The 140,155-nt window shown below is 51.9% G+C and overlaps 2 protein-coding genes and 3 long non-coding RNA genes across 14 annotated transcripts; 3 read left to right on the forward strand and 2 right to left on the reverse strand.

Moving 5' to 3' along the window:
* Nucleotides 1–1,030: 1,030 nt before the first annotated feature.
* Nucleotides 1,031–19,397, reverse strand: CPLX4 (complexin 4). The gene is made up of 3 exons (XM_068665473.1): nt 19,231–19,397; nt 16,107–16,194; nt 1,031–2,567 (listed from the first exon to the last, which is right to left on the reverse strand). The coding sequence occupies exons 1-3, from the start codon at nt 19,395–19,397 to the stop codon at nt 2,340–2,342; spliced, it is 483 nt and encodes a 160-aa protein (XP_068521574.1). The 3' UTR covers nt 1,031–2,339.
* A 4,671-nt stretch (nt 19,398–24,068) lies between these two features.
* Nucleotides 24,069–43,738, reverse strand: LMAN1 (lectin, mannose binding 1). Its single transcript, XM_068665470.1, has 13 exons — nt 43,506–43,738; nt 42,213–42,367; nt 42,017–42,124; nt 39,364–39,425; nt 38,532–38,631; nt 36,898–37,021; nt 36,452–36,510; nt 35,731–35,863; nt 34,843–35,036; nt 34,656–34,726; nt 29,347–29,500; nt 28,521–28,642; nt 24,069–27,068 (listed from the first exon to the last, which is right to left on the reverse strand). The coding sequence occupies exons 1-13, from the start codon at nt 43,699–43,701 to the stop codon at nt 27,032–27,034; spliced, it is 1,515 nt and encodes a 504-aa protein (XP_068521571.1). The 5' UTR covers nt 43,702–43,738; the 3' UTR covers nt 24,069–27,031.
* On the forward strand, nt 28,838–36,493 carry LOC137847184 (uncharacterized). The gene is made up of 2 exons (XR_011090840.1): nt 28,838–28,934; nt 35,234–36,493. It is a non-coding gene; the product is annotated as an uncharacterized lncRNA (long non-coding RNA).
* Nucleotides 43,739–43,882: 144 nt separating the features above from the next.
* On the forward strand, nt 43,883–93,136 carry LOC137847179 (uncharacterized). Of its 9 annotated transcripts, XR_011090829.1 has the most exons (16): nt 43,883–52,383; nt 62,485–62,618; nt 63,401–67,349; nt 68,300–71,288; nt 71,563–72,052; nt 72,679–75,337; nt 75,972–76,112; nt 76,558–76,618; nt 76,779–76,837; nt 76,960–79,104; nt 81,242–83,497; nt 84,132–84,272; nt 84,718–84,778; nt 84,939–84,997; nt 85,120–92,104; nt 92,322–93,136. It is a non-coding gene; the product is annotated as an uncharacterized lncRNA (long non-coding RNA). The 9 variants fall into 9 exon arrangements; XR_011090828.1 differs by lacking the exons at nt 43,883–52,383; nt 81,242–83,497; nt 84,132–84,272; ... (2 more) ...; nt 85,120–92,104; nt 92,322–93,136 and adding exons at nt 58,716–60,228; nt 60,934–61,087 and having other exon boundaries at nt 62,489–62,618; nt 76,960–80,413; XR_011090830.1 differs by lacking the exons at nt 43,883–52,383; nt 81,242–83,497; nt 84,132–84,272; ... (2 more) ...; nt 85,120–92,104; nt 92,322–93,136 and adding an exon at nt 58,716–60,228 and having other exon boundaries at nt 76,960–80,413.
* Nucleotides 93,137–94,106: 970 nt separating this feature from the next.
* LOC137847180 (uncharacterized) lies at nt 94,107–100,144 on the forward strand. Of its 2 annotated transcripts, XR_011090836.1 has the most exons (3): nt 94,240–96,349; nt 96,510–96,568; nt 96,691–100,144. It is a non-coding gene; the product is annotated as an uncharacterized lncRNA (long non-coding RNA). The 2 variants fall into 2 exon arrangements; XR_011090837.1 differs by having other exon boundaries at nt 94,107–96,599.
* The last annotated feature ends 40,011 nt before the right edge of the window (nt 100,145–140,155 follow it).

Below are 140,155 nucleotides of genomic sequence, written 5' to 3' on the forward strand. Positions count from 1 at the left end.
AGGGCAGGGACTCTCCAGCCAGGGCTGAGCCCTGCTCTGCCTCATGGAGGCACAAGGGCAGCCTGCAGGTGCTGCCTGGATTCACCAGAGAATCCAGATGGCCAAGTAGGCAAGGCACGTGGCAGGTTCTGTGTCTGTCTGCCCCTTGGCACTGCCGCCGTGCAGCTGTGGGTGACTGTTGTCCCACTCTGTAAGGAGAGGTGCCGTCCCAGTGCATGTGGCAAGCTGCTCTGTGCTGCCACAATGGGGGGACTTAAGCTGCCAGATAAAAGAGGCAGGTGTTCTTCCTGTACTTAAGTCTGAGGAGACCCAGCTGTCTTCTGCATCCCCCGGAAGATCCTCCCTGTGGGTGGTGGGGCCTTCCACAAAGTCAATCCATACGACCACCCAATTTTTCTCCACAAAACTCTAATTTCCCAGGGCTTGGCAGAGCCACCACAGGTGGTAAAGGACATGACCCAGCACTGGCAAAGAGAACTCAGAACAGGGTGAATTGCACATCTGGAGCACACTGTGCTTTGTAGACCAATGTTCTGTGCTTTGGAGAAGAGAAGGGAGAGGAGAGGAGAGGAGAGGAGAGGAGAGGAGAGGAGAGGAGAGGAGAGGAGAGGAGAGGAGAGGAGAGGAGAGGAGAGGAGAGGAGAGGAGAGGAGAGGAGAGGAGAGGAGAGGAGAGGAGAGGAGAGGAGAGGAGAGGAGAGGAGAGGAGAGGAGAGGAGAGGAGAGGAGAGGAGAGGAGAGGAGAGGAGAGGAGAGGAGAGGAGAGGAGAGGAGAGGAGAGGAGAGGAGAGGAGAGAGGAAAAAAGGGAAGCAAGGAGGGAATGAAAGAGAAAGAAAGGAGACAAATCATATTTAGTGCATTTATTCATTTTGAATGAATATTTTTACTTGTTTTGGTGGAGACAGAGAAAGAGAGAGACTTATAAACCTGTAGGAAGGTGCTACACACAATCACCTGCATATTTCATTCACAGACTATCTCTTGTAAAACTTACAAAGTACTTCATTTCACAGAATATTTGGGCTCCTCATGAGCAGCATGGTATGCATCAGCCATGTGTTAGAGCAGTATGGCCCCTGTATGGATTAGCATGCATGGTAACTCATTGCCGTGCAAGTGCAGAGACAGATCGATGTTCACATCTGCCTTAAGCACAGGGCCAGAGAGGTGCCCTGTGCTGGCCCAGGTTGCTCGGGTCTCTGGGCCAGTGGCACAGGCAGCCAGCTGGGTGCTCATGTGGGGCTGGGCTGCTCTAGCTGTTACCCAGTATCAGTCCCCCTTGCTGGGGAGTGGGAGCTGTCGGGTCAGCACCCGCTTAGCTTCTCCACAGGAAAAAAAAAAAATAATAAAAAAAAATTTTGCTTGGTCCTGAACCTAAGGCTGTTGAAATGGGTCTGGCTTGTCCTGCGGACTCAGTCATTCAACACCAGTGAAAGACACGCTTTTTCTCATGGTTTGGGTGCACTGCCTGGGCATAGTCTGCCAGGGAGGCCAGGTTTATGTTTACCTCTGCCTGGAGCTAACTTCTAGAGTAAATGCAGTGAACTATACAAGTTACATGCTGGTATTCAAGCCCCAGAATTTGGCTCACACAGAAGCCAAGCAGAGGGGCAGTGCTGACAGCTTAGATTTGAGCTGCATTTGAAGACCAGCAGGATGCGACACTGGAGCAGCCTGGAAGAGTCTGCATTGCTTGTTGTTCGTGGTTCACTGATAGCTTACCAAGCCTTGGTTTCCTGCAAAGTCCCACTCATTCCTATGTACAATGACATTATTGTCCCAAGCTATAGCATTTTATGCTTTTTTATATGTAGTACAGAGGTGTTCAAAACCTTTTTTTTTTAAAAAAAAAAAAAAAAAGTTTTGCAAAAAACATCAACATTTGAATATTGGTTTTCTTTCAAAATGTTTGAAACAGACATTTTATTACATATATATATATATGTTTCCTTCTGAAAGCAGTATTAAATGAGTGATTACCTATATGTTATGCAACAGAAGCACAATTTTAATTACAAAATACACATTTAGTAGCATTTTGATCAGTTTGAAAAAATGGAAAAAGGCACATCTTTCCCCCCCCCCCTTTTTTTTTTTTTTTTAATCCATCTTTTTCCCATGGAAAAATGTCATGTTAAAAAATTAGGATCATTTCTAACTTTGCACTAAGCAAGTCACAGCACTTAATTTTTGACCCCCTGGAGGTTTTAAAGTCTCTCTCCCTCTCTTTTATATTTACATTTACTGCTATAGAGCTAAGTGCATTCTTCTGCCTGCCCTCACCCCCCACTCCCGTGAGACAAGGTTGAATTCACAGCCCTGGGGTAGCAGTGCCTCTTCTACATCACAGAACACTTCTGCTCAGCAGCCTGTTTCATTTCAGTGAAGGTGGCTTGTGCCTTTTCTTTGATCGCATCCATGTCCATATTCTGAATATTCTGCAACTGTCCCAGGATAGAGTCCTTGTCCTCTTCTTCTACCTGATCTTCTGCCACCATCTTCTGAAGGTCTTCTGGCAAACCCACATCATCTCCAGCCATCTGTATTTGATTCTCATCCAATTCACTCTGATACAAAACAAAATAAAAGCAGTACATGAGAGTATTTCTGCTTCCCCAGGACCTAAAGAGCCTCTTTTTTGTTCGTTTGTTTGGTTGTTTAGTTTGGTTGGTGTGGGTCCTGCCCACAGGGCAGCAGTACCTGGCACACCTTGTTAGGGTGCTCACGACTAGGCTTAGTCTTTCCATGAGGCATGCGGCTGTCCCACTGCAGTTACCTCCTTGAGAAGGAAGGTGAACAGCCCAGGCTCTTCTGCCAGCATGCACAAGTTTTGGACTGCATCTTGATTACCCTTCCCTTCAGCACTGGATGCTTTGGGTTTTGCAATTTTTCTTATATGTATGTATGTATGTATGTATGTATATAGGCAAATTAAGATACTACACTTTTAAATAAAAGGCTACTTTGTGCTCCATGTGCATGCCAGGATAGCTGTAGCTGTGAATCTGTAATGCTTTCAGGTAAAAGTAGGCGGTGTGTCAGTCTGTAGAACCCAAGCCAAGATCAGGAAGAAAACCGCTGGTATTCCAGTGGCCTGCTGGAAGCTGCCCTGGAGGCAGATATATGCAGGTGCTGAGTGACGGAGGTCAACTTCCTAGAAACTGGCCACTGGAATATCATGGTAGGTGTAAGCTCCTCTTACCTAATATAGAAAGTAAACTCACTTTTTCTGCCATTTCTTTTCAGGCTATTGACAGATTGCTGTTAATCCTCCATCCATTTCATTATATGAAAATAAGTATGGCATTTGATGGCCTGATAGACTACTTTTTTGTTTTCATTACAGCTGGGAAGGTAAAATAAATGACAGTTAAAAACAGCGTGAATCTGAGCTGCTAAATGAAATATATTTTGCTTAAAGTAAAAATAGGTCCTATTTATAATGCAAGCCTAATAGCCACAGGGCTTTATTTGATCAGCTTTACTGCTTTCTACCTTTTGTATTAGGGAATGGATCAGCAAGTAAATTCACCATTTAGATATTTGCATTGAAACATGTTGTAGCAACAGGGCTGTCATGAATAGATTCTTCTGCCCCAGAACTGAATTATCTACCACTATCATGCAATGCCTGACTATCGCCTACAGTTACGTAACGAATAGCAGCCCCCCTCCCCGCCCCTCCCAAATCAGGTGCTCTATACACATGTATGCAATGAGGTCTGCAAAAAACTCACTCTGCTAAGGTCTACCACAAACCCACAAGTATATCAGTAGCACTTTGTTCAATACTTCAGTTTCATTGAAGTCACACTAGTTGTGAAACTTCTTTTCTACTCCTGTTCTGGAGTTTCAATCTGGAAGGTTGCTATTACTTTTGTGTTTCATATACTTTCTGTTAGGCAGCAATTAAATAACAATAATAATAATAAAAAAAAAAGATAATGCTCAAACTGTACAAAATTTTATATTAAAACAGAGAGCATTTCATCTGGATACCTGCAATTTTAATAGCTAGACATGCTCAGGAGAATAGACTGGAAAATGGCCTGCAGCAGTTTCAATCGAGAGAGAGTAAGGGAGAGATGAGATTTGGTGATTATCAAAAACTGGTTTCAGCAAGGTTTGACACAGGCCCTGCAGTTTCTGTCTTGGCCATGCCAATGCCAAGTCCCTGTAGCAGCTCACTGTTCTAGCAATGAGACAGTAAATGACCTTCCCCTTTTAAGACCCTTTGCATTGGCAGAGGGGCATGAAGAAAGCTGCCTTAATGCAAATAGGATTTCTGACACAACTGAGGTCTTTCTGGGTTTTCAGTGAACTATAAAAGGAGCCTGCCCAGTTTGAGTGTTTAATATGAAGTATCTTCTACTTAGAACTTCGCACAATACGAAGGTCACACAGTGTAAGAAAACTTAGAATTACTGGATAAAAGGTCTCCATCTTCACCAGACCATGTCTAAACCTTATCTAGGCCTTTGGTTGGCACTCCAAGTCATGACGAAGAGCAAGGGATACCTGGCACATAATCAGAGCAATGCTGTAGTGCTGGTAAGTGGGATAATAGGAGGACTTAACAAAAGAAAGGATGGAGTTTTGCTGCACGTCTGAGAAAGCAAAAAGAGACAAGAGAAGGAACTGGTTAAGCAATTAAAAGGGCTGAGATGCAGTAGGCACTAGGCACACTTGCTTCCTGCCCGCCTGTTGAAACACTCTATCAGTGGGGCTATGTCAATTTTTCAAACAATGGCGATTTTGTTCACATTTTGTTGTGGATTCTGATGGATCTTGAGCACAGAAGAACAGGATATTTTGACACAGTTCACACATCAAAGATAAGCATTAATGCTTCATTACATCTCCAAAATGAAGCATGACAGCAGCAAAGGCCTGATATGAATAAGTAGCAATGCTGTCAGCAGGAGGTGTTTTTGAGAGTGAGAGGGGTCTTGGGTTTGCATGAATGAATGAATGCAAGGGTGAATGGAAGGATGTATATGAGCAATGGCTGTGTAGTTTCAGGCTTTTGCAAGAACAAGCAGGCGGGTATGCTTGACTGCATAGCCACTATTTACTGTTACATTTACTTGCACAGCATTATGCTTGTAATAACTATACTTCCCTTTAATCTGATTTCCCCCATTTCTTCTGAAAAATACAGAGAGGTTTATCATGATTGATGCTACTCAATCATGTAGCTAAAATGAGTAAGGAGATCTCTTGACCCTGTTGAATATGGTTTGCTGCCATCAAATCTGTGGGAGCTAGTAACAATATCCCAATCAGCAGAAGTGTTCTTTATTGATTGTGTAGCAGGAGCAACAGTTTAAGCTTTTAATCCACAAGCAATAGCTATCAGAGGAGTTTTCCTTCTGAAATTCTCCCACATCACAGTACAGGATGATAAAAAGATACTGGGCTACTTATTGAAGAAGTCTTCCTAAGCAGCCGATGACACGTTTTCTTTCCTTTAGAACTGCTTATAATTTATCATCACTGCATGCTAGCATATATTTTGTGGAGAAATGGACATACAATGCACATGAAGGCAATGTTGGCGAGTTGAATTACTGTTTGGCATGTTTTTGCAGCAATGTCCCCTGTCCTGCTGAAGTCTGAGATGTGATGCATGGCACAGTTTGGGGTTTCAAAGTGATCTCTGACCAAAGATGAATGTATCCAGATGTGGTTGAAAGCAGCAAAATTCTGCCAGAGTCACTGAAATTCCACCTGCTTCTATCCTCTTGATATATAGCCTGGCCTTGAGTAGACTCAATATGAGCTCCAACACAGGAGGGTTGCTCAACAGCAAGCAAAGAAGCCAGCAAGATGCATTGCCTCTTCTTTTTTCTTCTAAAAGTTGTCAGATCTGGTTCTGTTCCTTTGTTGTTTAAATGGAAATGTTACCTTAAATATCTGATTTTACCCAGTGTTGGGGGGCGGGAGGGAGGTTGTTTTGTTGTTGTTGTTTGTTTTTAAGCCTGGTGGAAACAAGCTTTGCTTTCTCACAAGAAGAGATGAGACAGTTTTCCCACAGAATGTTCTTAAAGTCAGGTAAATGCTGCTGCAAGCATCTGCGTACACGGTGAGCATGCAGCTCCAAGCACACACTTTCAGAAGCCCAGAGCAGGAATGCGGTGCCGGAAATGCACAATTATGTCTGTTAGTTGCAGGCAGCAGCTTGGGATCAGAGTGCAAGCAGGGTCTGCAGCTCCCTGCTGTCCCAACATGCACACAGGTGGGGACTGTACCTCGCTCAAAGCCAGGTACGGCTGCAGTAGTGATGGAGGCACTACCCTGCATCAGAATACACCCATCTTGGACCACAGACAGCATCCAGATAGGCAGTGCTAGTGGATAGGACAGGTTGGGGGGGTCTCTGACAAAGCCACACAGAAAGCCCCCCTTCCCTTAGTAAACCTACAGCAGGCTGGATCGTCTGTCTCCTCGTGAATTAGCTCTCCTATCTCCATAGTCTCCAGGTCTCTGCAAGTGCTCAGCCACCCTTTTAGGGTCTCTGAGAACACAGAAACAACATCTATTCCTAGCAAATTAAATATACCTCGTGCTGGTCTCTTGCCCCAAGGCCAGCTGGCCTGCAACAACCCATGGCTATGCTATTGAGCTTTTTTGCCCTACAAAACAGGGTGGTCCCATCTAACTCCCTGTTGGGAATGCCTGTCCCAGCTCCCAAACCAGCCCTGGGAACTGCCTGGGAGAGTGCCCAGGCCAAAACTGGGACAGACACTATTCTGACAATTCAGCAGCACAGATGCTGGAGCCTGAGTGCCTGGGAGTGTTCTTTGACCCTGATTATGCACCTGGTGCAGTAATGCGGGTCAATGGATCAGACTCGGCCAGATCCATTTTGTTACAGGAGCGATCCAGCTCTGAGTTCTCTGTACAAATGTGGCAGGCAGCTGTAAGCAGAAAACAGGCTGTCTATTTTTATCAAGTCTGTAAGCAAAAGTGATGAAAGCTTACTGACTAATCCCCAGTGGAGCCAAACTGTTTTCCAGCATCACTAAGTGACACGTAATTTTCCTTTTGGTTATCTTCCTGCCATAAAATTTACCTGTGCCTATACACAGAGACCAGTAGATAGGAGAACCCAGACCTGATCCTGTCTCTTGTCCCCTGCAGCGTACCAGCTGTGTACAGAACCAGAGCTCACCGACAACTTGACCTGCAAGCAGGAGCCACCACGAGTGATGCAGCATCATGGTGCTGACCTGGCCTCTCCCCGCGAGCCTCTCCTGTGCCATGTCCATGGCCATGCTGGGACCACAGATAGGGCACCGGGCAGGATGAAGTAGAAGGCAAGAAGTGAATAAAAGGGTTTTTTGTTGGGTAGTGTTTTTGGTTAGTTGGTTCGTTGGTTGGTTTGTTTGTTTTGTTGTTGTTGTTTTTAAACACACATTATTACTTGCATCACTATGCATTAACGAGGTTTTAGCATATACATTTTTGGATGACACTCCTCTGACCATAAACACAGGTCTTCAGGAAAACCACAGAGGGGATAGTGCGATTTCCAAATTTCAAATAAAAGGATGCTGAAAGCAATTTGTGTTCCCACAGACACAAACTCACCAGGACCATCTTCTTTTCTTGCCTGATCTTCTCTATTGCACTTACTTGTAATTACTGAATCTTTCCTGATTCTGGAAATGAAGTTTCTCAAGTTCCATAGTTAGTGGAGTTGCTCAGTCTAGTCCCACACTACTAGTATTTTAGATGAAAGCCTTCCTCTAAACAAAACTAAACTAGATGAGATCAAATCACTAGCTTGCAAAACATAGCATATGGTGTAACATCTCTTTTCACCCTATCTTAGATACCAGATTTATGCTAAGGTGACCCTGCCCTGCTGTGTGTGTAGAAAGCAGTTTACAAGAAAGCAAGTGGAATGAAATCAGCTGGCATGAATGTTCAAAATGGATGTTCAAACAAGTGGTAAAAATGCACTTTGTTTTGTATGGAGGTGATGCACTGAGTACTCTGCAGAGGCAAAAGTTGTCCACAGACTAAATGTCTCACGGCTAAAAACATCTTTCTGATGACAAACCTAAGTTGACAATTCTGTTAATAGGATTAGGTTCATTAAGGGACTGCTTTCTCTTATAAATCTGTCCCAGATAGCATGGAGTTTTAGATTTTGAACTGAAAAGGGGGCCCTGCTTAGTTCTGAGTTTCATGTTTTCCTTTGCAATGTGTGCTAGTGAATGATACTAGCAATATTCAGAGTTTCTATCCCATAATGCGCTACCTGATATGACTTGCAATTTTCAGAATAACTAATGTAGCTGGTCTACGTTATCACAAGTCTGAGAGCATTTTGCTGGCATAATTTTGTGTCATAGAATTGATTTTTTTTTTCAGGGACATACGCTACGTATGTAATAATATCTTTTATTTTTTTCCTGTTTTCATAAATGTTGGTGAAAAGAAAGGAGACCTTCATGCAATAAATGTAGAAGTATTTTCTATAAGTAGAAAAAAAAAATTGAAAAGAAAAGCATGTCCTGCTAAATTACTTGAAACCACTGAAAATCAGAGAAGCAAAGTATATGCTTAATAAATTCTTTGCTGGCTTAGAGCTCCTGTCCTCCCTGAGAGGCAGGTCCTCTGTACTTGTTACTGAAGCTATGCTTAGTGTGTACCACAGCCAAATCCTGCTGGAGACGGGGCATGATGAGGCAGCAGCGCACTGGTAGGAGGTCAGCCAGGGGCAGCTGCAGAGACCTTAACACCAACCCAGAACTGGAGAGAGCACTGCAGATGGGAGACTTCCAAAACCACAGACACCTTGCTCCTCTGGCTTTTATGCGAGAGCTGGGTATGTGGTTATGCCTTTGAAAGAAGCATTTTTTAGGGCCTTACGGAGTGTGAAGAGGATGTGGGGAAAAGCTGTTCAGTAGCTGTCTCAGCACATGCTTCCAAAAAGGAAAACGAAGCATAACAAATGATCTAGTGTGATTTTACTACATGTCCACTATCTAGACTAATGTCTAGAGATTTAGGCCAACAATCCAATCAACCACTTAAAATCTTGTACTTCCCTGTTTTGCATAATTAATCTTTCTGTAATTAAACTCACCCCCAGGATATTTTTTTCCTCTTTCTGTTCTTGTCATTCTGCTGAGTACCTGCAGCCCAGAACAAATGGTATATTGCAGCTGATTAATACAGAATAGCATGGTGGATGCTCCTTATATCCCATGTATGACACTGGTCATGCACAGAGCTAACATATATGCACATTTCTCTCATATATGCACTCTTTCTCTTCTGGCTGGACATTCTGTTCAGAGGGAATCTGAAGATGAGTTATGTTTGGCTAGACTTTCCGACGCCAGGCTATAGCTGTGAGCAGCTGCCTACTGCTCCCTAACACACTCCCTGCAGAAACAAAAAATCAGCTTTATTCACACAGCATGTATCCTGCACGTTCCTCGGGCCCTGTGCTGTGTGCAGGCAGCATGCACAGTCTGTCTGTCTGTCTGACTGCCTCATCAGGACTGCACGGCTGAGCTGAGGCGCTCAGTGGCTTCGGCTCAGCCCAGGCAGGCCCGATGCCCTGCAGACGGCCTGTGCAGCCTGTAGGAGGTACGCAGGTCTGGTACCTGCTGGAAACATCAGACTACACAGTGCAGACATGTATGTCTATTTAAAGGGACACTCAGCCATAATACCAAGACCTCTGGGCAGTGAAAAAGAGTAAAGTGTAAGTACAAGTACAAGTACAAGTAAGCGTGTGGCCTTGGGAGCAACCCGCAGAAGGCCAATCATACTTTGATTTAAATGGGGCACTTATATGAGAAGCAATAGGCGTGGCAGAAGTCCTCCATTTTTGAAAATGACAAACTGAATGTCTTCAGATAATTTTAAAAGCCCAATGCCCTTACAGAGAGTTTGTTGATCTGAAATGAGTTTTTATGTAGAACTGTATTCATTTCAAATTTACGTATGAAAGCTTTGTTCAACATTTATACATTTGGAGGGAAGGGTGAGTGGAAGTAGCTTAGGCAAGGCTTTCTCCACAGAATATTTTCCCCTGATTTTTTTTTTTATTGTTTGTTTATTTTTTGTTTGTTTGTTTGTTTGGTTGGTTGGTTTTGCTTGCAAAAAGACAAGTTTTTAAAAGCTAGAGAAAAAAAATATTTTTCACCTCAGATTATGAATGAGGCCTACCAGACTGGTTAAATACAAATGGTGTGATTTTATCTAAGTCACAAGATTCATTCATTTTTCAACCAAATTGCAAAGTTTGCCTTTAGGTTCAAGCAAATAATTGTGATTTCACATAAGAGTGATGTAGTTTTATGAAAATGGCACTAGAGGGCCTTCGACAGCTCAGGGTTAGACACAGCATCTACCGCCTCATAGAAGAAATACATTATTTATAACTGGTGTTTACATTATATAATCACTTTCTGAGCCTAGGTTTCCTGATTTGTTTCCTAATTTGTAATTGTTTCACTGCTAAATCCTTTACTTCTGGCATTTCTGATGTTTTAGTAGGTAATTCTTTAAACAGTACATCAGAGATGATTGCAAACGTTCTAGTATTTAGTTGTGCTTTCCACAGAAAAAGCATACCTATTTAATTTTATTCCTTACACACTCTAGGATAGTTTTTAAAATTACTCAGTTACATTTGACTTTGATCCCAGTACAGGGATCAGGCCAGGTAATGTGTCTGAGGGGCTAGCAAGCTGAGGCCAAAACTGCAGTAAGGACTGCTTATATCTAATCTAAATCTCCCCTCTTTCAGTTTAAAGCCATTCCCCCTTGTCCTATCCCTACACCCCTGACAAGGAGTCCCTCCCCAACTTCCCTGTGGCCCCCTTTAAGTACTGGAAGGCCACTGTAAGGTCTCCCCGGAGGCTTCTCTTCTCCAGGCTGAACGACCCCAGCTCTCTTGGCCTGTCTGCATAGGAGAGGGGCTCCAGTCCTTGATCATCTTTGTGGCCTCCTCTGGACTCCCTCGAATACATCCATGTTCTGGGGACCCCAGTGCTGAACACAGTGCTCTAGGTCTGTAGCCGTGCAACCTTGCATTTTTCTTCCTCACTTCAGTAAACCACTTTCCTCTGGTAGACATCAGAAGACATTGAAGCTTCAGCCTTGCACAAGCACTTTGCAATGCTTGTGCTTTGACAAAGGTAAAATTGCAGGACTCGGCAGCTCCTGGGAAGGTTTTTCCTTCAGCTTTTCTTTAAGTTGGGTCACCACTAGCCTTGGGGTGACTCAGTGTTCCCTGCTGTTACATGACCTCTGTGATGGCAATCCTGAGCAATCACAAATGAAATACCCTGGGGTATTAATAGTTTATTAGTGGAGAATATTTTGAGTGTGTTGGACTTCCTGTTCATAATTAATCCCATTGCTGCTGCCTAATTAATATAGAAACGGAGAAGTTTCATGGGTAGTTCTCAACCTTGACCAGGGCCATCATCCCAATTAAATGTCTCATCCCAGAACAGAAAGGGCTGGAAAATGTGGGCTACTTACTGCTAGAATATTGTAATTACACTGGTATAATAAGAAAAATTCTATCTACCTGGGCTCTAAATCAATGAAGAATATGGGTTCTTAATTTTCTTGAAATTCCTTGGAGTTTATCACCTGAATACCTTTGCAGTTATGCATCACAGAGCAAGAACATAGGACTTTAGTTAAACACAACTGAGTTCATCCCATTTGGAAGCTGAGTGACACGACAAGGGCCACCAAAACACAGAGAAATCCATATCTTCATGTGACTGATGGACCAGCAAGCCCCAAAATCTGCTGACTACAGGAGAGGCAAAAAAAAAAAAAAAAAAAAAAAAAAAAAAAACACAGAGACCACACAGATCACAAGGTCATAACAATATTTGTGAAGGTAAAAGCAAACAGGGAAATCCAGGCAACAGCCAGGAGGCATTTTCAGGAAGCATTTGCTCAAATGACAAAATTTCAGTAAGTCACTGAAGTTGTATTTCACATAACTGTACCTGAAGCACATCTTAAGGAAGCTGGAAGAATAAATCTCTTAAGAAATCCTTTGCAAGCATTGAAAGAGTAACCAGGCTAAGAGCAGTTTAATAGCATATAAACCACTAGTGCTCAGGCTCAGTAATTCCTGGGAGAACTCACATGACTTTTTAACAATAGGGGAATAAGCAGGCTACACAAACTTGAGTCTGCAAAGCCCTTCCAGAAGTGACCTTTACTCAGTGCCACTGCACAGGCCCGAGCCCAGGGAGAGACGCAGCCTGGGGTCAGCAGAGGGAAGGCTGCCTGCAGGGCAGCAGGCTGCAGGAGTGCAGCCACTGCTGTTTGTGTCAGGACAAACCCAGGGAAGGGAGTGCTTCCTGAGCTTCCCCCCTTCACCCAGTGAATCTGCCAGGCCAACTGGAGAAGCTGTGTCATGGGCACCTCATGCAGAGCTGCAGTGCTTGCTAGGCTGAACCATAGATGAGAAACCAGAGCATAGAATGAATAAATGTTATGCATGTGCATTGTAGAGAAATTCAGTAAACTCAAGACACAAATATTCTTCTCCCTCCTTGTAAGAGTCCAAACTACACAGTCTCTGGGAACTATTTGTAACACTGCTTAAGACAGCATTGATTCAAGCAAAGACAAACTTCCTTGTTCTCCAGGAGACATCGAAGCCTTTTGGTGCATTGATTTCCTCACTGCAGTGCTCTACAGTGCCTGATAAACAAGGCCAAAAGTTGCAAGGCCATTCAAATCTTCTGCTGTTCACTGTCCTGTCAGTAAGACTTGAGATCACAACCTGCACTCTCCTCTTAAAACCAAGCTGGCAATGAGCCCAGAAATTTAGGACACCCCAGCGTCTCACTAAGTTCAGGTTCAAGCTCAAGTTTGTGAGCATAGAGTGAAAGATGGGATTGTTCTGCTAATTTCAGCTAAAGCAGAGTATAAATTATTTATTTTTATAGTAATAGAAAGTGTTCTTAAGCTTTCATTTGTGCTTACTGCTATTTTAGTAATAGGTAGTAATGGTAATAGAAGGATGGTTGGACTAGATGATCCTGTGGGTCCTTTCCAACCTTGTGTTTCTATGATTCTTTCTATAAGAACCAGTGTTTTATGGATTAGGGGTGGAATGCTTCTTGCCTAACTTCAGCTAGTCTAACGTAGCAATGTGACCCCTTCTGTGGGAGGCATGCATGGAGGTGAGCCAACTCCACCTTAAACACCTCTCTGGAGGTTTGGCTAGATGAGGTTTCATGCTCGTTTCTTTCCATTGATGACAGAGTCCCTGAGTGGCTGTATTGCATCAAGTGCTAATTTTTTTAGCAGCTAAGTGTACATATGATGGATTCTTCACCTTCCTCAATTTTAATTAACCAGCAAAACAATGAGAAATACTGACCAGAAAATAAACAGTAACGACTCAGAGCTGGCAGGCAAGTAGCAGTAATATTAGCAAGCTCCAAAACTGCTAAGAAGAAAATGCTTCCTTGGGGGATATAAATTAAATTTTTAAAAACACTAACATTTCCTGGCAGTAGCAGTTCTGAGCAAACACTGTTCCATACTACTGCTTTCCTGCCTGTTGAAGAAGCCTATGAAATAAACATAAAAACAATCTTTCAAAGCACAGAATCACGAGTTATTTTCTCTGTGTTGGAGCAAACAGTGCAGCGTACTCTGGATAAAATGGAAAAGCATAACTAATGGACAACACCCGCATGCCAAAAAACACTTGGTTGAACTAACTCATAGGCTTTCAATTCTGTGGCCCAGAGAACAATCTCAAATTTTAGGGAGTCCCTAAGTGCATGGTAGTAATTTGCACACATGAGTCTTCAGTTACTTCTTCAAAATGAATGGGAACTAAATGTAACTTCAACTTTACAGATGTTTGAGCAGAGTACCATTAAATGCTTCAGGATGACAGGGAGATATTGCATGAATTGGAAAACAATGTTCCTTGTCCTTTGGGGAAAACAAACAAACAAAAAAAAAAAAACAATGGGGGGGGGTATTTCATATTTTCACTGTATATTCAAAGGAATTTAGACAACAAAAGTCAGAGCTTAGGGCACAGGGATGGGATTCATCTAATCTAACAACTACGAACAACTGTAAGAAAACAGGTATCTAACCTAACATCAGCACTCAGGCTTCCACTAGTGATTGAAACTTTCTGTGGAATACTTTTGATTTCATCTGATGTTTAGAAATAGTGTATTATTGTTCTCTATTTACTTCCTTTACAGTGGTCATGAATTGACACATCTCCATTGCATCCCCTCACAGGCACGTTTAACCGATGCTTGTGCCAAGGCCATCCGAAACTGCAGATTGCTTTTGTTGTTCTCCTATCATTTTAAGACAGAGTGATTAAAACTGCATTCCAGTTTCAAGTTGTTAAAGACTGCTGATGTAACCTAATAATGTTTTCTGATTTTGGTGTCTATCCCTTTCCTAATGATTCTTGAAATTTCTATTTCCCCTTGGACACCAGTGAGGACTCCTCTGACGTTTTCTGTGACTCATTTGCAATGACTTTGAGATCTCTTTCTTGACTGGTAGCAGTTCATTTGAAACCACCCATCCATAACATGCAGAGATAGGGCGGGTTTTTCTTCTTTCACTACTCTTGCAGTGCACCTCATGCAGCGTTTCACTGCCCATTCACTCACTATCATTATCGTTTCCTGTAACTGCTTAAGCAAGTTTTAATTTCAACACCCTTAACACTTCTGTACATTGAACTCCCCCAGCTAATTACTGAATATGTTAAACAGCTCAGATTTTTCGCAAAAATCTTATTGCTTACCCTCTCCATTGTGAGGACTCATCATTACTGTCCTTTTTCTCCTAGCTTTTAAATATTTAGTACTTCATGGACCTTCCTTCCCGTTCCACTACAGTTTGTTTTTTTCAAAGAGCCTCTGGGGAAGGAATTTGACCAAAGGTGTTTTTTTTTTTTAATCTAAAACTAATCATTTTCACCTTTATAATTAGTCATCTCATCAGAGCATGGTGATCAATTTGAAAGGTTGGGCTGTCTGATACAAAGGTCTTTTTACTCTTCTTCCCATCACATGATTTTTGTCCATATATCTGTTAGCTATCTTTGGTAGTTTTCCCCGTTTTCCCCACATTTCCTTTAAATAAGTCAGTTACTGATCTATTTTCCCATCTATATCTTATGGAGACTTTTTTTTTGTTTTTTTTTGAAAACATGTTCACATTTGCCATCTTCTGAGATTCAATGGCAGACAGAGTACCTCGGTAAGTATGGCCATTCATAATCTGAAAGTCCTTTACAACTCTTGGCTAAATACCCCATGGCCCTGGAGTACTGTGCATGGTGTAACAACCTCCTCTGACAACCCTGAGTGGAGAAAATTCCTCTGATTCACTCCCACAGAAGAGACTGACTGACTGTTCGCAACCTAAGTTGCCACCTGGGCTTTCTGCCACGACCCAGAAGTTATCACGGCTGCTTCCTGCTTTTAACAAACCTCCACATTTCAGTTGTTTGCAGCTTCTGATGTCTATCTCTATATATTTGTTATGTTTTGTTTTGTTTTCTGGGAATACATTGCAAAATAAGGCAGCAATAAGGAAAAGCAGCACTAAAGAAATAAAGAATGGACTGTTTGCCCTACTTGAAAGACGATAATACAAATGAGCACTCAGAAGTTTGGAGAGTTCAAGTGTACAGCTTGTAGAAGAGTTTTCAGTAGTTTTGCTTATTTACTTTCTGGTTTATTATTATATATTTTTTTTTATTTAACTGGTGTATGTTGCTGATTTAAGAACATAAGTACTAGCTGCAAGGCTCAGTCAGACCAGATGTCCAGCTTGCCAGGTCTCCTATTTCAGATCTGACATTACAGAGATTACTACAAGAATCTTTCTATTTAATTCATCTACTGAGAAGGAAAAAAGGGGTCTAAAACCAGCAGTCACTAGGAAAATCCATAGCTGTGTCCACCTTGGCTTCTGTACTGAGCTGCAGCAAGGATCTTGCTAACGAAGGCAGTTGGTTGCTTTCGGAGTTCTGCACGGGCGCTGTCTGCTCTAAAAACAGCCACTGAGGTAGGTGAAGTCACAAACTACAGGCTTACCTTAGGGAGTCTGTACTTTTCTCTCAGATGAACCCTCAGACAGGCTCTCTCTGCCTTTTTCTGTGCAAAGGCTGCATCTCTTTCCATCCTGGAAATCAGAAAGAAAAAGAAAAAAAAATAAAAAAGGGGGAAAAAAAAAGGTTCTTCAAGATACTGATGAAATACTGTCTGTTACAATGGCAGAAGTTATTCCTGAAGTCATGTAACTTGCTCACAGGCACAAAAAGAGTGATAACAACAAAGTGATGCTCAGGGGCTCAAATTCCTGAATCCCAAGCTTGCTCTCAGTGCACCTCCCTTAAGTACGATGAAGAATGAAATACTGCTTGTCTGGAGTTTGTGTCAGTACAGGCTGTTATCGCTCGCTGTAGCAATTCTAATACACAAAGCAGAAAATTTATGCTTGTTCCTTGTTTATCCCACCAGGTGCACTCACAGTGATGGCAATGTTCCTGTTCTGCAAGCAGGACATTCTTCTAGCTTGGAAACCCATGGTAGAATGTTTTTTCTAGGTCAGACCAAAAAGTTCACCTATCCTAGAGTCCTGTCTACAACAGTGGACAGTGGCAGACAAACACAGAATTGAAGAGCAGGATAGGCATCCTGTATCATAACCGTCCAGCTTCCTAAATGCATTACTTTAGGGACTGCTGGAGCTGGAAATTGGCCCTACATCATCTTCAATAGCTTTGGATGGCTTTTGTCATCTGTAAATTTTCCCAGTCCTTTCTTAATCATTTATTGCTTCAGAGCATCCTATAACAACTGACTCCACAGCTTCTCTCTGTGGAAAAGTGCTTCTTTTGCCTGTGATTTTATAAAATGCTTTAATTCAATTTAAAGATTCTTCATAAAAATTCTTTGTTAGATTACTTAGATATTTATTTCAAAATGTGTGTTGTCAAAGATGATTTCTGGTAATATTTGATTTTTATTTGATTTTATTTTTTTTTTCAGAAGAAGCTTCATAGAAATTCTCAGGCAAAATTGTTTTGTTCCATTTTATCATGTTGAAAATTTGTCACATTGGAATGAAATATAACCTTTCCTCTGCTTCCACAAAAGAGTTTTTGCATCACTCTTCCTCTCTCTCATTTTTTAAAAGAACTAGTTCACATCAACTGCAAGCCATCTTAAACTTCTTTCATCCAGTAATAGATGGGATGATTGGGAAAAGGGTTTTTTTTTGCACTTCCTGCACATTTTTGCCTTCTTTCTCAACCTTCCTCTTCTCCTGCCCATTCCTTCTCCACAGGAGCCCGTACTGGCCCAGGCTGGTGTCGGGATATGTTCCCACAGGGTAGTGCTCCCTGCGATGTTACAGATCCCTTTGGGTGCTCTGTGAGGCTCAGGGGAAGGAGGGGGTTTTCTATTTAGGTAGATCTGAGCTTTTCACTTGTTCTGGCATCACAGGAAGACTTGGCAATCTTCCACCATTGCCTGGGCCCTGATCTTACACCCTGTTGTTCTGGAGGATTTAGTTATTCCCAGGAATGTGAAGATTTGTGGCTACAGGAAGCAGATATAAGGGTTGTTGCATGACAGCCAGGAGCTGATGTACAGCACAAACTGGTGCCCCCCCCCCCCCGCTTTTAAACTCTTTTGATGCTGGAGACAAACTCTAGAACCATGCTGGAAACTGCTGGCACAAGCCAGCTGTTTGTCTCTGCACTTTGCTGAGAAACAGCAGTCCTTGAATTTTTGTGGGTTAGTCACAAAACAAAACAAAACAACAACAACAAAACAAAACAAACAGCAACAACAAAAAAAGACAGGACAGTCATGTATCAAGGTGCCTGAGTATGACTCCAGCAAGGCACTTTACATCCCTGACCTCCACTCTGTACAGCTGAAAGCTGGGTAAAATCCAGACAGCCCCTGAGCAGATGTTCTGCCTGTGCCGAAGATTTCTGACACACATTTACATAACCACACAGCATGTGCTATCCTCAGCCACATCTTCTCTCTGAAAGTACTGCAGATGTTCCTACTGTAGTTCCAAATTGTACTTTCAGAAGTGCTCCTGCAGTGACTCCTCAATACATTTCTGTATGTAACAGACATGCCACACTTGAAAACTTCATACAAGTAATAGTTTTTCCTGCATTCTTCCCATTCCAGGAATCCTGGTTTGACTTTCTCTCTTTCAAATATCCTGTGACAAAAAGACATAGCAAAAAATTCTGCATTTTATTCAAAAATGAGTATTACCCACTCAAGGTTTTATGATAGAAACAGCTGCTGCTAAATACAGACCTGGATACCTCAAATTCCGTCAGTCATTAGCCTTTCACCTATAATCATCTTACGTGAAGGATTTACACAACCATTATGTAATTGATCATTAGAAGAACAGATGCACCTGAGATTTAAAAGTCAATTGTTTTCTTATAAAGAAAGCAATTATAAATTATGCATGATTTGACTTACACTAAAAGTCCTTTATTTTACTTCTGTTTTGATATTGGAACATAACAAGTGGTGAAGATTATAACTACAGAAAAAAAAAAAATTACATTCATGACATTTAATCATCTGAAAAGTTCTGCTTTATTCAAGTAGATTTTAGGAAAAGTAACTAAAAATGCAACTAGAAGAAATAACCATCTTAAAACTTATGTCTAGATAGATATTAGCTGTTTTACATAGCACTCATTACTTTTTCTGTGTCTGCCATGATAAACATGGACCAAGAAAGAATTATACATGTAAAGTGTACTACACATAGAGTGCTAGGAGAGCAAATCATATGGATTTTAAAATCAACTACTACAATATAACCACCTTTGTACATGTGAAAGAAGTGTTATATATAAGGCAACTCCAATTAAGAATTAATCCAACACATCAAGCTGTGGTGAGAGCAGGAGAGTGTAGGAAAGAGTTGTAGGATGAGGGGGGAGAAGGGGGAATACAATAGTTTATCATTTACAGTTGGTGAAGTTTTATTTTGGAAAGCTTCTCCAAAAAAGGCTTTTCTGCTAAAAAAAAAATATATATATATATATATATATATGTTTGGAGCCCTAACCCTAGGAATGTCTGTCTTCTTCTTGGGTTATTTTTACCTGCACAAAGTCACAAAGAATCAGCCCCATAATGGTAATAAGCATCAGGTACTCACTTCTCCTCAACCACTTGCTTTTGATATTCTTCATACTCCTCTCTGGTCATTCCTGCAGCGGCTGCTGGGTCGGAAGGAGTGCTTTCTTCCTTGTTTTCTTCCCCTCCACCTCCAAGTCCCAAATTCTTTACCTGGTTGCTCAACATACTTTTCATTAGGAAGGCCATCCTCTCCTCAAGAAAAAAAAAAAAAAAAAAAAAAAAAAAAAAAAGAGCTACAAGAAAACAACTACAAGAAAGACAAGCCAAACAAAAAAATGTTTTCAAAACTGACAGTCATAAGAGAGTTTCTACAGCCACAGCAGCTCTTCAAGGGCACAGCACTAGTGAAACGTGAATGCCAACACCAGTTTGTCAGCCATAATCTGGATTAAAGAGTGAACTCCTTAATATCTAGAGGCAGATGGTTCAGATTACTCAAAAAAAAATCATTAGATGCAGCTACCTACTTTTTATATTAATACCGTAAGCTAATTATATATATATATGTGTGTATATATATATATAAAAATTATTGTGTGCAACATCCCTTTGACATCTTCCATCTCAAAACTCTCACAAAGACCAAAAAATTTTCCAAGGAAACAATCAATGTGAAATAAAAGCCTGGTTGACTAAATGGCTATAATAAAACTGCAAATTCTGGGCTACTGAGCAGAAAATCCTTTGAGGTTTACACAGTCCAATGAGATTTGAAAACTGGAATTCTTCATTAAGAAAAAAAAAAAAAATCATTTTTATCCAGTAATATGTTATCACATTGGACAGAAAGTACATGGAATTTTAATTCCCTTTTCATATGATTTGTTTGTCTCACAGATGAATGGGGCATTACTGTCATCATTACTTTTTTTCTTTTGAAGGGAATCACATTGTGTTTTCTTAGTGTTCATTCCTTGTGGTTTATTTCACTCTTCCCTAGGCTCTATCCAATTAGATCACCACCTTGACTGGTGCTGCATAGAATAAAGGAGAAATAAATCTTACTGAGCTATTATTTGTGGGCTGCTGGTGCTAGGTTTCTAATCTGTCAAACTTTTGTTCACATCGTTAGCTTCATCAGGTTTATTCAGCTGAAGATTTGCAAGATCTGCTACCTAAATCATAGGCTATTTGACTACCTACTAAGTCTCAAATGTTCATGATTTGGAGTTTTGAATATTTATTGTACTTCGACTAGCTGCATGTGGCATAATGAAATATCCTGTCGTCTTGATTATCTAAGTGGTTCTCCTAGCACTCTCATAATTTCACTGAGAGATGGGAGGATTTCTAGTTTGCCTAATGCCTTAATCTGCATTAGAGCCTTTCTAATTAAAGCAGACCCGTTACTATTTTAAAATGGAAAAAGAAAAAAATAAAATACCAGGACCTTCTGTAATCCTGGATTATTAGTGATTAAACAAGAACCTTTGAATTTATTTTTGAAACAGAGTATCACTCAGCAGCAAGAACTCAAAATCACAACAAAATTTCTTTGATAGAATATCTATACCTATGAAACAGTTGCGTTTTTTTTTTTTTTTTTAATCAAAATTGATTTTGATAATCACTCTGCACTTTCAGAGCTATGCATAAATTGCAAGCATTTTTTGGAAGAATCACTTTTTTGCATCTGATCAACTTCGACCTTGATTTCCAAACCTTATTGTACTTGTCCAAGTGCTTAACAGAACTGAAATCATACAGGTCAGATAGCTCATCCCAGTTTAAGTAGAGAATGCTAAACCTGAGTATACCTTACTCTGAAGTTGAAAGTGTAAAACTAAACACAATTTATGACCTGTCAAAATTTGAAAACTAAAAATCCAGCATTTAGTTTATACATAAGGTATCATTGCTTCTACTTCAAAATGGACCTGGCAATAGTCGGTCTGATTTTCTTTAGCACCCAAAGACTTCCCTGTTTCAGCTTGCTGACCCTCTGAGGCATCCAAGGGCAGAATGGCTGATGGTATCCTGCATTTCCCATCCTTCTGCATTTTAGAGAAGACTGTTCAAGTGAGCTGACAACTAGCCAGCACTGTGGGCCTACTGCTGGTCCCCTGTAGCTGTGCAGGCATGCTAGCTCCACCAGAACGTGACATGTTATTGCCTCATCATTCTGTACCTGAGCTTTAAGTGGTGCTTTTCTACTTTTTTTCTCCATTTACTGGATTTGACGTGATGCATACAAGCAGGAATGGCTCTAACCTGCAACTCTTCTGCCTTCTGCTGAAGCCAAGACATCACTCATTTTAGTGGTACTTGGAAAGCCCAGCAAAAAGGTCTAATCTAGAGTCTGCCAGGAAGAAGCCAGCCTTTGGGTGACCACTATGACTGTGAGCAGTACAGCCACCCAATACAGAGAACAAGACCACAGGACTTCCTTTCCCTTATGCAGACAGCTTTGAGGGGAAGAAGCAACAAGAAAGGGCTATTTATAGATCATTTGACTTGAAGTTGACAGCTCTAAGCAGAAGCCTCTGGGGGAAAAAAAATATATATATATATAATTTCTTCCTGAAGTGTAACCTGATTCACAAAGGTGTCTTGCCCCATGTTCCTCATAACACAGTGAGAGCAGAAGGTGCTTCATCAGTTCAGGTATATCTAGCAATAGAGGTGGCTAGAGAAAGAGGACATCACAACTCTGGATAAAAGTTTTTGTCCTGCTGACCCTCACACACACTGCTTGAGCAAAGCCAACAGAAATGTGAACATCAGAAGCCAGAGGATCGTCTTCTTGATCTGCTTCATCTCCAAGCTATATCTCACCCAAGTTCACAGGACAAAAGGGTACCGTACAAACCATGTACATATCACAAAGAGGCTTTTAGTGGCTTGCAGAAGCATTTGAATGGGCAGCCTGAAGTCATACATAGGCATGTTTATGCACAGATCCTAAAATTCACCTAAGTTCAGTAACAGTATGTTAGGCATCACAGACAATCATGCTACAAGAGAAGTTTAAGATCAGATAAAAGTACCTTTTGATTGTTAGCGTGTTCTCTGAGCTTTGACAGCCATTTGATTGTTAGAATGCTGGCCCACAACATCACCACTTAGTGCCAACTGCTTCTCAAGTCCTCTTGAAGTGTTTGGCTCATCTGTATCAAAAACTCCAACAGGAGCAATGCGTTTGCACAGTGCGCTCAAAAATGTGACATGCAGCACTGATTTCAATTAATAGGTTTCAGAGACTTCTGTTATTCTTTGAGCTACTGGTCTTTACTGATGAGAACTTTCCCTGACTTCAGTCACTACAGAAATATTGCTGGTACCCCTTTCTGCCTAAAAGAGAAAGGAGAGGAAGGTTGCATAAGATGCATTCACACAATGAGAGACTGAGAAGGCAAGAAAGCTGAAAACTGTCTTGGAAAGTGGTTGCTATGAACCTGAGATCTTGCCCTCCAGGTCTTGACATAGGTCTCATAAACCAAAGAGCAAAAGGGTTTCTAATGTCTGATTTGAAACGGAAGACAACAGAAAAGTACTTTGAAAGTTATTGACCCTACTGGCACTGGAAACCCTACGAAACACAGACTAGCTGTGAAACTTTGTAAGACTAAATAAAACTAACTTGCGAACTGCTGACTTCATTATGGATTCAGCAAATAATAAACACTCGGTCCAATAAGGAACACATTGCTCGCAGTGCTACCTAGTTACCTACCCTGGGTGTCAAGGACTGGAATCTCCAAAGTAATTCCTGCTCTTGAGAGGTGCTGTAACCACTGCCTGTACCGGTTACAAACCACTTACAACTTTTTGTTGATTACAGGAATCACAGATTTAATAGAAGCATACAGTCAGCTGCTTATTAAGTACTGGTGTTGCTACTTCCTTGGCTTTAAATCAATGACCTTCCCCTATAACTTAAACGAAAACTTAATTAAAGGCTCATTTCCAGTGTTATCTGAACTGGACAATGTGAAAAGAAAAAAAGCCCAAGTTCTGCATCTAAAGAACAGAGGCACCTGCAACCTCAGAATAGAATTTGGAGTCCCGAAACAGGCAATTCACAAAGGGCAAAGTCCAAAAGCCTCACAGACAAGACAGCACAAAAATGCTATTGACAGGCAAGCATCCAGACCTGAGAACGTGTTCCCAAAACAGGGTCACAGCAGACACCACCAACCACGTCATCCACAAGTAGCTAAGCGTTCTTTGAAAGGGCCCAGACTCTCCCACCTCTTCGTCCCTCTAGAACAGGATGTTGCTTTTATGTAAGTCTGAACTTCAGACCATTTGCAGAGAAAGACAGAAATAGGAATTTTAGGTCTTTCTCAGCTTGAACAGGTTCAAGTCAAGACCCACCCACCTATCGGGCAATTTGTTCCTGGTTGGGGAAAAATCATAGTCAATGAGGGGATGCTTAATCTTCCTGTGAGAGATTACTACAGATGATTTACTGGACAGAACAGTATAAATTAAAAACAACAACAACAAAAAAACGCACACACGCACAAAACCCATTGAGACTATCTTGTTTTGGGTAGACATGCTGTTTTTTAATAAACCTAAACCAGGGCAGAGCACACAGATGAGGGCAATTTGGGGAACTTGGAAAATGAACTACAGACATACCAGCAATCTTGAGCTCAAAAAAATTAGGTACTTTGTATGATCAAAGCGGCCAGCAAACAACTTGATTTACTGTTAAGAGACTTCGAAGTTGACACAGTACTTTTCACCTGACCCTACATATCTGATACTCTTCATACAAGCTTTTGAGCAAATCCAGTTCTGATTAGAGTTGTGTTTTAGTCTTTTGTTCTTTTGTTCTGAAGAACAGCATCAAGAATGCTTCCAATACACTTAGACTTCAGTAACACATACCAGATTAAAAGAAAGAAGTTTACTAAAAATATGCATCTTTATTCAAATAAGGTTATTTCCAAACTCCAACCACCAATTTACATTATTCAGAAACAAACATATGGAAATGTCAGCTGTTCACTTTTTTTAAAAACAAAAACAAACAAAAAAAAAAACAAACGGTAGACAGTCTTCGGTGTTACAGTAATTGATGCAATCAATGATAAATGTCAGATTTTCTTCAAATAGGAAGTTACGTAATTTAGAACTACTGAATTTTGCTTGAAAGATTCAGGTGTGACTATTTATTTAGTATACTCTAATACAATGAGGTTCCCTTGTCACAGAAAAGTATTTGCCACTTATCATTCACACTTCAAATACTGGTATTAGATTCGCTCTCCCGTCATATTGTCAAATTGGATTGAAAGTTGTCTTCTCTTAGTCCTGAAATCTTACTTGACAAAATAAAATACGTTATCAGTGTTGAGAGAAACTTCATATCAAAAGGCTACATTAACTGACAAAAATTCTTAAAATCCAGATTTGTCGCTAGCACTTCAAGAGTAGCCAGAACAAAATTTGGTCTGTGTAATTGGGAGTTTTCCTTTGATCCAGTGAGCTGTGAAGCAATTACTGATGTTCCAGGGAGCAATGACTGTGAAATGAAGCATGAAGCAAAGTTATCACTTGTAGGATGTTACACATCAGACCTTCTGCTCCCTAATGCAAATGGTTCCCACATGGGAGACAGGTCAGATATACTAGCAGGGTAAACACAGAAGCTGAACCCCATATGAGATGTAGCTGTTGATGCAAGTTTGCCCCTAACCCTCAGTCCCAGCCTTCCCTTTTTCCCAAGAAACCACACAACAGTATGGGGCGTCCAGCTTTGAAACAGTTATAATTGGAGAAATTCACAGTAACAAGAAATACAGGCTTCCTCCAACACATACACTGGAGCTGTTCCTCATTACACCAGACCTATGCACCTAATCATTAGAATACAGTCATTAGCCTTTCTGTACAAAGGGTCTTGCAAAGCCTGCTTTGAGAGAGGGAGTTCATTTAGGTGTTGCACTGATGCAAGAAAGCTAGCAATTGACAAGAATAACAACGTATATCTTCAGAACAATTTAAGAAAATATATTAAGCTTAGTGAAAAAAGTCAGGGTTGTAATAGTTTGGACTCAAGGCACCTGTAAATATTTGCTGGTGTTAGAACTGAATGGATAAATTCCTGTGTGTTACTCTGCATTCTCTGAAAAGGTTTTCATTTACTTATCCTACTTATCCAGCAACATGAGCTTGAGGCAGTAGTTTCTCCAATTAGTACACCAAAATCTCAACTTCAGAAATGAATCTATAAAGCTATACCAGTATGCTACACAGCATAGCTATGTAAATAGGCGTGTAGGTAGTATAATTTTATTGGTATAGCACAGACACCCACTTTTGGGGCACTGCCTTTTCAGTAACAAAGTGTATTGCATAGATTTATCATTTCTCCAAATTGTCAGGCACAATGCTAGAAGTGTTCTTCATAACAGTGAATTTGGCAGCACGCATTGCACTCCCAGAAGAACAGACTGGAGAACTGCAGGAGTAGTATACTAGGTTCCAGACAAATTTTGCAGGTTTTCAGTCAAATTTGTGATTCAAAGAGAAACATCCAGAGACATTTGTGTATTTTATAGAACTAGAAGAAAAACAAAACTATTCTAACTCTACACGTAAACAACTTAAAGACAAAGTTACCACAGATATGTAAACAAGTCAAAACAAATTAATTTCACATTTCTAATTTGGGCTTTCTGCTTTGTTTCGTTTCAGAAACAAATGTTCATCTGATTAGCAACATCAAAAGAAAAACACGTTCAATCTTACACGTTAGGTATTAAACCAGGAATTGATACACAATACTGGTTCTACAATAGCTGCTGGACTAACAAACATTTCTGAAGCAACAGTCTGCAAGGAAAGTTGTTAACATTCAATATTTGTAGTTTAGAATACTTGCCATGTCAATATTTAAATCAAAGCATCTGTATTTGATACATGATAGATACAAGACGGCTTTATAACAGTAAAGGCATATTTCCAAATTCAACATATCTTGAAATCAGATAGGAAATGGTATAAAGCAATGGCATCTCTGTTGAAAAAGTTCCAAAAAGTCTCCAAACAAGATTACAGACAGACTTAAAACTACAAAAAAGAAATCAATCCAAATATATCTGAAGAAACTACTTGATCATGTTTTTTTTTTTTGCTCACTGCCTAAAAACAGTACCCAAAATAAGGAGATAAGACTTTGTTTGCTTATCTTGTATAGTTTGTTCCATACCAGATACCAGCAGTCTAACTTAACAGTTAGCAGGACTGTCTTTGCATCCATGTACTAAAGAAAAGTTAGAATCTGTATATCACAAGGAGTTAGAATTTCCAAAATCATTCTTAAGCCATTAGATCCAAATAGGAAAGAAATGAGATGTTTATAACAAGTTTTCCTCCCCTCACAATAGAGAGGTATAGTTTTGTTTTGATTTAAATTTTTGGTTTTAGAGGGTTTTGGGGAATTGTGTGTGTTGTTGTTTTCTAAATCTGATATGGATACTTAGTGGCAAGTTTTCTGCACAAATCATCAATTCACAAATTCCCATTATCAACAGCCACCAAACATGCTTATTTTAAATCCCTCCTCTGAAATTTTAACAAAAGAGGAATACAGTAAACACCTTCCAGTATTTATCAGAAACCTCACTGAGAACAGAGACCTAGACAGGGTCCGCAGCCTTCCCCCCTTCCTAGCATTTGCTCTGCTGCTCCCCAGTCCATTTTTAACTTTAATATTAACAGTTGAAATGAGAAGATGGTTTAACAAAATTAAATAATTTACAATATTGAAGTATATCAAACACTAAGTTTTCCCTCATTCACAGAGCTGTATGATTTTCTGTGCATACATACTGATGTTATGTACACACAAAAGGAAGAGGTCATCAAAAGAACTTTTTGGCTGCTGCTTCTTGTTGACTCCTGAAAGAAAAACCAGGAGAGAATTCATTATGTATGTACAGTAAAAGATTACCTAACTGGTTTAGATAGTTCGTTCTTTTATTTTGGGATTAAAAGATTCCATTCCCCTTCAACAGAAGCTTAAAGAAATCAAACCTAAGTTGTATCACAAAAACAGTATATAAGTTACTCTATTCACAAATATAAAGGAAGCATGACTATAGTTCCAATTTTGCATCAGATGGAAACATTCTGGGTAGAAAAAACTGTGGAAGAGCTTATTAATTTATTATTAAAATTCTCTAATTGATTTTCTCTAATGCTTCTCAATATCTGATTTTCCTAAATATCATGACAGAAGAGGAAACGTGCAATTAAGCAGCATAAGAACTTGCTTGAAATAGAAATAGGACTTTTTCACTCTGGCACAGAAAATTATTTTCTTTAGTGGATATAGATACTGTACTAGATAGAGACACACACACACAAATAGAAGTGCAAGGGTATCAGAAAGAATTGAAGGCGACCAGCTCCTCATTTATCTTGGAAGTCATTTCCCAGTTGATGACATAACATGACATTAAAAAAAAACTCCCTACTTTGTGAAGAAGCAGACATACAATAAAAGTTGATGATATCAGAGCAGCATTTATATTATATTAATACTATTTATTCTTCCATAAAGGTAGCAAACAGCATTTTCTCTTTGAAAAGCACTGCAGCTGTTTTGGTCCTTTTATTCCAAAGAAGTGTCCATGTATGAGAGAAACAGGACCACCAAACAAGGAAGTCCATATTCTCAATAGGTTTCCCTTTCCACTGACATTTAATTTGAATGTTATGATGCTACAAAGAAGAAGAGAATACAGCAAACATCCCAATGTAAAAACCGAACAACAACCACCAAAAAAAAAAACACAACCCACCCCTCCAATGCTAAGAACTCCATAAAACATCGGTATCTCCTTATCTGTCTCTTACATAGGATATGTATCATAAAAAAAAGTTCACTGACAAATCTGTCAAATCAGACAAAAGCTGTTAGGCACATGTAGCAAAAAACTCAGATCATGTCAGATTTTGTTAAGATATTAATAAACGTCAGTAAGTCCAGTAGGGGACCACGATGATGGTCAGGGGCTGAAGTGCATGCCTCAGGAGGAGAGGCATGAGGAACTAGACTTGTTCTTCCTAGACAAAAGAAGGTTTTGAGAGGTCTCATGGCAATTTCCAATACCCAGAAGATGTCATTGAAGAGACAGGAGCTGTTTATTTAGAGATGCATGTTAAGACAATGATAGATAACAATCAAGTAGAACTTGAACAGGCTGAACTGAAGACCTCAAAAGGTCTCTTCCAATCTGAATGATTGCTTGTTTTAAAGATTAATATAATCATATCATCACAATTGCATTTCTACTCAGAAGTTCTAAAATCATTTGCCCTGTTGTCTTTAAAGAAAGATATACTTACCTATACATGATATAAGCAATGAATAACACTGTTTGCACTGCTACAAATATGAAGAAGTGCATTGTAGATAAGCATGATGGAAACGGTGGCAAGTCTGGACACTTTGATTTCTCACTGGATGGCTAAGAAATAAGAAAAGCGTTATCTGAGAAGAGAAACAACATGCCATCAAAAGATTGCTACGCAAGAAACAAAACAAGGTCTATGCACCATGATCTAAAAATTGAAACAATCAGAAATCAGCCAAAAATGACAACTACTTTGAGGAAGTTAATTTAACTCCCTGTTTTTCACTTTCCCCTTTCCTCTTTGTTTCTCAGATAACCTGTCTAACGATAACCTAAGGACCACAGGAGAAAGAAAATAACAACCTTGTATGGGTTCATAAGCTAATTCAGCCTAATTGCTATCTAGGTAAGACTAATGTGTTCCTGAATGTTAACACAGTCATCTTTAACATTTACGTATCTGAAGCAGAGCTTTCCTAAGTTTCCCCTGTTTAAACCTCTCCCTTCTCTGCAGAAGCTTACAAAGTCTCCTATATATGGAACTGTTAAGCAGGGGTACAAACACAAAAGCACCTACAAAACTTAATTGCTTGACCTTGTTTCCACAGGAAGCTAGACTAAAAATCATGCTCTTTGTGCAAAATTTCTCATCAAGACACAGATCATGCAGCTGGGTCAGGGCAGTGCAGTTTCAGCGAAACAGCTTAATGAAGGATTAATTGCTCTGTAAATTGCATGCTGGCTCATCCCAGCTTTTTACCAACAGCCAAATAAAGAAGCATTACAGTCATGCTTTACACTAACAGCACACAAATTACCATATTTCGTTGTACTAAATGCTCAATGTCCCTTTTTACTACGTGGAGGTGTTCTTTGATGTCATTGAAGTGTTGACTTGCTTCATAGACTCCTGCAGCAGAACCAGGATGTTGAGCTCCACTGATCAGCCTCAGAGTATCAGCCATGGAATTCCTAAAGCAAGACGGACAACAAAACATCATTCAATACAAAACATTTTTTTATATAAACAGCATTTGTGTTGGACACATTTCAGTCCATTAAAATTAGTCTGAAATACACAGGTACCCAAAAAGGCAGAAAACATTCTTCTGGCTTCCAAGGATACTTCTCAGGAGGCAATTCCTTAACCAAACTATTGTCTTTAATATTTGATTCTGCAGACAGTTTCGATTTGTACAGTGTGCTACCTCCCAAAGTCACACAGAAAACAAGATCTGGCAAATATTCTATTGCTAGACATCTGCTTTGCTTGATTGATCAAGTCTAAAACAAGTCCTTTATCTAAGGCTCTTGCCAAGGCTTTAGGATAAACAGAGTATAATACAATCTTTGAAGAAAGCCAAAGCTGTTTTATAAAAATAAATAAATAAAAGCAGTCATGTAAGAAATAAAAATAAAGAAGCGGCTTTAGGGATAAGAAAAGATTTAGATACATCCTTGTTTCATGATTATCACTTATATGAGAAACTCATTTCCTATATGCGCTGTCATAATACTTAATATTGTTACCATGTGAATTCATTTTGCTGCTCTAACAAATCATATTAAATCCCTGAAAAGTTGAGGTTCCATACCTAGTTTTGTTTGAGGTGAACTAATCAGTGAGAGAAAAACACTTAGTCTCTAGTCAATATGTTTATATAGTTTTCCCTTACTATGATGTCTCTTTTCAGTTGCAAAGAGGATTATTTTCAGCTAAAATATTTATCATGTGAATGTTAATCTCTTCGTTATTAACAGAATAAGCAATCAAAATGTACGTCTTTGGATTCCTGTTTAATTTACTTAAAACTTCACATTTTCCTTCAGATTAGGGTTTACTTTAATGCCTTCAAGGTAAAGTCCTAACTCTTTGTACAGTGGTCAGCAATTTAACTTGCACCTTAAGAAAAAAAACACACTAGAACGTCATTCCTTGAGAAAACTGGTAGCAACAATACATAAGCACTTCACAAAATTTTATTACTGATTTTAAATGGTTTATATTCATTGTGCAAATTGCAAGGTAAGCATCAAAACTTAGATGTTTACAAAGAATCTTCATAAAGGTGGTGCTCATCTTTTAGCTTTGCATCAGTTGCTCTTTATGCCATTAAAGTTCAAAACACAGAATTTAAAAAAAAAAAAAAAAAAGTACCATACAGATTCAAAGGCACTACCACAAATCTAGGTAAAAACTGCAAACGCAGATACGTTATTATTTAGTTTCACAGCTGCTGTCTCATCATGGCAAAAATTTTGCAGCATGCTCAACTACTTGAAGTAGCTACATGTTAAGTCAGAGCTACACATTGAATTAATCTACTCAATTATATTAAGCTGCAGATACACCACTTTAGAGAAAAAAGGCACTTAGCAATTGTAGCCCCTCTTGAATGTAGGATTAACGATATAACTCTTCTCCAAATGAAAGACTACTAGTTTTTCCTTTTAAGTATCACGCAGACAATCAACTTCACATGAGACAAACAATATTCTGCATACTTCCATAAAAAAAATTCTCCTCACTTCCAGTAATGATCCAAGAATTCCCCTTTTCCTTCCATGTTTGTGAAAAGTCAATCCCACTTCAGCACATTGGAAGACAACCCACTTTCCAGTTTTATTTGTTAAATACAGATAATGTGCTGCACTCTAGGTATGCATGGATTTCTGCAAAACTCTCAGTACTTGCAATATTAAAAACAAAGCTATTGAAGTTATCAAAAGGGTTTAACAAAAGACAGCTGCTTGCTTCTACAAGCTGCTGCAAACAAAGATAGGTAAGACATCTCTCACTCATTCTACATTTTTGTCTTTGAACCAACAGTATTTATACAGGCAAAATTAATGCAAAAAAAAAAAATACTTCCATCTGTCGTGAATTAAATGAACATATCCTGAATAGCATTAGCATATAATCCATACGTTTTATATTTTTATGTTATTAATGTATAAAGTCAGTTGGTTACTATTTACCTGCTCTTACAATTAGTGTTGTAATAACTTATTTTAGAAGAAAATTTTTCCACTGGAAATTGTTCCTAACTACCCCATGGAAACCCATGCAATGAACAGCGGGACCACTGCCTAATAATTGCTGATTGTTTATCTTGGCCCACTATTTTCAGTGCTAGAATGCAAGTGAGACTCATTTGGTACATCTCTCTCCTTGTACCAGAATCCCTGTGTAATGAACAGAAATCGGCATACCCGCCTTTCCCCAGATTAATCCACTTTGTTAAAAGCAAAATAACTTCCCTAAATAGACATGGTCTGTATCAAATTTAATTTACTTTACTTTTGCATAAACAATATCATGCTGTTCGTTTCTACTGTATGAACATGCAAGACTCTTCTGTAATCAGATGATTAAGAAATCCCCAAATCTTGACAAGAAAATTACTTAAGACAGTAAGTCCTTTTCCTCTGGGATGACCAGCAATACCAACAGCGGGCTGTTCATTTCTATCTATAAATAAAACATTTCTTTAATCTAAGAAAAATATTAAGACGACGTTACACAAACTCATACCTAGTAAGTAGTCACTGAAAGGGCAGACTGCCAGTGTTAACAAGAAAATCTAATTTGCTTGTAAGGTATAAAGATTTGTCAAGAATATTAATGCTAAAGCTTCTGTGGAAGAACAAGTGCAAAAAAAAAAAAAAACAAAAACACAGAAGCACTCTAATCTTCATTGTACAAAAACCTGACCTACTTAGATGAATGACAAGATCTGCCCCTGAACTAATACCAGAGAGGAAAAACACACACACAAAAAAAAACACGAACAAAAAAAACAACCAAACAATTGCTTATACACAATACACAATATCAAGTTGTAGAATTGATTATTTTTTTTAAGCCAAAAAATAATATGTTTTAACTACTGAAAATGAAGTAGTAAACCAACTTAAAGACATTCCAGCTAACAACAGCTATTGTTAAACATCTTGGAAGCAGTATATAAGCACCCCCTTGAAAGACAGGCATTCTCAAACCCACTTTAGCAGTATCGAACCTTAAACATGGAGATCTTTGCTTCATTTGGTAACTTAATTAGAAAAGTACAGCATACCTCTCAATCAATTAAAAAATATACACCTTAAAAGCTAAACTATTAATCATTTGGGAACTTGCAAGTGCCCTTGCAGATATAGAAGATTCCTGAGAAAGTTAAAAGTCCTGGCAAAAGTCCTGTGACAAAAGACAAAACAAGACAACAATAAAATCAGGAGCCTTAACATTTGATTCCGACAAGTCTGACACACAACTGAACTCAATCAGGCAAGTTCTGTGTCTGTCAGTCTCCTTTACTGTGATTATCTTTTGCTACAAAAAGATGCATCAGTATCAACTGATAGGCAGTTTTCACACAGCAAATAAACGTTAGATCATTAAATATTCACAAGTTAGAAAAACAATTTTTTGACAACTTCCCTTATCACTAAACAAAAAAAGGTATTTTAAGTCACAGTCAGGTTTCCAGCATCTCCAAGGATGGAGACTACAAAACCTCTCTGGGCAACCAACCTACTAAATGTCTCACTACCATCACAAGCAAAAAATTTATTTATTTATTTATTTATTACATCTGAAGAGCAAACAGAACTCCATGTATTCTAGTTTGTGCCCACTGCCTCCCATTCTGTCACTGGGTACCCAGTGAGAAGACTGGCTCTGTCTTCCTTCCCCTACCACCCACACCCCAAATCTTCCCCAGTCCCCATCATCTCCAAAATCAGATGTTTACACACATTGTTAAGACCTTGCTGAGCCTTTTCTCCAGTCTGTACAGTCCCAGCTCCCTTATCTTTCATTGTGTGCCCTTAATCATTGTCATGGTTGTTTACTGGACTCCCTCTACTACCATCCACGCCTCTGTCATACTGGGGGACCCCAGACCCCACAAGGGGATGCCACCAATGCTGAGTAAAAGGCAAGTCATCACCTTTGACACACTGGCAACATTGCCTAACGCAGCCCAAGATGCTGTTCGTGGTCTTTAACATAAGGGCACACTGCTGTCCCACATTCAACTTGTCTACCAGTAGTCAAGTTCTTTTCTACAGAACTGCCTTCCAGACGATCAGTCCCCTGCCTGTACTGATAGATGGAGTTACACAGCTGCAGGACTTTGCACTTGCCGTTAACTTCATGAGATTCTTGTTGGAACACTTCTCCAGCCTGTCCAGGTCCCACTGAATGGTTGCACAACCATGCGAGTATCAAACGCTACTCCCTGATTTGCATCACCTGTAAAACTGCTGAAGATGCACCCAGTCTTACTGTCCACATCATTAATAAAGATGCTTGAAGAATAATGGCCCCACTACCAACCCGAGGTGCACCATTAGTGACTGCCTTCCAGCTGAAGTTTGCGTCACTGATGACAACCCTTTCTTTGACCCTGGTAGTTCAGCAAGACTTGAAATTTTTGTTTATTTATTTTAAGTGGTATCTGTGGATTTTGTTGTTGTTTGTTCTTGAACTCTTAGAAACAGAACCACCTTTTCATATACTCCATGAATAAGAATTCCCAGTGGAAATGAAATCTGAACATTTTCATTTGCACAAAACTTCCCTTCAGAAGACTTACATGCCTTAACAGATTTTGCTTACACTAAAATATGTATATATATATATATATATATATATATATATACACACACACAATGTAACTCCTATTGTCCGCATACTCCTGATAAAATGACAAGATACTCCAGTACAACATAATTTATTTATTAAGATTCACCAGCTATAATGTGAAGGCATTCATGCTCATGTTGTTATCAGTGCTCTAAAAATCAGAGCAAGAAATTTTCATGAGGTAGCAGGTTACCAAACTAGTCATTCTACAGAAACCAACTGGTTCCAAAGGTGCTCTACTTACCTTGCTTTTGCAGCAGAACCTCATGATAAAGTGCTGCACATGAGGGGGGCTTAACCACTGTCTGGACACAAACTTATGTTTATTACAGAAATTGAACAATCATCACTAAGGAACACATACAGAAATTTCAAGTTTACCCATATTCTTCTACTGAAATAACAAATTTGGCTTAAAAGGTGGAAACTAATAAAATTCAAAACACAGCCTTAATATTTAGAAAAGAAAGCATTTACCTCATTTCATTCACTTGTCTAATGACCTCTTCTTGAGTTTTCACAACGGTATCAATCTCTTGCTGGGAAACCTGGTGTTGGGGCAGGAAAGGGTGAGAAAAACAAATCAACATATCTTGGAAAAAATAATTGATTGCACTTTCAAAATTAGGCAGAGATATCAACTGCAGTTTACTTTTTGAGTTACCTGTACTTGTTGACCTGGAACACCAGCTCCTCTTTTAGCAATCTCATCTGTGACTGCAGAGACATATCTTCTCTGCTCATCCAGAATCATGTCCAATTGTCTATTTAGCTGCTTGATTTCAAGATGAATTCGATTCTGCCCTTCAAAGATTTGCCTCAGTTCACGATCATTTACAGTTTCAAAAGGATCATCCGCTGGTAAGAAAAAAAAAAAAGCACAGGAAATAATTAACACATATGCATTCATCATAAGTTGCACTGCATTTTTCTTGCACCCTTTAAGTTTCCACACTAACATACTTTTCCAGTAATGAAATATATTTCTTTCAATAATTGGATATATCTCTAAAGTCTGTATATGTTTCTGTTCATTTGTTTTGTTCTCAATACAGGCATGAATCAGAACAGTTCAGTTGGATGGGACCTTTTAAGATCACAAAGAACAACTTCCTGACCACTTCAGGGCTAACCAAAATTTGAAGTATACTACTGAGGATTGTCGAACACTGACAGGCTTGGGGCATCAGCCACCTCACTGGGAAGCCTGTTCCAATGTTTGACCACCCTTACAGTGAAGAAATTTTTCCGAATATCCAATCTGAACAGCTTTCTGCCATTCCCATGCATCCTGCCATCAGCTCCAAAGGAACACAGTCCAGCACATCCCTTTCCACTTCCTCTCCTCAGGAAGCCTGAGAGGAAAGAGATCTCGTATTACGGAAACCATTTCACAAACACAAAACCAAAGATTCTTAAATATGGTACAGGGATACAAAAATCAGTAGGAGCTTTGTTAAGATCAGCATGCCACAGTATTAGGCCCTAGTTTTGAACATCCTGGAAAGCAAACATTTTCCTTGAAAACTCAAAAACTGCTCAAATAACTTGCCTGGCTGTCCTTGAACATCAGGATGCTCCTTTTGAAATTCTTCTTTCTTTTTATCCAATTCTTGTTGAAAGTGTTCAAACTCTTCTTGATATTTTTCTTTATCTTTTTGAGGAATTTCTGCATCTGGTGTGGGCTTTAAAACATTATCAAAGGTAAGGGGGAGAGAGAAGATTTTCTACCACTCCTACATGACACACTGTCCAGCAAATGCTGTCTAGACTTCAGGTCTGACGGCATGACAATTTGTGAAGCACATGTATTAACATATGTTAACAATGTATTAACGTAGAAGCAAGAAACCAGGCATTCGCATGGAAACTCATGGCTTTTTCCTGAAAAGCCTACTTTCTGCAATTATAAAGAAGTCAAGTTTTACAAGAACAGATGAGGATTAACAGTACAAAAGTGTTCTACAGGAATGCAAAGTTGAAAGTGAAAACAAATTTGTCCAAAGTGTACCTTTGTTTGTTTTCTTTGCATTTTTTGTTTTAATATCAGGATTATCATCGATTCAGTGTTACTTCAAGAATTCTGGTCCTAAATGTAACTAAACTACTGAAATACTATAGTATTGATCTTATTTTTCCAAAACAGATGACTGCACAGCTCCATGCCAAAATTTAGAAACAGGGATGCTAATTATGACTGCAGAAAAAAATGCCAAGATCTGGTGCTATACATATATTAGCACATTTTACTAGTTATGCATAGAGACACTTACTACTTCCTTCCCAGGCTCAGTCAACTGGAAAGTCAGAAAAGACAGGACATCGTGGTCATCTGGATTAAACAAACAAACAAAAAAACAACAATACTAAAGAGTACTGCTACATATTATAAAATATCCTGCAACTTTTCAGGTCAACCTTCCAACTTGTAAAAGATCTCCAGCTAAGAGTATCCTCTCAAAGCCCTCCCAAGTTTATGCAGTAGCAAATGAGACTGATCAACATCTTTGTCAGGACAAACTAAAGGTATTTCTATTCTAGGCATGAAAAAGATCTACGCATTTCAGTTATTTGGGAACAGGAGGAGATTAGTTCAAACAGGAAGAGATTAGGTCAAAAATTAGTATAATGGATCAAGACCAGCCATAAAAGTGTAAAAAAAAAAAAAAAAGTCTCTTGCAAGTCTCCACACTGTCTGCCACAATTTAACATTTTCTACCTGCAAGTCCCCCTGTTGCTGCAGATATTCCAAAATATCCTTGTGATGGCAACACCATATCTTCCACTTTAGCACAAAATTCAAAATCTTCCTTATCCGGAGTAAATCCATTGTTAATTAATACCTAGAAAGACAAACACCTATAGTTTTAACCACAAAAATCTATTTGAGAAATTACTCAGGCAAAGCTATTTGCACAATCTGGTTAATTGTTTTGTTAATTCATACTAATGGACACAAATACAACTTATCAGGCAACTTCATAGTTTTTTGGCTTCTGAAAGCAGGTGTTTAATTTCTGAAGAAGGTTCTACTAGAAAAAAGCATAAGCTTTTATTTTTTTAAAGAAGAAAGGCCTGATTCAAAGTTCAACATTAACAGAATTCCATATTTTCTATTCATTGCTTAAGAGGACATATTATACAGACGTAAGAGAGATAAAAACTTACTTATCTGTTAAAAGAAACAGCAAAACAAATTAATACATGGAAAAATTCATCAAGATCTAATAATACTAACTCTTGTTGAAGAAATCTGTGACTCAGTGATCACTAAAGGCCAATCTATCAAGTATATATCCCAATAGGATTCTGAGCAACACATATTTTTGGTCCAGCCTAGTACAGTCATCCTTACTGCTCTTCAGTCGATCCTAAGCTTAGAGATTTTCTCTTCCTCCACCAAAGCATTCCAAGAACCGCTAAGGTTAGCTGTACCACTTGGGTGAGGAGCTTCTAGATAAGGCATCAGCGACTGGGCATATTCAAAAAGAGAGCAGCCTCAGTCTGCAATTTAATTTTCATTAAAGACTAACACATAGCTTTTAGCATTACAACTGAGTACAAGGTTCACTTTTTTAGGTGCCCTCATGTTTACTTTTAGAGAAACTTTTACTAAAAAGTGATAGCCGCATGTTGTAACTGACTAATGCCTATGAACAGTATCTTTTCAGTAGAAATCAGAAGCCAAGAAAGAAATACTTCATAGCTATCCCAACCCAGCACCACATTAGCATTTTTGTCCCCGTATCTAGGAGGCAATCATCCAAATAGTATTTAAGAAGTCTTAAACACCCCCTTACACCAGTGGTTTTCTATCTTCTTTAACATTCAAAGTCCTCCTGCTTCTTGGAGGTGGGAATTCTCAAGCAACAAATTTAAGTGTGCTGTCAAAGAGCTGTCTTTTCTTAATCATATTTTAAGAATCCCCTACAGTCAACTGGAAGCTCTCTGATCAGCTTGAGAAATATGCTCAAGTTCAGGGGCTGCTCAACTGTGTGAAAGCTGAAGAACATATGCTGGCTTTGGGACACATTTACAGGCCGGTCAACAGCAACACAGCAGGGTCGGAGCACATACATGTATGAATACAGCAGCATGACTGAACCCCACGTAACATCAGAGAAATCAGCAATACCTGCTAAGTCAGCTCAGAAAGCTACAGATGTGCTGAAAGAACTTGTCTAGTATTCGAACATACTGCACCTCGTTCCAGCTTCCAAGCTACTGAGCTCAACTTTTTCAAGAATATTGAAATTAGCATAAGAGGCCTTTGTAGCAACTATTTCAAACCCCCAACCCCACACTTGAAAAACTGAGAAACATGAGTTAATTAGATCACTTCAGAGTACTTACAGTCAGTGTTTTTTGGTAGTATGTAATTTTTGCTCGAACAGGGTAGGGTTTATTACGGAAGTCCCTCTGACAGGAGGCCAATGCTTGAGTGGAACCATCACTATGCAAGAAGACAACTTGCATAAAACTATATCTTATGATATATCAGCTAAGACAAAAAAGCATCATTGTATCACTAAGAAGCATCACACTATTTTTTCAAAATCTAAAAGCTGTTGCAAAAGATGTCTCTCAGTCGTATTGAGCTTTTCTGAAGTCTGGGCTCAACAGTACCAGGTGGTTTACACAGGACACTATAGGTAGAAACAGCAATGGGGAAGTCTGCTTTTAAGACATATTCCTGCACCTGTAAACTAACTATAGGCTGGACCACACCAGCTAAACTAAATGCCTCTCTTCCCAAAACTACCTCCTCCCCCCCCCCCCCCAAAAAAAAAAAAAGCAATTGTGCTGTTGACAACAGACCATCAGAAATCAAAATTAAACCAATTAATTATTAATTTACTAAGAGGCAATTAGTTTTCAGCTAATCACTCGTCATCTATAAGCTGCATATGGAACACCCCCATAAGCAGTGAAGAGGTAAAAAGTCTGTACATCCACTTGTCTGAGTTCACCCACACCTAAGGCCACGTAACACTTAAATCAGTTGCCCATTTCTGTGCTGTTAAAACAGTGTTTTAACAAACAGAAAACCGTAGATATAAAGGAATACATAAACAGAGTTCCATATAAAATAACCCTTTAAAATGTGTCTTGGAGAGTTTCATGCAACACTTCATCATTCAAAAACAAACATTTGTCATTCAGTCAACATTGAAAATAAACTTACTTCTGATGGTCATACAGAAGATTTCCATTGTTGCCTACAACAATCACTCCAGGATTGTTTTTCTAGAAAAACAAATAGCAAACAAATGGGATAGTTTAATTCAAAGAGAACTATGTGACATCACTGATAGCCTTCCTGTGAAGGAAAACCTAGAAGTTATGTCATCTTTAAGTACAGAAAGCAAGATGACTGAAGTAGTGTGTCATCCTGCATACTTTGCAAGAGACAGGTATGTTCTTTGTATAGCTAGGGGTGGGGAAAAAAAATAAGTCCTTGGCTATGCCACTGAATAGCATCATTTGATAAATACAGAAATATAAATTCATCTATAGATTTTATATGTAGCAAATATACTGATCTTAGAACTCTTAGATGACTTACTACATCTGACTTTGTCTACATAACTCAGAAAAACATTCAAACAGGCTGTATGTTGACATCTTGCTGACTTTAGCAGTCATTACAAAAAGAACTCAGGAGCTATCTGTCTCTGGCTAAACAAACATATCCCGTTATTTAAACTGCTAGAAAATGAGAACAAGATGAAATGGGAAGAGCAGAACAAATTTACAGTGCTCTTCCAGATGCCTAGAGGAGTTTAGAAAGTTAACTCTTGTTTTTACAGGAGCACGAGTTTTCAGAGATAATCTCTACTTTCCCTTCAACATTACCATTCATTATTTCCCACAGGAATTTACTGTCCAATTGGACAGATTCCCAACTCTTAAGAAAACAAAACATGGATTTCAAGAATCCAATAAACGACATATTTCTCTATTCACAGTGACAGGGAGCAAGTGGTCCTTTTTCTTTAATACTTTGAGACCACTACAACTGAAGTATGCGATTGCTTTCCCTCATCACTTACATTGGGACAACAGAACTGTGCATGGTGTAGAGAAATACACCATAGTTTCTACTTCTCAGCAATTGATTTTGATGAGATGAATTGCTTCAGTATCAGCATTACGCCTGCTCAGTACCACCAAAATACTTAAACAGCATCTTCTTAACAGTCTATTCTAGTGTAACAACAGTATTACTGTATTATTTCAAACATATTTGCATATATTCTGCAGAAAGTGTGTAAAACCAGTTCAATTTCATAGCATTAATGAATGCAACCCACGCCTAGTACCCTTTAGAGCATAGCAGACAGATACTAACATTGTACCTTTTCCAACCTAAATGATTCTATGATTCTATTTAGTGTGGTTCTTACTATTTCAGCTGTTCAGAGCTATAAAACTTTTTTTCCTTTTTGAAAAGCTCTTTTCACCATGTCTACAGAGAAATAAAAATCCAACTCTAGGATAGCCTGCAGCCTTAGAAAGAAGTGAAAAAAAAAAAGGCTTTGCAATTTTTAGAATCAACATCATAACTAGGTCGCTTTGAGTTGGAAGTACTAGGTGAGGTCTACTTCTGAACGCTAACATATTAGGCTGATGTTCAGCTACATCCTAGGCACCTTCCAGCAAACATATGAAAAACAGTACCAGGAAGGTTTTCTCCATACTGGGACTGAAGAAAGTAACAGGCTATCATCAAAGAAGTCTTACAGACTCCAGTATTTAAGACACGTCAGACCAATGCAGGCATGGCACAGACTTTCGTTTTGACTAGAAGTGACACATCATCACCTTCTAAAAAAAAAAACTAAACTAAAAGAGTCCTGGAAAACAGAACCATCCACATGCAAATTTTGACAGATGGTCTTTTCAGCCAGCTAAACTATGCAGAAGTCCACAGCCCTGTCAGAAGACAGAAAAGCTTTTAAAATTCTTTGCAAGTTGAACAACACTCCAATTCTTGTCTTTCAAGATCTAAATCATAAACGTCACCTTCAGTCTGTCAGCTTTTAAGTTTACTGTATACTGAAACCCATCTGCAGGAAAAAGAAAAAACAACACACTAAACCTTTACACCTACAAATAAGTAGCTAGAACAGTAGAAAAAAGCCAAAGCAGTACCAGAAAAGCAAAGCAGACCAACTGCAGATTGTTAGAGTTTCTGAGGACCTTTGATGCATTCTGGACTGGAAAACTGAAAACTCAAAAGCAGGTACCTGTAGCAATGTTACTGATTTTTAGATGAAAGTAGGAAAAAAAAAACAAACAGCAACTATCATCATTGCCACAGATGCTACCAAGCTGCTCAAGGCAGATTTGTTCCACAGAAAAAGAGCATCTCTGCTAAGAGACACATAAATCTGCTTCCACAGTAGCATGTTTTGTACAACATGCCTCTTCCAAAGCATAACTCTTCAGGTTTATCAACACTGCGAACTGTGCATGGACATTCCAAATTTCAGCTTATACATATGTGCAATACATTTTTCCTCCAAACCTAACAGATGAGCTAATATTCAGTAGATTCATTATGTGTTACACTCCAACTTTCAAGCTTGAACTTCCTACCCACTCTCCCCCCCCCCCAAAAAAAAAGAAAAAGTGACACACTTGAAAAAGTATATAGAAAAGGTCAAGCTGAAATTGTATTAAGGAAAACATGACTATTTTAAACCAGCCCTTTAAGTGAAAGATGGAGGGAAATAGGAAAACGGCATTCCATTTTTTCCCCACAAAGCTATATGTACCAAACAGGCAGGAAATTAATTTAATCTCTCTGTTAGAAGAGTTTACTTCCAACTAACCTTTCCGTCATTGTCAAAGGAATCAAAGAAAATTCCAACACCATTCCACTTATCAGCTGCCCCAAAAACAGGACCTTCCATGCCTTGCTCTTCTGTAAACCAGATTGCCTATTGCAGAAAGAAATTAAGAGCTGTAAGTCAAGAGCCACTTTTTGAAGTACGTCTATTTTTTAAACTTAGATCAAATTTTTAATACCAGTCCATCAGCTCCAATGCGGCCTCTTCCTGTAACTCGAAAGGTCACTTCGACTTCCCAATATTCAAATATTGACTTGTTTTTTGTCCACACTGATCCTCGTTGGCTTTTCAAAGAAGTTGTTATTCGAATCTGATCTGCACTTGGTATTGCATCTAGAAAAGAAAGGAACCAACGTTAAATATAATAAAAAGTATTGTGAATGTACAACCAGCCATTTAACAAGTCCTCTAAATTCACAAAATTGTCCAGTCACTTCAGCTCGAGTTTTCAGAACAGCTTTTTAATGGAATACTCTATCACTTGAGAATTAAAACAAAACAAACGAAAAAAAACATCCAACGCCATCCTTACTCCTAAGAAGTTAATTACTGTTCTTTTACAGAGTACTTGTTCACCTTCCATTTGGTAGTGCGATGAACAACTTGAATAGAACGTGGGTCTTGTCGTTAAGATACTAATTAAGTTTAAAAAAAAAAAGTCAGATTTTGTTTCCTGCCTTAAGCATCGTGTGATGTTTTCCACAAGTCACTGTTTTCCCTCCTGCTTTTTACGAACAGATGTTCCAGTCTTCTGTTTAGCAGTTTAAAGAAAAAAGAGGCACGAGTTGAGGGAGAAAGAAGGGAGGAGTGAGGAGTCATTCACACTTATGAAATAACTTCTATTTGGCTTAAAAAAGCAAGCAAGAACGTAACGTGCCGACAGTTTCCTCCCTGTCACCTGTAACTTCACATTAACATCGAACAGCCTTCAGAGCTAAAACGTAACACTCTCGAGGCAACCAAAGCGAGCTAAATTAAAATCCGGCAGAAAGCGAACAGAAGTTAGCGCTACGGCCGAAGCTACCGGCCAGGAAGGCCCAAAGCGCCGCCGCGATTCACAGCGGGAGGGGGGCGTCGGGACGGAGACCTCGCCGGGGACCGGGGGCCGCTGCCCCGTGGGCGCAGCCGGAGCCCGGCGGAGCCGAGCCGCGCGGCCCTCGCACCGCGGCCAGCGGGGGGCTGGCGGCCCGCAGGGACACGTCGACACCTCCGGACCGGTCTCGGGCAGCTCCGGAGCGGCCGCCGGCGCTTCCCCGCCACCGCCGAGGCTCCTCGGAACCGCCCCCGGTTACGAGCCCGCAACCTGCCCGGCCGCGGCCGGCCGGCTCCGGCCACCTGCGCCGTGGCTCCCGGCCCCAGCCCCAGCCCCAGCCCCGGCCCCAGCCCCAGCCCGCCCGTTCCGTTCCCCGGGCACCGTCGCCGGCCGGCCGGCCGCAGCCCCCTGCGCGGTTGCCCCCCGCCCAGCACTTACTGCCCGTATGCGCCCAGAACGGCACCGTGCCGTCCGCCTGCACCAGGTGCGGCCCCTTGAAGCTGTACTTGTACTCGAACCGGCGGTGCGGAGGCGCCGCCGCCGAGCCCCCCTCTGCCGCCGCCCGCCCCAGGGCGAGCAGGGCACCGGCCACCAGAGCCACCGCCAGGCCGCCCCTCCGCGCGCGCGCCGCCATCTTGGGCCGTGCTGCGGGCCGCCGGGCACAGCCAACAGGGCGCCGCGCGATTGGCCGACCGCGGGGCCGGGCCCGGCGGGGCGGGGCGGGGCGGGGCGGGGCGGGGCGGGGCGGGGCGGGGCCGGGCCGGGCCGGGCCTCGCCCTGCGGCCACCGGAGCCGCCGCCGCTGCTCGGCCCGGCGGGTGCGCGGCCCTCCCGCGGGAGCGGGGTCCGGGCCTCTGCCTCAGGGCGCCTGAGGGGCCGTGCCACGGGGGTTCCCGCCGGGTTCCCGCCGGGTTCCCGCCGGCCGGCGGCGCGCTCCTGGCCACGGGCGGGGCCGAGGGGAGCCGAGCGTGGCTGAGCCATCCCCGCGGTCGCCCGCCCGCCCGCCCGGCGTCCCGCTACGCGGCCGAGGGGAGAAGGGCGCTCCGGCCCTCGCCGCCGCAGCCGCCGCCTCAGCAGGGGCCCCGCGTACGCAGGCTCTGTCTGCGCCTTTGAGGCCGGTCGCGAGCCCCGTAGAAAGCAAGCCAGCAGACAGGCACTGACACGGCTCCCTCACGGCACGAGCCCCGCCGCGAGGCAGCCGCAGGCCGCCGGCCGGGCGGAGCCGCCGAGGCGAGGACGCGGCCACTGCCGGGCCCCGCGCGGCCCCGCGCCCCCGCCTCAGGCGGCCGGCAGGGCCCGGGAGCCGCCTTCGGTCCCGCCGCTCGCCCCCCCCCGCTCCCGTAGGCAGCGAGCAGGGGGGGGGCACCGTGTGCTCGCTCGGTTGCGCGGGGCCTTTCCGCCCTCGCGTTTCGTCCCGGCCTTTTCGTAGCTCCTCGTTTCCGAGCTCCTTTCTAGTCCGCTTGCCTAACCTGGGAGTACGAGCGACTTAACGGTGAGTGGCTTCAGAGCCTCGTAAGGGAGATGGCCTTGGAGTCGTCCGGGAGAGGTGAAGTTCGGTTTGTGCTGTTGTTTTCTGTTTGCTTGTTTTTGGTTTTTTTTGGTAGTGTATGTGCTTCAGCATAGACAAAGTAAAACCTGGCACATTAACTGGGAAAGGTATGTGAGCTTCCTCAGTTACACAAAGCAAATACACTGATCAGGTGTTGTATGCCAGCAAAATATTTCTGAGATGAATTTTAGAAGAACTTAAATAAGCATATTTTGTATTCTTGTTAAGTTAAATGATGATACAGAGGAAGAAGCACTCGATTTTTGTTTCTGTGTAGTATCCAGCTATATTCTAAAGTATCTCTAAATAAGAATATATTTTGGTGGGGGGTTTTGGAGTACAGCAGTGGGGGATATTTAGAGAATCGAGAGTTTCTTCCTGGCAGCTAACTGGGCTGAAAACTTATCTGTTTCTCTCTTCGGTAAAGATCTAGAAAGTGATTTTCCTAGTAGAACCCTAGAGCACACTGGCAATACAATATGCTGCAATTACTTTGGGAGGATAAAACGGCATATTCATCAGAGATCTGAATAGAACGACATGAAGCCCTGTTGTGTCCACATCATACGTTTGGCAGTAATCTTGGAATTTATCGTGCCAAAAAAATAATTGAACCCCACTGAAAGAATAAAAACCAAAAGCACTAGCCTTGAAACAAATCTCTTACCTACCCACATACATAAGCATGTCTGAAATTCTACCACTTAGAGGCACAAGCACAGAACAATACATGATTTGCAGAACAGACGCTGTATACTGCAAAACTTCATGACATATGAAATTGTTTCAGCGTATTAGTAGGTAAAATAGAATGTTATGCAGTTACTCTTCCATGCATCATTCTTGCTGTCAATTCATCTGTCATTTGATCGATTGTGTCCCTTTATTTTATACAGTAATTCAGAGTTGTTTCATAATTGTCACTCAGACAATTTCACAGCAGTCCATAGCCAGGGAACAGGATTTCCCAGGTCACCATTTGTTTAATTCTTGCCATTCTGTCAAAACTCTGCTTAGCTTGTACAGTCACTCTGCACTGAAAACTTCACTACATTGCAATAACTCTCGCTTCAGCCAGTCATTTCCCTCGGCTGAAGAAGAAAATTAATCAAACTGTATGAACATGTGTAGACACAAATGATCTTAGAGACTACATATATAAATATTTATTTTACATATACATTGGCTAAATGACAAACTCTAGGGATGTCAAACTTCAAAATATTTTATTTAAAGGAATAGTGAATAACCATTTATCATCATATCTTCCCTTTGTGTCCTTTGCGTTTATACTGTGAAACTCTCAGCCCTGCCATGCCAGAAAGATTTGGTTAATGCCATAGAAGTTTGACCCTTTCATCTGAACGTGTGGGTAACAACGTTGCTATCCTGGGAAGGCCCCAGCAGAGCAAACTGCAATAAAAATCTTCCTTCAAGTCCACTTCAGTTGCAATTACTACTGTCAAGATCACTGCAGCCTCACTCGTAACTTCTATCTCAGAAAATCTCTGTCAAAGATATCTAGTTCTGCAAGCATACCTTGCACTTTGTGTAATGTTTTGTTCACGTGAACGTATTTATCATTGTACCAAGTCTGCAAAGGTGTTCCCCTCCAAGTTTTTCTATAGAATGCACAGTACTGTGCACGCTTTACGCCAGCACAAAGGACTCCATTAACACAGGTAAGTCATCTTCAGCAGCAGCATAAATTATCAGTAAAGGTGGCATGAGCATTTTTTTTGCATATTAAAGTTGCACACACATGGGAAGGCTGGCCAGTGTAGCTTAGTTGAGGACATGATCCCATCATATTTATCAGACTCACAGACTGGTCAGGGAGGGCAGGGAGTCCCAGGTGCCTCTGGTCCCCCCGGCCCAGCAGCCCCCCGAGCAGGGTGCCCAGCCCCACATCCCGGCAGCTGCTGGAGACCTCCCCGAGGAGCCCCCAGCCCCTCTCTGGGCAGCCTGGGCCAGGGTTGCGGCACCACCTGGCACAGGAGTGTGGCCTGTCTTCAGTGTAGGAAAAATCTTGGAATGTAGCCATAAGGTAGTCTAAGGTAGCTAGTAACTGGCTTGTCTGTGGTTACATAGCAGATTAACCTCACTTTTTAGACATCTGCATCTACAGGATAGGCATTTACATCTGTTATGGCTGTTCTGGACTCCTTGTATCACCAGCATAGAAAAGTGAGCGCTCCAGGGGCAAGGGTAATCTCATTTTAAGTGGATGCTTAAAAGATATCAATACGTACCTTAGGAGTCCTGTTTTCTTCCTATCAGTAATACAGCAAGCTAGGTCTGCAGTAGACATCTCTATCCCATGCCTTCATTTAAACGTTGAATCTCACATCGAATGGCTCGGTAGCTAACCCCTCTCTTTTTCTCACCATCCTTCTGCAGCATCACCTATTTCATCCTCTGCAGAGTTTCCTGCTTGTTTCAGTCTCAAACTGTGGTCAGGAGTATACTTCTCTACATCATCTGCATTTGTTGAAACAAAAATAATTTGTTTTATCCATTAGATGAGCACTCAGCTCACTTCGGAGGAGCCAAGGACACTCCAACAGCAATGCTTTAGTCATGTACCACCTTTCCAAGAGGGAATTTTAATTTGGAGGTGAACATATTTGAAGACTTTGTAAAGAAAGCATGCACATTTCACTTACTCTCTGTCAGTGCCTATGGTAATGACCAGAAATGGTAGACCAGGGATCTCAACAAGCTTTTTATGCATGGCTGTGCAAAGGCAGAACAAGATTCCTCCAAATATTTGAAGTTTTCTGGAAAAGGAAGATCACAGACTGCATTTTTCTATAAACAGTATTCTCGTGGCCTTTTCAGGCCTTTCTCCTGATTTGAAGTTTTTGTCTATCCAGTCCAAGAACAGAAATAAACCCCTAGGCATTACACAGTCAAAGAGGTAACACAGCTTTGCACAGCTAAGGCTGTGTTCAGAACATGGAGTACCATGAACAACCACTGTTTTCACCCCCCACACACACTTGCTTTAACATTCTTAGTGCTATTCCACCTAGAAGAAGAAAGAAACCAAGCCTGTCTGTTTCCTAGGCCTGGGTTGTGACAGTGGGTCTGTTTCCCATGGGACCTGAGCAGGCTGCTGAAATGGGCCTGCTGGAATCTCATGAAGTTCAGCAAACTGAAATGCAAAGTCCTTCACCTGGGGTGGAACAGCCCCATGCACCAGGAGAGGCTGGGGAGTAACCTGGTGAAAAGCAGCCCTGCAGAGGAGGACTTCGGGGTCCTGGTGGACAACAAGTTTGACATAGAACAGCAACAGCACCATCACAGCAAAAAAGTCCAACAGCAGCCTGGGCTGCATTAGGAAGAGTGTCACTAGCAGCTCAGGGGAGATGGGTTTTCCTCTCTACCGTGTAAATAATAACAATTTACATTCTATTCCTAGATTAAACAGGATAGTGCTCTTGCAGTTTGTGGCTTGCACAACCTTATGCATGTTAGATCGCTAGCTGATTCCTTAAAGGTCAGAGGAAAAGAGTTCTGACTAAAAGCTGGCAAAATGTAGTTCTTAAAATTAATTGCAGGATTAACCTACTTGCTTTTGGATGGAAAGCTCCCAACGTCTTTCCAACACCAATACTCAGCAGCAACATAAAAAATTACCATGATCAGCTGATGCTTCCACTAAAATCAGTGGAATTTTTGCTGTTGACTTGAACTGAAAACAACAGTGAATCCTATCTGCATGTTTTAGAAAACAGAAATATTCCATCATCACCCTTGAAACAAAGTAAATGCCCCAGCCTGCTGAGCAAGATTGCTCTGGTGAAGATGTTAAAAGGGTGCTAGAGGTAACCACAAGCAGAGTGTACTCAAGCCTCAGATAAATTTCTTTGTGGAAACGGCTGATAAAGCCATATTTAAAATTATATGCTGAGCTAAGAACGGGAACAGCTGATGTGCCAGCACACAGCCCTTACCATTCCCAGCTGAGGCAGTGGTGATCCTGGAAGAGCTGGAGAAACACTGTGACGTGGCTGTGGGTTGAAGCTCCACAGCCAGATTCCCCAGAGCTCATCTGCCATACCCTGCACTCTGGGAGACCACATTGCTACAGTCTCTTGGTCACCATGAGACCCCTAAAACTCTTTGTATGTGAGTTAATTGCCAGACTGGGGTAAGTAAAGGATCTTGCTGCCTGCCTTGTTAGATCCCTGGAGCACTCTGTTTGCTTTGTTATTCTTCTTTTCTGAACTATTTTGCTCAGTTTTGTCATGGAGAATTGAAAAGTTTTTCCAGGCTGAACTGAACCCAAGCTGAACTTTACTTATGTATCTTTTACCTGAATTGGAATATGCCATAGACTATAAGGCGTTATTGTACAACTGTTTTCTTTTCATGTTTCAAGATAGAGATCAAAAGGATATAAACCAATGAAATAAACCAGGGGTGGAGATGAAATAGCTCAAGAGCAGCTGAACACAATCTCAAGTGTTTAGGATATCATTTTTTTGGTGGTGGTGGTGGTGTTTGTTTGTTGTTTTTTTTTTTCGTATTGATAATCTTCATTCCTGGTAGAGATGTCAATCTAATGGTACAACAGAATCAGGATTATTAGAATTGATCTCTTATTCAGATACCTTCATTCCCCTGCTGGTTTTGCTCTGAGAGGAACCAATCACAGCTTGTCACAGCCTAGTAGCTTAGCACTTTAAAAGATGATTTTAGATGACAGCAGATTCTCCTTTTCTATTCTTCCACTCCTTTAACCTACACAAAGGGATAATAGAGGACACAACATTTTGCAGGTCCCTCTGTGTGTTTCCACTAGACTGACAGAGAAAGGTAATTGCTTTATCCCCACGGGAATCTGTGTCAGACCTATCTCTGGCCACCACACCCACCTGTGGCCACCAGACCCTGTGGTCTCTGTTTCTCTCTGTCTCTTCCACCCTTCTAATTTGCTGGTTTGTGTGTGTGTCTATTTTCTTATGGTAGCCATGAGGTTCCTGTAACGAATGTGAAGATCTGACCCATGTTTCTGAACAGACCCTTCTCCAAAGCAGGCAGTGGAACCAGGAAGTTCCCTTCCTTATATCTGGTATTTTAAGGGGGACGGGAGAGGAGGGGGCAGCTTACTGAATATCAGTAATCCTTTTTTTCCATCCTGATAACTCCCTATACTTTCAATGCAGAAACTAAAAGAAGAGAAGGGTGGATTTCTTAAGAAATCATCTTAAAATGCTTTCTTTTTTACAGTGTGTATGTAAAATATATGTATCTATGTATTTCCAAATGCTTAAGAAAACATCTTAAAATAGTTTCTAATTCTGTGAAAATCAAAACTTTTGGAAGAAGTGCTTGGAAAGCTTCCTTACACCCCCAAATGTCATAGGGCTCACCAGACCCTGTCATGAAGGAGTTTTTCAGCGCAGATGTAATGTATGAATTCTAATACTCTATCGGAGGTGGAAAGGGTGCGTGCATATTTGTGTGTGTGCTCACATAAATAACTAGGTGGCTTTCAGTCATTTGGATGGCATCCAAAGATTTTATCATGGGTACTAGGCTGTCTTAATAATTGTGCGTGGAGGACTCCTCATCACACCTCATCTGAAAACGGAAACTCACTCCTTTAAAGGCCGTATTTCCATGCACAGAAAGCTTCCCTGCAGTCCACCCTGACACACAGGAAAACACCCAGAGACTTCCAAATTACACAAATTAACAGTTAAGAAACAGAACTATCCCTTCGAGCTGTTTTGACTACATGAGTTCACTATTGAGCTCATTGTTTTTTGTTTTTTTCCTATTAAGGAAACAGAAAATGTTTCTTAATTGTAAGAAAATTCTTCGTTTCTGTCCTGAAAATGACATTTTAATTCAAATACAGTGACAGGGAAGTGATGGTTCAGCAAAGAGAGAGCAGAAAACGGTTCACTGGACTGAAACCTTCTTGAACTAGCAGGGACTGACAGCCTTTTCATTTGAGAAAATACTTGCCATCATCGTTCCAGTTACTAGTGGGTTGATGCTCACTCAGAAAAACATGATCGTATTGCTGGAAGTATGAGCAGAGATGCCAAAGAAAGTGTGAATATATAGTGCTCACCAATCTCTCACACATCTAGAAATGCATCTTCATAAGGCACTTATTTGTACAAAGATCCATCGACAGGATCATAAATTTCTTATAAACGTAATGAACCAAATAACTGTCTCGGATCCTGCCAAGCAACAGATGGCATAGGTTTCTCTGTCATTATTCTCAGAAAAATGCCATCACATTTTTCAGAGGTCTCAGCCCGGAAGTCTAAAACCCTGTGACTATCCAGCGCCCATGAATGTGTCCTTCAGCCTGCAATGCTGTGAGCCCTTGGATACGCCAGAGACCACAATCCTAGGAGACGGGGGAAATAAAATGGAAAAAAAATTAGGCCACAGTGAAGCCTTTCTAAAAAGTGCTGGGGGAACCATTGCTTATTGTGCTAGTGACAAAATTCTGAGGTGTGTTGTCTTGTATTTAGCAATTCTGAGCAGGAATGGAAGCGACTGTATCCGTGACTGAAGTGTAAGATACAAGCAGGTCTTAAAGAGAAGTCTGCAATACTGCGGACTATAGGCAGCACTTACCTGCCTGGGCTCTTCCCGTCTTAATGATTAGTCACTGATTTTTATGTGTATCCATGCGAACACGCATATGTGCACAGACCCAAACTACCTTACCTTTCACAATAGACAGGCATGTGCTGAGGCAGACAGCGCTTTTTTTTGGAACCATGACACTGCATTTTTAGCACAGCTTTATAAAGCTTCTCATGCAAGTGAAAGGCTCACTCCTTGTTAAGTAGCGTGTCACAGGAAACCAAGGAAAGGAAAACCACTGTGCACCTCTTGTAATTTCAAATTTATCAAATCGGTGAAACAAGGGTGTATTTTCAGAAATCTTTAGCAATATTTTTACTGATAACTCTGTTTCGCCTCTACAAGGACATCTAGAAGTAGTAAAATCATTTTTCTTTTTGCATGAAGAGTATCTTAAAATGTACTGTAGCTTTAAAGAGGCAATTAGTATTTTGACTCCATGTTATTAATTCCTTCATTTCCCTCTTGCAGCCTTGAGGATTCTCTCTTGTTCCTCCTCCATGTCCAGGAATCCATGTATGAAGCGTATTACTTAATTTCAGTTACAATGTTAATTACAGAAGACAAGCGGTTACTGAATCTTGCACCATAATTAATCAACCTGATATTTACTTACTACATTGTTCCTACCGGATTAAGCTGTAGCTAGACAAGCAGGGCAAGGAAAGTGAGTGACAGAAGCATTATCATGGCACACTGCCTCCCATTGGGAAAGTTCGTCTTCCTTCTGAAAGAGACGCCTTCAGGGATCATGTAATTTGAATTCCCTGTGAATTTGGTGTCATCTTAGCTTGACCAGCTCTGGAAGAACATATTAACCTCCCCTTGTGATTTTCAGAAAACCATTCTAATTTAGCAAGTAATTAAGGGTCACATGTAGGATAAAGAGCTGGATAAGCTTGGATTACGCACAGGAAGCTTTGTCTCCACAGCAACCCCGGCAGAGAGCTGCTGGCGCCGGGGTCAGGCCGTCACTGAAGCCCGCGCTGCATTTCCACCTGGTGAGCCAGTGCTGGAAACAAACGCCCGCAAAGGCGGTCATCGCCAAAAACTCCAGGACAAAGGCTGCAGCCAGTGGGAGCGTTCTGCTGAGCGAGGTCGAGAGAAGTCCACAACAGTGACGCTTGACAGACCCCATGTCTTTGTAAGCGAAAATTTCTGCGGTCATCATCCATGGCTTTCTCTCAGTGTGAAGCAGCCGGTGTCTGCGCAAGCTGCCACCGCTAACGCTTGGCCTCCGAGCCTGACGTCAGCCTCTGGCTGGCTGCGGGCCATGCCCACGGGCAGCAGGGCACAGGGCACCCCAGCTCAGGGCATGGCTCCCCATCGCAGGGCTGCAGGCTCTCGGAGACAATCTCCTAGATCTGTTGGGGCGGGCACGGTGGGTTAACTCCACAGGCATGGCTAAAACATCCAAGCAGGTCATTCGGACACGTACCTTTTATTTTTAGCTTTGAAACCAAGAAAATCGTTTTTCTTTCTCGCTCTGGAGAAACTTTCAGATTTCTATCCAATTTAAAATCAACTCCCCTGACTTCAGAAATTCCTTGTTCTCACCAGCATTTCTTTCTATGAAAATATACAGGCTTTCCAGTGGAAGAGGCTTTTTAAAAAGCAAATAAGTTAACATTTTCTGTTAACATGCTGACATTGCTTAATGTAAGAAACATTAGGGAATCCAATTATTGTGCTATAAAGCAGCATTACTGAAGTATTATAGGGTACAAAGAGTAGGAATGACCTATTGGATATGAAATGCTTTCTCAGTTCATTTGTACCTTAGCTATTTCCTATGATCTGTGAGGGAAAGAACCTCGCAGGTTTTTTTCAAAGCTCTCTTCAGAACAAATAAGCATTCTCTACTTTTTGCTAAAGTCGGATGACATTGTCATACTACCCATTTTAATAGTTGGGCCATTCTTGGATCCAGAATGCAGGTGCATCTAACTTTATACCATGCTTTTTGGAAATGCATCTCCGTTGTGGATATATAAATGAGGACAATTTTTATTTCACCTTCTCTGCTATTTTCATGTGCAGCCTTTGTTTCACATTAGACCACCGCTGCTGGCACTGTGGGAATTGAGACACTCCACTCTCTCAAACATATACGTTAGAACTTGCCATAAAAAGAAGACTGTGATGAAGGTGAGCTAAGAACCTGTCACATTTGTGGCAGCCACTGGCCCCAGCAAGTCTGCAGTGAGCATTAAGTATACTGCTGCTCACAGAAAACTGACCAAAGGAGAGCACTGCATGGAGGAGAGATCTGGAAAACACAGCTATCAGTAAAGGCACACTTCTAACATCAGTGAAGATTAGATGAAGGGGAGCACAGCACAACCCATAAAACATAAAAATGGTTCTTTAAAAAAAAATGAAAAAAAAAAAAAAACACAAAACAAAGGAATTTACCTTCTATGTCAACAAGTAACTGTTAAAAAGAATAGTGGCTTTAAATGAGTATTGTTTTTAAACAGGAAATTTTGTATTTGTTACAACTGCAGAGTACCTGGAGAGAGTGCTGACAAGGCATAGCACCTCTGCAAAAGCTTTATTAGGAAAAGTGTCTGTGCTGCAGTGTCTGCTTGGCACTATACAGGACAGATCATCTCTGAGAATTCCTTCCTTTCTTGATAATCCTTGCTCTGCTTGATTCTTCATATTTCACAGTTCCAGGCTAAAAAAAAAGTCACAATAGTATATAGTTCCTCAAGTGGTATTACCAGGACAGTTAAAGGACTTGAGCAGTGTTGTTAGTAAAATTTGTTTGCATGTAAAAATGCTGTACAGGCTGAGATAGGGACAGAGAACATTTTTTCTCTGGTTATTTTACTATTTTATTTATCATGCTACATCTTTGGTTCCCCTGGCCTGGACTAACATCAGAGTTTCTAAAATTAAGTATCCTTGTTCAAACATTATTATGATACCATTTTGTTGCAGAAAATGTTCTGTGGCTCTTCTCTTGGCTGCGAGTTGTCTACCATACCTTGTTGTGCACGGTATGCTATTGCAGGTGACTTCTGGGTGAGCTAAGGCAAAGCTTCAGCTGTGCCAAAAATTGCTTGGAAGTTCACTGGTATGAATTTATCTTGATATGGAACAAATAAAAATATCCTGCCTGACTTAACAAAGTTCAGGCTGCAAAGTAATTTTTGTACCTATCTTCATATTGGTTCTATTAGTGTATTTAGGCAGGATCAGAATCCCAATGCCACTGAGATACAAGGAAAGCTTAACCTGATTCCTGGCAGGACTCAGTTCAGCATCTGATCTAGCAGATGTACCAGCCAAAATTTTACCAAGGGTAACAAGTGAGCCCTAGGATCAAGTCAGACATTCCACAACTTAAGTAGTGGGAAATGTGCAAACAAGGTTATGGTGAAGCTTTGTAGCTTCCACATGGCTCTCAGATACTCTTCAGCAAGCGGTCAACTTCCACAATGGTTCCATTCCAGCCCTTTTCTCTTTAGCACTTTTATTAAGGAAATACTGTTAATGCTGGTGTTCCATAGTAAAGGAAGCAAATGCTTTTCACTGTGCAGAAGGCTTTGTGTTCATATTTGCTCCGGTTCCCAAAATAAATAGCAGGCTAGTTAGCAAAATCATGAGTATGAGGTGAAGGCAAGGCACATCCTCCTCAGCCACCATTTTAGGGATGCCATCACAGATTTAAAAAAATGGCAGGAGACACCATTTGCTAATTATTATTCCCAGATCAAAACTAAACCTTAGAAATAATGCTTAGTCATAAATTAATGAAGGGCATTGCTCTTTCTGTGACCTACTTAGTAGATGAGGCTAGATTTCGAAAAGATGCATAAATTGGTTGGCTAATTCCACAGACACATGAATTAATGAATTGCTAAGAGCCTAACATGCTTTAAAAGTCAAATGGCTTAGCCTAAATGTGGCCTAAAGCTGCAGAAACCTATGGTAGTAATTGATATTTTGATAGTTTTAGCTTTCATAAACATCCACTGGAAATTGGTGGGGGTATCTCACCATGCAAGGATCCTTTTTGGACCCCAGGAGGCAAGTGCAGTGGCACAGAAGCTCATCCTCTGTCTCATTCTTACCTTCTTTTGTGCTTTACTCAGTTCTAGGGCTGCAGGCTGACAACATTCAGTCAGCTCTTCCCTGATCTTGTTGAGTATTTTAAATACTGAACATCATCACCACAGTGAGAGCCCCCTTCTAACACACTCTCCTGCAACTCTGAATGGCTAATTTTGAGTTACATTTTATTAAAACGAGCAATTGTCCTGTTCATCTTTATCTCAAGCAGGGACGAGCTGAGCTGATTTAAAAACATCTGAACCTCTTTGAGCATTAAAAGTTGACAAATTTAGAATCTTTTAAAGCAAATGACCTGGAAGTGAACCATGAAAAACATGGAAGCACCCCCAGCTTTGAACTTTGGCTTCTTGAGCACAGCCTCTGGACAAGCTGCTCGTGTGATCCTCAGCACAGCACAACGCAACTAGCACCACACAGTTTTCTCACTGCTTCCCCACTCTACTTGATGAGTCCTTTTCACTTGCCAGGCATCTACCCCATGCTTGGAGTCTCACCTCTGCTACATTCGTTCTCTCGTTTGCTTTACTTCACCTCCCCTCCTTCCTGTTTGCTTTCTCCAGGATACTTATCTGCGTCCTGACAACAGGCCTTCCCTCAGCAGTTGGACACATTTCTAGATACTTCATTGTTTCTCTAATGCAATACAACTGTCAGTCCTAATGGGGAGGACAATATAAGGAATGATCAATCCCTAAAGCATCACTTGATGGCTGAAGGACCGTCCAGATTGTTTTCACTGCAAGCATGCACTTTACCCCTTTAGTTTCTACATGCAAGCAGGAAGGAGCTCTTGGTAATTTTGGTACCCAGAGGATAATTAATCAGATAAAAGCCACATTCAGTTTAACTGTCGAGAATTTTACTGCTCGAAGTAGAAGCAATGTGCAGAATTCAGGGGAAAACATACACTTATGCACTGAGACATGCTCACAGCATCCTGGTCACTCAACTGACTGGCTTCCAGGGACCTTGGATGTCAGGGCTCCTGACCGCAGCAAGCGTGCAGCTGTGCAGGCTGGGCTGCCCCAGCCACCCCACAGCAGCGCTGGGTCACCACACGGGTCCCTGCAGAAGGGCTCCAGAGTGCGCGTCCAGCTCTGGACGTGCGTGCCCCAGCCCTGCCCGCTCTGCCCATCTGGACTGTGGCTGTATTGTCTGGTGGCATTAAAACCCCATCCCTTCCATTTGCAGCAGTTCCCACTGAGCTTGGCTGCATCTCCATCGTCTTTCTTCAGTTGCACTGGAAGCTGCAAAGCCTGTTTCAGCCTACCTGGCAACTGTTTTTAGCATCCAGTGTTACCTAAAGGATGGAGATACTTCTTAGTACATTCAGTATTATAGAAAGAGGTCATGCATTTCCCAACATTGCACTTCTATTCTTTTTACCAGAATAATTTTATTGAAGATAAGTAGTGTTGTTTCACAGGAGCCACTTCTCACCTTTCTCTGAAACAATGATCACTTTTTCTGCAATGCTGAGCTTGTGACTGTCACTGCATGCAGTATCCTGGAGAATCCAGTTCCGGAGTTGTGAAGTCTGTTCCTTATTGCTGGTATGCTCGTTAGTTTCCAGTCACCACTAACCAAATGACTAGGCTCTAGCAGCAGCACCTTGCCTGATGCTGTACTTTAACTCCTGGAAAGGCAGTAGCGTGTAACAGGAGCACTTTAACAGCTTGTGAGATACTTCCCCAGTGAGCATAGCACGGAAACACAACTAGAAGATGAAGCTTGAAAAATCAGGCGCCTTTTGCTTTGCACACTTCACCAACTGCTGCTTTTGCTTTTTCAGGCAACCTGCATTCCCATGCCTTCCTTTAGTCAGTCAGTCCAGCTCACCGTATGACCATTGCCATCAGTCCTGTAGCTTTTCCAGCTGCTCACTGTGCCTGTGGTGTCTCAGGACACGGTAAAGGGCATCTGGGCCTGACTCCCCAGCAACCTCTGTCCTGGGCAACCTATGCAGAAGAGGGGTTGGAAAGGACAAGAGTAAAAACCTGCCCACCTTTCCCTAGGGTTATTTCCAGACTTGCTGTATTTTCAGAGCCTCCTGTGATACCTTTCAGGTATTTTCTTCGGAAACTGCAGTTCCTTACTGTCACCCCTTGGGCCTTTTCCTTTCACGTGAACTTCATGAACAGGCTTTACTTCCTTTGGAGGGGACTTAATTATTAAACATTAGCCTAAGAGTGTTTGTGGTGAACTGACATTTCCAAAACAACCAATATTCAGGAAGAGACATTTTCAGACTTTATTGTACAGAGCAGCAGGAATAAGGATGAGGAAAGGCAGGGAAGTTTCACTCACCTGCCTCTCCTGTGCTACTTGCTTTCCCTGGGGACATTATCAGCGGCAGCAGTGGCAGGCAAGTGGCTTTTCCACGTGAGGTGCTGTGCCACCGTACCGGGGATACAGAGGGACAGCTGACAAATCCCCTCTCAGGTCAGAGATGACAGATGTGTTGTCCACTGGTGGTAGGACCCACTGGCTCAGGTTCACCTGTGAGCTGGCCTGAAGGTACACCAAGGAACCAGTCCCAGCAGAAACAAAAGGTGCAATGCTAATTACAGGTGTGATACTGCCTTTGCCGTGTGACATCTGCTCCATGCACTTTGCAACCACTAAACTGTTTGCCACTTCTGCAGGAAAAGATAAGGCTTCCAGACCCAAACCTACCAACAAGGGGAGGTGGTTTAAGGCACCTTCATCTCCCGTGTTAGGTGTAGTAGTGCTGCATGTGCCCCCAGGCTGCAGCTGATGAGGCAACAGCCAGAGCAATAACGCCACCATCCAGCAGGACTGGGAACAGTAGGAGCTGGGTAGAGACCTTGGCTCTCTTGCCTCTTCATTCCTTAGGACCAGGATCACCTTCACCTTCAGAAAATGAAGGTCATTCCTATTTAAATGTGTGCACGTGCTCATTAGGAAGGGAGGGGGCCTGGGAAGCACCTTGCTAACAGCAGCCAGGCGAAAAGTAAACGGGGGGAGGAAATGGAAAGAGGGTAAGATATGTTTAAGGATTACATCTTGGCATGCGCAGCATGTGATTTTACAACCCATGTCATACTGGTTTGGGGTAAACCAGAAACTATTAATCCCATGGGAAACACAGGAAACCCAAGGGACTACCTCCTGCAAGCATTCTGTGAGAACACAGCAGGTAGCAGTGGTGGGAGTGTAGATCTCTGCAGGCGCAATCATACCTGCTGTGGAAAACACATGAAGATTTTTAATTTTTAAGTACATAAACTAGGAGCAGGGGGAAGAAAATATATTTGCTAAATTAGCCTTAAAGGGAACCAAGTTTTTTTTGTTGTTGTTGTGTTTTTTGTTTGTTTGTTTTTGTTTTTTTTTAGTTCTGCATGTTCTGGGGCTTTTGAGAGCAAAGAACTCCGCTGAGCTTTAATAGGTGGATGGCTCTAGGAACACGTTTAGAGGAATTAATTGTAACTGTCCCCTAGAAAGTTTCTTTCTACCAGCCAGCAAGAAATCCCTCGTTTTCATGACAACCAAAAGAAAAGCAAGTGCCCATGCATAAGATTGAACAGAATCCTGTTTAGAATGTGAATAGGGGGACAAATTACCAGGCATAAACACCTCCCCATGTAACTGGCTGTTTGCAAACTAATTGGTCTTTCCAACTGATGAGAAAAAAAAAAAAAAAAAAAAGATAAAAGTGATGAAAGGGGGAGCCTTGACTGTTGATTTCTCCTCAGCATGAATAGACCATCTGAGTTGTCTTAACAAAAGATGCATCGTTCTTGTATGTTTTATAGTTTTATCTGCTTCGTCCTCATTTTTATTTTTATTATTTTTTTTTGTCCAATATGAAACTGTTCAGCCAAGAAGTTTTGAATGATTTAGAGAACTGGCTGGTGGTACTGAGTCTGTGACAGAGGGGACGAACTTGTCATCATCGGCCAACTTCTCTCTGGAACCCATATGTATGATGTACATGTGAAAAATGCAACCTTGCACCTACTGAAAGATCACGCCACGTGTCTGTGTAGACTATATATAAGCAGATTCAGAAATGGCAGATTGTTTTCAGCAGTGATGTTTGCAGTGTCCCGTTCAAATAACTTGCAGGATAATTTTTGCACGTTGCCAGGCGACATCAGCACTAGACCAGCTGCTTTTTGTACGTTCTCGCTAGGACTCAGGAACGCTTTCACTAGCAGGGAATTCCAGAATTGGTGTAGAAATTCAGGAGGCAGTATCAGCCCACCTACAAAATAGGTGTAAGATGCAGACTATTCAGCATCACTCAAAGCCTTTTTTAGGAAATGTGTATGGATATGGCAAAACTGGGATCTAGGAGCTCCAGATGCAGTTATAGTTAACCATGCAGCCTCTTGCAAGAGGTTTAACACTATGTACTCTAATCAAAATACTTTGCATAAAACTGGCAAAAAAAAAAAAAGTAAGAAACAAACAAACAAACATGCAAAGCATTATGGAAAAAAAAAAAAAAAAAAGTATCCATCTTTTTATTTTCTTCATGGGTTCAAAATATTTAGGGTATTTCCATGTATGAATTGTTACTGAAAACGACGTCCGAGTTATTAATTGCATACCCTGTTTTAAGTAGCAAAAGACCAAAGTTTAAGCTTGCAAAACGCCAAATGCCGAAGCAAGGAGAACGGCAGCACGCTCGCCGCCGAGCAAGGGCGCCTCTCCTAAAGGGGCTCGTGCCTCGCCTCCCCGGGACAGCGAGCTCGGAACCCGCAGCCTGCCGTGCTTCCGGGGCGCAGCGCGGGCACAGCGTGCTGCCGTGCCGGGCCGGGCCCTGCCGCCGTGCCCAGGCGCTGCCGGCCTTTCCCTTGGCGGCGGCCGCGGCTGGCACGCGGGCGGCAAAGCGGCGAGGGACGAACGCGGCCGCCCCGCCCGTGCTTTTCTGCGCCAGGTGGGTGTGAGCTGCCCCCCCGCAGCCTCTGTCGGCGGGTGAGAACCATCTCTGCGCGGTTCTTACCCGAGCCCCTGCGGCCACGGGGCCCGCGGCCGGGCACCCGGCACCCGCCGCAGCCCGGCCGCACCGCGTGGCAGCGGCGCGGGGCGCGGCGAGGCCGGGCGAGGGGGCGAGCCCGCAGCCCGCAGCCAGCCGCCGGCCTGCCCGCGGCGAGCGGGGCGCGGCTGCGGGCCCGGCGCTGCCCCTTCCTCACACGGCTCGGGGCAGCGCAGGGCTGTGCCCGAGCTCAGGCGCGGCCCTTCAGCTCTCGGCTGTGGCAGGGACGCGGCTGTGCGTGCGTTCGTGTGCGCATACGAGGCGGAGGGGTTGCTGGGGTTTTGGGGTGGGGGGTGCTAAGGCCTCATTAACTCCACTCACGCTGTCTTACTCTGTTTGCCAGTGCTTAAGCACCGCTTTTTAGAAAAGCAACCAATTAGCACCTCATCAGCTCCAATTAGAGGAGACAAAAGCAGTGTAAAGATAACTCAATGAGAGGGGGTGGCACAACATCATGTAATCTCTTAAGACAGCAGTGAGCATTCACTGGCTGAGCTGTGCCGGGCCTATTCACCTTTTTTTTTTTTTTTTTTTTTTTTTCTTCTCTCCTCTGGATGCATTTAAGACTTTTTCCTTTTTTTTTTTTTTTTCTTCTCTTCTGGGAAGCCGGGCCTCCCAGGAGTCCCAGAGTCTCTCATTCAGGGCTACCTGTTTACAGCTCACCGAACAGAAGGACCTAAACAATCCTATATTGTACGCCTGGTGCTTCCTTAAACTTAGGCCTCCACAATGACATGTTTTCAGAAGCTGGGCAGAATAAGTTAAAGGCTGGCTTTATACTCATTAAGTGTTCTACTTGTACTGTCTTCTAATTACATGGCAGGGCAACAATGTATTTTTTTTCAATGGAGTTCTTTGGAGCAGTTAATTTGGTGCCTGTACTAAATGCCCCAAAACATTAATTAGTGTGGAAGGAACCCTAATTTCCTCCGTGGCTTTCCTCTCCATTTACTTCCCTTGTTTTCACATAGGCTTGGATGAGCCTCTATAATGAAATTACCTCATTAATGCCTTTATTCTTGCAGAGTAACTCATTCAAGATCTACCATTTAGTTTTAATTTAATGCTGTCAAAAGCAAAAGGTGCATTCATGTCTTTGATTAGTGCTTTTTTTTTTCCTCTCTAAAGAGTGGACAGATTTAAATTATTAAGATGGCAAGTAGTGAGTTATAATTGGATACAAGCAGCACTTCAGTGAATATTAAATGCTTTCAAAGCCTGGCCTATGTGGTCTGCTGACTATTAACTGTGTCCAATGAGTTACTCTGTGGGTTTTGAATTAAGGGCACCTTAGCTACTGTGAAGCAAATTAAGTTTAATTTTGTTTATAAAAAACAGTGAAGTTGCATTTATCAACATGACATTTAGTTGTAGCAGAGTTCAGTTTTTCCCATTATGCTGTACTGACCGCATCACTTGGTTCCTCCTGCTAGCGCAGGGTCTCATCCCATATGTCACAGTCATGCAAAGCCTAGCTGGAGACCTGTTTGTGTATGGGCAGCAGGATACAACCTTTCGTTTGCAAGAGCTCCTCAGTTCTCAACGTTGTCAAGAAGAAATCACCCCAGCCACACATGACTGCACTTTTTCTTTCCTCCACACTTGTGTAATGCTTTCCAGGCACCAGTCTCATAATATTTTTCAGAGATGGGGACAATTTCACCTAAAACAGAACTGAATTAAAAAAAAAATAGAGAAAAGAAATGAAAAGAAGAGTGATATTGAAGACTTCTCTTCTGTAGTGTGGAAAAAAATGAATGTATTTTCACAGCAATGGTTTTCTGTACTGACATTTGAGGCTGTGGGTTTGTACGGAAACTCTCCGTGAAGGTGGTAGCCGGGCAGGGGCTGTCCTGGATCTGCATGGACATCTGTACCCCATGTTGTTGCAAAGAAGCTTGCCTTCCCCATGCCTTTCCACCTTGTGCTGAAGGGGTCATTTCTAAAGTGTGATAACATTAATAGAAAACTCTGCTGTTCTGGGTTACGAGAAGCTGTATCCCAGGGTACTGAGGACTAGCATTAACTTCAGTAGATTTCAAATTAAGCCTTTTGGTGTTATTTTTTTATTAATCGTTTAATGTTTATATACAGATAAACAGATGTGAAGTGCTATGTTTCTGTAACAATGAGGATTACTGGTTTGTTTTGCCTCAGGGAGGAATGCAGCAGAATCCTTAAGCAAATAGAAGTCTTCCGGTTTTTGGTCTTCAGGAATACTGATGTTTCCACAATACTGGGCTTGCCCTTTGAAGCCATAGCAGGAAGCATGCAAGAGAAGCATCTTTAGGGTGAGATATTTTTGGGTTATGATTTGGTATAAAATTTCAGTCTGGCTTTAACTACTGCTCAGCTTTAAGGCCTAAATTATGACAGTAATTTCATTCATATTTTTAGATAGTAAGTGAGCAAGCAGGATTTAACATCTGATCCTTGATCTTTAATTCTCTCTCTTCTTCCTCCTTACATTTTTACAACCCATGTCACAAAATAACAGAGATGCACTCAAAAAAAAAAAAAGTGCATATCAAAAGACGTGAGCAACCTCTAGTCTGCCTGGCATGTGTGTGTTGTAATTTATTGTGTGGCTGCAGTGCTCCCAGAGGTCAAAAATCAGAGAATCACATCCATGGGGACAGAGCCTCTGGAGGGCTCAGAGCAGGCGCAGGTGCATCAGCTTGCTTACAGCCTTGTCCACTTGTCCAAGGCCTTTAAGTTTTGAATACTGTGAAAGGCAGGGGAGCTCTCCCTTGGCCCCTGTTTCATCTGCATAGCAAAAACTTTTCCATATGAAATAATTTCCTTAGCAAGGAAAATTACCGTGTTTTCAATTTGAGCATTAAATATTATATGGTGATTCGTTACGATAAGGTTTTCTGGTGCCATCAATTATAAACCTATCATAGTTTGTGTTCTACATATCACAAATATTTGATATATTTATTCCATATTATACATTATATTTGCACAAAATACCGTACAATTATTATATTGTTGGTTTTGTATTATTTAAATAATTCAATATAATTACATAAAATTATTGTAGGAGTAACCAGGTTACCTTTCCCTGTAGAGTGCATATGTTCAATTACCACCTTATGTGGAATGAAGATGTGGCCGAGAAGGCTGTTGAGGTGGCTGAGGAAAGAAAAGGGGACTGACAGGTGTGACCCTTGAAGTGCCATGCAAAAGATCCCTTCTGCTGTCTCCCACCCTTTGCAGCACTTTGGGACCAGCTTGTTTGGCCTTTTGGTTCAGAAGTTGTGTCGGCTACGTCTGTGCTCCAGATGAAACAGCACCAGGAGCTGCTTTCTGCCACAAGGCCATTTAGCACAGGTTGGATAACAAGTGTTTCTCTAAGCCATGTGAAGGCTTCAGTCCAGGGATATTTCTGTGTAACGTACACTGCTAAATTTAGGCTTCTCCTACCGTCCAACAGCATTCTCCCCCAGGTCCATGTTAGTCTACTGACTGAAGTACGTGCTCAAGAAGCAAGATAACCAGCCCAATTATCTCCTCATCTACAGGAAGTACGCACATTTCAAATTATCACACCATAGCTTTTTAGGAAAAAGGGTAAGGAATGGTTCTTGCCATCCACTTGTTTCCTTTTGAAGCAGGGCATTATGCAGAAAAAGAGACAGAGAAGGCAGACAGGTCCCTTGTGCTGGGAGCTGGAGGTGCATTTGGTCTCTGCTGTCTTTGTATTTCATGCTTGTATGAAAAAAAAAAAAAAAAAAGTACTTGGAACAGAGACCAGGAGCCAGGAGTCTTCTCTCTAGGTCAGGTGTCCTTGCTGCAGGATAACCGCAATTGTAGGAGTCACCTAAAGAGCTCAGCTTCCGCTCCATCTGGTCCAGTGACTATCAGACATGGAGAGCAGCTAGGGAGCCCTTTCACCCAATGAGCTAGTTGTACGTGGTGAACCCAGTAAATCTGCATGGCTGCATAGTGGCTCAGTGAAAAACTGGGCGCAGTCTGAGTGCTGGTCCCAAGACACAGCCTGAAAACGCTGTAGGACACACAGATGGAATCTGACATGTGCCTATGCTCAGGCAGAAGGCTTAAGTGGATGTATGAGCCACAACAATCACAACCAAAAAACACTATGAGGATCGACTGAAGTGGCAGTTGACATACATTTTCATTCCTCAGCAAGTATGGAACAAAAAGCAACAGCAGAATCTGGGTATACAGGGCAGGCACACGGAGATCGGTGAGGGAAAGGTGTACAGAGAGTAAAAGGGCAGCGGAGTTCTGAGGCAATGGGCCAGGCACAGAAGTCTCCAGGGAAGCTTGTGCTGCACAAAGAGCTGGGCTGGCCTGGCTCTGATCTTGCTGGTCCACAGCAGGCACTTTGAGGCTGTGCTTCATGGCACAGACATGCTGCGTTAGGCAGCAGCCATGTACCCCCTGACAGCTGCTGCGTGCTGTTAAAGACCTTAACACCTTTGTGCTGTTAAACTGCTTGTGAGGCCACATAATGGGGTAGGTGAAGGAACTGAGGTTAAAAATAGCTGCTTCCCCCTTCTTTGACAGGTTAATTTCAAGTTCCCTGATGCAATTCATTGCACTGTGCCACCTGTCCGTGTACTGGCACTGTTGGGCAGGAGGGAGCAGAGAAGGATGAGATGAGATGAGATCACGACCACTGAATCATACAACAGTTTGGGTTGGGAGGGACTGTAAAGATCTAATTCCAACACCTCTGCCATGGGCAGGGACACCTCCCGCTAAATCATGTTTCTCAAAGACCCATCCAGGCTGGCCTTGAACACTTCCAGGGATGGGGCATCCACAGCTTCTCTGGGCAACCTGTCCCAGTGCCTCAGTTTCCTCCTTATGCCTAATGTAAGCCTACCCTCTTTTAGTTTAAAGCCATTGAGTGGCTAAGACAAAAGGATCTTTGCCACTGATGGAAATGCTGGCCTCTCCTCGAGTAGGAGACAGTGCAGAGCAACTTTAAGTAAGCACGTGCACCTGAAGAGCATGTTTTTACCATCCATTTATGAAGAAGGATTCTTAACAGAGGCAAGTCAGTTTCAAACTGGAGAATTAACTACACAGTGACAAATTATTGCTGGTCAGAGCTCTTACACTCCAGGCAGCGAGAGTGTTACACCAACATGGCCCATGCAGACAAGACTGCAGTGTGCGAGTGCCCCCTTTTGTTCTAATGAGACTTCGAGAGCTGTAAGGGAATCACAAGAAAGGTGTCACAGCACTGAAAGGTGACTTTTACAGCTAGCTGGAAAAGTGGCCTGTTAACATGGGAGGCTGACAAAGGCAGGAAGGTGGCTGACAAAGCCCTGGTACTGGAAGAACAGTACAAGGAAAATCAAGAGACATCTGCAACCACAGGGCAGAAATGTGAGCAAGCAGAACCTCTTTCTGCATTATGCTGGAAGAGAAAAAAAAAAAAGTGTGATATCAGCAGGCTCTAGGATCGTGCATTGCTCAGGCATAGCGAAGAGTCTGAGGTAGAAGATCTCTGTGGCGTAGCATAAGAGCACAGAAAACACCACCGGGTCCGATAAAGCCAGGCGCTCTGATGGGACAACGGGCAGCTCTGCCTACGGGCGCAAACGGGCCCTACTGCTCTCTACAGCTCTGTTCCCTGTGTTCCCTGTCCTCCCCAGCCTCTGGATAGAGATGGCGGGGAGTGGAGGGGGCTGGTTGCACCCTGCGGGGAGGGAGCAAGGAGCTGCAGGGACAGCAAAGCTGTCAGGGTACTGAGGCTCCCATCACTGAGATGGGTAATGGGAGCTAAATGCACTGCCAAACGTCCTACTTAGGAAAGAGAACAAACTCGGGTGTCCAGAATGAGTGAGTGATGTGTCAGTGCAGAGCCTGCACTTTGCTCTCTGGTTCACAGGAATTGTCTTAGGTACACGTAGCTACCTCTGTCTGCCTTCCACCTAGCAGGATGCCCTTGAAAGGTTTCTAAAGGCAGATAAAGTCCTGCCCTGTCAAAAACAAACAAACAAACAAACAAAAACCTTTCCTTTTGTCTGCTGGAACCCCAGACATCACCTATGCTGCATAAATCAGAGAGATTTTATTACTGCACTGGTGAATTCCTTCATGTGACCCGGGGCTATGCAGAAAACCTGGTCAAGTCTTTTATTCAGTTTGATCAAAAGAGCCCTGACACAGACAAGCATTTAGCTGAATGAGCGTTTCACTATGAATAGCACAAACATTTGGATTCAAGTGTGTGTTAGCAGCAATCAACTGAAATCTTCATAATGAAGGCCTGTGGGAACTGAAGGTAGCTGAAAGAACGGGAAAAGATTCTTTGTGGGGCTAAGCTGGAGTATAAGGACCTGCTTCTTGTAGGCAGCTCAGCTGTGTCCCGCGCAGAGCCGGCAATGTGCAAACGCGAGGATTCTGCCTGGCCCCCGCAGAACACCGCTAACAATGAGGTGGTTGTGGCAAAAGCAGGTTGAAAATTCCCACCGACCTGCCACTGCCGGACGTGGCGCAACGGCCCGGAACCGCTCGGCTGAGCGACCGCAGGAGAAGCTCTTGCGTTGCTTTGCAGTGCTTGCAGGATGCGGTACCTCGCCGGGGAGCGCTGGCCTCCCCTCGGGCCTAGTTTCCGTGTCCGTGTGTGACACAGGGAGGGTTACCGGCGGCAGCGATCCTTCTGGCAGCACCGGCAGTACCGTTAAAGAAAACCGGCGAGCCGCGGCTGGCGGCTCCCGCTGGGAAGACGCTCGATGCACGTCGGTTTTGAAGACCCGCATCGGGGAACCGCAGCAGCGCCGACGAGGGAAACGAGCAGCAAAGGGCTGCGTGCCAAAGCCGCCACCCGGGCTCACCGCCCGCGGACACAGCGGGGCCGGACCCGGCCGCACAGCCAGCAGCAGCCGCGCGGCGCTCGGGAAGGGCGCGGAGCGGCACGGAGCGGTACGGAGCGGCACGGCACGGAGCGGCACGGAGCGGCACGGAGCGGTACGGCACGGCACGGAGCGGCACGGAGCGGCACGGAGCGGTACGGAGCGGCACGGCACGGAGCGGTACGGCACGGCACGGAGCGGCACGGCACGGAGCGGCACGGAGCGGCACGGAGCGGTACGGAGCGGCACGGAGCGGTACGGCACGGAGCGGTACGGCACGGAGCGGCACGGCACGGAGCGGCACGGAGCGGCACGGAGCGGTACGGAGCGGCACGGCACGGAGCGGCACGGCGCGGAGCGGAGCGGCACGGAGCAGACCGGCACGCCCGGAGCTGCGCAGCGCCGCCGGCTCGCCTCGGGTGCGGGCGAGCTCCGGGCCCCGGCGGCTCGGGGGGCAGCTGCTCGGCCCCCGGCGCCTCCCGGCCCGCGGCTACGAGAGCGCGCGGCGGGGCCCGGGGCGGCAGCGGGAGCCGGGCGGGGCGGGGCGGGGCGGGGCGGGAGCGGGCGCTCTGCGCCCTGAGCGCGGCCGGGCCCCGGCGCGGCTCGGTGCGGAGGAGGGGCCCCGGGCAGCGCTGGGCGCTGCGGGGCCGGAGGTGCCGCCCGGTGCGCTGGAGCCGCCGGGCGTCGGCGGAGCCTCGCGCGGTGAGAGCGGGTGCGCGAGGCGCCGGGCTCCGCCCGCGGGCGGGGGGCAGCGCAGCGGCCGGGCGCGGAGCAGGAAGGCGGGCGGGGGAGGCCGCGCGAGAAGCGCCCGGCCCGCGGGGACCTCCCGGCGGCGGCGGCGGTGTCGGTGAGCGCCGGGCCGGCCATCGCTGCCGTGCTGCGCGGCCCCCCGGGCTGCCCGTGCCCTGCCCCCGCCTGCTGCTCGTGCTTCTCGTCAGCCCCCGCCCGGCCGCCGGCTCCGTTTTTTTTTGTTTGTTTTTTTATTTTTCTTCTCACTCCTGTGAGGTGGTGCCAGGGCTTGTGAAAGTCTTTGGAAGATACTCGCCGCATCCTTGTTTCGTGTGGTGCTTTATCTCAAAATAACGCGTGTAACAGGCCGTTTCTTACCTACCGTGTATTTTGTTTTACAGATACTGTCCACGCATGTAAACTCCCACGGTCCATTCTTCCAAAAACTAGGCGGTCTTCCGGAGATGACCACAGGAAAAATATGTAAATGACGAGAACGAAGCGTAGAGCTTAGAGGTGCCCCCGTCTGCTTTTCTCAGGCACTCTCCGTAGGTTGCCCGGCATTTACATGCAGGGCTCTGCTACGGAACAGGAGGGAAGCTCTGGGAATTCTCCTGGTGCCGTGGAGAGAAACAGTTTTCCGAAACAGCCTCAACACGCAAAGAAAAGCAGAGGGAATGGTGTTGTGAAGGGAAATTCTTTCCTGAAAATCTTTCCCTGCATGTACTGGGTCTGGCTGGGATGGAGTTCGCTTTCCCTGTAGCAGCCCATGCAGTGCTCTGCTCTGCACGTGTAGCTAGAACAGCACTGGTACCTCATCAGTGTTTTGACGATTGTTGTAGCTGGCATAGCACCAAGACTCTCTCTAAACCCCCCAGATCCAGCAAGCTTGTGGTGGGTAAGAAGTGGGGAGGGGACATCACCAGGGCAGCAGACCGAAACCAACCAAAGGGATATTCCATACCATCTGATGTCGCACTCAGCAATACAAGGTGGGAAAGGGGAAGGAGGGGGGTGGCTCTCTTTTTGAAGATAGCTGTCCTCCCAAACAACTGCTGTGTGTATTGAGGCCCTGCTTCCCGTGATTTGGCTGAACACCACTTGCTGATGGGAAGTAGAGAGTAATTTCTTTCTTCCCTTTGTGCTTCTGCACAGCCTTTGCTTATTTATTTATTTATTTATATTTTTCCCCTTTTAATTAAATTATCCTTATCTCAACCCATGAGCTTTTCCTTTTCCTTTTCCTTTTCCTTTTCCTTTTCCTTTTCCTTTTCCTTTTCCCTTTCCCTTTCCCTTTCCCTTTCCCTTTCCCTTTCCCTTTCCCTTTCCCTTTCCCTTTCCCTTTCCCTTTCCCTTTCCCTTTCCCTTTCCCTTTCCCTTTCCCTTTCCCTTTCCCTTTCTTTTCAGCATACTTTCTTCTCCCTCCCCTCCCTCTTTTGAAGAGGAGGAGTGAGAAGGATGTTGTAGTGGAGTTTAGCTGCCCGGCACTGTAAAACCACCACAGTGCAATAACTGTCTGTGTGGTTCTGTCGTTCTCAGTGGTGCTGCTCTTTGACTTTAGGCAGTGAAAGGCCAGGCTGAAATCTGAGGCGAGCTGTGCCTTCTGTAACTGAATGACAGGGCTGGTGTGAATGCCCCCCCTCAACACCTCATGTAACATCCATACTGCCAGTGAGCACATGTAGTGACCATCATCTCATCAGAGATGAACCAGCATCCGAAACCCGCGATTCAGGCTGCTCCCCAGTTGGCTGCCATACAAAGCCGGGCATTTCCGAAGTATCTGCTGAGCTCTCGGAGTGGTTCTGGTTGCAGCAACAGCTTGAAAAAACAGTGTTCAGGAGGGCAGGGAAGGCGCTTTTTGCTGTCTGGTGGAAAGGGAGATGGAAGTTGGTGTGTAAGGGACCAGCAGGCAGGCTTCTTGCATGCTACATGTGGGTGCTTCCACATGTTGGTTTATGTCAGATGATGTGGCAGTTGGTCAGATTTTCCCTTGACTAAATTAACCAATCGTAGTGGATTATCAGTTATTTGACATTTGCCAGAAGCCCTATGGCACACGGTTTGCTTAGAAAAAGAATACTTTATAGTGCACCAGCCAAACAAGAAGTCAATGTATTTAACTAACTATAGAAAAGTCCAGAAAACAAAATAGTTTGATTTCCAAACATATGTAGCTGAATTTTTGTGCAAAAGCTCAGATCAGGCACACAGGCAAACTTGCTTTTGACAGGCATAGGTGAAATCTGGTGTGGATGGACAATTCCATCCTACCAAACAAACAAACAAAAAAGAATCCCAAAGTGAGTGGAAGGAACCAGGGTAGTTATATAGGGAAGCCTGAGAGCATGGGGAGTTTCAAGGTTTCCTCGTTCCTCTCATTACAGAGCGTCACCTTCAGTTGCGAAACTTGTGTCGGTTGGTTAAAGTGTTTTCACAGTCCATTTCTGCTTCAAGCTTACCACTACCTTTCCTCGCCTGGAATGCTTCATCCCAAACAGTTTAGCTACTTCTAAGCTAGAATGAGTAAAAGTTCCTCAGAGTACAGCATTTCTGGAGTCTTGGATTCCTGCTCTGCCTGTCCCCCAGGGCCTTAGGGACAAGAAATCTTAGGCTTAATGTTTTTCCCTATGAAATACGGTTGCATTAAAGGGCGTAGCTGATTAGCTTTTACTGACTGTTACTGTTTGGATTCAGGGTACTGAACTATCACGGTCACAGATTGACCTAGATGAGGTAGCACTCTCTCATGGAAGAGAGAGTGATGAGAGATCTCTCATGATCCCGAAGTCAGACAGGTGTCCTTCTTGATGGTATCTTCCCTAACATCCCCTTTCACTTTAGACAGTTTACATTATTTTCTCTCTTTTAGGTGGAGCTTGAGTGGCTCTGGTCGGGCACACCTTGGTTATGGTTGGTGGAAAGTTTTCTCGCTTTCATTTAAGGGTACGGGGGTCTGAGAAATTCATCCCCCACCCATCCCCCGTGACATCGGAAGAATATTGCACCTTAATGTTGGAAAAACTGTTAGAAAGTTGTGTAAACGCATAAAGCTGTGAGTGGTATTTTTCTGTTTGATTGATTGTTTTTATTTATTTTTGTCTTTTTTTAGCTCGCACGTCAGCGCTGCTCCGTGGAGCCGTGCCTGCTGCTCTGCTTCTGGACATGCGCGGAGCCGGCCGCCTCGCCTAAGCAGAGGGAGCCGGGGGGCGCTGCAGGACTCCTGCCCGCAGCAAAACCGCAGCGCCCTGCTCCGGAGCGGGAGCAGCACCGGCAGAGTCTGCACCGGGCTGGCAGCCGAGGACGGAAGTGGTGTCAGGAAGAGCCTTAACTGAGGGCGGAAGCACTCCCTGATTGGCTGGAAACCCGGGGCGGAAGTGTCATCACGGTGTGCCTTCACTGAGGGCGGAAGCACTTCCTGATAGGCTGGGAACCTGAGGGCGGAAGTGGCGTTAGGAGTGCCTTAACTCAGGGCAGAAATACTCCCTGATTGGTTGGGAACCAGGGGCGGAAGTGGCGTCCCGGTGTGCCTTCGCTGAGGGCGGGAGCACTTTCTGATTGGCTGGGAAACTGAGGGCAGAAGTGGCGTTACGGTGTGCCTTCACTCAGGGCGGAAGCACCTTCTGATTGGCTGGGAAACTGAGGGCGGAAGTGGCGTTAGGAGTACCTTCACTCAGGGCGGAAGCACCTTCTGATTGGCTGGAAAACTGAGGGCGGAAGTGGCGTTAGGAGTGCCTTCACTCAGGGCGGAAGCACCTTCTGATTGGCTGGGAAACTGAGGGCGGAAGTGGCGTTAGGAGTACCTTCACTCAGGGCGGAAGCACTTTCTGATTGGCTGGGACACTGAGGGCGGAAGTGGCGTCCCGGTGTGCCTTCACTCAGGGCGGAAGCACTTTCTGATTGGCTGGGAAACTGAGGGCGGAAGTGGCGTTAGGAGTAACTTCACTCAGGGCGGAAGCACTTTCTGATTGGCTGGGAAACTGAGGGCGGAAGTGGCGTTAGGAGTGCCTTCAATCAGGGAGGAAACGCTTTCTGATTGGCTGGGAAGCGAGGGCGGAAGTGGCGTCAGGACATGCTGGCACAGTGGGCGGAAGCTGTCGGGTCGGGCTGGGCCGGGCTCAGCCCTAGCCGTCGACGCACGGTGCGGCAGCGAGGTCGGTGGTCGGTGCCGCCCCGGAGCAGGCCGGGCCGGGCCGGGCCGGGAGGGGGCGAGGTGGCGGGCGGGCGGGGCGCCACGCGGTCGGCGGCTTGTGCTGAAATGGCCTTGTGCTGGCCGGGGCCGGCGCCGCACCGCACCGCACCGCACCGCACCGGGCGTGCGGCGGGGGCTGCGCTGCGCGGGGCTGCGGGGAGCTGGGGGAGAGTGGACAGGGGAGAGGGGAGAGGGGGGCGGCGGCGGGGGGGGGGGGGGGGAGCCGCTTGCTGTTTCTATTTTTATTTTTTTCTGTTCAATAGTTTCCGCAGAATTTGTTGTGGACATGTTGTGTATCTTTTCTGTTCTTCGAGGATTCATTTGTCAGGAAAGACGACCATGAAATCCGAGGGCTGTGGACAACCATCTACCGGATGGTTGTTGCAGATGCTTTTGGTCAACTTCATTCATCTTCTTAGCTCGCCTTTTCCTATATCTCGAGTTGAATTTTTGTGCAGTGCTATGTTTGCAGTGGTTGCGGCCAAGGTGTTTTTGATTAAAAATTATTGTATCTGTAATAGTGAGTTCACTGCATGTGGCTTTGTGGAATGACTCACATGATCATAACATTTTTCTCCTTTGTCACAGGTATGAGAAATGCTCTTTGCAGAGAGATGGAGAAGGAATTAATTATACCTCTGCCTCATCCTGTGAGACCAGAAGACATAGAGTAAATGGAAATTGCGATTCTCAGGAGACCTACTAAGAGCCTTGGGTTCCTTTTCTGCCTTCCCCCTAAGGCCTTGGATACATTGGGATCACCCTGGGAAGGGCATGTTGCTCAGGGCAGTCATTTCCTACCTGAGACAAGGTGGGGTGTGTTTTGTGGTTTTCAGCACGGTTCGCACTGCTTCCATTATTGAGAAAATGGTTTGGGAGGATGTGTCTGCCGTTTCTCAGGATTTTCTGCCACTGCCTGCTGGCAGAAAAAAGTCCTACATTTGTAATGTAGGACTTCCCCGAGGTAAGCCTTCAACGGACGGGGACCCCTAAACTCAAGTGCCTAGCATTCAAGACAAATGTCCGTGGCACAAAGATCAAGGACGACTTCTCAGAGGTAAGCAGCTTTCCCTTTGTTTCCCCATCCTCTCAGGAGCCGTCTTTGCTATGGTTGTACACCCTTCAGGCTCACAGCACTCGTTTTCTCCTCTACTTAGTATTCCTAGTCCCTGCCTGGTGGTGGGTCAAAGTCTACGGGTTGATGTGTTTCCAAGTGAAAAGAGATAAGTATATCTATTTAAGGTGACATATAGTAGGATCATTTAAAGTAAACTAATCTATATAGTAGTAGGTGCCTTTATTGCGTGCAGCTCTTCTTCAGGTGAGTAATTCTTATAGCATAAATAATTCTTTTCCCATGTTTCATTCATTCATGTTTGTAGCGTGCCTCTTTATGTGTATGTTTGGCCTGGAGCTGTCCTGCCTGGCAATTTGTGATGGTAGCTAAAGTGGAGTTCCATCAGTGCAATGATATATTGTCCAGACAGTTATGGAAAAGACATCTGGTCTGTCTGTGGGCGAATACTCAAGCTCTGGGCGAGTGCTCAAGGGCAGCTGGCACAGAGTCTATTTGCTTTTTTTCCAGCAGTAGGTAAACATTAGGAGGAACCGGTCAAAGGTAACAGCGCTTTCTGGAACCGTCAAGTTCTTGTTCGGCAACGTAGTGACTGGTTTGATCTACTTCACAGATGGAGAGGCAAGTGGACTGCTCTCTTTGAAATTATAAAATTGAAAACATAAAGTTTGTCAAAGATGGCAGTGCATGTTTGCAGTCTGTTTATTGCTTTTGCCAGCGGTAGATAACATTTATAAGGAATCGGTCAAAGGAAAGAGCGCCTTCTGGAACTGTGACGCTCTGTGTTGGCAACTCGGTGACTGACTGGACCTACTGTCCATCTCCAGAGGGAAGCGGACTGCTGTTTTGAAATTAAAAAATTCGGTGAAATTAAAACACTCGGTGGCGCCCGCGGGCGCTCTCTGCCGCCCCCTGCTGGTGGAAAAGGGGTACTGCAGGCGGCCAGGGGCCGTGCACGCGCGTTGCTTATTACGTCTTTTTTTTTTTTTGATGTGTAATTTCCTACGCTCCTAGATTTTTCTTCATATGTAAATGAAAGGTTCGTGCTAATTCCCGTTGAAAATATTTCATTTACTTTCTTGGTTGTATTGTCCTTTCTATGTTCAAAGCTGAGGCAAAAATAGGGTAAATTTTGCTTCTAGAAACACCGCAGTTCTTTTGTCTGCACTCCGCATGCTGTAAACTAGGGATAGGTGACAAATAAATAAAAAAATAAATAAATGAACACAGCTGCTGCTCCTGCTCTCTTTCTTGTGCTTTGCCCCCTCCTCTTTCCCAGGTGATTGGGTTTGGGTGCTGGGCGGGGCCAAATGTTATATGAGCCCTAGGCGTTCTATCAGAGAGCTCCTTCTGCGTGGGCTGCTCTTTGGGGTCGGTGCTTTGTTTATTCTTCTGTTAGCTACATGCAGGGTTCTTTTCGTGGGTCAGAGTCTTGTACGATATTTTAGAGGAAACCAATCTAGTAGTACGTGCATTTATTGCATGAAGCTCTTTGGAGGTGATTAATTGTTATAGCACTTTTATGGATAGGATGTCAATGTTATTTTGTGTGTTTGCTTTGTTGTTCTATGTCCCTCATGATTTTTGCAGGGTTATAGGGCAGATGCCACCAGGTCTACCCCTTTTGTTGTTTTTGTTTTGTTTGATTTATTTTTCTTATTTTCTTTTTCGGAAGGGGGTTTGGGATTTGAGCGTCCTATTTTTTTGGGTTTGGGATTTGAGCATCTTAATTTTGTGGGTGTGGGATTTGAGCGTCTTAAGTGTTTGGGTTAGGGCTTTTAGGCATAGGACTTCAGGGGTTTAGTGTGGTGGATAGTTTGGGTTAGGTCTGTAGGGGTTTCGAGGATTTTTAGGGTTAGGGCTTGCGGCTTTTTTGTGTAAGGGCGGTAAGGGCTAGGGTTCCAGGGAGTGCTGTTAAATGGAGTTCTCGACAACTCGGCCTCTGATTGGCCGTGCCGGCTGCCCAGGGAATGCTGGTAGGTGTAGTTTTCCGGCACAAGGCTTCCGGTAGGCTGCGTTGAGTGCCCAGAGCATGCCGGGAAATGTAGTTCTGGGACTCCGGACTTCCGGGAGGCCATGTTGGGTGCCCAGAGCACACCGGGAAATGTAGTTCTGGGACTCCGAACTTCCGGGAGGCCATGTTGGGTGCCCAGAGCACACCGGGAAATGCAGGTCTCGGGGACTAGGGCTGGGGCTAGGGTTAGAGCTTAGGGTGAGGGTTGGGGTTAGGGTTAGGGCTAGTGAATGCTGGTTCTCTGTGTTTGCAGATGACGGTGAGCGTGTGTAAACTAATTCCAGTTGAAGAAGTTTCAGTTACTTGCTTGGTGACATTATCAGTTCAACATTAAAAGCTGCAGCAAAAGCAAAAGGGGAGTTTTGCTTCTAGAAACACCACAGGTCTCTTGTCTGCTCTCGGAATGTTTTTGAGATAAACCAGATTTTAAAAAACAAAGGAAAAAAAACAAAACACAGCTGCTTCTTTTGCTCTCTTCCTACTTTCTTGTGCTTTGCCCCTCCCCTTTCCCAGGTGATTGGGTTTGGGTGCTGGGCGGGGCTGAATGCTATATGAGCCCCAGGCATGCTATCAGAGAGCTCCTTGTGCTTGGGCTGCTCTTTGGGGTAAGTGCTTTGGTTTTCCTTCAGTCAGTTGCAGGGTTCTCTAGGCAGACTGGAGCCTATGGATTTCTGGATTTTAAGTGCTTGGAATTCACTCAGTAGCGGGATGTTTAGTAGGGGCTGCTGGCTCACTGTTTTTTTTGGGATGGTGGGATACTCTTCTGTTTTTGAGCTATGTTTTAATCTCTAGATGTATAAACCCACTTGTGTAACTCTCCAGAGGACTAAAACCAGCTTGATTGAATGCTACGTATGGCTTGGCAGCGTAGATGCAGCATTACCAAGACACTGAGCAGAGTTGTATCAGAGTCACCTCTTTCATCTGCAAAGGGTAAGTCTGCGACTACCCCTGCCGAGGCTGCTGTGTGTGCATGTCTTTTTGGCATTTGTGGAGCTCGGTTGTTTTTTTTTTTGTGTGTATGTTTTAACTTTCTGTTTTTCTGAGCAGTAAATAGTGTGTGTGCTGAGCGTGGTTGGCAGGAGGAGGTGGGGAGCTGCTCAGGACTGGTAGGTTTGGTTTCTAGGAGTGTGCGGCATCCTTCCTGTGTGATGCGACTGATTGTTGGGTGGGAACGTTCCAGCTCATATGTCTTAAGCAATGTAGCTTGTGTAGTGTGTGTTGTGTGGCCCGGGTGCAGCTTGCTGTGGTCTTGTGAGTGAACAATCTCAGAGCTGGTGAGCAGCTGAAGTACCGGAGCTGGGAAGAGAGAGGTCTTGCAGCAGGTACGCTGTGGCTGTGAGGCGCCTCAGAGTGTGCATTTCTCTTGTCTCTGCAGGTGCTTTGTGCAGTTGTGGAGAGGGAAGGGAAATCTTCATGTCAGGAAGCTCTGAGGGAAGGTGAGTGGTGTCAGCCTGGTCATGCCTTATCCGAAGCAAAGGGAAGACGCTCAGGTGTTTCCCTGTGAGGGTCCGAGGTGAGGCTGATTGGGATAGAGGAGCAGTGTGGCAGGTGGGTGCTTGCAAGCACCGCGGTCATTGTATCCTTTTGTGTTCCCAGGTGGCGTGGGTGATGCTGGCCGCTCCTTTCAAGCTTGGACCTAATTTGCAGGTCCAGAGGCAAGTGGAGTGCTGTTTTGAAAGGATAAAAGTAAAGATGGGGTTGCTTATGTTGTTGAGGGATGGGTGCTACTGCTGGCAGCTGAATGTTTATCTTCTGCCTGTGTCTTTCCCTTGTTCAGGCTGAAATGCAGCGTGCAGTTCGCAGTGCAGGACGTCTCGACCCAAGCTGCCTCTGCAGTGACTCTGGTGTGTGATGAGCAGAGGTAACTGTTGTTTTTGGGGCGTGGTTGTCACTGCAGTTATTTTCCTACATCCAATAGAGTAAAACTCCAGTTTGCCTTTTAGAGGTGCTATAAGTGGGTAAGGAGAAGAGATGGAAGCATGTGCCACGTGGGGCAGGCAAGCGGCTGAGGTACAGGAGGGGATGAGAGTATGTGATTTTTTTCTGGGGATGGAATGGAATTGATTTTGTTGGTGTATAATCTGTTCTGCTCTTGGATTTTTCTTTCTAAGTTTAAAAAAAATAATAAAATTTGAGCTAATTCCAGTTAAGAAAGTTTCAGTTACTTGCTGGGTTGTATTGTCCTTTTAATATTCAAAGCTTCAGCGAAAGCATGGGGATTGTTGCTTTTAGAAACACCTCAGGTCTCATCTGCACTCTGCATTCTGTTGAGCTAAAGCAGATCCCCCCAAAAAAAACAAACAGGTAAACAAAAAAAAAAAACAAACACACACACACACAAATGAAGAACAAAATAAAACACCATTGGTAGACTTGTTGTGAATGCAACGAACATTTAATCCCTTTGTTTTCCCAGGTGGTGTGGATGATACTGGCTGCACTGTTGGAGCTTGGATTCGGAGAGGAAGAGGTGAGCAGAACTGTATGTTGCATCAGCAGTAGTCAGCATCGTGGAGAAGGTGGGCATCGTGGCCGGCGTGCTAGTGAATGCTCTTTCTCTGTTTTTGCAGCTGATGATGAGCCTTCAGTTGACTAAGATGACAATCAGTGCCTGTGCATTTCTTGAGGCAGAGGGACTTTACCATGCAGCAACCTGAGAGCTAAGTTGGGGGGCGCCTGGTATTTGCATATCTGGGGTGGCTAATGGGAGCTGTGAGCCAGAGCAGCGTGGTGCCTGCTGGCTGAATAGACTTGGTGCCACTGTGAGGGTGGTTGAGGCTGAGTCACGTTCAGGCTGCTTGTGGCTGGGTCACCAGGCTAATAGGAGCAGCGGGATTATTTTGTAGCGTGAGTGCGTGTGCCAGGCAGGACGGTTTCCTTCAGTTTGTCTGTCCTGTAGTGTTGCTTCTGCAGTGTCTGTTCTGTGCTTCTCGGGTCTTGATATCCTCCTGGCTTTTGACACTGGACTGACCAGGCAGGCGACTCGGTAGCTGTGCTGAAGGGCCTCAATGCTTGTTTTGTCATCATAGCTCTGATCCGAGCACTTCTTGTCTTGCAGTCGCTGCTTGAAATACAGATCTGTTTCAGGTCTTGTGTATCATACTCGGTTTGAGATCGCGTCTGTTTCCATCCTCACTCTTGCAGAAGTCATCTGGGCCGCATCAGGAGTTCTTGCTTGGGAATTGATTTCCTGAGAGTTGTCTTAGGGGGTTTTCAGTCCCCATCCTTCTGGTCTCTTGTCTTGAAGGCAGGCTTTTTAGGCCTCCATCATCCCAGTTCTGGCAGTTGCTTCCAGTCACGTGTCGTGACATTTTAGTCTCTTGTAGGGTCTGGTGCAGAGCACCTGTTCTGACTTGCTGTTGCTGTAGGGCTTTCTTTTTGGGGGTCACTTTTTCTTGTGCCTTGTGTTGTGTGTTTTGTTTGTAGTGTTTGTGGCGTACCTGTGTGTGTATGTGTTTGGTCTGGAGCTGTCCTGCCTGGCAGTTAGTGATGGCAGTTAACGTGGCAGTGCATGGGTGTACTAATACATTGATGGGACTGTGTTGGCAAAGACATCCGGTCTGCCTCTGGGCACTTGCTGAAGGACATCTGGCACAGTATATCTGTTTGCGAGCAACTTCTCGTTTACCTCTATTTATTTAAAAAACTGTAAAATTTAATTGCAATCCAGTTTGGGACCCAGTCATGTATGACACCAGGGGGCTTGTCCAGGAGGGCTTTGGTTCTTGGAATCTTATTTGATGTAGGAGAGGTGCCCCAGCATTTGGTGGTTGCTGTTCGAGTCTGGTCGGGACTAATGGCATCTCGAACCTGAATACAGGTAAGCTAAGGTTTTGATTTTTTTTCAGCTCCCTTGCTGGCTGCAGCAGTATATTTTGCCCGTAATTCTGCGTGTGAAGATCTGAATGAAGACAACGGAGTCGTAAGTGTTTAAAGCGTATACTGTTCTGTTGGATGGGTTTTGGTTGCCTGTGTGTGTAAGAGTGTGACTGAGACGGAATTTAGTTCCGAAGCGATTGTGGAGGTCTTCTTTACCACGGTTCCAATCTCCCGCGAGGGACTTGGCCGGTGAAGGACCGAAGGGATTCCCAAAGGATTTGTGGGTGGGTGATAGATCTTAAATCCTCTTTAAGACACTCTTATTAAGGTAACCAAGGGCTGTGGGAATTGCCAGAGTAACATTCCTAGATGGGTGAGACAAAACCGAAGACCAGGGACCAGAAGAAAGGGAGCAAATTACCAGACATACCACCAGAAAGTCCATTAGGAATAACAGTTAGAAACTGGAACGAGAGAGGCCCCAGTAACGTAAAAAGTAAATAAAAAATGGTTCAGTCTTGTGTGATAGAATGGCCAAAGGAGCCTTTAAGACCGCATGTCTTTCGGCCCGTTTTTGGATCCTTTGAAGACTGTATTTGTCAGGCCTTAAATACACATGTTAATTCGAAGGAACCTTTCTGCCGGGAAGAAAGTGATGATGCAGGATTATGGATCAGGAGGACTTCATGTCCTTTTACAGCCTTAATATTTACACTAAAAGCAGGTAAGAAATTTTGAAGAAGAAGAAGAACAGGAAAAATAAAAAGATAATAAACGGGAGCCGTTGGATAACCTACCATCTCCATATCGTAACAATCCACCTCTGGTGGTGTGCTGGGTCTGGCTGGAATGTTAACTTTCCCAGCAGCAGCCCATACAGTGCCGTACTCTGCAGTTGTAGCTGGAACAGCAGTGTTATCACACCAGTGTTGCGTCTACTGCTGAGCAGCAGTGGCACAGCATTGGGCCTTTCTCTAACCCTCCTAGGGGATGGGCAAAAAGCGAGGAGAGAAACATCACTAGGGCAGCTGACCTAAACCAATCCAAGGGATATTCCATACCATGGGATGTCACACTCAGCAATAAAAGGTGGAAACAGGAAGAAGAGGGGAGGGGTGGGCTCTCGTTGAGAAGACGTCGGTCCTCCTCTCGAACACCGGCTGCGTGCGTTGAGGCCTTGCATCAAGGACGTGGTCAATCATCGCTCATTTGTGGGAAGTAGAGAGCAATTTCTTTCCTCTGCACTTCCATATAGCTGTCATTTATTTTGTTTGTTTGTTTTCGTCCCTTCTTTTTATTTTCCCTTTTCCCCTTTCCCTTTTTATTTCCCCTTAGTTAAATTGTTTAGTTCATGGTAGTCTTTATTTAATTATTATAATTATTTCCATTTAATTAAATTATCCTTATCTCAACCCGTGAGTTGTTCTTTGCTTTACTTCTCCCCCTCCTCACCTAAAGGATGCATTCATGAGAAGTAGGACTGCCGTATCTGAGAGAGCTCCTCTATATCCTTTAAGGGAGGTAACTGGTGTATAACTGGGTTGGAGTTTTAACAGGGTTTTAAGGGTTTCAGGGTTAGCGTGTTAGGGTTTTAGAGTTCTTTTTGGGATGGAGTGTCGCTATGTTTTTTAGGGTTAGGGTCCTAGGGTTTTATTTTTGGTCAGTTATTTAGGGTTAGTGTGTTAAGATCCTTTTTTTTTTTTTTTTTTTTTCAGGTTAGGTTCTCCAGGGTTAGAGTTTCGAGCGTCCTAATTTTTTGGGTTACGGTGTTGAGCGTCCTAATGTTTTGTGTTAGGGCTTTGGGTGTTAAGCATCTGAATTTTTGGGTTAGAGTTTTGAGCGTCCTGATGTTTTGAGTAAGGGTTTTGAGCATCCTAGTGTTTTGGGTTGGCTTTGTGTTTTGAGCATCTTAATTTTGGGGTTACGGCTTTAAGCGTCCTAATCTTGTTGTTTAGGGCTTTGAGAATCCTATTGTTTTGGGTTTGGGTTTTGAGCGTCCTAAGTGTCCTAAGGGCTTTTAGGCATAGGACTTCAGGGGTTTAGTGTGGTAAACAGTTTGGATTAGGCCTGTAGGGGTTTCGAAGTTTTTTAGTGTTAGGGCTTGAGTCTATTTTGAAAGGGCAGTAAGTGCTTGGGTTCCAGTGAGTGCTGGTAAATGTATTTCTCGAACACTGGGCCTGTGATTGGTCGGGGGTTAGGTGGTTCCATGGGGTGACCCCCCTATCTCTGCCCCCCCCCAGACAAGGAGGAGACGAAGCTGAAGGGCGTCCTCTACTTCCAGGCCATAGAGGAGGTGTACTACGACCACGGGCGGGCGGCCTGCAAGGTGGGGGGGCCATATGGGGCCGGGGGGGGCTGTATGGGGCCAAGGGGGGGGTACTTGTGGGGCTGGGAGGTTGTGGGGAACATCTGGAGAAGGTGCCTGTAGGGTTTGGGGGAGCACCTACAGGGTTTGGGGTGGGATCTGTGTGGCTGGGGGGGGGTCTCTGTGGGGCCGGGGGGTTTTGGGGGGGTTGTGACCCTATGGGGTGCCCCCCCCAGAGCCCCAACCCGCGGCTGACCTAGCATTTTAGCGTGGCTGCCGTCCACCAGCAGCTTCATGCCCGTCTTCCGCTCCCAGTGGCCCGCGGGGCGCCCGGTGGCCCTACCGGTGTCACCAGCGGCCACCTTGGGGTCAACGGCGGCGGTTTTGGGGTTTCGGTCTGGGGGGTGCTGACATGTCCCCCCCCGCACCCCCCCCAGGCATCCTGGCCCTGCAGCTGCCCCCGGGGGGGCTCGACGCCGAGTTCTACAGGTGAGAACCAGTCCCCTTTGCCCCCTAAATGCGCCCCCAGACCCCCCCCAAATTGACCCCCCCCAATTTATTCCCCCCCCCCAGCGCCTGCCTCCACCTGGCCGAGATGCAGCGTCGGGTGCGGGAGGCGCTGGCGGAGCGCGAGCGGCTGCTGCGGGCACGGGTAGGACGGGGGGGGGCGCCAAGAGGGGGGGGAGGTCCATTGGGCTTGGTGGGACCCCAAGGGGGGGGGGACCAAAATGAGGGGGGAACCAAGTGTGGGCGCCCCTCTGGTTTCCACCTGCTGGTGGAAAAGGGGTACTGCAGGCGGCCAAGGGGAGCTCATGCCCGGTGACGCCCGAGGGCGCCCCTCTGCCGCCACGTGCTGGTGGAAAAGGGGTACTGCAGGCGGCCGAGGGGAGCTCATGCCCGGTGACGCCCGAGGGCGCCCCTCTGCCGCCACCTGCTGGTGGAAAACGAGTACTGTAGGCGGCCAGGGGCCGTGCACGCGCGTTGCTTATTACGTCTTTTTTTTTTTTTGATGTGTAATTTCCTACGCTCCTAGATTTTTCTTCATATGTAAATGAAAGGTTCGTGCTAATTCCCGTTGAAAATATTTCATTTACTTTCTTGGTTGTATTGTCCTTTCTATGTTCAAAGCTGAGGCAAAAATAGGGTAAATTTTGCTTCTAGAAACACCGCAGTTCTTTTGTCTGCACTCCGCATGCTGTAAACTAGGGATAGGTGACAAATAAATAAAAAAATAAATAAATGAACACAGCTGCTGCTCCTGCTCTCTTTCTTGTGCTTTGCCCCCTCCTCTTTCCCAGGTGATTGGGTTTGGGTGCTGGGCGGGGCCAAATGTTATATGAGCCCTAGGCGTTCTATCAGAGAGCTCCTTCTGCGTGGGCTGCTCTTTGGGGTCGGTGCTTTGTTTATTCTTCTGTTAGCTACATGCAGGGTTCTTTTCGTGGGTCAGAGTCTTGTACGATATTTTAGAGGAAACCAATCTAGTAGTACGTGCATTTATTGCATGAAGCTCTTTGGAGGTGATTAATTGTTATAGCACTTTTATGGATAGGATGTCAATGTTATTTTGTGTGTTTGCTTTGTTGTTCTATGTCCCTCATGATTTTTGCAGGGTTATAGGGCAGATGCCACCAGGTCTACCCCTTTTGTTGTTTTTGTTTTGTTTGATTTATTTTTCTTATTTTCTTTTTCGGAAGGGGGTTTGGGATTTGAGCGTCCTATTTTTTTGGGTTTGGGATTTGAGCATCTTAATTTTGTGGGTGTGGGATTTGAGCGTCTTAAGTGTTTGGGTTAGGGCTTTTAGGCATAGGACTTCAGGGGTTTAGTGTGGTGGATAGTTTGGGTTAGGTCTGTAGGGGTTTCGAGGATTTTTAGGGTTAGGGCTTGCGGCTTTTTTGTGTAAGGGCGGTAAGGGCTAGGGTTCCAGGGAGTGCTGTTAAATGGAGTTCTCGACAACTCGGCCTCTGATTGGCCGTGCCGGCTGCCCAGGGAATGCTGGTAGGTGTAGTTTTCCGGCACAAGGCTTCCGGTAGGCTGCGTTGAGTGCCCAGAGCATGCCGGGAAATGTAGTTCTGGGACTCCGGACTTCCGGGAGGCCATGTTGGGTGCCCAGAGCACACCGGGAAATGTAGTTCTGGGACTCCGAACTTCCGGGAGGCCATGTTGGGTGCCCAGAGCACACCGGGAAATGCAGGTCTCGGGGACTAGGGCTGGGGCTAGGGTTAGAGCTTAGGGTGAGGGTTGGGGTTAGGGTTAGGGCTAGTGAATGCTGGTTCTCTGTGTTTGCAGATGACGGTGAGCGTGTGTAAACTAATTCCAGTTGAAGAAGTTTCAGTTACTTGCTTGGTGACATTATCAGTTCAACATTAAAAGCTGCAGCAAAAGCAAAAGGGGAGTTTTGCTTCTAGAAACACCACAGGTCTCTTGTCTGCTCTCGGAATGTTTTTGAGATAAACCAGATTTTAAAAAACAAAGGAAAAAAAACAAAACACAGCTGCTTCTTTTGCTCTCTTCCTACTTTCTTGTGCTTTGCCCCTCCCCTTTCCCAGGTGATTGGGTTTGGGTGCTGGGCGGGGCTGAATGCTATATGAGCCCCAGGCATGCTATCAGAGAGCTCCTTGTGCTTGGGCTGCTCTTTGGGGTAAGTGCTTTGGTTTTCCTTCAGTCAGTTGCAGGGTTCTCTAGGCAGACTGGAGCCTATGGATTTCTGGATTTTAAGTGCTTGGAATTCACTCAGTAGCGGGATGTTTAGTAGGGGCTGCTGGCTCACTGTTTTTTTTGGGATGGTGGGATACTCTTCTGTTTTTGAGCTATGTTTTAATCTCTAGATGTATAAACCCACTTGTGTAACTCTCCAGAGGACTAAAACCAGCTTGATTGAATGCTACGTATGGCTTGGCAGCGTAGATGCAGCATTACCAAGACACTGAGCAGAGTTGTATCAGAGTCACCTCTTTCATCTGCAAAGGGTAAGTCTGCGACTACCCCTGCCGAGGCTGCTGTGTGTGCATGTCTTTTTGGCATTTGTGGAGCTCGGTTGTTTTTTTTTTTGTGTGTATGTTTTAACTTTCTGTTTTTCTGAGCAGTAAATAGTGTGTGTGCTGAGCGTGGTTGGCAGGAGGAGGTGGGGAGCTGCTCAGGACTGGTAGGTTTGGTTTCTAGGAGTGTGCGGCATCCTTCCTGTGTGATGCGACTGATTGTTGGGTGGGAACGTTCCAGCTCATATGTCTTAAGCAATGTAGCTTGTGTAGTGTGTGTTGTGTGGCCCGGGTGCAGCTTGCTGTGGTCTTGTGAGTGAACAATCTCAGAGCTGGTGAGCAGCTGAAGTACCGGAGCTGGGAAGAGAGAGGTCTTGCAGCAGGTACGCTGTGGCTGTGAGGCGCCTCAGAGTGTGCATTTCTCTTGTCTCTGCAGGTGCTTTGTGCAGTTGTGGAGAGGGAAGGGAAATCTTCATGTCAGGAAGCTCTGAGGGAAGGTGAGTGGTGTCAGCCTGGTCATGCCTTATCCGAAGCAAAGGGAAGACGCTCAGGTGTTTCCCTGTGAGGGTCCGAGGTGAGGCTGATTGGGATAGAGGAGCAGTGTGGCAGGTGGGTGCTTGCAAGCACCGCGGTCATTGTATCCTTTTGTGTTCCCAGGTGGCGTGGGTGATGCTGGCCGCTCCTTTCAAGCTTGGACCTAATTTGCAGGTCCAGAGGCAAGTGGAGTGCTGTTTTGAAAGGATAAAAGTAAAGATGGGGTTGCTTATGTTGTTGAGGGATGGGTGCTACTGCTGGCAGCTGAATGTTTATCTTCTGCCTGTGTCTTTCCCTTGTTCAGGCTGAAATGCAGCGTGCAGTTCGCAGTGCAGGACGTCTCGACCCAAGCTGCCTCTGCAGTGACTCTGGTGTGTGATGAGCAGAGGTAACTGTTGTTTTTGGGGCGTGGTTGTCACTGCAGTTATTTTCCTACATCCAATAGAGTAAAACTCCAGTTTGCCTTTTAGAGGTGCTATAAGTGGGTAAGGAGAAGAGATGGAAGCATGTGCCACGTGGGGCAGGCAAGCGGCTGAGGTACAGGAGGGGATGAGAGTATGTGATTTTTTTCTGGGGATGGAATGGAATTGATTTTGTTGGTGTATAATCTGTTCTGCTCTTGGATTTTTCTTTCTAAGTTTAAAAAAAATAATAAAATTTGAGCTAATTCCAGTTAAGAAAGTTTCAGTTACTTGCTGGGTTGTATTGTCCTTTTAATATTCAAAGCTTCAGCGAAAGCATGGGGATTGTTGCTTTTAGAAACACCTCAGGTCTCATCTGCACTCTGCATTCTGTTGAGCTAAAGCAGATCCCCCCAAAAAAAACAAACAGGTAAACAAAAAAAAAAAACAAACACACACACACACAAATGAAGAACAAAATAAAACACCATTGGTAGACTTGTTGTGAATGCAACGAACATTTAATCCCTTTGTTTTCCCAGGTGGTGTGGATGATACTGGCTGCACTGTTGGAGCTTGGATTCGGAGAGGAAGAGGTGAGCAGAACTGTATGTTGCATCAGCAGTAGTCAGCATCGTGGAGAAGGTGGGCATCGTGGCCGGCGTGCTAGTGAATGCTCTTTCTCTGTTTTTGCAGCTGATGATGAGCCTTCAGTTGACTAAGATGACAATCAGTGCCTGTGCATTTCTTGAGGCAGAGGGACTTTACCATGCAGCAACCTGAGAGCTAAGTTGGGGGGCGCCTGGTATTTGCATATCTGGGGTGGCTAATGGGAGCTGTGAGCCAGAGCAGCGTGGTGCCTGCTGGCTGAATAGACTTGGTGCCACTGTGAGGGTGGTTGAGGCTGAGTCACGTTCAGGCTGCTTGTGGCTGGGTCACCAGGCTAATAGGAGCAGCGGGATTATTTTGTAGCGTGAGTGCGTGTGCCAGGCAGGACGGTTTCCTTCAGTTTGTCTGTCCTGTAGTGTTGCTTCTGCAGTGTCTGTTCTGTGCTTCTCGGGTCTTGATATCCTCCTGGCTTTTGACACTGGACTGACCAGGCAGGCGACTCGGTAGCTGTGCTGAAGGGCCTCAATGCTTGTTTTGTCATCATGACTCTGATCCGAGCACTTCTTGTCTTGCAGTCGCTGCTTGAAATACAGATCTGTTTCAGGTCTTGTGTATCATACTCGGTTTGAGATCGCGTCTGTTTCCATCCTCACTCTTGCAGAAGTCATCTGGGCCGCATCAGGAGTTCTTGCTTGGGAATTGATTTCCTGAGAGTTGTCTTAGGGGGTTTTCAGTCCCCATCCTTCTGGTCTCTTGTCTTGAAGGCAGGCTTTTTAGGCCTCCATCATCCCAGTTCTGGCAGTTGCTTCCAGTCACGTGTCGTGACATTTTAGTCTCTTGTAGGGTCTGGTGCAGAGCACCTGTTCTGACTTGCTGTTGCCGTAGGGCTTTCTTTTTGGGGGTCACTTTTTCTTGCGCCATGTGTTGTGTGTTTTGTTTGTAGTGTTTGTGGCGTGCCTGTGTGTGTATGTGTTTGGTCTGGAGCTGTCCTGCCTGGCAGTTAGTGATGGCAGTTAACGTGGCAGTGCATGGGTGTACTAATACATTGATGGGACTGTGTTGGCAAAGACATCCGGTCTGCCTCTGGGCACTTGCTGAAGGACATCTGGCACAGTATATCTGTTTGCGAGCAACTTCTCGTTTACCTCTATTTATTTAAAAAACTGTAAAATTTAATTGCAATCCAGTTTGGGACCCAGTCATGTATGACACCAGGGGGCTTGTCCAGGAGGGCTTTGGTTCTTGGAATCTTATTTGATGTAGGAGAGGTGCCCCAGCATTTGGTGGTTGCTGTTCGAGTCTGGTCGGGACTAATGGCATCTCGAACCTGAATACAGGTAAGCTAAGGTTTTGATTTTTTTTCAGCTCCCTTGCTGGCTGCAGCAGTATATTTTGCCCGTAATTCTGCGTGTGAAGATCTGAGTGAAGACAACGGAGTCGTAAGTGTTTAAAGCGTATACTGTTCTGTTGGATGGGTTTTGGTTGCCTGTGTGTGTAAGAGTGTGACTGAGACGGAATTTAGTTCCGAAGCGATTGTGGAGGTCTTCTTTACCACGGTTCCAATCTCCCGCGAGGGACTTGGCCGGTGAAGGACCGAAGGGATTCCCAAAGGATTTGTGGGTGGGTGATAGATCTTAAATCCTCTTTAAGACACTCTTATTAAGGTAACCAAGGGCTGTGGGAATTGCCAGAGTAACATTCCTAGATGGGTGAGACAAAACCGAAGACCAGGGACCAGAAGAAAGGGAGCAAATTACCAGACATACCACCAGAAAGTCCATTAGGAATAACAGTTAGAAACTGGAACGAGAGAGGCCCCAGTAACGTAAAAAGTAAATAAAAAATGGTTCAGTCTTGTGTGATAGAATGGCCAAAGGAGCCTTTAAGACCGCATGTCTTTCGGCCCGTTTTTGGATCCTTTGAAGACTGTATTTGTCAGGCCTTAAATACACATGTTAATTCGAAGGAACCTTTCTGCCGGGAAGAAAGTGATGATGCAGGATTATGGATCAGGAGGACTTCATGTCCTTTTACAGCCTTAATATTTACACTAAAAGCAGGTAAGAAATTTTGAAGAAGAAGAAGAACAGGAAAAATAAAAAGATAATAAACGGGAGCCGTTGGATAACCTACCATCTCCATATCGTAACAATCCACCTCTGGTGGTGTGCTGGGTCTGGCTGGAATGTTAACTTTCCCAGCAGCAGCCCATACAGTGCCGTACTCTGCAGTTGTAGCTGGAACAGCAGTGTTATCACACCAGTGTTGCGTCTACTGCTGAGCAGCAGTGGCACAGCATTGGGCCTTTCTCTAACCCTCCTAGGGGATGGGCAAAAAGCGAGGAGAGAAACATCACTAGGGCAGCTGACCTAAACCAATCCAAGGGATATTCCATACCATGGGATGTCACACTCAGCAATAAAAGGTGGAAACAGGAAGAAGAGGGGAGGGGTGGGCTCTCGTTGAGAAGACGTCGGTCCTCCTCTCGAACACCGGCTGCGTGCGTTGAGGCCTTGCATCAAGGACGTGGTCAATCATCGCTCATTTGTGGGAAGTAGAGAGCAATTTCTTTCCTCTGCACTTCCATATAGCTGTCATTTATTTTGTTTGTTTGTTTTCGTCCCTTCTTTTTATTTTCCCTTTTCCCCTTTCCCTTTTTATTTCCCCTTAGTTAAATTGTTTAGTTCATGGTAGTCTTTATTTAATTATTATAATTATTTCCATTTAATTAAATTATCCTTATCTCAACCCGTGAGTTGTTCTTTGCTTTACTTCTCCCCCTCCTCACCTAAAGGATGCATTCATGAGAAGTAGGACTGCCGTATCTGAGAGAGCTCCTCTATATCCTTTAAGGGAGGTAACTGGTGTATAACTGGGTTGGAGTTTTAACAGGGTTTTAAGGGTTTCAGGGTTAGCGTGTTAGGGTTTTAGAGTTCTTTTTGGGATGGAGTGTCGCTATGTTTTTTAGGGTTAGGGTCCTAGGGTTTTATTTTTGGTCAGTTATTTAGGGTTAGTGTGTTAAGATCCTTTTTTTTTTTTTTTTTTTTTCAGGTTAGGTTCTCCAGGGTTAGAGTTTCGAGCGTCCTAATTTTTTGGGTTACGGTGTTGAGCGTCCTAATGTTTTGTGTTAGGGCTTTGGGTGTTAAGCATCTGAATTTTTGGGTTAGAGTTTTGAGCGTCCTGATGTTTTGAGTAAGGGTTTTGAGCATCCTAGTGTTTTGGGTTGGCTTTGTGTTTTGAGCATCTTAATTTTGGGGTTACGGCTTTAAGCGTCCTAATCTTGTTGTTTAGGGCTTTGAGAATCCTATTGTTTTGGGTTTGGGTTTTGAGCGTCCTAAGTGTCCTAAGGGCTTTTAGGCATAGGACTTCAGGGGTTTAGTGTGGTAAACAGTTTGGATTAGGCCTGTAGGGGTTTCGAAGTTTTTTAGTGTTAGGGCTTGAGTCTATTTTGAAAGGGCAGTAAGTGCTTGGGTTCCAGTGAGTGCTGGTAAATGTATTTCTCGAACACTGGGCCTGTGATTGGTCGGGGGTTAGGTGGTTCCATGGGGTGACCCCCCTATCTCTGCCCCCCCCCAGACAAGGAGGAGACGAAGCTGAAGGGCGTCCTCTACTTCCAGGCCATAGAGGAGGTGTACTACGACCACGGGCGGGCGGCCTGCAAGGTGGGGGGGCCATATGGGGCCGGGGGGGGCTGTATGGGGCCAAGGGGGGGGTACTTGTGGGGCTGGGAGGTTGTGGGGAACATCTGGAGAAGGTGCCTGTAGGGTTTGGGGGAGCACCTACAGGGTTTGGGGTGGGATCTGTGTGGCTGGGGGGGGGTCTCTGTGGGGCCGGGGGGTTTTGGGGGGGTTGTGACCCTATGGGGTGCCCCCCCCAGAGCCCCAACCCGCGGCTGACCTAGCATTTTAGCGTGGCTGCCGTCCACCAGCAGCTTCATGCCCGTCTTCCGCTCCCAGTGGCCCGCGGGGCGCCCGGTGGCCCTACCGGTGTCACCAGCGGCCACCTTGGGGTCAACGGCGGCGGTTTTGGGGTTTCGGTCTGGGGGGTGCTGACATGTCCCCCCCCGCACCCCCCCCAGGCATCCTGGCCCTGCAGCTGCCCCCGGGGGGGCTCGACGCCGAGTTCTACAGGTGAGAACCAGTCCCCTTTGCCCCCTAAATGCGCCCCCAGACCCCCCCCAAATTGACCCCCCCCAATTTATTCCCCCCCCCCAGCGCCTGCCTCCACCTGGCCGAGATGCAGCGTCGGGTGCGGGAGGCGCTGGCGGAGCGCGAGCGGCTGCTGCGGGCACGGGTAGGACGGGGGGGGGCGCCAAGAGGGGGGGGAGGTCCATTGGGCTTGGTGGGACCCCAAGGGGGGGGGGACCAAAATGAGGGGGGAACCAAGTGTGGGCGCCCCTCTGGTTTCCACCTGCTGGTGGAAAAGGGGTACTGCAGGCGGCCAAGGGGAGCTCATGCCCGGTGACGCCCGAGGGCGCCCCTCTGCCGCCACGTGCTGGTGGAAAAGGGGTACTGCAGGCGGCCGAGGGGAGCTCATGCCCGGTGACGCCCGAGGGCGCCCCTCTGCCGCCACCTGCTGGTGGAAAACGAGTACTGTAGGCGGCCAGGGGCCGTGCACGCGCGTTGCTTATTACGTCTTTTTTTTTTTTTGATGTGTAATTTCCTACGCTCCTAGATTTTTCTTCATATGTAAATGAAAGGTTCGTGCTAATTCCCGTTGAAAATATTTCATTTACTTTCTTGGTTGTATTGTCCTTTCTATGTTCAAAGCTGAGGCAAAAATAGGGTAAATTTTGCTTCTAGAAACACCGCAGTTCTTTTGTCTGCACTCCGCATGCTGTAAACTAGGGATAGGTGACAAATAAATAAAAAAATAAATAAATGAACACAGCTGCTGCTCCTGCTCTCTTTCTTGTGCTTTGCCCCCTCCTCTTTCCCAGGTGATTGGGTTTGGGTGCTGGGCGGGGCCAAATGTTATATGAGCCCTAGGCGTTCTATCAGAGAGCTCCTTCTGCGTGGGCTGCTCTTTGGGGTCGGTGCTTTGTTTATTCTTCTGTTAGCTACATGCAGGGTTCTTTTCGTGGGTCAGAGTCTTGTACGATATTTTAGAGGAAACCAATCTAGTAGTACGTGCATTTATTGCATGAAGCTCTTTGGAGGTGATTAATTGTTATAGCACTTTTATGGATAGGATGTCAATGTTATTTTGTGTGTTTGCTTTGTTGTTCTATGTCCCTCATGATTTTTGCAGGGTTATAGGGCAGATGCCACCAGGTCTACCCCTTTTGTTGTTTTTGTTTTGTTTGATTTATTTTTCTTATTTTCTTTTTCGGAAGGGGGTTTGGGATTTGAGCGTCCTATTTTTTTGGGTTTGGGATTTGAGCATCTTAATTTTGTGGGTGTGGGATTTGAGCGTCTTAAGTGTTTGGGTTAGGGCTTTTAGGCATAGGACTTCAGGGGTTTAGTGTGGTGGATAGTTTGGGTTAGGTCTGTAGGGGTTTCGAGGATTTTTAGGGTTAGGGCTTGCGGCTTTTTTGTGTAAGGGCGGTAAGGGCTAGGGTTCCAGGGAGTGCTGTTAAATGGAGTTCTCGACAACTCGGCCTCTGATTGGCCGTGCCGGCTGCCCAGGGAATGCTGGTAGGTGTAGTTTTCCGGCACAAGGCTTCCGGTAGGCTGCGTTGAGTGCCCAGAGCATGCCGGGAAATGTAGTTCTGGGACTCCGGACTTCCGGGAGGCCATGTTGGGTGCCCAGAGCATACCGGGAAATGTAGTTCTGGGACTCCGAACTTCCGGGAGGCCATGTTGGGTGCCCAGAGCACACCGGGAAATGCAGGTCTCGGGGACTAGGGCTGGGGCTAGGGTTAGAGCTTAGGGTGAGGGTTGGGGTTAGGGTTAGGGCTAGTGAATGCTGGTTCTCTGTGTTTGCAGATGACGGTGAGCGTGTGTAAACTAATTCCAGTTGAAGAAGTTTCAGTTACTTGCTTGGTGACATTATCAGTTCAACATTAAAAGCTGCAGCAAAAGCAAAAGGGGAGTTTTGCTTCTAGAAACACCACAGGTCTCTTGTCTGCTCTCGGAATGTTTTTGAGATAAACCAGATTTTAAAAAACAAAGGAAAAAAAACAAAACACAGCTGCTTCTTTTGCTCTCTTCCTACTTTCTTGTGCTTTGCCCCTCCCCTTTCCCAGGTGATTGGGTTTGGGTGCTGGGCGGGGCTGAATGCTATATGAGCCCCAGGCATGCTATCAGAGAGCTCCTTGTGCTTGGGCTGCTCTTTGGGGTAAGTGCTTTGGTTTTCCTTCAGTCAGTTGCAGGGTTCTCTAGGCAGACTGGAGCCTATGGATTTCTGGATTTTAAGTGCTTGGAATTCACTCAGTAGCGGGATGTTTAGTAGGGGCTGCTGGCTCACTGTTTTTTTTGGGATGGTGGGATACTCTTCTGTTTTTGAGCTATGTTTTAATCTCTAGATGTATAAACCCACTTGTGTAACTCTCCAGAGGACTAAAACCAGCTTGATTGAATGCTACGTATGGCTTGGCAGCGTAGATGCAGCATTACCAAGACACTGAGCAGAGTTGTGTGGAGGAATCGTTAAGTGAGGCAGGACATGTGAATGTTGAGCAGTTGGGAGACAATGGGCTGGTGAAGCACCGTACTCAACTCACATGAGCCTTGGCACGTATGCAGCTGGCTGAGCCAATCAGGCTCAAGGACACGATGCCCTTGGGCCATCGGGAAAGTCCCTAAGGTGGGACAGGTAGCCAAAAGAAGGAGGACCAGACTGAAAAGCCCGGGAAGTGTTAACCAATCCTGAGCTTAGTTTCTGCAATATGTATGAGTTGATTATGTTCAAACTAGATAAAAGACGACTGAGCTATCCATTAAAGTTGAAGTTCACTGTTCACTCATATTGATGTGCTGGGTCTTCCTTCCGTCGGCAACAAATTGGCGCCCGAACAGGGACCAGTCTGAACAGGATTTGGACACTGCTGGCAGTGATCCAGGGCCACGGTTGGACGGAATAAAGGAGAAGCCGGTCCTGCAACGCAGCCCAGGAGGTGAAAAGGACAAGAATCCCTGCACCCGCGCCGGGAAGGTGAAAAGGACGTGGAGTCCCCCGCACCCGGGAGTGGATCCCGCCGGTCGTGCGTCGCCGAGATCTGCAGCTCGGAAGGTGAAAGGGAGTCCCCGCACCCGGGATGAGCCTATTTAGGGTCCCGCCGGAAAAGCGCCGCCGAGGTGTTTGCAAAGGCTGCAACCGACGTATATAAAGGTATGAAAAGATAAGCGGCGTACTATTTGCTCAAATGCTTTCTAGAAAAGCTGAGCATTTTAGATACAGATTGTAGAAAAAGATTTGCCAGGGTTATTAGTATATGGGCTAGCTAAAGGTTGTTTTACAAGTCCTGATACAGTTTTTTGAACAAACAGAGTGGCGTAAATTTGGAAATAAATTGTTTGATGTTAGGAACGATGTTAAGTTTACTGGGAGATTTGATGAGGCCATGGAGAGTAGTGGCTAATGCATTAGCCACACATAAAGATGAACAAAGAGTTGCCGCTGCTGCAACAGAGTGGTCAGGACCACCAAGAAGGGTTAATAATGTTAATCCACAGCAAATAAATATGGAAGGAACAGATTGCCCGTTGCCACCTTCCGTTAAAACTTCTACTATTACACAGGGGGTCTCGGGAAAATTGGAGGTGCCTGTGACAATGTCCTCTGATACAGAGGAGGAGCTCTCACTACCAACAGCTCCAACTGCTCCAATAGAAAGTGAGAAAGGAGCAAGTGAAAGGACCAGTGCTAACTCATTTCTATCAAATATAAATCCCTTCACAACAGGGGCGCAGGGAAGAGAAGGTCTACAGCCATCGAAGGCCTTTGCTGTTACGCCCCCTGTTGACCTGAACGTGCCTTTTGACCCAGGCCCTATTGGCCTTGGAAAGGAGCGATGGAGGCAAATAGCAAATGAGGCACTGCGTGAAGGGAATTATGAAACGGCAGCACAGTTAACACAAGGTTTTAACTAATAATCAGGTGTCTCATCCATTTGTGGTGAATGGTCAGTGGCAAAAAGAAAAGGGGGAGAGTAAGGGGCGGCAAAGACAGAAACGGTACCAGGAGGATGCCACTGACACTGACGGCACGGGTAATAGCAGTAGTATAAGTGACACAGCTGCGGGGCGGCGGGCACCAGTGTCCTGGAAATGTGATGGTGAAAAGGACTGTGACAGTGCAGAAGATGAAGAGAATTGCGGCATTGTGACTTGTGCAGCAGAATTTACATGCAGTAGTGGGCAATGTATTTCCAAAAGCTTTGTCTGCAATGGTCAAGGTGACTGCTCCGACCACTCGGATGTATCTTTGGAGCAGTGTGGCCTCCAGCCTGCACCTCTGGTGAAGTGTTATGTGAGTGAGGTGCAGTGCGGCTCAGGTGAAAAAGACTATGACAAAGATCCTGATTGCAAGGATGGAAGTGATGAAATTAACTGCCCTTCTCAGACTTGCAGGCCAGACCAGTTCAGATGTGAAGATGGGAACTGTGTTCATAGGAGTAGGCAGTGCAGTGGTGTGAGAGACTGTCTGGATGGCACTGATGAAGCAAACTGTAACGATGTTATTCAGTGCTCTGGACCTGGCAAATTCAAGTGCAGAAGTGGAGAATGTATAGATATCAATAAAGTGTGTAACCAGCAGAGAGACTGCAAGGACTGGGGTGATGAGCCCCTGAAGGAATGCAACATAAATGAATGTGACTGTCCAGCTGGGTTTGAGTTTGTAGACAAGAGAAACTGTGGAGATTTTGATAAATGTCAAAACCCTGGTATCTGTAGTCAAATATGTATCAACCTGAAAGGTGGCTACAAATGTGAATGTAGCCGTGGATATCAGATGATTCCTGCTACAGGAACCTGGAAAAGGCCATACCGGTACAAAAATACAAATAACACCTGTGATTACAATGACGCTGCTAAGCAGGGTTTAGGGGTTCATAGCATGGAGATGATGAGGAACCACCCGCGACACGTCATTACATTAAGTCTGAAAATGATAATAAATGTATTACGAGAGTACTGTACCGAGATACGAAAACGGGACAATGGCTGGGGCCTGCTGATGTGATTTATATGGGGCGAGGTTATGTGTGTATCTCTTCCCCTACAGGGCCAACCTGGGTTCCTAGTCGATGTGTTAAACCAGCCATTGAAGAAAAGTCATGAAGTACGAATAACAGCAACCATGGCTGATCTAATGGCACAAGGGATTTTGGTTGCATTATCTTTGACAATGACGGTTGGACGTAATAGTGCCATCCTAAGCAAAATCGATCCTCAAACCAATATGTGGGTCACTTGGGCAAAACAAACCGGACAAAGTTCATTTTGCCTATTCCTCGCTTCTGCGTCTGATCCTTTTGTTGATGAGTTGATTATGTTTGAAATGGTTAAGGGATCATACGCAAAAAATTGTAGTACAAGATAGTTGGTTTGAAGGTTGGTTTAAATCTGTTTTTGGGAACATGGGTGGATGGTTTTTTCTTCGTCAAAGAGGAACTTCGTTTTCTACTTATAGTTATATTGATTATAGTTGCTGCAAAATAAAAACGGGGGAATTGTGGAGGAATCGTTAAGTGAGGCAGGACATGTGAATGTTGAGCAGTTGGGAGACAATGGGCTGGTGAAGCACCGTACTCAACTCACATGAGCCTTGGCACGTATGCAGCTGGCTGAGCCAATCAGGCTCAAGGACACGATGCCCTTGGGCCATCGGGAAAGTCCCTAAGGTGGGACAGGTAGCCAAAAGAAGGAGGACCAGACTGAAAAGCCCGGGAAGTGTTAACCAATCCTGAGCTTAGTTTCTGCAATATGTATGAGTTGATTATGTTCAAACTAGATAAAAGACGACTGAGCTATCCATTAAAGTTGAAGTTCACTGTTCACTCATATTGATGTGCTGGGTCTTCCTTCCGTCGGCAACAGAGTTGTATCAGAGTCACCTCTTTCATCTGCAAAGGGTAAGTCTGCGACTACCCCTGCCGAGGCTGCTGTGTGTGCATGTCTTTTTGGCATTTGTGGAGCTCGGTTGTTTTTTTTTTTGTGTGTATGTTTTAACTTTCTGTTTTTCTGAGCAGTAAATAGTGTGTGTGCTGAGCGTGGTTGGCAGGAGGAGGTGGGGAGCTGCTCAGGACTGGTAGGTTTGGTTTCTAGGAGTGTGCGGCATCCTTCCTGTGTGATGCGACTGATTGTTGGGTGGGAACGTTCCAGCTCATATGTCTTAAGCAATGTAGCTTGTGTAGTGTGTGTTGTGTGGCCCGGGTGCAGCTTGCTGTGGTCTTGTGAGTGAACAATCTCAGAGCTGGTGAGCAGCTGAAGTACCGGAGCTGGGAAGAGAGAGGTCTTGCAGCAGGTACGCTGTGGCTGTGAGGCGCCTCAGAGTGTGCATTTCTCTTGTCTCTGCAGGTGCTTTGTGCAGTTGTGGAGAGGGAAGGGAAATCTTCATGTCAGGAAGCTCTGAGGGAAGGTGAGTGGTGTCAGCCTGGTCATGCCTTATCCGAAGCAAAGGGAAGACGCTCAGGTGTTTCCCTGTGAGGGTCCGAGGTGAGGCTGATTGGGATAGAGGAGCAGTGTGGCAGGTGGGTGCTTGCAAGCACCGCGGTCATTGTATCCTTTTGTGTTCCCAGGTGGCGTGGGTGATGCTGGCCGCTCCTTTCAAGCTTGGACCTAATTTGCAGGTCCAGAGGCAAGTGGAGTGCTGTTTTGAAAGGATAAAAGTAAAGATGGGGTTGCTTATGTTGTTGAGGGATGGGTGCTACTGCTGGCAGCTGAATGTTTATCTTCTGCCTGTGTCTTTCCCTTGTTCAGGCTGAAATGCAGCGTGCAGTTCGCAGTGCAGGACGTCTCGACCCAAGCTGCCTCTGCAGTGACTCTGGTGTGTGATGAGCAGAGGTAACTGTTGTTTTTGGGGCGTGGTTGTCACTGCAGTTATTTTCCTACATCCAATAGAGTAAAACTCCAGTTTGCCTTTTAGAGGTGCTATAAGTGGGTAAGGAGAAGAGATGGAAGCATGTGCCACGTGGGGCAGGCAAGCGGCTGAGGTACAGGAGGGGATGAGAGTATGTGATTTTTTTCTGGGGATGGAATGGAATTGATTTTGTTGGTGTATAATCTGTTCTGCTCTTGGATTTTTCTTTCTAAGTTTAAAAAAAATAATAAAATTTGAGCTAATTCCAGTTAAGAAAGTTTCAGTTACTTGCTGGGTTGTATTGTCCTTTTAATATTCAAAGCTTCAGCGAAAGCATGGGGATTGTTGCTTTTAGAAACACCTCAGGTCTCATCTGCACTCTGCATTCTGTTGAGCTAAAGCAGATCCCCCCAAAAAAAACAAACAGGTAAACAAAAAAAAAAAACAAACACACACACACACAAATGAAGAACAAAATAAAACACCATTGGTAGACTTGTTGTGAATGCAACGAACATTTAATCCCTTTGTTTTCCCAGGTGGTGTGGATGATACTGGCTGCACTGTTGGAGCTTGGATTCGGAGAGGAAGAGGTGAGCAGAACTGTATGTTGCATCAGCAGTAGTCAGCATCGTGGAGAAGGTGGGCATCGTGGCCGGCGTGCTAGTGAATGCTCTTTCTCTGTTTTTGCAGCTGATGATGAGCCTTCAGTTGACTAAGATGACAATCAGTGCCTGTGCATTTCTTGAGGCAGAGGGACTTTACCATGCAGCAACCTGAGAGCTAAGTTGGGGGGCGCCTGGTATTTGCATATCTGGGGTGGCTAATGGGAGCTGTGAGCCAGAGCAGCGTGGTGCCTGCTGGCTGAATAGACTTGGTGCCACTGTGAGGGTGGTTGAGGCTGAGTCACGTTCAGGCTGCTTGTGGCTGGGTCACCAGGCTAATAGGAGCAGCGGGATTATTTTGTAGCGTGAGTGCGTGTGCCAGGCAGGACGGTTTCCTTCAGTTTGTCTGTCCTGTAGTGTTGCTTCTGCAGTGTCTGTTCTGTGCTTCTCGGGTCTTGATATCCTCCTGGCTTTTGACACTGGACTGACCAGGCAGGCGACTCGGTAGCTGTGCTGAAGGGCCTCAATGCTTGTTTTGTCATCATGACTCTGATCCGAGCACTTCTTGTCTTGCAGTCGCTGCTTGAAATACAGATCTGTTTCAGGTCTTGTGTATCATACTCGGTTTGAGATCGCGTCTGTTTCCATCCTCACTCTTGCAGAAGTCATCTGGGCCGCATCAGGAGTTCTTGCTTGGGAATTGATTTCCTGAGAGTTGTCTTAGGGGGTTTTCAGTCCCCATCCTTCTGGTCTCTTGTCTTGAAGGCAGGCTTTTTAGGCCTCCATCATCCCAGTTCTGGCAGTTGCTTCCAGTCACGTGTCGTGACATTTTAGTCTCTTGTAGGGTCTGGTGCAGAGCACCTGTTCTGACTTGCTGTTGCTGTAGGGCTTTCTTTTTGGGGGTCACTTTTTCTTGTGCCTTGTGTTGTGTGTTTTGTTTGTAGTGTTTGTGGCGTGCCTGTGTGTGTATGTGTTTGGTCTGGAGCTGTCCTGCCTGGCAGTTAGTGATGGCAGTTAACGTGGCAGTGCATGGGTGTACTAATACATTGATGGGACTGTGTTGGCAAAGACATCCGGTCTGCCTCTGGGCACTTGCTGAAGGACATCTGGCACAGTATATCTGTTTGCGAGCAACTTCTCGTTTACCTCTATTTATTTAAAAAACTGTAAAATTTAATTGCAATCCAGTTTGGGACCCAGTCATGTATGACACCAGGGGGCTTGTCCAGGAGGGCTTTGGTTCTTGGAATCTTATTTGATGTAGGAGAGGTGCCCCAGCATTTGGTGGTTGCTGTTCGAGTCTGGTCGGGACTAATGGCATCTCGAACCTGAATACAGGTAAGCTAAGGTTTTGATTTTTTTTCAGCTCCCTTGCTGGCTGCAGCAGTATATTTTGCCCGTAATTCTGCGTGTGAAGATCTGAGTGAAGACAACGGAGTCGTAAGTGTTTAAAGCGTATACTGTTCTGTTGGATGGGTTTTGGTTGCCTGTGTGTGTAAGAGTGTGACTGAGACGGAATTTAGTTCCGAAGCGATTGTGGAGGTCTTCTTTACCACGGTTCCAATCTCCCGCGAGGGACTTGGCCGGTGAAGGACCGAAGGGATTCCCAAAGGATTTGTGGGTGGGTGATAGATCTTAAATCCTCTTTAAGACACTCTTATTAAGGTAACCAAGGGCTGTGGGAATTGCCAGAGTAACATTCCTAGATGGGTGAGACAAAACCGAAGACCAGGGACCAGAAGAAAGGGAGCAAATTACCAGACATACCACCAGAAAGTCCATTAGGAATAACAGTTAGAAACTGGAACGAGAGAGGCCCCAGTAACGTAAAAAGTAAATAAAAAATGGTTCAGTCTTGTGTGATAGAATGGCCAAAGGAGCCTTTAAGACCGCATGTCTTTCGGCCCGTTTTTGGATCCTTTGAAGACTGTATTTGTCAGGCCTTAAATACACATGTTAATTCGAAGGAACCTTTCTGCCGGGAAGAAAGTGATGATGCAGGATTATGGATCAGGAGGACTTCATGTCCTTTTACAGCCTTAATATTTACACTAAAAGCAGGTAAGAAATTTTGAAGAAGAAGAAGAACAGGAAAAATAAAAAGATAATAAACGGGAGCCGTTGGATAACCTACCATCTCCATATCGTAACAATCCACCTCTGGTGGTGTGCTGGGTCTGGCTGGAATGTTAACTTTCCCAGCAGCAGCCCATACAGTGCCGTACTCTGCAGTTGTAGCTGGAACAGCAGTGTTATCACACCAGTGTTGCGTCTACTGCTGAGCAGCAGTGGCACAGCATTGGGCCTTTCTCTAACCCTCCTAGGGGATGGGCAAAAAGCGAGGAGAGAAACATCACTAGGGCAGCTGACCTAAACCAATCCAAGGGATATTCCATACCATGGGATGTCACACTCAGCAATAAAAGGTGGAAACAGGAAGAAGAGGGGAGGGGTGGGCTCTCGTTGAGAAGACGTCGGTCCTCCTCTCGAACACCGGCTGCGTGCGTTGAGGCCTTGCATCAAGGACGTGGTCAATCATCGCTCATTTGTGGGAAGTAGAGAGCAATTTCTTTCCTCTGCACTTCCATATAGCTGTCATTTATTTTGTTTGTTTGTTTTCGTCCCTTCTTTTTATTTTCCCTTTTCCCCTTTCCCTTTTTATTTCCCCTTAGTTAAATTGTTTAGTTCATGGTAGTCTTTATTTAATTATTATAATTATTTCCATTTAATTAAATTATCCTTATCTCAACCCGTGAGTTGTTCTTTGCTTTACTTCTCCCCCTCCTCACCTAAAGGATGCATTCATGAGAAGTAGGACTGCCGTATCTGAGAGAGCTCCTCTATATCCTTTAAGGGAGGTAACTGGTGTATAACTGGGTTGGAGTTTTAACAGGGTTTTAAGGGTTTCAGGGTTAGCGTGTTAGGGTTTTAGAGTTCTTTTTGGGATGGAGTGTCGCTATGTTTTTTAGGGTTAGGGTCCTAGGGTTTTATTTTTGGTCAGTTATTTAGGGTTAGTGTGTTAAGATCCTTTTTTTTTTTTTTTTTTTTTCAGGTTAGGTTCTCCAGGGTTAGAGTTTCGAGCGTCCTAATTTTTTGGGTTACGGTGTTGAGCGTCCTAATGTTTTGTGTTAGGGCTTTGGGTGTTAAGCATCTGAATTTTTGGGTTAGAGTTTTGAGCGTCCTGATGTTTTGAGTAAGGGTTTTGAGCATCCTAGTGTTTTGGGTTGGCTTTGTGTTTTGAGCATCTTAATTTTGGGGTTACGGCTTTAAGCGTCCTAATCTTGTTGTTTAGGGCTTTGAGAATCCTATTGTTTTGGGTTTGGGTTTTGAGCGTCCTAAGTGTCCTAAGGGCTTTTAGGCATAGGACTTCAGGGGTTTAGTGTGGTAAACAGTTTGGATTAGGCCTGTAGGGGTTTCGAAGTTTTTTAGTGTTAGGGCTTGAGTCTATTTTGAAAGGGCAGTAAGTGCTTGGGTTCCAGTGAGTGCTGGTAAATGTATTTCTCGAACACTGGGCCTGTGATTGGTCGGGGGTTAGGTGGTTCCATGGGGTGACCCCCCTATCTCTGCCCCCCCCCAGACAAGGAGGAGACGAAGCTGAAGGGCGTCCTCTACTTCCAGGCCATAGAGGAGGTGTACTACGACCACGGGCGGGCGGCCTGCAAGGTGGGGGGGCCATATGGGGCCGGGGGGGGCTGTATGGGGCCAAGGGGGGGGTACTTGTGGGGCTGGGAGGTTGTGGGGAACATCTGGAGAAGGTGCCTGTAGGGTTTGGGGGAGCACCTACAGGGTTTGGGGTGGGATCTGTGTGGCTGGGGGGGGGTCTCTGTGGGGCCGGGGGGTTTTGGGGGGGTTGTGACCCTATGGGGTGCCCCCCCCAGAGCCCCAACCCGCGGCTGACCTAGCATTTTAGCGTGGCTGCCGTCCACCAGCAGCTTCATGCCCGTCTTCCGCTCCCAGTGGCCCGCGGGGCGCCCGGTGGCCCTACCGGTGTCACCAGCGGCCACCTTGGGGTCAACGGCGGCGGTTTTGGGGTTTCGGTCTGGGGGGTGCTGACGTGTCCCCCCCCGCACCCCCCCCAGGCATCCTGGCCCTGCAGCTGCCCCCGGGGGGGCTCGACGCCGAGTTCTACAGGTGAGAACCAGTCCCCTTTGCCCCCTAAATGCGCCCCCAGACCCCCCCCAAATTGACCCCCCCCAATTTATTCCCCCCCCCCCAGCGCCTGCCTCCACCTGGCCGAGATGCAGCGTCGGGTGCGGGAGGCGCTGGCGGAGCGCGAGCGGCTGCTGCGGGCACGGGTAGGACGGGGGGGGGGCGCCAAGAGGGGGGGGAGGTCCATTGGGCTTGGTGGGACCCCAAGGGGGGGGGGACCAAAATGAGGGGGGAACCAAGTGTGGGCGCCCCTCTGGTTTCCACCTGCTGGTGGAAAAGGGGTACTGCAGGCGGCCAAGGGGAGCTCATGCCCGGTGACGCCCGAGGGCGCCCCTCTGCCGCCACCTGCTGGTGGAAAACAAGTACTGCAGGCGGCCGAGGGGAGCTCATGCCCGGTGACGCCCGAGGGCGCCCCTCTGCCGCCACCTGCTGGTGGAAAAGGGGTACTGCAGGCGGCCGAGGGGAGCTCATGCCCGGTGACGCCCGAGGGCGCCCCTCTGCCGCCACCTGCTGGTGGAAAACGAGTACTGCAGGCGGCCGAGGGGAGCTCATGCCCGGTGACGCCCGAGGGCGCCCCTCTGCCGCCACCCGCTGGTGGAAAAGGGGTACTGCAGGCGGCCGAGGGGAGCTCATGCCCGGTGACGCCCGAGGGCGCCCCTCTGCCGCCACCTGCTGGTGGAAAACAAGTACTGCAGGCGGCCGAGGGGAGCTCATGCCCGGTGACGCCCGAGGGCGCCCCTCTGCCGCCACGTGCTGGTGGAAAACAAGTACTGCAGGCGGCCGAGGGGAGCTCATGCCCGGTGACGCCCGAGGGCGCCCCTCTGCCGCCACCTGCTGGTGGAAAAGGGGTACTGCAGGCGGCCGAGGGGAGCTCATGCCCGGTGACGCCCGAGGGCGCCCCTCTGCCGCCACCTGCTGGTGGAAAACGAGTACTGCAGGCGGCCGAGGGGAGCTCATGCCCGGTGACGCCCGAGGGCGCCCCTCTGCCGCCACCTGCTGGTGGAAAACAAGTACTGCAGGCGGCCGAGGGGAGCTCATGCCCGGTGACGCCCGAGGGCGCCCCTCTGCCGCCACCCGCTGGTGGAAAAGGGGTACTGCAGGCGGCCGAGGGGAGCTCATGCCCGGTGACGCCCGAGGGCGCCCCTCTGCCGCCACCTGCTGGTGGAAAACAAGTACTGCAGGCGGCCGAGGGGAGCTCATGCCCGGTGACGCCCGAGGGCGCCCCTCTGTAGCCACCTGCTGGTGGAAAAGGGGTACTGCAGGCGGCCGAGGGGAGCTCATGCCCGGTGACGCCCGAGGGCGCCCCTCTGCCGCCACCTGCTGGTGGAAAAGGGGTACTGCAGGCGGCCGAGGGGAGCTCATGCCCGGTGCTAACATGTCCGCGCCGCACCCCCCCAGGCATCCTGGCCCTGCAGCTGCCCCCGGGGGGGCTCGACGCCGAGTTCTACAGGTGAGAACCAGTCCCCTCCGCCCCCTAAATGCGCCCCCAGACCCCCCCCCAATTTATTCCCCCCCCCCAGCGCCTGCCTCCACCTGGCCGAGATGCAGCGTCGGGTGCGGGAGGCGCTGGCGGAGCGCGAGCGGCTGCTGCGGGCACGGGTAGGACGGGGGGTTGGGCACCAAGGGGGGGGGGTCCATGGGGCTTGGGGGGACCCCAAGGGGGGGGGGAACCAAAATGAGGGGGGAACCAAGTGTGCGGGGTGCGGGTTCCGCGGGGACACACTTGCCAGGCGCTCCGGGGGGGGGGGGAACCAAAGTGAGGGGGAACCAAGTGTGCGGGGTTCGGGTTCCGGGGGGACACATTTGCGGGGCGCACCGGGGGGGGAACCAAAATGAGGGGGGAACCAAGTGTGCGGGGTTCGGGTTCCGGGGGGACAAATTTGCGGGGCGCACGAGGGGGAACCAAAAGGAGGGGGGAACCAAGTGTGCGGGGTGCGGGTTCTGGGGGGACACTTTTGCGGGGCGCACCGGGGGGAACTAAAATGAGGGGGGAACCAAGTGTGCGGGGTGCGGTTGCCGGGGGGACGCCATTAGGGTTAGGGTTGGGGTTGGAGTTGGGGTCCGGGTTAGGTTAGGGATAGGGTTAGGCCGCCCCCTGCTTGTGGAAAAGGGGTACTGCGGGCGGCCGGGGGGAGCTCATGCCCGGTGCCGCCCGAGGGCGCCCCTCTGCCGCCACCTGCTGGTGGAAAACGAGTACTGCAGGCGGCCAAGGGGAGCTCATGCCCGGTGACGCCCGAGGGCGCCCCTCTGCCGCCACCTGCTGGTGGAAAACGAGTACTGCAGGCGGCCGAGGGGAGCTCATGCCCGGTGACGCCCGAGGGCGCCCCTCTGCCGCCACCCGCTGGTGGAAAAGGGGTACTGCAGGCGGCCGAGGGGAGCTCATGCCCGGTGCCGCCCGAGGGCGCCCCTCTGCCGCCACCTGGAGGTGGAAAAGGGGTACTGCAGGCGGCCGAGGGGAGCTCATGCCCGGTGCCGCCCGAGGGCGCCCCTCTGCCGCCACCTGCTGGTGGAAAAGGGGTACTGCAGGCGGCCGAGGGGAGCTCATGCCCGGTGACGCTTGAGGGCGCCCCTCTGCCGCCAGCTGCTGGTGGAAAAGGGGTACTGCAGGCGGCCGAGGGGAGCTCATGCCCGGTGACGCCCGAGGGCGCCCCTCTGCCGCCAGCTGCTGGTGGAAAAGGGGTACTGCAGGCGGCCGAGGGGAGCTCATGCCTGTTGCCGCCCGAAGGCGCCCATCTGCCGCCACCTGCTGGTGGAAAAGGGGTACTGCAGGCGGCCGAGGGGAGCTCATGCCCGGTGACGCCCGAGGGCGCCCCTCTGCCGCCACCTGCTGGTGGAAAACGAGTACTGCAGGCGGCCGAGGGGAGCTCATGCCCGGTGATGCCGGAAGGCGCCCCTCTGCCGCCACCTGCTGGTGGAAAAGGGGTACTGCAGGCGGCCGAGGGGAGCTCATGCCCGGTGACGCCCGAGAGCGCCCCTCTGCCGCCACCTGCTGGTGGAAAAGGGGTACTGCAGGCGGCCGAGGGGAGCTCATGCCCGGTGACGCCCGAAGGCACCCCTCTGCCGCCACCTGCTGGTGGAAAAGGGGTACTGCAGGCGGCCGAGGGGAGCTCATGCCCGGTGACGCCCGAGGGCGCCCCTCTGCCGCCACCTGCTGTTTGAAAACGAGTACTGCAGGCGGCCGTGGGGAGCTTATGCCCGGTGCCGCCCGAGGGCGCCCCTCTGCCGCCACCCGCTGGTGGAAAAGGGGTACTGCAGGCGGCCGAGGGGAGCTCATGCCCGGTGACGCCCGAGGGCGCCCCTCTGCCGCCACCCGCTGGTGGAAAAGGGGTACTGCAGGCGGCCGTGGGGAGCTCATGCCCGGTGACGCCCGAGGGCGCCCCTCTGCCGCCACCCGCTGGTGGAAAAGGGGTACTGCAGGCGGCCGAGGGGAGCTCATGCCCGGTGACGCCCGAGGGCGCCCCTCTGCCGCCACCTGCTGGTGGAAAAGGGGTACTGCAGGCGGCCGAGGGGAGCTCATGCCCGGTGACGCCCGAGGGCGCCCCTCTGCCGCCACCTGCTGGTGGAAAAGGGGTACTGCAGGCGGCCGAGGGGAGCTCATGCCCGGTGACGCCCGAGGGCGCCCCTCTGCCGCCACCTGCTGGTGGAAAAGGGGTACTGCAGGCGGCCGAGGGGAGCTCATGCCCGGTGCCGCCCGAGGGCGCCCCTCTGCCGCCACCTGCTGGTGGAAAACGAGTACTGCAGGCGGCCGAGGGGAGCTCATGCCCGGTGACGCCCGAAGGCGCCCCTCTGCCGCCACCTGCTGGTGGAAAAGGGGTACTGCAGGCGGCCGAGGGGAGCTCATGCCCGGTGACGCCCGAAGGCACCCCTCTGCCGCCACCTGCTGGTGGAAAAGGGGTACTGCAGGCGGCCGAGGGGAGCTCATGCCCGGTGCCGCCCGAGGGCGCCCCTATGCCGCCACCTGCTGGTTGAAAACGAGTATTGCAGGCGGCTGTGGGGAGCTCATGCCCGGTGCCGCCCGAGGGCGCCCCTCTGCCGCCACCTGCTGGTGGAAAAGGGGTACTGCAGGCGGCCGAGGGGAGCTCATGCCCGGTGCCGCCCGAGGGCGCCCCTCTGCCGCCACCTGCTGGTGGAAAAGGGGTACTGCAGGCGGCCGAGGGGAGCTCATGCCCGGTGACGCCCGAGGGCGCCCCTCTGCCGCCACCTGCTGGTGGAAAAGGGGTACTGCAGGCGGCCGAGGGGAGCTCATGCCCGGTGACGCCCGAGGGCGCCCCTCTGCCGCCACCTGCTGGTGGAAAAGGGGTACTGCAGGCGGCCGAGGGGAGCTCATGCCCGGTGCCGCCCGAGGGCGCCCCTCTGCCGCCACCTGCTGGTGGAAAAGGGGTACTGCAGGCGGCCGAGGGGAGCTCATGCCCGGTGACGCCCGAGGGCGCCCCTCTGCCGCCACCTGCTGGTGGAAAACGAGTACTGCAGGCGGCCAAGGGGAGCTCATGCCCGGTGACGCCCGAGGGCGCCCCTCTGCCGCCACCTGCTGGTGGAAAAGGGATACTGCAGGCGGCCGAGGGGAGCTCATGCCCGGTGACGCCCGAGGGCGCCCCTCTGCCGCCACCTGCTGGTGGAAAAGGGGTACTGCAGGCGGCCGAGGGGAGCTCATGCCCGGTGCCGCCCGAGGGCGCCCCTCTGCCGCCACCTGCTGGTGGAAAAGGGGTACTGCAGGCGGCCGAGGGGAGCTCATGCCCGGTGCCGCCCGAGGGCGCCCCTCTGCCGCCACCTGCTGGTGGAAAAGGGGTACTGCAGGCGGCCGAGGGGAGCTCATGCCCGGTGACGCTTGAGGGCGCCCCTCTGCCGCCAGCTGCTGGTGGAAAAGGGGTACTGCAGGCGGCCGAGGGGAGCTCATGCCCGGTGACGCCCGAGGGCGCCCCTCTGCCGCCAGCTGCTGGTGGAAAAGGGGTACTGCAGGCGGCCGAGGGGAGCTCATGCCTGTTGCCGCCCGAAGGCGCCCATCTGCCGCCACCTGCTGGTGGAAAAGGGGTACTGCAGGCGGCCGAGGGGAGCTCATGCCCGGTGACGCCCGAGGGCGCCCCTCTGCCGCCACCTGCTGGTGGAAAACGAGTACTGCAGGCGGCCAAGGGGAGCTCATGCCCGGTGACGCCCGAGGGCGCCCCTCTGCCGCCACCTGCTGGTGGAAAACGAGTACTGCAGGCGGCCGAGGGGAGCTCATGCCCGGTGACGCCCGAGGGCGCCCCTCTGCCGCCACCCGCTGGTGGAAAAGGGGTACTGCAGGCGGCCGAGGGGAGCTCATGCCCGGTGCCGCCCGAGGGCGCCCCTCTGCCGCCACCTGGAGGTGGAAAAGGGGTACTGCAGGCGGCCGAGGGGAGCTCATGCCCGGTGCCGCCCGAGGGCGCCCCTCTGCCGCCACCTGCTGGTGGAAAAGGGGTACTGCAGGCGGCCGAGGGGAGCTCATGCCCGGTGACGCTTGAGGGCGCCCCTCTGCCGCCAGCTGCTGGTGGAAAAGGGGTACTGCAGGCGGCCGAGGGGAGCTCATGCCCGGTGACGCCCGAGGGCGCCCCTCTGCCGCCAGCTGCTGGTGGAAAAGGGGTACTGCAGGCGGCCGAGGGGAGCTCATGCCTGTTGCCGCCCGAAGGCGCCCATCTGCCGCCACCTGCTGGTGGAAAAGGGGTACTGCAGGCGGCCGAGGGGAGCTCATGCCCGGTGACGCCCGAGGGCGCCCCTCTGCCGCCACCTGCTGGTGGAAAACAAGTACTGCAGGCGGCCGAGGGGAGCTCATGCCCGGTGCTAACATGTCCACCCCGCACCCCCCCAGGCATCCTGGCCCTGCAGCTGCCCCCGGGGGGGCTCGACGCCGAGTTCTACAGGTGAGAACCAGTTCCCTCCGCCCCCTAAATGCGCCCCCAGACCCCCCCCCAATTTATTCCCCCCCCCCCAGCGCCTGACTCCACCTGGCCGAGATGCAGCGTCGGGTGCGGGAGGCGCTGGCGGAGCGCGAGCGGCTGCTGCGGGCACGGGTAGGACGGGGGGGTTGGGCACCAAGGGGGGGGGGTCCATGGGGCTTGGGGGGACCCCAAGGGGGGGGGGAACCAAAATGAGGGGGGAACCAAGTGTGCGGGGTGCGGGTTCCGGGGGGACACACTTGCCAGGCGCACCGGGGGGGGGAACCAAAGTGAGGGGGGAACCAAGTGTGCGGGGTTCGGGTTCCGGGGGGACACATTTGCGGGGCGCACCAGGGGGAACCAAAAGGAGGGGGGAACCAAGTGTGCGGGGTGCGGGTTCTGGGGGGACACTTTTGCGGGGCGCACCGGGGGGAACTAAAATGAGGGGTAACCAAGTGTGCGGGGTGCGGTTGCCGGGGGGACGCCATTAGGGTTAGGGTTGGGGTTGGAGTTGGGGTCCGGGTTAGGTTAGGGTTAGGGTTAGGCCGCCCCCTGCTTGTGGAAAAGGGGTACTGCGGGCGGCCGGGGGGAGCTCATGCCCGGTGACGCCCGAGGGCGCCCCTCTGCCGCCACCTGCTGGTGGAAAACGAGTACTGCAGGCGTCCAAGGGGAGCTCATGCCCGGTGACGCCCGAGGGCGCCCCTCTGCCGCCACCTGCTGGTGGAAAACGAGTACTGCAGGCGGCCGAGGGGAGCTCATGCCCGGTGACGCCCGAGGGCGCCCCTCTGCCGCCACCCGCTGGTGGAAAAGGGGTACTGCAGGCGGCCGAGGGGAGCTCATGCCCGGTGCCGCCCGAGGGCGCCCCTCTGCCGCCACCTGCTGGTGGAAAACGAGTACTGCAGGCGGCCGAGGGGAGCTCATGCCCGGTGACGCCCGAGGGCGCCCCTCTGCCGCCACCTGCTGGTGGAAAAGGGGTACTGCAGGCGGCCGAGGGGAGCTCATGCCCGGTGACGCCCGAGGGCGCCCCTCTGCCGCCACCTGCTGGTGGAAAACGAGTACTGCAGGCGGCCGAGGGGAGCTCATGCCCGGTGCCGCCCGAGGGCGCCCCTCTGCCGCCACCTGCTGGTGGAAAAGGGGTACTGCAGGCGGCCGAGGGGAGCTCATGCCCGGTGACGCCCGAGGGCGCCCCTCTGCCGCCACCTGCTGGTGGAAAAGCGGTACTGCAGGCGGCCGAGGGGAGCTCATGCCCGGTGACGCCCGAGGGCGCCCCTCTGCCGCCACCTGCTGGTGGAAAAGGGGTACTGCAGGCGGCCGAGGGGAGCTCATGCCCGGTGACGCCCGAGGGCGCCCCTCTGCCGCCAGCTGCTGGTGGAAAAGGGGTACTGCAGGCGGCCGAGGGGAGCTCATGCCCGGTGACGCCCGAGGGCGCCCCTCTGCCGCCACTTGCTGGTGGAAAAGGGGTACTGCAGGCGGCCGAGGGGAGCTCATGCCCGGTGACGCCCGAGGGCGCCCCTCTGCCGCCACCTGCTGGTGGAAAACGAGTACTGCAGGCGGCCGAGGGGAGCTCATGCCCGGTGACGCCCGAGGGCGCCCCTCTGCCGCCACCCGCTGGTGGAAAAGGGGTACTGCAGGCGGCCGAGGGGAGCTCATGCCCGGTGACGCCCGAGGGCGCCCCTCTGCCGCCACCTGCTGGTGGAAAACAAGTACTGCAGGCGGCCGAGGGGAGCTCATGCCCGGTGACGCCCGAGGGCGCCCCTCTGTAGCCACCTGCTGGTGGAAAAGGGGTACTGCAGGCGGCCGAGGGGAGCTCATGCCCGGTGACGCCCGAGGGCGCCCCTCTTCCGCCACCTGCTGGTGGAAAAGGGGTACTGCAGGCGGCCGAGGGGAGCTCATGCCCGGTGCTAACATGTCCGCGCCGCACCCCCCCAGGCATCCTGGCCCTGCAGCTGCCCCCGGGGGGGCTCGACGCCGAGTTCTACAGGTGAGAACCAGTCCCCTCCGCCCCCTAAATGCGCCCCCAGACCCCCCCCCAATTTATTCCCCGCCCCCAGCGCCTGCCTCCACCTGGCCGAGATGCAGCGTCGGGTGCGGGAGGCGCTGGCGGAGCGCGAGCGGCTGCTGCGGGCACGGGTAGGACGGGGGGTTGGGCACCAAGGGGGGGGGGTCCATGGGGCTTGGGGGGACCCCAAGGGGGGGGGGAACCAAAATGAGGGGGGAACCAAGTGTGCGGGGTGCGGGTTCCGCGGGGACACACTTGCCAGGCGCTCCGGGGGGGGGGGAACCAAAGTGAGGGGGGAACCAAGTGTGCGGGGTTCGGGTTCCGGGGGGACACATTTGCGGGGCACACCGGGGGGGGGGAACCAAAATGAGGGGGGAACCAAGTGTGCGGAGTTCGGGTTCCGGGGGGACAAATTTGCGGGGCGCACGAGGGGGAACCAAAAGGAGGGGGGAACCAAGTGTGCGGGGTGCGGGTTCTGGGGGGACACTTTTGCGGGGCGCACCGGGGGGAACTAAAATGAGGGGGGAACCAAGTGTGCGGGGTGCGGTTGCCGGGGGGACGCCATTAGGGTTAGGGTTGGGGTTGGAGTTGGGGTCCGGGTTAGGTTAGGGATAGGGTTAGGCCGCCCCCTGCTTGTGGAAAAGGGGTACTGCGGGCGGCCGGGGGGAGCTCATGCCCGGTGACGCCCGAGGGCGCCCCTCTGCCGCCACCTGCTGGTGGAAAACGAGTACTGCAGGCGGCCAAGGGGAGCTCATGCCCGGTGACGCCCGAGGGCGCCCCTCTGCCGCCACCTGCTGGTGGAAAACGAGTACTGCAGGCGGCCGAGGGGAGCTCATGCCCGGTGACGCCCGAGGGCGCCCCTCTGCCGCCACCCGCTGGTGGAAAAGGGGTACTGCAGGCGGCCGAGGGGAGCTCATGCCCGGTGCCGCCCGAGGGCGCCCCTCTGCCGCCACCTGGAGGTGGAAAAGGGGTACTGCAGGCGGCCGAGGGGAGCTCATGCCCGGTGCCGCCCGAGGGCGCCCCTCTGCCGCCACCTGCTGGTGGAAAAGGGGTACTGCAGGCGGCCGAGGGGAGCTCATGCCCGGTGACGCTTGAGGGCGCCCCTCTGCCGCCAGCTGCTGGTGGAAAAGGGGTACTGCAGGCGGCCGAGGGGAGCTCATGCCCGGTGACGCCCGAGGGCGCCCCTCTGCCGCCAGCTGCTGGTGGAAAAGGGGTACTGCAGGCGGCCGAGGGGAGCTCATGCCTGTTGCCGCCCGAGGGCGCCCCTCTGCCGCCACCTGCTGGTGGAAAAGGGGTACTGCAGGCGGCCGAGGGGAGCTCATGCCCGGTGACGCCCGAGGGCGCCCCTCTGCCGCCACCTGCTGGTGGAAAACGAGTACTGCAGGCGGCCGAGGGGAGCTCATGCCCGGTGATGCCGGAAGGCGCCCCTCTGCCGCCACCTGCTGGTGGAAAAGGGGTACTGCAGGCGGCCGAGGGGAGCTCATGCCCGGTGACGCCCGAGAGCGCCCCTCTGCCGCCACCTGCTGGTGGAAAAGGGGTACTGCAGGCGGCCGAGGGGAGCTCATGCCCGGTGACGCCCGAAGGCACCCCTCTGCCGCCACCTGCTGGTGGAAAAGGGGTACTGCAGGCGGCCGAGGGGAGCTCATGCCCGGTGACGCCCGAGGGCGCCCCTCTGCCGCCACCTGCTGTTTGAAAACGAGTACTGCAGGCGGCCGTGGGGAGCTTATGCCCGGTGCCGCCCGAGGGCGCCCCTCTGCCGCCACCCGCTGGTGGAAAAGGGGTACTGCAGGCGGCCGAGGGGAGCTCATGCCCGGTGACGCCCGAGGGCGCCCCTCTGCCGCCACCCGCTGGTGGAAAAGGGGTACTGCAGGCGGCCGAGGGGAGCTCATGCCCGGTGACGCCCGAGGGCGCCCCTCTGCCGCCACCCGCTGGTGGAAAAGGGGTACTGCAGGCGGCCGAGGGGAGCTCATGCCCGGTGCCGCCCGAGGGCGCCCCTCTGCCGCCACCTGCTGGTGGAAAAGGGGTACTGCAGGCGGCCGAGGGGAGCTCATGCCCGGTGACGCCCGAGGGCGCCCCTCTGCCGCCACCTGCTGGTGGAAAAGGGGTACTGCAGGCGGCCGAGGGGAGCTCATGCCCGGTGACGCCCGAGGGCGCCCCTCTGCCGCCACCTGCTGGTGGAAAAGGGGTACTGCAGGCGGCCGAGGGGAGCTCATGCCCGGTGACGCCCGAGGGCGCCCCTCTGCCGCCACCTGCTGGTGGAAAACGAGTACTGCAGGCGGCCGAGGGGAGCTCATGCCCGGTGACGCCCGAAGGCGCCCCTCTGCCGCCACCTGCTGGTGGAAAAGGGGTACTGCAGGCGGCCGAGGGGAGCTCATGCCCGGTGACGCCCGAGGGCGCCCCTCTGCCGCCACCTGCTAGTGGAAAAGGGGTACTGCAGGCGGCCGAGGGGAGCTCATGCCCGGTGACGCCCGAAGGCACCCCTCTGCCGCCACCTGCTGGTGGAAAAGGGGTACTGCAGGCGGCCGAGGGGAGCTCATGCCCGGTGCCGCCCGAGGGCGCCCCTATGCCGCCACCTGCTGGTTGAAAACGAGTATTGCAGGCGGCTGTGGGGAGCTCATGCCCGGTGCCGCCCGAGGGCGCCCCTCTGCCGCCACCTGCTGGTGGAAAAGGGGTACTGCAGGCGGCCGAGGGGAGCTCATGCCCGGTGCCGCCCGAGGGCGCCCCTCTGCGACCACCTGCTGGTGGAAAAGGGGTACTGCAGGCGGCCGACGGGAGCTCATGCCCGGTGCCGCCCGAGGGCGCCCCTCTGCCGCCACCTGCTGGTGGAAAAGGGGTACTGCAGGCGGCCGAGGGGAGCTCATGCCCGGTGACGCCCGAGGGCGCCCCTCTGCCGCCACCTGCTGGTGGAAAAGGGGTACTGCAGGCGGCCGAGGGGAGCTCATGCCCGGTGACGCCCGAGGGCGCCCCTCTGCCGCCACCTGCTGGTGGAAAAGGGGTACTGCAGGCGGCCGAGGGGAGCTCATGCCTGGTGCCGCCCGAGGGCGCCCCTCTGCCGCCACCTGCTGGTGGAAAAGGGGTACTGCAGGCGGCCGAGGGGAGCTCATGCCCGGTGACGCCCGAGGGCGCCCCTTTGCCGCCACCTGCTAGTGGAAAAGGGGTACTGCAGGCGGCCGAGGGCAGCTCATGCCCGGTGCCGCCCGAGGGCGCCCCTCTGCCGCCACCTGCTGGTGGAAAAGGGGTACTGCAGGCGGCCGAGGGGAGCTCATGCCCGGTGACGCCCGAGGGCGCCCCTCTGCCGCCACCTGCTGGTGGAAAGCAAGTACTGCAGGCGGCCGAGGGGAGCTCATACCCGGTGACGCCCGAAGGCGTCCCTCTGCCGCCACCTGCTGGTGGAAAAGGGGTACTGCAGGCGGCCGAGGGGAGCTCATGCCCGGTGACGCCCGAGGGCGCCCCTCTGCCGCCACCTGCTGGTGGAAAAGGAGTACTGCAGGCGGCCGAGGGGAGCTCATGCCCGGTGCTAACATGTCCACCCCGCACCCCCCCAGGCATCCTGGCCCTGCAGCTGCCCCCGGGGGGGCTCGACGCCGAGTTCTACAGGTGAGAACCAGTTCCCTCCGCCCCCTAAATGCGCCCCCAGACCCCCCCCCAATTTATTCCCCCCCCCCCAGCGCCTGACTCCACCTGGCCGAGATGCAGCGTCGGGTGCGGGAGGCGCTGGCGGAGCGCGAGCGGCTGCTGCGGGCACGGGTAGGACGGGGGGTTGGGCACCAAGGGGGGGGGGTCCATGGGGCTTGGGGGGACCCCAAGGGGGGGGGGAACCAAAATGAGGGGGGAACCAAGTGTGCGGGGTGCGGGTTCCGGGGGGACACACTTGCCAGGCGCACCGGGGGGGGGAACCAAAGTGAGGGGGGAACCAAGTGTGCGGGGTTCGGGTTCCGGGGGGACACATTTGCGGGGCGCACCAGGGGGAACCAAAAGGAGGGGGGAACCAAGTGTGCGGGGTGCGGGTTCTGGGGGGACACTTTTGCGGGGCGCACCGGGGGGAACTAAAATGAGGGGTAACCAAGTGTGCGGGGTGCGGTTGCCGGGGGGACGCCATTAGGGTTAGGGTTGGGGTTGGAGTTGGGGTCCGGGTTAGGTTAGGGTTAGGGTTAGGCCGCCCCCTGCTTGTGGAAAAGGGGTACTGCGGGCGGCCGGGGGGAGCTCATGCCCGGTGACGCCCGAGGGCGCCCCTCTGCCGCCACCTGCTGGTGGAAAACGAGTACTGCAGGCGTCCAAGGGGAGCTCATGCCCGGTGACGCCCGAGGGCGCCCCTCTGCCGCCACCTGCTGGTGGAAAACGAGTACTGCAGGCGGCCGAGGGGAGCTCATGCCCGGTGACGCCCGAGGGCGCCCCTCTGCCGCCACCCGCTGGTGGAAAAGGGGTACTGCAGGCGGCCGAGGGGAGCTCATGCCCGGTGCCGCCCGAGGGCGCCCCTCTGCCGCCACCTGCTGGTGGAAAACGAGTACTGCAGGCGGCCGAGGGGAGCTCATGCCCGGTGACGCCCGAGGGCGCCCCTCTGCCGCCACCTGCTGGTGGAAAAGGGGTACTGCAGGCGGCCGAGGGGAGCTCATGCCCGGTGACGCCCGAGGGCGCCCCTCTGCCGCCACCTGCTGGTGGAAAACGAGTACTGCAGGCGGCCGAGGGGAGCTCATGCCCGGTGACGCCCGAGGGCGCCCCTCTGCCGCCACCTGCTGGTGGAAAAGGGGTACTGCAGGCGGCCGAGGGGAGCTCATGCCCGGTGACGCCCGAGGGCGCCCCTCTGCCGCCACCTGCTGGTGGAAAAGCGGTACTGCAGGCGGCCGAGGGGAGCTCATGCCCGGTGCCGCCCGAGGGCGCCCCTCTGCCGCCACCTGCTGGTGGAAAAGGGGTACTGCAGGCGGCCGAGGGGAGCTCATGCCCGGTGACGCCCGAGGGCGCCCCTCTGCCGCCACCTGCTGGTGGAAAAGGGGTACTGCAGGCGGCCGAGGGGAGCTCATGCCCGGTGACGCCCGAGGGCGCCCCTCTGCCGCCACCTGCTGGTGGGAAAGGGGTACTGCAGGCGGCCGAGGGGAGCTCATGCCCGGTGACGCCCGAAGGCGCCCCTTTGCCGCCACCTGCTGGTGGAAAAGGGGTACTGTAGGCGGCCGAGGGGAGCTCATGCCCGGTGACGCCCGAGGGCGCCCCTCTGCCGCCACCTGCTGGTGGAAAAGGGGTACTGCAGGCGGCCGAGGGGAGCTCATGCCCGGTGACGCCCGAGGGCGCCCCTCTGCCGCCACCTGCTGGTGGAAAAGGGGTACTGCAGGCGGCCGAGGGGAGCTCATGCCCGGTGACGCCCGAGGGCGCCCCTCTGCCGCCACCTGCTTGTGGAAAAGCGGTACTGCAGGCGGCCGAGGGGAGCTCATGCCCGGTGACGCCCGAGGGCGCCCCTCTGCCGCCACCTGCTGGTGGAAAAGGGGTACTGCAGGCGGCCGAGGGGAGCTCATGCCCGGTGACGCCCGAGGGCGCCCCTCTGCCGCCACCTGCTGGTGGAAAAAGGGGGTACTGCAGGCGGCCGAGGGGAGCTCATGCCCGGTGACGCCCGAGGGCGCCCCTCTGCCGCCACCTGCTGGTGGGAAAGGGGTACTGCAGGCGGCCGAGGGGAGCTCATGCCCGGTGACGCCCGAAGGCGCCCCTTTGCCGCCACCTGCTGGTGGAAAAGGGGTACTGTAGGCGGCCGAGGGGAGCTCATGCCCGGTGACGCCTGAGGGCGCCCCTCTGCCGCCACCTGCTGGTGGAAAAGGGGTACTGCAGGCGGCCGAGGGGAGCTCATGCCCGGTGACGCCCGAGGGCGCCCCTCTGCCGCCACCTGCTGGTGGAAAAGGGGTACTGCAGGCGGCCGAGGGGAGCTCATGCCCGGTGACGCCCGAGGGCGCCCCTCTGCCGCCACCTGCTGGTGGAAAAGCGGTACTGCAGGCGGCCGAGGGGAGCTCATGCCCGGTGACGCCCGAGGGCGCCCCTCTGCCGCCACCTGCTGGTGGAAAAGGGGTACTGCAGGCGGCCGAGGTGAGCTCATGCCCGGTGACGCCCGAGGGCGCCCCTCTGCCGCCACCTGCTGGTGGAAAAGGGGGTACTGCAGGCGGCCGGGGGAGCTCATGCCTGTTGCCGCCCGAGGGCGCCCCTCTGCCGCCACCTGCTGGTGGAAAAGGGGTACTGCAGGCGGCCGAGGAGAGCTCATGCCCGGTGACGCCCGAGGGCGCCCCTCTGCCGCCAGCTGCTGTGGAAAAGGGGTACTGCAGGCGGCCGAGGGGAGCTCATGCCCGGTGACGCCCGAGGGCGCCCCTCTGCCGCCACCTGCTGGTGGAAAAGGGGTACTGCAGGCGGCCGAGGGGAGCTCATGCCCGGTGACGCCCGAGGGCGCCCCTCTGCCGCCACCTGCTGGTGAAAAGGGGTACTGCAGGCGGCCGAGGGGAGCTCATGCCCGGTGACGCCCGAGGGCGCCCCTCTGCCGCCACCTGCTGGTGGAAAAGCGGTACTGCAGGCGGCCGAGGGGAGCTCATGCCCGGTGACGCCCGAGGGCGCCCCTCTGCCGCCACCTGCTGGTGGAAAAGGGGTACTGCAGGCGGCCGAGGGGAGCTCATGCCCGGTGACGCCCGAGGGCGCCCTCTGCCGCCACCTGCTGGTGGAAAAGGGGTACTGCAGGCGGCCGAGGGGAGCTCATGCCCGGTGACGCCCGAGGGCGCCCCTCTGCCGCCACCTGCTGGTGGGAAAGGGGTACTGCAGGCGGCCGAGGGGAGCTCATGCCCGGTGACGCCCGAAGGCGCCCCTTTGCCGCCACCTGCTGGTGGAAAAGGGGTACTGTAGGCGGCCGAGGGGAGCTCATGCCCGGTGCCGCCCGAGGGCGCCCCTCTGCCGCCACCTGCTGGTGGAAAAGGGGTACTGCAGGCGGCCGAGGGGAGCTCATGCCCGGTGACGCCCGAGGGCGCCCCTCTGCCGCCACTGCTGGTGGAAAAGGGGTACTGCAGGCGGCCGAGGGGAGCTCATGCCCGGTGACGCCCGAGGGCGCCCCTCTGCCGCCACCTGCTGGTGGAAAAGCGGTACTGCAGGCGGCCGAGGGGAGCTCATGCCCGGTGACGCCCGAGGGCGCCCCTCTGCCGCCACCTGCTGGTGGAAAAGGGGTACTGCAGGCGGCCGAGGTGAGCTCATGCCCGGTGACGCCCGAGGGCGCCCCTCTGCCGCCACCTGCTGGTGGAAAAGGGGTACTGCAGGCGGCCGAGGGGAGCTCATGCCCGGTGACGCCCGAGGGCGCCGCTCTGCTGCCACCTGCTGGTGGAAAAGCGGTACTGCAGGCGGCCGAGGGGAGCTCATGCCCGGTGACGCCCGAGGGCGCCCCTCTGCCGCCACCTGCTGGTGGAAAAGGGGTACTGCAGGCGGCCGAGGTGAGCTCATGCCCGGTGACGCCCGAGGGCGCCCCTCTGCCGCCACCTGCTGGTGGAAAACGAGTACTGCAGGCGGCCGAGGGAGCTCATGCCCGGTGACGCCCGAGGGCGCCCTCTGCCGCCAGCTGCTGTTGGAAAAGGGGTACTGCAGGCGGCCGAGGGGAGCTCATGCCTGTTGCCGCCCGAGGGCGCCCCTCTGCCGCCACCTGCTGGTGGAAAAGGGGTACTGCAGGCGGCCGAGGAGAGCTCATGCCTGTTGCCGCCCGAGGGCGCCCCTCTGCCGCCAGCTGCTGTTGGAAAAGGGGTACTGCAGGCGGCCGAGGGGAGCTCATGCCCGGTGACGCCCGAGGGCGCCCCTCTGCCGCCACCTGCTGGTGGAAAAGGGGTACTGCAGGCGGCCGAGGGGAGCTCATGCCCGGTGACGCCCGAGGGCGCCCCTCTGCCGCCAGCTGCTGGTGGAAAAGGGGTACTGCAGGCGGCCGAGGGGAGCTCATGCCTGTTGCCGCCCGAGGGCGCCCCTCTGCCGCCACCTGCTGGTGGAAAAGGGGTACTGCAGGCGGCCGAGGGGAGCTCATGCCCGGTGACGCCCGAGGGCGCCCCTCTGCCGCCACCTGCTGGTGGAAAAGGGGTACTGCAGGCGGCCGAGGGGAGCTCATGCCCGGTGCCGCCCGAGGGCGCCCCTCTGCCGCCACCTGCTGGTGGAAAACGAGTACTGCAGGCGGCCGAGGGGAGCTCATGCCCGGTGACGCCCGAGGGCGCCCCTCTGCCGCCACCTGCTGGTGGAAAACGAGTACTGCAGGCGGCCGAGGGGAGCTCATACCCGGTGACGCCCGAAGGCGTCCCTCTGCCGCCACCTGCTGGTGGAAAAGGGGTACTGCAGGCGGCCGAGGGGAGCTCATGCCCGGTGCCGCCCGAGGGCGCCCCTCTGCCGCCACCTGCTGGTGGAAAACGAGTACTGCAGGCGGCCGAGTGGAGCTCATGCCCGGTGACGCCCGAAGGCGCCCCTTTGCCGCCACCTGCGGGTGGAAAACGGGTACTGCAGGCGGCCGAGGGGAGCTCATGCACGGTGACGCCCGAAGGCGCCCCTCTGCCGCCACCTGCTTGTGGAAAACGAGTACTGCAGGCGGGCGAAGGGGAGCTCATGCCCGGTGACGCCCGAAGGCGCCCCTTTGCCGCCACCTGCTGGTGGAAAAGGGGTACTGCAGGCGGCCGAGGGGAGCTCATGCCCGGTGACGCCCGAAGGCACCCCTCTGCCGCCACCTGCTGGTAGAAAAGGGGTACTGCAGGCGGCCGAGAGGAGCTCATGCCCGGTGACGCCCGAGGGCGCCCCTCTGCCGCCACCTGCTGGTGGAAAACGAGTACTGCAGGCGGCCGAGGGGAGCTCATGCCCGGTGACGCCCGAGGGCGCCCCTCTGCCGCCACCTGCTGTTGGAAAAGGGGTACTGCAGGCGGCCGAGGGGAGCTCATGCCCGGTGACGCCCGAGGGCGCCCCTCTGCCGCCACCTGCTGGTGGAAAAGGAGTACTGCAGGCGGCCGAGGGGAGCTCATGCCCGGTGACGCCCGAGGGCGCCCCTCTGCCGCCACCTGCTGGTGGAAAAGGAGTACTGCAGGCGGCCGAGGGGAGCTCATGCCCGGTGCTAACATGTCCACCCCGCACCCCCCCAGGCATCCTGGCCCTGCAGCTGCCCCCGGGGGGGCTCGACGCCGAGTTCTACAGGTGAGAACCAGTTCCCTCCGCCCCCTAAATGCGCCCCCAGACCCCCCCCCAATTTATTCCCCCCCCCCCAGCGCCTGACTCCACCTGGCCGAGATGCAGCGTCGGGTGCGGGAGGCGCTGGCGGAGCGCGAGCGGCTGCTGCGGGCACGGGTAGGACGGGGGGTTGGGCACCAAGGGGGGGGGGTCCATGGGGCTTGGGGGGACCCCAAGGGGGGGGGGAACCAAAATGAGGGGGGAACCAAGTGTGCGGGGTGCGGGTTCCGGGGGGACACACTTGCCAGGCGCACCGGGGGGGGGGAACCAAAGTGAGGGGGGAACCAAGTGTGCGGGGTTCGGGTTCCGGGGGGACACATTTGCGGGGCGCACCGGGGGGGGGAACCAAAAGGAGGGGGGAACCAAGTGTGCGGGGTGCGGGTTCCGGGGGGACAAATTTGCGGGGTGCACCAGGGGGAACCAAAAGGAGGGGGGAACCAAGTGTGCGGGGTGCGGGTTCTGGGGGGACACTTTTGCGGGGCGCACCGGGGGGAACTAAAATGAGGGGGGAACCAAGTGTGCGGGGTGCGGTTGCCGGGGGGACGCCATTAGGGTTAGGGTTGGGGTTGGAGTTGGGGTCCGGGTTAGGTTAGGGTTAGGGTTAGGCCGCCCCCTGCTTGTGGAAAAGGGGTACTGCGGGCGGCCGGGGGGAGCTCATGCCCGGTGACGCCCGAGGGCGCCCCTCTGCCGCCACCTGCTGGTGGAAAACGAGTACTGCAGGCGGCCAAGGGGAGCTCATGCCCGGTGACGCCCGAGGGCGCCCCTCTGCCGCCACCTGCTGGTGGAAAACGAGTACTGCAGGCGGCCGAGGGGAGCTCATGCCCGGTGACGCCCGAGGGCGCCCCTCTGCCGCCACCTGCTGGTGGAAAACGAGTACTGCAGGCGGCCAAGGGGAGCTCATGCCCGGTGACGCCCGAGGGCGCCGCTCTGCCGCCACCTGCTGGTGGAAAAGGGGTACTGCAGGCGGCCGAGGGGAGCTCATGCCCGGTGACGCCCGAAGGCGCCCCTCTGCCGCCACCTGCTGGTGGAAAACGAGTACTGCAGGCGGACGAGGGGAGCTCATGCCCGGTGACGCCCGAGGGCGCCCCTCTGCCGCCAGCTGCTGGTGGAAAAGGGGTACTGCAGGCGGCCGAGGGGAGCTCATGCCTGTTGCCGCCCGAGGGCGCCCCTCTGCCGCCACCTGCTGGTGGAAAAGGGGTACTGCAGGCGGCCGAGGAGAGCTCATGCCCGGTGCCGCCCGAGGGCGCCCCTCTGCCGCCACCTGCTGGTGGAAAAGGGGTACTGCAGGCGGCCGAGGGGAGCTCATGCCCGGTGACGCCCGAGGGCGCCCCTCTGCCGCCACCTGCTGGTGGAAAAGGGGTACTGCAGGCGGCCGAGGGGAGCTCATGCCCGGTGCCGCCCGAGGGCGCCCCTCTGCCGCCACCTGCTGGTGGAAAACGAGTACTGCAGGCGGACGAGGGGAGCTCATGCCCGGTGACGCCCGAAGGCGCCACTTTGCCGCCACCTGCGGGTGGAAAACGGGTACTGCAGGCGGCCGAGGGGAGCTCATGCACGGTGACGCCCGAAGGCGCCCCTCTGCCGCCACCTGCTTGTGGAAAACGAGTACTGCAGGCGGGCGAAGGGGAGCTCATGCCCGGTGACGCCCGAAGGCGCCCCTTTGCCGCCACCTGCTGGTGGAAAAGGGGTACTGCAGGCGGCCGAGGGGAGCTCATGCCCGGTGACGCCCGAAGGCGCCCCTCTGCCGCCACCTGCTGGTGGAAAACGAGTACTGCAGGCGGCCGAGGGGAGCTCATGCCCGGTGACGCCCGAGGGCGCCCCTCTGCCGCCACCTGCTGGTGGAAAAGGGGTACTGCAGGCGGCCGAGGGGAGCTCATGCCCGGTGACGCCCGAGGGCGCCGCTCTGCCGCCACCTGCTGGTGGAAAAGGGGTACTGCAGGCGGCCGAGGGGAGCTCATGCCCGGTGACGCCCGAGGGCGCCCCACTGCCGCCACCTGCTGGTGGAAAAGGGGTACTGCAGGCGGCCGAGGGGAGCTCATGCCCGGTGACGCCCGAGGGCGCCCCTCTGCCGCCACCTGCTGGTGGAAAAGGGGTACTGCAGGCGGCCGAGGAGAGCTCATGCCCGGTGACGCCCGAGGGCGCCCCTCTGCCGCCAGCTGCTGGTGGAAAAGGGGTACTGCAGGCGGCCGAGGGGAACTCATGCCTGTTGCCGCCCGAGGGCGCCCCTCTGCCGCCACCTGCTGGTGGAAAACGAGTACTGCAGGCGGCCGGTGGGAGCTCATGCCCGGTGACGCCCGAGGGCGCCCCTCTGCCGCCAGCTGCTGGTGGAAAAGGGGTACTGCAGGCGGCCGAGGGGAGCTCATGCCCGGTGACGCCCGAGGGCGCCCCTCTGCCGCCACCCGCTGGTGGAAAAGGGGTACTGCAGGCGGCCGAGGGGAGCTCATGCCCGGTGACGCCCGAGGGCGCCCCTCTGCCGCCACCTGCTGGTGGAAAAGGGGTACTGCAGGCGGCCGAGGGGAGCTCATGCCCGGTGCCGCCCGAGGGCGCCCCTCTGCCGCCACCTGCTGGTGGAAAAGCAGTACTGCAGGTGGCCGAGGGGAGCGCATGCCCGGTGACGCCCGAGGGCGCCCCTCTGCCGCCACCTGCTGGTGGAAAAGGGGTACTGCAGGCGGCCGAGGGGAGCTCATGCCCGGTGACGCCCGAGGGCGCCCCTCTGCCGCCACCTGCTGGTGGAAAAGGGGTACTGCAGGCGGCCGAGTGGAGCTCATGCCTGTTGCCGCCCGAGGGCGCCCCTCTGCCGCCACCTGCTGGTGGAAAAGGGGTACTGCAGGCGGCCGAGGGGAGCTCATGCCCGGTGACGCCCGAGGGCGCCCCTCTGCCGCCAGCTGCTGGTGGAAAAGGGGTACTGCAGGCGGCCGAGGGGAGCTCATGCCTGTTGCCGCCCGAGGGCGCCCCTCTGCCGCCACCTGCTGGTGGAAAACGAGTACTGCAGGCGGCCGAGGGGAGCTCATGCCCGGTGACGCCCGAGGGCGCCCCTCTGCCGCCACCTGCTGGTGGAAAAGGGGTACTGCAGGCGGCCGAGGGGAGCTCATGCCCGGTGACGCCCGAGGGCGCCCCTCTGCCGCCACCTGCTGGTGGAAAAGGAGTACTGCAGGCGGCCGAGGGGAGCTCATGCCCGGTGACGCCCGAGGGCGCCCCTCTGCCGCCACCTGCTGGTGGAAAAGGAGTACTGCAGGCGGCCGAGGGGAGCTCATGCCCGGTGCTAACATGTCCACCCCGCACCCCCCCAGGCATCCTGGCCCTGCAGCTGCCCCCGGGGGGGCTCGACGCCGAGTTCTACAGGTGAGAACCAGTTCCCTCCGCCCCCTAAATGCGCCCCCAGACCCCCCCCCAATTTATTCCCCCCCCCCAGCGCCTGACTCCACCTGGCCGAGATGCAGCGTCGGGTGCGGGAGGCGCTGGCGGAGCGCGAGCGGCTGCTGCGGGCACGGGTAGGACGGGGGGTTGGGCACCAAGGGGGGGGGGTCCATGGGGCTTGGGGGGACCCCAAGGGGGGGGGGAACCAAAATGAGGGGGGAACCAAGTGTGCGGGGTGCGGGTTCCGGGGGGACACACTTGCCAGGCGCACCGGGGGGGGGAACCAAAGTGAGGGGGGAACCAAGTGTGCGGGGTTCGGGTTCCGGGGGGACACATTTGCGGGGCGCACCAGGGGGAACCAAAAGGAGGGGGGAACCAAGTGTGCGGGGTGCGGGTTCTGGGGGGACACTTTTGCGGGGCGCACCGGGGGGAACTAAAATGAGGGGGGAACCAAGTGTGCGGGGTGCGGTTGCCGGGGGGACGCCATTAGGGTTAGGGTTGGGGTTGGAGTTGGGGTCCGGGTTAGGTTAGGGTTAGGGTTAGGCCGCCCCCTGCTTGTGGAAAAGGGGTACTGCGGGCGGCCGGGGGGAGCTCATGCCCGGTGACGCCCGAGGGCGCCCCTCTGCCGCCACCTGCTGGTGGAAAACGAGTACTGCAGGCGTCCAAGGGGAGCTCATGCCCGGTGACGCCCGAGGGCACCCCTCTGCCGCCACCTGCTGGTGGAAAACGAGTACTGCAGGCGGCCGAGGGGAGCTCATGCCCGGTGACGCCCGAGGGCGCCCCTCTGCCGCCAGCTGCTGTTGGAAAAGGGGTACTGCAGGCGGCCGAGGGGAGCTCATGCCCGGTGACGCCCGAGGGCGCCCCTCTGCCGCCACCTGCTGGTGGAAAAGGGGTACTGCAGGCGGCCGAGGGGAGCTCATGCCCGGTGCCGCCCGAGGGCGCCCCTCTGCCGCCACCTGCTGGTGGAAAACGAGTACTGCAGGCGGCCGAGGGGAGCTCATACCCCGTGACGCCCGAAGGCGCCCCTCTGCCGCCACCTGCTGGTGGAAAAGGGGTACTGCAGGCGGCCGAGGGGAGCTCATGCCCGGTGCCGCCCGAGGGCGCCCCTCTGCCGCCACCTGCTGGTGGAAAACGAGTACTGCAGGCGGACGAGGGGAGCTCATGCCCGGTGACGCCCGAAGGCGCCCCTTTGCCGCCACCTGCGGGTGGAAAACGGGTACTGCAGGCGGCCGAGGGGAGCTCATGCCCGGTGACGCCCGAGGGCGCCCCTCTGCCGCCACCTGCTGGTGGAAAACGAGTACTGCAGGCGGGCGAAGGGGAGCTCATGCCCGGTGACGCCCGAAGGCGCCCCTTTGCCGCCACCTGCTGGTGGAAAAGGGGTACTGCAGGCGGCCGAGGGGAGCTCATGCCCGGTGACGCCCGAGGGCGCCCCTCTGCCGCCACCTGCTGGTGGAAAAGGGGTACTGCAGGCGGCCGAGGGGAGCTCATGCCCGGTGACGCCCGAGGGCGCCCCTCTGCCGCCACCTGCTGGTGGAAAAGGGGTACTGCAGGCGGCCGAGGAGAGCTCATGCCCGGTGACGCCCGAGGGCGCCCCTCTGCCGCCACCTGCTGGTGGAAAAGGGGTACTGCAGGCGGCCGAGGGGAACTCATGCCTGTTGCCGCCCGAGGGCGCCCCTCTGCCGCCAGCTGCTGGTGGAAAACGAGTACTGCAGGCGGCCGAGGGGAGCTCATGCCCGGTGACGCCCGAGGGCGCCCCTTTGCCGCCACCTGCGGGTGGAAAACGGGTACTGCAGGCGGCCGAGGGGAGCTCATGCCCGGTGACGCCCGAGGGCGCCCCTCTGCCGCCACCTGCGGGTGGAAAAGGGGTACTGCAGGCGGCCGAGGGGAGCTCATGCCCGGTGACGCCCGAGGGCGCCCCTCTGCCGCCAGCTGCTGTTGGAAAAGGGGTACTGCAGGCGGCCGAGTGGAGCTCATGCCTGTTGCCGCCCGAGGGCCCCCCTCTGCCGCCACCTGCTGGTGGAAAAGGGGTACTGCAGGCGGCCGAGGGGAGCTCATGCCTGTTGCCGCCCGAGGGCGCCGCTCTGCCGCCACCTGCTGGTGGAAAACGAGTACTGCAGGCGGCCGAGGGGAGCTCATGCCCGGTGACGCCCGAGGGCGCCCCTCTGCCGCCAGCTGCTGGTGGAAAAGGGGTACTGCAGGCGGCCGAGGGGAGCTCATGCCCGGTGACGCCCGAAGGCACCCCTCTGCCGCCACCTGCTGGTGGAAAAGGGGTACTGCAGGCGGCCGAGAGGAGCTCATGCCCGGTGACGCCCGAGGGCGCCCCTCTGCCGCCACCTGCTGGTGGAAAAGGAGTACTGCAGGCGGCCGAGGGGAGCTCATGCCCGGTGACGCCCGAGGGCGCCCCTCTGCCGCCACCTGCTGGTGGAAAAGGAGTACTGCATGCGGCCGAGGGGAGCTCATGCCCGGTGCTAACATGTCCACCCCGCACCCCCCCAGGCATCCTGGCCCTGCAGCTGCCCCCGGGGGGGCTCGACGCCGAGTTCTACAGGTGAGAACCAGTTCCCTCCGCCCCCTAAATGCGCCCCCAGACCCCCCCCCAATTTATTCCCCCCCCCCCAGCGCCTGACTCCACCTGGCCGAGATGCAGCGTCGGGTGCGGGAGGCGCTGGCGGAGCGCGAGCGGCTGCTGCGGGCACGGGTAGGACGGGGGGTGGGGCACCAAGGGGGGGGGGTCCATGGGGCTTGGGGGGACCCCAAGGGGGGGGGGAACCAAAAGGAGGGGGGAACCAAGTGTGCGGGGTGCGGGTTCCGGGGGGACACACTTGCCAGGCGCACCGGGGGGGGAACCAAAGTGAGGGGGGAACCAAGTGTGCGGGGTTCGGGTTCCGGGGGGACACATTTGCGGGGCGCACCAGGGGGAACCAAAAGGAGGGGGGAACCAAGTGTGCGGGGTGCGGGTTCTGGGGGGACACTTTTGCGGGGCGCACCGGGGGGAACTAAAATGAGGGGGGAACCAAGTGTGCGGGGTGCGGTTGCCGGGGGGACGCCATTAGGGTTAGGGTTGGGATTGGAGTTGGGGTCCGGGTTAGGTTAGGGTTAGGGTTAGGCCGCCCCCTGCTTGTGGAAAAGGGGTACTGCGGGCGGCCGGGGGGAGCTCATGCCCGGTGACGCCCGAGGGCGCCCCTCTGCCGCCACCTGCTGGTGGAAAAGGAGTACTGCAGGCGGCCGAGGGGAGCTCATGCCCGGTGACGCCCGAGGGCGCCCCTCTGCCGCCACCTGCTGGTGGAAAAGGAGTACTGCAGGCGGCCGAGGGGAGCTCATGCCCGGTGACGCCCGAGGGCGCCCCTCTGCCGCCACCTGCTGGTGGAAAAGGGGTACTGCAGGCGGCCGAGGGGAGCTCATGCCCGGTGACGCCCGAGGGCGCCCCTCTGCCGCCACCTGCTGGTGGAAAAGGGGTACTGCAGGCGGCCGAGGGGAGCTCATGCCCGGTGCCGCCCGAGGGCGCCCCTCTGCCGCCACCTGCTGGTGGAAAAGGAGTACTGCAGGCGGCCGAGGGGAGCTCATGCCCGGTGACGCCCGAGGGCGCCCCTCTGCCGCCACCTGCTGGTGGAAAAGGGGTACTGCAGGCGGCCGAGGGAGCTCATGCCCGGTGACGCCCGAGGGCGCCCCTCTGCCGCCACCTGCTGGTGGAAAAGGGGTACTGCAGGCGGCCGAGGGGAGCTCATGCCCGGTGACGCCCGAGGGCGCCCTCTGCCGCCACCTGCTGGTGGAAAACGAGTACTGCAGGCGGCCGAGGGGAGCTCATGCCCGGTGACGCCCGAGGGCGCCCCTCTGCCGCCAGCTGCTGTTGGAAAAGGGGTACTGCAGGCGGCCGAGGGGAGCTCATGCCTGTTGCCGCCCGAGGGCGCCCCTCTGCCGCCACCTGCTGGTGGAAAAGGGGTACTGCAGGCGGCCGAGGAGAGCTCATGCCCGGTGACGCCCGAGGGCGCCCCTCTGCCGCCACCTGCTGGTGGAAAAGGGGTACTGCAGGCGGCCGAGGGGAGCTCATGCCTGTTGCCGCCCGAGGGCGCCCCTCTGCCGCCAGCTGCTGGTGGAAAACGAGTACTGCAGGCGGCCGAGGGGAGCTCATGCCCGGTGACGCCCGAGGGCGCCCCTCTGCCGCCACCTGCTGGTGGAAAAGGGGTACTGCAGGCGGCCGAGGGGAGCTCATGCCCGGTGACGCCCGAGGGCGCCCCTCTGCCGCCACCCGCTGGTGGAAAAGGGGTACTGCAGGCGGCCGAGAGGAGCTCATGCCCGGTGACGCCCGAGGGCGCCCCTCTGCCGCCACCTGCTGGTGGAAAAGGGGTACTGCAGGCGGCCGAGGGGAGCTCATGCCCGGTGCCGCCCGAGGGCGCCCCTCTGCCGCCACCTGCTGGTGGAAAAGGAGTACTGCAGGCGGCCGAGGGGAGCTCATGCCCGGTGACGCCCGAGGGCGCCCCTCTGCCGCCACCTGCTGGTGGAAAAGTGGTACTGCAGGCGGCCGAGGGGAGCTCATGCCCGGTGACGCCCGAGGGCGCCCCTCTGCCGCCAGCTGCGGGTGGAAAACGGGTACTGCAGGCGGCCGAGGGAGCTCATGCCCGGTGACGCCCGAGGGCGCCCCTCTGCCGCCACCTGCGGGTGGAAAAGGGGTACTGCAGGCGGCCGAGGGGAGCTCATGCCCGGTGACGCCCGAGGGCGCCCCTCTGCCGCCAGCTGCTGTTGGAAAAGGGGTACTGCAGGCGGCCGAGTGGAGCTCATGCCTGTTGCCGCCCGAGGGCGCCCCTCTGCCGCCACCTGCTGGTGGAAAAGGGGTACTGCAGGCGGCCGAGGGGAGCTCATGCCTGTTGCCGCCCGAGGGCGCCGCTCTGCCGCCACCTGCTGGTGGAAAACGAGTACTGCAGGCGGCCGAGGGGAGCTCATGCCCGGTGACGCCCGAGGGCGCCCCTCTGCCGCCAGCTGCTGGTGGAAAAGGGGTACTGCAGGCGGCCGAGGGGAGCTCATGCCCGGTGACGCCCGAAGGCACCCCTCTGCCGCCACCTGCTGGTGGAAAAGGGTACTGCAGGCGGCCGAGAGGAGCTCATGCCCGGTGACGCCCGAGGGCGCCCCTCTGCCGCCACCTGCTGGTGGAAAAGGAGTACTGCAGGCGGCCGAGGGGAGCTCATGCCCGGTGACGCCCGAGGGCGCCCCTCTGCCGCCACCTGCTGGTGGAAAAGGAGTACTGCATGCGGCCGAGGGGAGCTCATGCCCGGTGCTAACATGTCCACCCCGCACCCCCCCAGGCATCCTGGCCCTGCAGCTGCCCCCGGGGGGGCTCGACGCCGAGTTCTACAGGTGAGAACCAGTTCCCTCCGCCCCCTAAATGCGCCCCCAGACCCCCCCCCAATTTATTCCCCCCCCCCCAGCGCCTGACTCCACCTGGCCGAGATGCAGCGTCGGGTGCGGGAGGCGCTGGCGGAGCGCGAGCGGCTGCTGCGGGCACGGGTAGGACGGGGGGTGGGGCACCAAGGGGGGGGGGTCCATGGGGCTTGGGGGGACCCCAAGGGGGGGGGGAACCAAAAGGAGGGGGGAACCAAGTGTGCGGGGTGCGGGTTCCGGGGGGACACACTTGCCAGGCGCACCGGGGGGGGAACCAAAGTGAGGGGGGAACCAAGTGTGCGGGGTTCGGGTTCCGGGGGGACACATTTGCGGGGCGCACCAGGGGGAACCAAAAGGAGGGGGGAACCAAGTGTGCGGGGTGCGGGTTCTGGGGGGACACTTTTGCGGGGCGCACCGGGGGGAACTAAAATGAGGGGGGAACCAAGTGTGCGGGGTGCGGTTGCCGGGGGGACGCCATTAGGGTTAGGGTTGGGATTGGAGTTGGGGTCCGGGTTAGGTTAGGGTTAGGGTTAGGCCGCCCCCTGCTTGTGGAAAAGGGGTACTGCGGGCGGCCGGGGGGAGCTCATGCCCGGTGACGCCCGAGGGCGCCCCTCTGCCGCCACCTGCTGGTGGAAAAGGAGTACTGCAGGCGGCCGAGGGGAGCTCATGCCCGGTGACGCCCGAGGGCGCCCCTCTGCCGCCACCTGCTGGTGGAAAAGGAGTACTGCAGGCGGCCGAGGGGAGCTCATGCCCGGTGACGCCCGAGGGCGCCCCTCTGCCGCCACCTGCTGGTGGAAAAGGGGTACTGCAGGCGGCCGAGGGGAGCTCATGCCCGGTGACGCCCGAGGGCGCCCCTCTGCCGCCACCTGCTGGTGGAAAAGGGGTACTGCAGGCGGCCGAGGGGAGCTCATGCCCGGTGACGCCCGAGGGCGCCCCTCTGCCGCCACCTGCTGGTGGAAAACGAGTACTGCAGGCGGCCGAGGGGAGCTCATGCCCGGTGACGCCCGAGGGCGCCCCTCTGCCGCCAGCTGCTGTTGGAAAAGGGGTACTGCAGGCGGCCGAGGGGAGCTCATGCCTGTTGCCGCCCGAGGGCGCCCCTCTGCCGCCACCTGCTGGTGGAAAAGGGGTACTGCAGGCGGCCGAGGAGAGCTCATGCCCGGTGCCGCCCGAGGGCGCCCCTCTGCCGCCACCTGCTGGTGGAAAAGGGGTACTGCAGGCGGCCGAGTGGAGCTCATGCCTGTTGCCGCCCGAGGGCGCCCCTCTGCCGCCAGCTGCTGGTGGAAAACGAGTACTGCAGGCGGCCGAGGGGAGCTCATGCCCGGTGACGCCCGAGGGCGCCCCTCTGCCGCCACCTGCTGGTGGAAAAGGGGTACTGCAGGCGGCCGAGGGGAGCTCATGCCCGGTGACGCCCGAGGGCGCCCCTCTGCCGCCACCCGCTGGTGGAAAAGGGGTACTGCAGGCGGCCGAGGGGAGCTCATGCCCGGTGACGCCCGAGGGCGCCCCTCTGCCGCCACCTGCTGGTGGAAAAGGGGTACTGCAGGCGGCCGAGGGGAGCTCATGCCCGGTGACGCCCGAGGGCGCCCCTCTGCCGCCACCTGCTGGTGGAAAAGGGGTACTGCAGGCGGCCGAGGGGAGCTCATGCCCGGTGACCGCCCGAGGGCGCCCCTCTGCCGCCACCTGCTGGTGGAAAACGAGTACTGCAGGCGGCCGAGGGGAGCTCATGCCCGGTGCCGCCCGAGGGCGCCCCTCTGCCGCCACCTGCTGGTGGAAAACGAGTACTGCAGGCGGCCGAGGGGAGCTCATACCCGGTGACGCCCGAAGGCGTCCCTCTGCCGCCACCTGCTGGTGGAAAAGGGGTACTGCAGGCGGCCGAGGGGAGCTCATGCCCGGTGCCGCCCGAGGGCGCCCCTCTGCCGCCACCTGCTGGTGGAAAACGAGTACTGCAGGCGGACGAGGGGAGCTCATGCCCGGTGACGCCCGAAGGCGCCCCTTTGCCGCCACCTGCGGGTGGAAAACGGGTACTGCAGGCGGCCGAGGGGAGCTCATGCACGGTGACGCCCGAAGGCGCCCCTCTGCCGCCACCTGCTTGTGGAAAACGAGTACTGCAGGCGGGCGAAGGGGAGCTCATGCCCGGTGACGCCCGAAGGCGCCCCTTTGCCGCCACCTGCTGGTGGAAAAGGGGTACTGCAGGCGGCCGAGGGGAGCTCATGCCCGGTGACGCCCGAAGGCGCCCCTCTGCCGCCACCTGCTGGTGGAAAAGGAGTACTGCAGGCGGCCGAGGGGAGCTCATGCCCGGTGACGCCCGAGGGCGCCCCTCTGCCGCCACCTGCTGGTGGAAAAGGGGTACTGCAGGCGGCCGAGGGGAGCTCATGCCCGGTGACGCCCGAGGGCGCCCCTCTGCCGCCAGCTGCTGGTGGAAAACGAGTACTGCAGGCGGCCGAGGGGAGCTCATGCCCGGTGACGCCCGAGGGCGCCCCTCTGCCGCCACCTGCTGGTGGAAAAGGGGTACTGCAGGCGGCCGAGGGGAGCTCTTGCCCGGTGACGCCCGAGGGCTCCCCTCTGCCGCCACCCGCTGGTGGAAAAGGGGTACTGCAGGCGGCCGAGAGGAGCTCATGCCCGGTGACGCCCGAGGGCGCCCCTCTGCCGCCACCTGCTGGTGGAAAAGGGGTACTGCAGGCGGCCGAGGGGAGCTCATGCCCGGTGCCGCCCGAGGGCGCCCCTCTGCCGCCACCTGCTGGTGGAAAAGGAGTACTGCAGGCGGCCGAGGGGAGCTCATGCCCGGTGACGCCCGAGGGCGCCCCTCTGCCGCCACCTGCTGGTGGAAAAGGGGTACTGCAGGCGGCCGAGGGGAGCTCATGCCCGGTGACGCCCGAGGGCGCCCCTCTGCCGCCACCTGCTGGTGGAAAAGGGGTACTGCAGGCGGCCGAGGGGAGCTCATGCCCGGTGACGCCCGAGGGCGCCCCTCTGCCGCCACCTGCTGGTGGAAAACGAGTACTGCAGGCGGCCGAGGGGAGCTCATGCCCGGTGACGCCCGAGGGCGCCCCTCTGCCGCCAGCTGCTGTTGGAAAAGGGGTACTGCAGGCGGCCGAGGGGAGCTCATGCCTGTTGCCGCCCGAGGGCGCCCCTCTGCCGCCACCTGCTGGTGGAAAAGGGGTACTGCAGGCGGCCGAGGAGAGCTCATGCCCGGTGACGCCCGAGGGCGCCCCTCTGCCGCCACCTGCTGGTGGAAAAGGGGTACTGCAGGCGGCCGAGGGGAGCTCATGCCTGTTGCCGCCCGAGGGCGCCCCTCTGCCGCCAGCTGCTGGTGGAAAACGAGTACTGCAGGCGGCCGAGGGGAGCTCATGCCCGGTGACGCCCGAGGGCGCCCCTCTGCCGCCACCTGCTGGTGGAAAAGGGGTACTGCAGGCGGCCGAGGGGAGCTCATGCCCGGTGACGCCCGAGGGCGCCCCTCTGCCGCCACCCGCTGGTGGAAAAGGGGTACTGCAGGCGGCCGAGAGGAGCTCATGCCCGGTGACGCCCGAGGGCGCCCCTCTGCCGCCACCTGCTGGTGGAAAAGGGGTACTGCAGGCGGCCGAGGGGAGCTCATGCCCGGTGCCGCCCGAGGGCGCCCCTCTGCCGCCACCTGCTGGTGGAAAAGGAGTACTGCAGGCGGCCGAGGGGAGCTCATGCCCGGTGACGCCCGAGGGCGCCCCTCTGCCGCCACCTGCTGGTGGAAAAGTGGTACTGCAGGCGGCCGAGGGGAGCTCATGCCCGGTGACGCCCGAGGGCGCCCCTCTGCCGCCAGCTGCTGGTGGAAAAGGGGTACTGCAGGCGGCCGAGGGGAGCTCATGCCTGTTGCCGCCCGAGGGCGCCCCTCTGCCGCCACCTGCTGGTGGAAAAGGGGTACTGCAGGCGGCCGAGGGGAGCTCATGCCCGGTGACGCCCGAGGGCGCCCCTCTGCCGCCAGCTGCTGGTGGAAAAGGGGTACTGCAGGCGGCCGAGGGGAGCTCATGCCTGTTGCCGCCCGAGGGCGCCGCTCTGCCGCCACCTGCTGGTGGAAAACGAGTACTGCAGGCGGCCGAGGGGAGCTCATGCCCGGTGACGCCCGAGGGCGCCCCTCTGCCGCCAGCTGCTGGTGGAAAAGGGGTACTGCAGGCGGCCGAGGGGAGCTCATGCCCGGTGACGCCCGAAGGCACCCCTCTGCCGCCACCTGCTGGTGGAAAAGGGGTAATGCAGGCGGCCGAGAGGAGCTCCTGCCCGGTGACGCACGAGGGCGCCCCTCTGCCGCCACCTGCTGGTGGAAAACGAGTACTGCAGGCGGCCGAGGGGAGCTCATGCCCGGTGACACCCGAGGGCGCCCCTCTGCCGCTACCTGCTGGTGGAAAAGGGGTACTGCAGGCGGCCGAGGGGAGCTCATGCCCGGTGACGCCCGAGGGCGCCCCTCTGCCGCCACCTGCTGGTGGAAAAGGAGTACTGCAGGCGGCCGAGGGGAGCTCATGCCCGGTGCTAACATGTCCACCCCGCACCCCCCCAGGCATCCTGGCCCTGCAGCTGCCCCCGGGGGGGCTCGACGCCGAGTTCTACAGGTGAGAACCAGTTCCCTCCGCCCCCTAAATGCGCCCCCAGACCCCCCCCCAATTTATTCCCCCCCCCCCAGCGCCTGACTCCACCTGGCCGAGATGCAGCGTCGGGTGCGGGAGGCGCTGGCGGAGCGCGAGCGGCTGCTGCGGGCACGGGTAGGACGGGGGGTTGGGCACCAAGGGGGGGGGGTCCATGGGGCTTGGGGGGACCCCAAGGGGGGGGGGAACCAAAATGAGGGGGGAACCAAGTGTGCGGGGTGCGGGTTCCGGGGGGACACACTTGCCAGGCGCACCGGGGGGGGGGGAACCAAAGTGAGGAAGGAACCAAGTGTGCGGGGTTCGGGTTCCGGGGGGACACATTTGCGGGGCGCACCGGGGGGGGAACCAAAATGAGGGGGGAACCAAGTGTGCGGGGTTCGGGTTCCGGGGGGACAAATTTGCGGGGCGCACCAGGGGGAACCAAAAGGAGGGGGGAACCAAGTGTGCGGGGTGCGGGTTCTGGGGGGACACTTTTGCGGGGCGCACCGGGGGGAACTAAAATGAGGGGGGAACCAAGTGTGCGGGGTGCGGTTGCCGGGGGGACGCCATTAGGGTTAGGGTTGGGGTTGGAGTTGGGGTCCGGGTTAGGTTAGGGTTAGGGTTAGGCCGCCCCCTGCTTGTGGAAAAGGGGTACTGCGGGCGGCCGGGGGGAGCTCATGCCCGGTGACGCCCGAGGGCGCCCCTCTGCCGCCACCTGCTGGTGGAAAACGAGTACTGCAGGCGGCCAAGGGGAGCTCATGCCCGGTGACGCCCGAGGGCGCCCCTCTGCCGCCACCTGCTGGTGGAAAAGGGGTACTGCAGGCGGCCGAGGGGAGCTCATGCCCGGTGACGCCCGAGGGCGCCCCTCTGCCGCCACCTGCTGGTGGAAAACGAGTACTGCAGGCGGCCAAGGGGAGCTCATGCCCGGTGACGCCCGAGGGCGCCCCTCTGCCGCCACCTGCTGGTGGAAAACGAGTACTGCAGGCGGCCGAGGGGAGCTCATGCCCGGTGACGCCCGAGGGCGCCCCTCTGCCGCCACCTGCTGGTGGAAAACGAGTACTGCAGGCGGCCGAGGGGAGCTCATGCCCGGTGCCGCCCGAGGGCGCCCCTCTGCCGCCACCTGCTGGTGGAAAACGAGTACTGCAGGCGGCCGAGGGGAGCTCATGCCCGGTGCCGCCCGAGGGCGCCCCTCTGCCGCCACCTGCTGGTGGAAAACGAGTACTGCAGGCGGCCGAGGGGAGCTCATGCCCGGTGACGCCCGAGGGCGCCCCTCTGCCGCCACCTGCTGGTGGAAAAGGGGTACTGCAGGCGGCCGAGGGGAGCTCATGCCCGGTGACGCCCGAGGGCGCCCCTCTGCCGCCACCTGCTGGTGGAAAAGGGGTACTGCAGGCGGCCGAGGGGAGCTCATGCCCGGTGCCGCCCGAGGGCGCCCCTCTGCCGCCACCTGCTGGTGGAAATCTAGTACTGCAGGCGGCCGAGGGGAGCTCATGCCCGGTGCCGCCCGAGGGCGCCCCTCTGCCGCCACCTGCTGGTTGAAAACGAGTACTGCAGGCGGCCGAGGGGAGCTCATGCCCGGTGCCGCCCGAGGGCGCCCCTCTGCCGCCACCTGCTGGTGGAAAAGGGGTACTGCAGGCGGCCGAGGGGAGCTCATGCCCGGTGCCGCCCGAGGGCGCCCCTCTGCCGCCACCTGCTGGTGGAAAAGGGGTACTGCAGGCGGCCGAGGGGAGCTCATGACCGGTGACGCCCGAGGGCGCCCCTCTGCCGCCACCTGCTGGTGGAAAAGGGGTACTGCAGGCGGCCGAGGGGAGCTCATGCCCGGTGACGCCCGAAGGCGCCCCTTTGCCGCCACCTGCTGGTGGAAAAGGGGTACTGCAGGCGGCCGAGGGGAGCTCATGCCTGTTGCCGCCCGAGGGCGCCCCTCTGCCGCCACCTGCTGGTGGAAAAGGGGTACTGCAGGCGGCCGAGGAGAGCTCATGCCCGGTGACGCCCGAGGGCGCCCCTCTGCCGCCACCTGCTGGTGGAAAAGGGGTACTGCAGGCGGCCGAGGGGAGCTCATGCCTGTTGCTGCCCGAGGGCGCCCCTCTGCCGCCACCTGCTGGTTGAAAACGAGTACTGCAGGCGGCCGAGGGGAGCTCATGCCCGGTGACGCCCGAGGGCGCCCCTCTGCCGCCACCCGCTGGTGGAAAAGGGGTACTGCAGGCGGCCGAGGGGAGCTCATGCCCGGTGACGCCCGAGGGCGCCCCTCTGCCGCCACCTGCTGGTGGAAAAGGGGTACTGCAGGCGGCCGAGGGGAGCTCATGCCCGGTGACGCCGGAGGGCGCCCCTCTGCCGCCACCTGCTGGTGGAAAAGGGGTACTGCAGGCGGCCGAGGGGAGCTCATGCCCGGTGACGCCCGAGGGCGCCCCTCTGCCGCCACCTGCTGGTGGAAAAGGGGTACTGCAGGCGGCCGAGGGGAGCTCATGCCCGGTGACGCCCGAGGGCGCCCCTCTGCCGCCACCTGCTGGTGGAAATCGAGTACTGCAGGCGGCCGAGAGGAGCTCATGCCCGGTGACGCCCGAGGGCGCCCCTCTGCCGCCACCCGCTGGTGGAAAAGGGGTACTGCAGGCGGCCGAGGGGAGCTCATGCCCGGTGAAGCCCGAGGGCGCCCCTCTGCCGCCACCTGCTGGTGGAAAAGGGGTACTGCAGGCGGCCGAGGGGAGCTCATGCCCGGTGACGCCTGAGGGCGCCCCTCTGCCGCCACCCGCTGGTGGAAAAGGGGTACTGCAGGCGGCCGAGGGGAGCTCATGCCCGGTGACGCCCGAGGGCGCCCCTCTGCCGCCACCTGCTGGTGGAAAAGGGGTACTGCAGGCGGCCGAGGGGAGCTCATGCCCGGTGACGCCCGAAGGCACCCCTCTGCCGCCACCTGCTGGTGGAAAAGTGGTACTGCAGGCGGCCGAGGGGAGCTCATGCCCGGTGCCGCCCGAGGGCGCCCCTCTGCCGCCACCTGCTGGTGGAAAACGAGTACTGCAGGCGGCCGAGGGGAGCTCATGCCCGGTGACGCCCGAGGGCGCCCCTCTGCCGCCACCTGCTGGTGGAAAAGGGGTACTGCAGGCGGCCGAGGGGAGCTCATGCCCGGTGACGCCCGAGGGCGCCCCTCTGCCGCCACCTGCTGGTGGAAAAGGAGTACTGCAGGCGGCCGAGGGGAGCTCATGCCCGGTGCTAACATGTCCACCCCGCACCCCCCCAGGCATCCTGGCCCTGCAGCTGCCCCCGGGGGGGCTCGACGCCGAGTTCTACAGGTGAGAACCAGTTCCCTCCGCCCCCTAAATGCGCCCCCAGACCCCCCCCCAATTTATTCCCCCCCCCCCAGCGCCTGACTCCACCTGGCCGAGATGCAGCGTCGGGTGCGGGAGGCGCTGGCGGAGCGCGAGCGGCTGCTGCGGGCACGGGTAGGACGGGGGGTTGGGCACCAAGGGGGGGGGGTCCATGGGGCTTGGGGGGACCCCAAGGGGGGGGGGAACCAAAATGAGGGGGGAACCAAGTGTGCGGGGTGCGGGTTCCGGGGGGACACACTTGCCAGGCGCACCGGGGGGGGGAACCAAAGTGAGGGGGGAACCAAGTGTGCGGGGTTCGGGTTCCGGGGGGACACATTTGCGGGGCGCACCAGGGGGAACCAAAAGGAGGGGGGAACCAAGTGTGCGGGGTGCGGGTTCTGGGGGGACACTTTTGCGGGGCGCACCGGGGGGAACTAAAATGAGGGGGGAACCAAGTGTGCGGGGTGCGGTTGCCGGGGGGACGCCATTAGGGTTAGGGTTGGGGTTGGAGTTGGGGTCCGGGTTAGGTTAGGGTTAGGGTTAGGCCGCCCCCTGCTTGTGGAAAAGGGGTACTGCGGGCGGCCGGGGGGAGCTCATGCCCGGTGACGCCCGAGGGCGCCCCTCTGCCGCCACCTGCTGGTGGAAAACGAGTACTGCAGGCGTCCAAGGGGAGCTCATGCCCGGTGACGCCCGAGGGCGCCGCTCTGCCGCCACCTGCTGGTGGAAAAGGGGTACTGCAGGCGGCCGAGGGGAGCTCATGCCCGGTGACGCCCGAGGGCGCCCCTCTGCCGCCACCTGCTGGTGGAAAAGGGGTACTGCAGGCGGCCGAGGGGAGCTCATGCCCGGTGACGCCCGAGGGCGCCCCTCTGCCGCCACCTGCTGGTGGAAAACGAGTACTGCAGGCGGCCGAGGGGAGCTCATGCCCGGTGACGCCCGAGGGCGCCCCTCTGCCGCCAGCTGCTGTTGGAAAAGGGGTACTGCAGGCGGCCGAGGGGAGCTCATGCCTGTTGCCGCCCGAGGGCGCCCCTCTGCCGCCACCTGCTGGTGGAAAAGGGGTACTGCAGGCGGCCGAGGAGAGCTCATGCCCGGTGCCGCCCGAGGGCGCCCCTCTGCCGCCACCTGCTGGTGGAAAAGGGGTACTGCAGGCGGCCGAGTGGAGCTCATGCCTGTTGCCGCCCGAGGGCGCCCCTCTGCCGCCAGCTGCTGGTGGAAAACGAGTACTGCAGGCGGCCGAGGGGAGCTCATGCCCGGTGACGCCCGAGGGCGCCCCTCTGCCGCCACCTGCTGGTGGAAAAGGGGTACTGCAGGCGGCCGAGGGGAGCTCATGCCCGGTGACGCCCGAGGGCGCCCCTCTGCCGCCACCCGCTGGTGGAAAAGGGGTACTGCAGGCGGCCGAGGGGAGCTCATGCCCGGTGACGCCCGAGGGCGCCCCTCTGCCGCCACCTGCTGGTGGAAAAGGGGTACTGCAGGCGGCCGAGGGGAGCTCATGCCCGGTGACGCCCGAGGGCGCCCCTCTGCCGCCACCTGCTGGTGGAAAAGGGGTACTGCAGGCGGCCGAGGGGAGCTCATGCCCGGTGACGCCCGAGGGCGCCCCTCTGCCGCCACCTGCTGGTGGAAAACGAGTACTGCAGGCGGCCGAGGGGAGCTCATGCCCGGTGCCGCCCGAGGGCGCCCCTCTGCCGCCACCTGCTGGTGGAAAACGAGTACTGCAGGCGGCCGAGGGGAGCTCATACCCGGTGACGCCCGAAGGCGTCCCTCTGCCGCCACCTGCTGGTGGAAAAGGGGTACTGCAGGCGGCCGAGGGGAGCTCATGCCCGGTGCCGCCCGAGGGCGCCCCTCTGCCGCCACCTGCTGGTGGAAAACGAGTACTGCAGGCGGACGAGGGGAGCTCATGCCCGGTGACGCCCGAAGGCGCCCCTTTGCCGCCACCTGCGGGTGGAAAACGGGTACTGCAGGCGGCCGAGGGGAGCTCATGCACGGTGACGCCCGAAGGCGCCCCTCTGCCGCCACCTGCTTGTGGAAAACGAGTACTGCAGGCGGGCGAAGGGGAGCTCATGCCCGGTGACGCCCGAAGGCGCCCCTTTGCCGCCACCTGCTGGTGGAAAAGGGGTACTGCAGGCGGCCGAGGGGAGCTCATGCCCGGTGATGCCCGAAGGCGCCCCTCTGCCGCCACCTGCTGGTGGAAAAGGAGTACTGCAGGCGGCCGAGGGGAGCTCATGCCCGGTGACGCCCGAGGGCGCCCCTCTGCCGCCACCTGCTGGTGGAAAAGGGGTACTGCAGGCGGCCGAGGGGAGCTCATGCCCGGTGACGCCCGAGGGCTCCCCTCTGCCGCCACCCGCTGGTGGAAAAGGGGTACTGCAGGCGGCCGAGAGGAGCTCATGCCCGGTGATGCCCGAGGGCGCCCCTCTGCCGCCACCTGCTGGTGGAAAAGGGGTACTGCAGGCGGCCGAGGGGAGCTCATGCCCGGTGCCGCCCGAGGGCGCCCCTCTGCCGCCACCTGCTGGTGGAAAAGGAGTACTGCAGGCGGCCGAGGGGAGCTCATGCCCGGTGACGCCCGAGGGCGCCCCTCTGCCGCCACCTGCTGGTGGAAAAGGGGTACTGCAGGCGGCCGAGGGGAGCTCATGCCCGGTGACGCCCGAGGGCGCCCCTCTGCCGCCACCTGCTGGTGGAAAAGGGGTACTGCAGGCGGCCGAGGGGAGCTCATGCCCGGTGACGCCCGAGGGCGCCCCTCTGCCGCCACCTGGAAAAGGAGTACTGCATGCGGCCGAGGGGAGCTCATGCCCGGTGCTAACATGTCCACCCCGCACCCCCCCAGGCATCCTGGCCCTGCAGCTGCCCCCGGGGGGGCTCGACGCCGAGTTCTACAGGTGAGAACCAGTTCCCTCCGCCCCCTAAATGCGCCCCCAGACCCCCCCCCAATTTATTCCCCCCCCCCCAGCGCCTGACTCCACCTGGCCGAGATGCAGCGTCGGGTGCGGGAGGCGCTGGCGGAGCGCAAGCGGCTGCTGCGGGCACGGGTAGGACGGGGGGTTGGGCACCAAGGGGGGGGGGTCCATGGGGCTTGGGGGGACCCCAAGGGGGGGGGGAACCAAAATGAGGGGGGAACCAAGTGTGCGGGGTGCGGGTTCCGGGGGGACACACTTGCCAGGCGCACCGGGGGGGGGAACCAAAGTGAGGGGGGAACCAAGTGTGCGGGGCTCGGGTTCCGGGGGGACACATTTGCGGGGCGCACCGGGGGGGGAACCAAAATGAGGGGGGAACCAAGTGTGCGGGGTTCGGGTTCCGGGGGGACAAATTTGCGGGGCGCACCAGGGGGAACCAAAAGGAGGGGGGAACCAAGTGTGCGGGGTGCGGGTTCTGGGGGGACACTTTTGCGGGGCGCACCGGGGGGAACTAAAATGAGGGGGGAACCAAGTGTGCGGGGTGCGGTTGCCGGGGGGACGCCATTAGGGTTAGGGTTGGGGTTGGAGTTGGGGTCCGGGTTAGGTTAGGGTTAGGGTTAGGCCGCCCCCTGCTTGTGGAAAAGGGGTACTGCGGGCGGCCGGGGGGAGCTCATGCCCGGTGACGCCCGAGGGCGCCCCTCTGCCGCCACCTGCTGGTGGAAAACGAGTACTGCAGGCGGCCGAGGGGAGCTCATGCCCGGTGACGCCCGAGGGCGCCCCTCTGCCGCCACCTGCTGGTGGAAAACGAGTACTGCAGGCGGCCGAGGGGAGCTCATGCCCGGTGACGCCCGAGGGCGCCCCTCTGCCGCCACCTGCTGGTGGAAAACGAGTACTGCAGGCGGCCAAGGGGAGCTCATGCCCGGTGCCGCCCGAGGGCGCCCCTCTGCCGCCACCTGCTGGTGGAAAACGAGTACTGCAGGCGGCCGAGGGGAGCTCATGCCCGGTGCCGCCCGAGGGCGCCCCTCTGCCGCCACCTGCTGGTGGAAAACGAGTACTGCAGGCGGCCGAGGGGAGCTCATGCCCGGTGACGCCCGAGGGCGCCCCTCTGCCGCCACCTGCTGGTGGAAAAGGGGTACTGCAGGCGGCCGAGGGGAGCTCATGCCCGGTGACGCCCGAGGGCGCCCCTCTGCCGCCACCTGCTGGTGGAAAAGGGGTACTGCAGGCGGCCGAGGGGAGCTCATGCCTGTTGCCGCCCGAGGGCGCCCCTCTGCCGCCACCTGCTGGTGGAAAAGGGGTACTGCAGGCGGCCGAGGGGAGCTCATGCCCGGTGACGCCCGAGGGCGCCCCTCTGCCGCCAGCTGCTGGTGGAAAAGGGGTACTGCAGGCGGCCGAGGGGAGCTCATGCCTGTTGCCGCCCGAGGGCGCCGCTCTGCCGCCACCTGCTGGTGGAAAACGAGTACTGCAGGCGGCCGAGGGGAGCTCATGCCCGGTGACGCCCGAGGGCGCCCCTCTGCCGCCAGCTGCTGGTGGAAAAGGGGTACTGCAGGCGGCCGAGGGGAGCTCATGCCCGGTGACGCCCGAAGGCACCCCTCTGCCGCCACCTGCTGGTGGAAAAGGGGTAATGCAGGCGGCCGAGAGGAGCTCATGCCCGGTGACGCCCGAGGGCGCCCCTCTGCCGCCACCTGCTGGTGGAAAACGAGTACTGCAGGCGGCCGAGGGGAGCTCATGCCCGGTGACGCCCGAGGGCGCCCCTCTGCCGCTACCTGCTGGTGGAAAAGGGGTACTGCAGGCGGCCGAGGGGAGCTCATGCCCGGTGACGCCCGAGGGCGCCCCTCTGCCGCCACCTGCTGGTGGAAAAGGAGTACTGCATGCGGCCGAGGGGAGCTCATGCCCGGTGCTAACATGTCCACCCCGCACCCCCCCAGGCATCCTGGCCCTGCAGCTGCCCCCGGGGGGGCTCGACGCCGAGTTCTACAGGTGAGAACCAGTTCCCTCCGCCCCCTAAATGCGCCCCCAGACCGCCCCCCAATATATTCCCCCCCCCCCAGCGCCTGACTCC

Source organism: Anas acuta, chromosome W, assembly GCF_963932015.1.
Source record: "Anas acuta chromosome W, bAnaAcu1.1, whole genome shotgun sequence".
Lineage (NCBI taxonomy): Eukaryota > Metazoa > Chordata > Aves > Anseriformes > Anatidae > Anas > Anas acuta.

Coding starts and splice junctions, on each gene's coding strand:
- LMAN1 (XM_068665470.1), bottom strand. CDS start 43,701: ATGGCGGCGCGCGCGCGGAGGGGCGGCCTGGCGGTGGCTCTGGTGGCC. Junction 42,368..43,505: donor GTTCTGGGCGCATACGGGCA/GTAAGTGCTGGG, acceptor TTTCTTTTCTAG/ATGCAATACCAAGTGCAGAT. Junction 34,727..34,842: donor TTCCAGGTCAACAAGTACAG/GTAACTCAAAAA, acceptor CCCCAACACCAG/GTTTCCCAGCAAGAGATTGA.
- CPLX4 (XM_068665473.1), bottom strand. CDS start 19,397: ATGGCCTTCCTAATGAAAAGTATGTTGAGCAACCAGGTAAAGAATTTG. Junction 16,195..19,230: donor AAGCAAGTGGTTGAGGAGAA/GTGAGTACCTGA, acceptor TCTGATTTCCAG/GATGGAAAGAGATGCAGCCT. Junction 2,568..16,106: donor AAAAGTACAGACTCCCTAAG/GTAAGCCTGTAG, acceptor GTTTTGTATCAG/AGTGAATTGGATGAGAATCA.